Genomic DNA, 142,474 nt, shown 5'->3' with positions numbered 1-142,474 from the left:
AATGAATTAATTTATAATAAGAAATAGTACTCAGTGGAGCGGATGTTTGCCTTGGCAGAATGGAGTCTCTCCCAGTAGGCAAGCTACACGGGAAGTCAAATTATCATCAGAAATGCTGGGTTAGTAATTCGCCATGAGATACAGAACTTCTGCGGGGTCTGGGTACTTGCATACCCCCAGTCTGTCTTCTCCCCTTAAAAGCAGGTGAAAAGAGAAGGTCATCATCAGAAGACCCCTCGGTGAATCTGAATTAGAGAGGTGGGGCGGGGCGGGGGAGCTTGCACCTCCCCCACACGGGAATCTGATCTGTCAAGCCCCCTCTACCCCAGAGAGGGCAAACTATGGCCCGCGGGCCTAAAACCAGCCCCCTGAGGGGTTGGGTACAGCCTATGAGCTGAGAATGGTTTTTACATTTCTAAAAGATTGAGACAGAAACAAAAGAAGAATATTTTGTGACATGTGAAAATGACATGAAATTCAAATTTCAGCACCCCGACTAAAGTTGTAATGGCACATAGCCCATCAGTCTCTTCCTGTTATCTGGGCCCCTGTCTGTGTCAGAAGCACAGAGCTGAGAGGTTACAACAGAGATGTTGCACCTGCAAGGCCTATCTCTGATCTGACCCCACACGCTGCTGTCCTCGGCCCATCCTCGCTCTCCTATGCCCTTTCTCTCTTTCCTTGCCCCCTCCAGCCCTATTGATGAAGATTTCAGAGATCATCTGGATCACGGAAGCTGCCCAAGGGGACCAGTGACAAACTTTCAGGCGATCTCTTGGTTCCTACACGCACCTTGGCACGCCATCACACCACGTGGGGACGTTCTCCGCCTGGCCCCCAGCCCTAGCTTTTTTCTTTCTCTTCGCCAACGGTTCACCCTTCCCCCTGCCTCCCCAGCCTGCCATCCATTGTCCCTTCCTTTGCACAAGCCAGCCTCCTTCGTCCACCCATGGTGGCACCCACCTTTTGATCTCGGGAACATCCAACCAGCCCTCCACTTGGTCTCTGGGCTAATCAGGCAGGGTGGGGCGTGCACGTGTGTGAGAGCTTGCACATGCATGTGCGTGTGTGTGTGTGTGTGTGTGTGTGTGTGTGTACTGAGTGACTTAACAACTCAAAACACTCCCAGCTATGTTTGAGACTTTTTTTTTTAAAGATTTTATTTATTTATTTGACAGAGAGAGATCACAGGTAGGCAGAGAGGCAGGCAGAGAGAGGGGGAAGCAGGCTCCCCCCCTAGCTGAGAGCAGAGAGCCCAATGTGGGGCTCGATCCCAGGACCCCGAGACCACGACCTAGGCCGAAGGCAGAGGCCCAATCCACTGAGCTACCCAGGCGCCCCTGTTTGAGACTTTAATCAGAGGTTAGAGGCCAGTGAGCAGGTCAAGGTCCCTGCAGATCTGGGCTCAGGTACCCTGAAAAGGGCTGATTGTCTCCAGTGAGGATTTTCTCTAACTGAGAACAAACGGCACCCTGTGACCATGGGGCCTTCCTCTGCTTCAAGGCTGTGAAGTCTCATCTGGAGTTCTTAGAGGCAGCTGTGTGGGAGAGAGAGGAAAGGAAAAGAGAAGGTGAGTTGGGAGGGCGGAGGAGAGGGAGGGCAGGGGAGCAGAGAGATTTGCACCCTGTGGGAAGCATTCACAATGGGGTCCATTGATTTCCTTCTCCTAGGGCCCCAGGGGGCATGTCTGGCAGCGCCCAGGGGCGATGTGGGCACAGCTGGGTGTTCCAGCAGCCAGTGCCCTGGGCACTACCTCCCACAGTCCTGCTGACCAGCCGGGAACTTGGGATTCTGGCTCTCCTGGAGGGGTTGGGGAAGATCTGTGCAGGATTCAGCCTGAGCTTTAGGGACCCTCAGAATGACAGGTTCCTCCGAGAGGGGAGAAGGGGGCCTCTCTGCAGTCCATGCCTCCTGGCCCATAGTCCTGGAGGCCAGCTCCGATCCAGCTCAGCTGGCTCCTGTTGGCCTCCGACACCAGACCAGGGGCTGAGAGTGCAGACCACACAGGACTGCCTGAGCAGAGTGGCAACTGAACCCCAGGGTCTGAGACCCCAGCTTCGGGCACTGTCTCCTCTCCAGACTGCCAGGAGAAAACGTGCCTGCCTTGCTTCGCCAGGCTTCCAGAGGCCATGGGCAGAAGGCCATAATTAAACCAACAAAGCAGAGAGAATAATCTTGAAAACAAGATGTCGACTCAAAGGCACATTTATTGCCTTTCCTGCTACTGTCATTGACCTTTAAAGCTAGAAGCACCTGCCTTTGCATTTTATGGATGGAGAAGCTGAGACCTCAAAGAGCTAGGTGACACAGCCAGCAGGGACCTCAAGCCCCGGGAACCTGAGCTTCTGCCTCTGTGGGAGGCGGCATAACATTGCAGTGAAGACCTTGGGCTCTGATGTCAGAAAGACATGCTTCGATGCCTGCCACCTTTCCTGGACAGGATGAGTTTCAAATGCCTTTATAAAAGGAGGATGCTAAATGGGGAACCGATCTCCTAGGTCATTTGCAGAATAAGAAGACACTTCTTATAAGGTGCCTGGCACATAGTAGGTGGCCAATATGCATTAACTTTTTTTAAAAAGTCGCTCCTGTGCCTTAGACCTTGGGTTTAGAGAACGAACAAAACCCTTGTTGCAAAGAGACCCCAGGTTGGTGAGGGAGAGGTACAGACGCACATTTCAGAGGAATCAGGACAACTCAGCGCAAGACGTGGGTGTGGGGGCAAGACAAGGGGCTTCAGTGGGCTTCTGGCAACTGCACTAACCCCTGAAGGCAGAACAGCTGGGCATCAGGTGCATGGAGTGAAGGAAGAACTCTCCAGGCTCAGGCCGAGGCAGAGAGAGCTGTGAGACCCTTCTGGACGTGAGGCTGCTCACTGGGCAGCCACCAGAGGGTTCTCCCGGCCAATTAAGGGTCCCCACTCGGCTTCCCACGGCCCCGGGCTCCTCACCGCCCTCCTGCCAGTGTGAGCTCTGGGAAAGCAAACTGCTTAATGTTTGCTGAAGCCAAACACCATTTTGCTTCAGCAAATTTTCTGATGGAAAAAAATAATTCCATAATGAGGCCCCAAGTTAAATAGACTGGGTGTTTGAAATTCTCTGGTCCCACTCTTTGCCAGGAATGATAGGAGGATGAAGGGGATTAGCCCAGGTAAGCGTACGGGGAGTCTTCTTCTCAGTGTCTGCCTCCAGGAAGCCCCCCCAGCTTTCATCCTCCTCAGCACACACATAGACACCCTCCCACCATGTACTATCACTGGTGATTCTACGTTTGCCTCTGAGCACCCCTCTGGGCTCAATCACACACATACCTCTGAGCAAAGGTAGGTTCCCAAACCGTGGTCACGTGCACAGCTTTGGCGTACACACGCACATGTGGGCCCGCTCGGGGTATTCCTCCAGGCCGCTGCTGCCTCTGCTAAACTCCTAGATGCTGGGGGATGGGAAGCCGGGGGGGACCGCAGGCTGCTGGTCATCACTCTGTATCACCCCACGGCGGGAAGGGCACGCGGAAGCCCCCAAGCATCCTGGGCAATTCTCTGAGCCCAGAGGGACTGGCGGACACCACCGTGATCCTGGGATCACTCAGAGAGCTGGGTGGGACAACCACATACCTTCTGTGACCAGAGCCCTGGGGACATCCAATGGTACACAGTGGAGTCTACTGTGTCTGGTCTGAAGAGGCCCAGAGACTTGAACAATGTTGCTGCCAGGCCCTGTGGAGAGGTAATCGGGTCTGACAGTCCTTGACTAATGTAGGTTTATCTTCCTTAAACCGCCGTCACACCACCCCCAGCCCTGGGCACCCCCTCAGCCCAGAAAGACTCAGGAAAAGAAGGAATGAAGGCAGGAGCAGGGGTGGAGACCCAATGCCAGAGCCAGAGCAAGACGCCACATTGGACCCACGGACCCTGAAAGGCTCTAGTTTCCAGAATTAAATCTGGAAAATCTGGACTCTGCCTATGGCTATCTCCCTGTCTTTCCTAGTCTCAGACATCTCTGCGAGCGGGTGTGCCTCTCCCCTGCTCCCAGGTCAAAGAGGAGGGGCGTCACCCTTCCAGCAGTTGCGACTTGCACGCATCATCTGTCACAAAGCAGGCCGCTCCCAGCTGCTAAGATGTGCCGGTTATTTTTGTGGGTGAGGGTGTGATGTCACAGGTACGGGGCCTTCCTGGCTCCTGGCGGGGTGGCAGCTGGCAGAAGGGGCCATGTGTACGTTGTTCTAATGGCTTCATCAGTGCTGGGCTCTGGGGTGACTCTTAGCACCTCTTTCCAGTGCCCACCAGTCCTATGAGGGCTGTGGGATATGCTTACGCAGTTCCTGACACCCCTGTGTGCCTAGACCTGCCACGGTGCCCCAGGGACAGAAGACACCAAAAGAAGGGAGCCTGGACCAGTCCAGAAGATGAGTCATTCCCAAAGGTGCCCAACCCTGAATGCCACACCGATTCCGAAATGAGGCTTGTCTGTGGCGGCACAATGGTCAGAGGACCTTTAAGATGACAAGGATTTGGGGCATCCGTGGTGGGGGTCGGTGTAAACCAAGCCTTAGAAACCAGGATAAGAGCTAGCATCTTCCTGAGGGCATTGTTCGAGGTGATTTTGCATGGCTTAACTTATTTCAGCCTTATAATAACTGAGCCACAGAGAAGTCAAGTAACTTGCCCAAGGTCACAGCTAGTATGTAGCAAGGCTGGGATTTGAACTCAGACAGTCCAGCTCCAGAGACCATACCTGTAGCCACTTTGCTTGTCTTTGCATGAGGGCAGAAGGAGGGTTTGGGGCCGGAGGAACTGGAGTGGTAAGGATGTGGGGGAAGAGCTGTAAAAGGACTTAAATGTCAAAGAGAGGCCCTGACAGCCGATCTGTGGCAGGGCAGCAGGAAGAGGGACAGCCCCTGTATGTTGCTACACCCCTCCCCCACCCTCTGCTCCTGCCTGCTCAGAGGAGGAGGGAATGCTCTCATTGACCTAAGATCCCCATCCCTTTGCTGCCCAACCCTCTCCCTGCTCCCCCGGGGACCTGCCAATTGCAGAAGGCCTTTACCCTGTCTTTCTAGTCCCTACCCACAACGACAGATCCATGACTCAAGCCTGGCCAACCAGCATCTTTCCCTGGGATTTGAACACTTAGAACCCCAGAAAGAGGGCCCTTTCTTCCCTGCAGAGAGCTCTTGGCAGAGGGAATGCTGGAGCCCACGTGCAAGGTTCCAGTCTATCAAGAAGGCGGGCGTGAAAATAGGAGGTTGACAGCGTTGGCCAGCAGGAGGAGAGACTGTGAGGGAGGCCTTGTGGCATAGGGGGTCTCACATCTAGTCTTCCTGAGGCTTGCTGCTCCACTGGCCTTCCCCAATGTTTGATTTCGCGATTCGGTAATACCCCTTTATGCCTAATTGGCTCAAATTGGGTTTCCATCATTTGTCACCAAGAAGGTCTCAAAGGGTAGTACTTCCCAGACTGTGGAGGGGAAGGGACCTTTGGGAGTTTCTAGTGAAGTCTCCATGTAGAACTCGGGGACCCCTGATGGGCATCCCCTTACTTCTCCCAAGATGGGGGCTCACTGGTATGCTCTGTGTCCAGGTCTGGCCTGGGCAATGTAGGGGTCAGAGTCAACACAGCAGAATAGAGACTGGACTGTGTGGAGGTGTCACCCCCCAAAACAGGAGCCAGAGCCAAGCCCTACGCTCTGACCCCAAGCTGTCTCTATACACACTTTAAAGGAGGAGAGAAAGACTAGTCCCAGAGGCCCAGCATCCCCCTGGCCTGGCTGGCTTTCACCAAGTCTGTACCTGGGAGAGAGCCTGGTCTGTCTCTGAGTGGATGTGCTAACAGACACTGCTTCCCCATCTTCCCCTGGGCACCAGCCCACCAGCAGGGCCTGCCTCCAGACTACTTAGGTTCTTGGGAGGTAGCAACAGCACAACAAATCCTCAACACAAAATCATTGTAACCATCACTCCTTTCCCTGGAGCTAGTCCTTCCTCCCAGGGTTCTAGAAGTTTCCTGGGGTTCCTTATGTGTCTGACAAGCTGCCCTCCAGTCCCCGTATCCCAGATGGCTAGGTTGCCTTGTTAACCAGTTGTCTGGGTATGTCCTCCCCTTCTGCTGTGTACCGTTCTGGACCAGGTTGTCCGGCTGGTGTCCCTGGGTATACACCTCTTGCTCCCTGGACAGTGGTCTTTCTGAGACAGAGACTGAGGCAACATGACAGGAGGCCCAGCCTGAGCAGCTCCGTTTCCCAGGTCCGATGCTACCCCAGGCCCTCTCTCATCCCTCTACACTCAAAATTTCTCCCTCCCCTTAAAAATAGTCAGAAAAATAATCGTTTCCTAAATCCTGGAGCAATTGAGCCTTGGTGGGGATTTGGGCCTGTTGTGTTCAGTCTGGGGTTCAAGCGGAGTGACATAAGGCAGGGGAGAGGGGGTCAGGCCCCGGGAGCGGGGATGTCATCGGTAGGCTCAGCAGCAGACAGAGGAAGCTGTGCGATTCCGCCACACTGCATCTCATGCTGGGGATTGAGGCTCGTTCAAGAGCGGTTATGCCAGCAGAACAAATCGTGGCAACACGCTCCATTTGGCTTTTGGACTTAAAGTATAACCCAAAGGGCGACTGACGAATTATGAAGATCTCTCCCTGGCTGCCCAGGCTTGGCTTCAGCCCTTGCTCGCGTGCACGTGTGTGTGCATGTGTGCATGCGCATGTGTTATGTGTGTGCCTGCCTGAGTCCCGCGTGTACTTCTGAGCACATGTGTGCACATAGCGTGGTTACATGATAAGTTTTGGTTATATTTGCCCACATCTGCTCATGGCAAGGGCTGGTCTTCAGCATGGCTGAGAAGAGGGAGGATTCTGGGGCTGGCCCCCCAACTCGTTTCGCTGGGCCCACCCCACTGCCTTTCCCTTATGCACTATTTCTCCACCAGACACCTCTCTTGACTGACCGGTACCAAACTGTGATTTCCATCACAGGTTATAAAGAATACTATGTACAAGTGCAGCCTTGTCCTTAAGGCCTTATAAACCAGACTTGATGCCTCTCACTGTCTCTGGAAGATACTCTTTAGTAAGAAAAATATTAGAACAGCTGCACCTTACCTCTTGGACAAGCTTCTAACACTGGGGTGTGCTGTTCGAGGCTTTTCTCAGCCTGGCCCCAATCTCACTTTCCTGACTCACCAGACCTTTCTAGACCCGTCTCCCTCCAGATCGAGGAATAAAGGATAGAAGACAGCAGCCTGGGGCCCCAGGAGGACTGAGAGTTGAGTTTCTTCAGCTCTGGTCCTGTCTCTGCCACTAAGTACTTTCATGACATTGAGTCAGCCCTTGCCCTTCTCTGGCCCTCAGTTTTCTTCTCTGTGAATTGGGTGCATTAGATAATATCAAACTCTCAGCCTGAGGGACCATCAAAACCTCAAAGGATGGCTCAGGAAGTTTACAAACAGTTTGTCTAGTTCACTGTGGCTTTCACTTGTTTGAAATCATCATATGAGTTACTTGCCATAACGAGTTCGCATGAACTGGGTGGCTTAAAACCAAAGACGTTTTTTTCTGTCAGAGTTCTGAAAGCCAGGCATCAGGAATAAGAAATACAGGGCTGAAATCAAGGATTTTGGCAGAGCCGCACTCCCTCCAGAGGCTCTAGGAGAGAATCCACTCGTTGCCTCTGCCAAATTCTAGTGGCGGCCATGTTCCGTGGCTTGTGGCCATGTCACCCCCATCTCTTCCTCTATGGTCACACCACCCTCCCACCGGGTGTGTCACATCTCCCTCTTCTAAGGATACATGGGATGGCATTTCGCGTCCACCCAGACAATCCAGGTTATCTCCCTGCTAACTTAACTTAGTCATATCTACAGAGACCCTTTTCCCAAATAAAATAACACTGGCTGGTGTTCTGAGGGGGCTCCTGCTCGGCCTTCCCCAACCACGGCATGGACTCCACTTAGAAACGTCACTATCACGGAAGGTCCTCATGTTTATCAAAGGGAGGCAGGAGTTTAAAAGGGTTGAGAAATAGTGAGCAAAATGACCTTGCAGGGGTTCCTCCCCTGCCCAGGCCAATCCCCGCAATTCTAACTCCTATGTGCTGCAGGAAACATGGGTAATTTCATTTCAACCTGAGCCAAGCACAAGCAAGGAGTGCGATGCATTTCCACTAGCCAAAGCTGATCTTAGGCACGGAGCCCTGAGGAGCCCCTACGGACAGAGTACGGCCTAGATCTGTGAGGGTCTTTGACTTAGCTGAGGAACCCCACTGCAGACCCCACAGGCCACCGGCTCCTTGGAGCCTACAGCTTGGGCTAGGCAGGTGAAGTGACCAGAGAGGTCAGGGTCTCAGGTCCTCTGACCCCCCGGGGCTCTATACCCCAACCTCGATGCTCCCAGGCAGCCCAGGAACGGGGCAGCCCAGCCCTCTGGGTCCTGCCCAGTTCATGCCCACTGCCCCCTGTCCCCATGGGAAGATGACCACCTCCCAAGCATTCCAGATGAGCCTAGAGAACCCCAGGGCCTGTCGGTGCCAGTGAGGAACCTAGCGCATGGATCACATGGATCCCCACCTTGCCCTCACCCCCTGCCTGTGGACTCATAACCTCTAGGAGCAACCAGCAAGGGAAGGAGGGGGAGTTTGAGGTCAGACACATTTGGGCTCACATCCTGGCTCTGTCGTTGGCCGGCTGAGTTTGCTCTGACAAGCAAGCTCACCTCTCTGACCTAGGCCAGGATAATACCCTAAGGGTCGTTGTGAAAAACAGTGAGACTGTGCCCAGTAAAGAGGGGTCCCTGGTGGGATAACATGGTGCCCTCTGCTCAGGGGCTATGGCAGGGGAGTCTTCCTCAGAAGGAGTTGAGAGCAGGCAGGCACTGTGAAGTGGGTCCAGATGTGCACAGAGCAGACAAGGAGAGAAAACCGGGGCCAGTGACTGACCCGAGGCCCCTGGCAACCAGTATGTTCCCATACCCCCTCTGCCAGGAAGGCAGCCTGAGCTCAGGAGGGGAGTGGTTTGCCGACAGCCTCTCCGCAGACTGTGGTTGGGTCGGTCTCCCCACCTCAGCAGACGGTTCCTCCCTGGGCCCTGGGTAACGAGAATAGGAGTCAAAATGGGGAGCCCGGGGCTGTAGGCCTAAGAGGTCAGGGAAGGGAACGCTGGGCCTAGGGCTCTTGGCAGGTCTCCCCGGGGCCAGCTCACACCCCAGCTCAAGACCCAGGGAGGCTCCTCCTTGCTGAGCCAGCCCTCCAGGAACAGCTCTCAGGAGGCCCTGTGAGCCCACCCAGACTCCTTACATTGAAGCATGGCCATCCTTTCTAGCTGAGGACATCTTAAACACTCCCTTCCCACTCTCTTCCTTTTTGTTTTGTTTTGCTTCTCTGTGAAATGGAAAGGAAACATGTCTTTCTTTCTTTCTTTCTTTCTTTCTTTCTTTCTTTCTTTCTTTCTTTCTTTCTTTCTAAAGTAAGCTCTATACCCAACGTGGGCTCAAACTCAGCCCCCAGATCAAGAGTCGCATGCTTTCCACTGACTGAGCCAGCCAGGTGCCCCAAAAAGGAAACATCTTTGACCTGGACCTATTTCTGAGTCACTGCGGGTCCTAGAGGAGGAAGCCAAGTTGTTGATGGAAGCAGGGGTATCTAGAAGAGGAAAGAGGCATGAGGGCTGCCCTGAGAACCGAGGGTCACCTTATCCCCACCTGGGGAAGCTGATGGTGTCATTTGAGGTGTCCCTCTAGGCTACGAGCCTTTCACAGAGCCCCTCACACCTCCCCTGGGGGCTGACCTACTTCACCACGCAAGCCCCTCAGAGGGGTCCCACACTCAGTTCTTCTGTCCTCATGGCCAGAAGAAGGTGTGGCTCTCACGGCAGAAGTGGGGGCTCCACGGGGAAGCAGGGGGCTGTGGGAGGCGGAACCTTCACTGTCTGAGGAGGGGAGAGGTGTGCGACAGGGGCTGGGAGCCAAGGGGTCCGTGGCCAGCTCATTCCTGCGCTCATCCTAGAGGCTATAGGATGTCTCCTTCTGTATCTTGGGTCTGATAATGGGTTGGGGTATGTGTCATTGGCCAGACTGGGCAATTTTAATATGTGTTATGTTTTCCGGCCATTTGGACTGTCCATTCTTGCTCCTGACTGCTAGAGGTCAGGCAGGGATTTCTTCCACTAGCCACGCCTCCTCCCCGCTCCACTGCCGTGAAGGCCTTCCACCGCTCACCCCACTGCTGGGGCAAAGGTCTGGAGTGGGGCACTGAGCTGGCCCCGGTTGTGCCCTTCTTAGTAGAGGGGTAGATACGAAGCAGGTAAACAGAGGCAGGGATGGGCAGGACTTGCTAGCACCCCTGAAATAGGGCAGTGGTGGGCTGGAGCTGGGATGTGGTCCCCCGCTACCCCAACCCACATTCTTTCTTGGGCGTGGGGACACGTGGGGGCCACTGTTAGCTGTGGAAACCTCCCAAGGCCAGCACAGGAGCTGCTCAGGAACAGATGCTCCAAAGGGACCTGAGTCTCAGCAAAGTCGCTGAGAGGCCACAGTACCAGCTCCTCCCCCAGCGCCCCCTCCTAGCAGCAGCAGGGCGCTCTCCAAACCTCAGCCAGTGCCCCCAGGTCCAGGCCTGCTTCTGTAGGCTCCGCCATCAGCCACGGAGGCAGTGATCCAAGCTGTAGAGCACCCAGGGCTGTCCCCACACATTGGGGACAATGTGGGAAGTCCCGCTCTCAACTGCGTGCCAAACAACCCAAAGCTGTCCCATCCCAGCACCATTGCTAGTGGATGGGCGAGGAGGTGGGACTCCCAGGTGTGTGTGGAGGCCTTTATTCTAGGGGAGGAAGCAGAAAGAATCCCCCAGCCCAGGGTAGCAGAAAGGGAGAGGCAGCCTGTCTGTGCAGGAGGGCCCTGAGAGATAGGCTAAGAACAAATGCTTTATCTTCAGGAAAGGAAAGGGATCACCCTGGGGCCTGCTGTAGCTGGTGTTCCCTGCACGCCGGCTCCCCTCTTCTCTCTCCTAGGCTGCCTGCCTGGCTCCCTTCCTGGGCCTGCGGTCTCTCCTCCCTCCAGTGAGGACTGCACTGCCGGGCTCAGGCTCCAGTGCCTTTGGATGGGGTCGGTGAACCCAAGCAAGAGCTTCCCAGAAAGGGGGCTCAGAGGCAGGCTGCACAGGGCAGGGGTGGAGAGACAGGTTCCAGGGCTGGGGGCTGGCCCCAGTCAACCCCTACATTTGCCACGTTGTCCCTGAGTAAACTGGGCCCCCTCCAATGCCTCAGGCCTCTCCCCTCACGCCCAGCAGCATGCACACTCCTCCTGGGGCTCTGGCATCGAGGGATGGGTGCGTACAGCTGGTCTACAGCCGGCGCCGTCCTGGGGCAGGGCCTTGTGGTCGCCATCTTGACTTCTCGGCAATTCTCTGCCGCCGCGTCTCCCTCCATTTTCCTCTACCTCTCTTGATATCTGCTTGCTTCTTTTTTCTCTCCTTCTTGGACCTGTGAAATCCCTGTTAACCTGCTGTCAATCTCACCTTCTTTTTTTCCCCGTCATTCTTTTTTCTCAGGCTCTCCCTCAGCTCCAGCTGTCTGTACCCAGTTAGCTCCATGTGTGCTTTGCTCAGAAACAGCTCTTAGCCATCCCCTTGGGTCCAAACTCAAGGCTGCCACCCAAGTTGATAGGCCCCTGACCTGAGTTAAACTACTAGAGAAATCCCCAAATGATTCTTCTTCTTTCATTGCCAAAATCTCCAACTCCATGCTGTCCTCCTCCCCAGCTGTAGAGGGGGAGGCTTTGCCTAGTCTGTTGGCGGAGGCATTGCTGTGACCAGAGACAGAATGGTAGCTGGAAAGAGCCAGGAAATAACCCAGAGGATGTGCTAAGGCAACACGGCAAGTGGGGGTGGGTGCAAGGACACAACAGGAGAATCAGGCCGAACCAAATAATTTCTGCATCAAAACCTGTTTTTTGGGGGATCAGTAACCAAAACTGGGAAGCCCTCCTGTCCTCCAGGCATTTTGCTGGGTTTGTCTGTGTAGGCGTGGGAGTCGGAGTCCAGAGGACTGCAGAGGGAATTGGAGTAGGGGTAGTTTGATCCTGAGAAGGGAGCCACTGAGGCTAGGGCTGAATGGGGAGGTCCCAAGAGAGGACTCCCCAGATGGGGGCAGCCCAGCAAGAGTGCTACAGACAAATCCGAAGGGTGTTTCTAGGGTTTGCAATGTAGACTTTCCCTTACCTGTCTTTAGCAAACTATACCTTTCTCACTTTTGCCCAGGTGTGAGTACATACTTTTGGGAGCCTAGTGGGATTGGGGTTCTCACCTGGGCCATCCTGATGTGCTCAGAGAAAGGCACTGAGGGTGCAAAGCTAGGAGGAGGAAATCCCAGGAACCTTCCACATTGGTCTCCTTTTGTGACTGGGGGACATGGGTACAAAGCAATGTACGGTCTGCTAGTCTTGGGTAGAAATGGATGGACGTGGCCCTAAAGGAGGGTGCAGGGATGCATAGATGTGTGCAGGGGGGAGTGTGCACGTGAGCTGAGAAAACAGCACTGGGAACTCAGGCCAAGAGAGATGTGACACGACCATACGTCCGCTTATGCTCCTCACCCCCACATACCTGGAGAAAATGCTGCTGGACCGTCAAAGCCAGCACAGCGCTGGCCACTGACAGGGACTCTGCCTGCCCGCAAGGACACTGATGTCTGCCCTGCAAGGACACTGATGTCCAGCTGCAGCTCAGGGTGTAAACCCCGCGGGCCCTCTGCTTTCCTCTCCTTGAAGCAATGGCACCAGGATTGACCCATATATTGTCTGCATATGCACCCCTGGTGTTCCTGGTTTTATTGTCGGCAGGAGGCCCTGGGAAGGGAGAAAAGACAGAGTAGAAAGAGCGTATCACTTAATTTCATTAGTAAAAGGATACAATCTCATTTTGCACCCCTTCCTGGTGAAGAGGACACATAAAGTGTTGGTGAGTTAATGCAAACCTCACTCAAGGATATGCTTCTAGCCTGGGAGCCTCTACATCCCCGATCCAAGATCCCATGTGGCCCTGGGACAGCACAACGTGGTGTGTTCATGAGATGCATCAGAGGATTGAGGCTGATCTTTCTGGTGCTTTCTATAGGTTTCCAGAACTTTAATGGGTCTGTGCAATGTGAGATTTTCATAGTCCATAAAGCCTGGCCTGGCTTTGCACATGTGAACCAGGCATGCTGAGCCCTGTGCCCAAAAAACACTAGAATGTTCACATTAGACAATTATCATCTGTGACCATGGTGATGTCACCAACGCAGGCTTGGGAGGATGACCTCCCCAGCTTTAGGACATGCTCTAGGCCTGCTTGGAATGCAGCTCAGGCTGGGGACAGCTCTAGAGCTCTGTGCTCCCAAGGATATGAGCCTTAACTCTCAGCTGTTCCCAAGCCCATACTCCAGGAGCCACAAAATTCCTTCTCTCATTCTTGGTTAAAAGAGAGTAAACGTTCCCCCCTCAAAATGTTCTATCCTTGAACACTAAGTTCAAGAGGCATGTGAGTGGCAGAGAGCTTCTTTAGGTGTGAGGGCAAGGGAGACGGGGCCCTATTCTCACAGCCAGGACCCCCGCTGCAGCACTTCATCCCCAAGGATTAACGAAAGACAAGTGCAGGCCTGGGGAGCATATGACCTGTCAGGTTTGTCTTCAGGGGAAGCCCTGAGACGAAGGTGAGGGGGAGGTCTGTGTAGAGGAGCAGTGGCTGCCTACACTGCACGCCAGTGCCTGGTCAGCTCCTCATGAACAGTGATCACCTGTGAGGATGCTTTTAGCTCTAAGTAAGAGAAAGTTCTGGCCCAACTAGCTCAATCCACAAGTAACCCTGGTGTCTTGCAAAACAGGAAGCCCAAAGTTGGGGTGGGCTCTAGGGTCTCCAGGAGCAGCTCTGGCTCTGCTTTTCCCCTATGGGCTTCGAGCCTCTATTCAGCTATTCTGAGAGAGATCAGTTTTTCCTGTGTGCTCTTTTAAAAGTTTTAAAATCAATGTGAGCACACGATCCATACCTCTCAGCCATCTTTCTCTCACATCTCACTGACCAGATATCCATTCCTGAAACAACTGGCAAAGGAAGTGGGACCACTAAGACTGACTTCATGAAACCCACACGTCCCAGAGCAGGTCAACCCTGAACACAGCCTAGGTGCTATTAGGGGAGAAATGGCTGGTGGTGAGATGGATATTGGGTACATGACCAACAATGCCTGCTCCAGGAAGTCAGGCAGAAACTAGTTTTGACATGTTCCCTGCATCACTTGGAAAGAAAAGGCTTTCTTTATCTTTTTTTCTTTTTTTAACACTAAAAAAAGAAAAGGATGCGAGAGAGTCATGGCAGGTCAGAGGCTGAACTGGACTGTTGGACAGAGTTCCTCCCATCCATACTTTCTGCTGCTCATAGCACTTTCCTATCCACTGTCTCATTCGATAACCATAATGACACTGTGAGCAAGGCAGGGATATGATTTTTATCTCCCTTTGACAGGTGAGGAAGAAGAGACACCAAGACCTAAAGTGACATCCCAGGATCTCTTTGAGGCACTGCTTTCATTCATGCCACCTAGATATACTTACATGAAATTGTGGCTTATTTTTAGATCTTTTAGGAAAAAGATTCATCCTCACTGGTTACGTGATCCCAGAGGTCAGCCTCTGCAGGCAAGCATCTAGGTTCTCAGGACACTTCTCAGGATATCCAGGGCTTTTTTTTTTTCTCCCTCTTCCACCTCATAAAGACGCAAAGATGTCCTTCCCGGTCCTGTTCACAAGCCTTTTCTATTAATATAGAAACAGGATGCTTCCCAAACTATCCTTGCCCTCCAAGGAATGGCACTGTCCTTGGAACTGTCCTCTGCTTCCCAGCACTTGCTGCCCTTGAAGCCTCTTTTCAGCTTCAAAGGCTGGATTCTTTTTTTTTTTTTAAGGGGGGAAGGGAGAGAGAGAATGCCAAGCAAGCTCCACGCCCAGCGTGAAGCCTGACACGGGGCCCAATCTCACAACCCTGAGATCATGACCTGAGCCTAAATTAAGAGTCAGATGCTTAACCGATGGAGCCAACCAGGCACCCCTTCAAGGCTGGATTCTTAAACCAAGATCTAGAGGGATTATGGGATTATTTCGGAGGGGGTTGGTTATTTCAGTCCACCTGAGCAACCCTTGTTACCCCATCAACAAATTCCTCTATGGCAGGCAAATTAGGTATTAACTGAAGAATGATTTGCAAGTTCCAGACACATGCTCCCATGTGATTCTATCTGTAGCAATAAACACCCTACACTCTAGTTCAAGGGTCAGCAAACTTCAACTCACAGCCAAATCTGGCCTGCCACCTGTTTTAATAGTTTTTTTTTTAAGATTTTATTTACCTATTTGACAGACAGAGATCACAAGTAGGCAGAGAGGCAGGCAGAGAGAGAGAGAGGTGGAGGCAGGCTCCCTGCGGAGCAAAGAGCCCAATGCGGGGCTCGATCCCAGGACCCTGGGATCATGACCTGAGCTGAAGGCAGAGGCCTAACCCACTGAGCCACCCAGGCACCCCTGTTTTAATAGAGTTTTATAGGAATATTACTGTATTACTTATTATCTATGACTGCTTTTACTCTACAACAACAGAGTTAAGTAACTGAGGCAGAGACTGTCTGACCTGCAAAGCTTCAATAATTACTAACTGGCCCTCTCTAGTTTGCTTCCTTTGGGGCACAAGACTTTTGTTTTGAGTACAATCTCTTTGAGTACTTTTTAAGTTTTATTTTATTTAAATTCAATAAATCAACATACAGTATAGTATTAGTTTCTGAGGTAGAGTTCAGTGTCTCATCAGTTGCATATAACATCCAGTACTCATTACATCAAGTGTCCTCCTTAATACCCATTACCCAATTATCCCTTCCCCCCACCCACCTCGCCTCCAGCAACCCTCAGTTTGTTTCCTATGATTAAGAGTCACAGTTCTGTATTATTGATAATCTGCTTTATCCCTACCTTTTTGCTGTAACTCAGGATGGGGCCTTCCCTAGTTTCCTCTGCTTCTGGATAAACAGAGTTCCCTACCTGTGTGTGTCCCAGGTCCATCTCCTCTCTTCAAATTCAAACCACGCTCCTCAAATACTAACTCAGTGGTGTTCTCTCACCCCTTCTTTTTTTTTTTTTTTAAAGATTTATTTATTTATTTATTTGACAGACAGAGATCACAAGTAGGCAGAGAGGCAGGCAGAGAGAGAGAGGAAGGGAAGCAGGCTCCCTGCTGAGCACAGAGCCCGATGCGGGGCTCGATCCCAGGACCCTGGGATCATGACCTGAGCCGAAGGCAGCGGCTTTAACCCACTGAGCCACCCAGGCGCCCCTCTCTCACCCCTTCTTGAAGAAGTGTCCCAAACTCATCCATTTCAGGCACATAGCCTTCTGCTCATCCTCCTTGAGTCAAGCCTCTTGTCTAGACCAGGCCAGCAACTAACTGATTAATCAACCACTAGGAGTCTCAAACTTCTTTATTACCTTTATAGTGTGTTAGGACATTTCAGTTGCAAATAACAGAAATCTGATCCAAATTAGCTTAAAGAAAGATTCTGCTAGAAAACCCAGAAGCTGATCTTACTCCTCCCAACACTCAGGTGACGCCATCAAAACTCAGCAGCATGGCACCTCTTGGCTCTGTGTCCTCCAGACCCGCTTCATTCAGGCAGGTCTCTACCACACGGTGGGCAAAGGGTTGCAAACAGATCCAGGTCTCAAAGCTTCTCAACAGGCCCAGCAGAAGAGACATTGCCTTCCTTCTAACAAAAGAGCCCAGGACCGAGTCTCAGTGGCTTGGTGGGATCACGTGATCACCGCTGAGCCAATCACTGGCCGGGGGAGGGGAATGCTGGGATTGGCCAGGCCTGGGCTAGGCGGTGAGGTGGTGGAAATGGTGGGTGTGCAGGTAACCTTCTAGATAGGCAGGTTCCGAGTGAAAGGGGGCCAGAGGAAAATGCTCCTGCCTGATGGAGGAAGAGATGCTGGCCAAAGCAAGGACTGTGGATAAACCTCTCACCCCACCTGCAGGTTTGTGTTACTGCTCCCACAGGGAGTTTCATTTTCTCCTTCTCGACTGTCTTCTCGATGTAACAGTGCTCGAGTCTCTCCGCTTACATGACTAAGCCTGTGCTTCTCAGGCTTATAATACACCCTCCCTCTTGCCTGCCCCTCCAGCCTTGCCTCCGACCCTCTCCTTTATCTCTTAAACTCTGCCGTGTCAGGCTTCCACCAACAATTTCCCAAATGTCTCAAGTCTTCTCTGAAATCTCTGCACATTCCACTCCCTCTGCCTTTCTCATTTCGTCTGCATGGCACGCTTCTGATTCACTGCCCAGATCAAGAATCCCCTCTTCTGAGAAGCACCCCCAAGTTCCAGGATGTAAAAAAGCATCCCCTCAACTGTGTGCACCATCACTGCCCCACACCCATGTCCTGCTGACCTTCCAGGTGGCACTTACCCACCAGATTTGTCTCTCTCTGTTTATCTTTGTCTACTCTTTTAGACTGTAGGCTCCCTGAGGTCAGGGACATTTTCAGGAAATGTTTGTTTCATGAAAGCATCTTTTCAGTGAGCTGGCCTTTGGGTAGTCTCTCCAACACCAGCCTTGCGGCAATGCCAGTCCCTGTAAAATCCCATAGGATTAATGAGGGACCACAGTCTTAAAGGGGGATGAAGCCAATTAGACACATTACTAATGAATGCAGTCTACACTTAGCGGACACTTTATGTGTCAAGCCCTATGCATTGGAACCATCAAAGTGGTTCAGGCATGTTCTCAACCTCAGGAAAATCACTGTGTATCGTCAGAAATGAAGACATAGAAGCTGCTTGTCTTTTCATTGCTCTCCTTCCAATACCTAGCCTTGTGCCTCACACATAATCAATGTTTAATAACAGTTCCTGAACAAAGCAATGAATAAATGAGTAAGAGAAGGAATAAATGCAATGGAAGGTGGAGGAAAGGCTCTGCCTGGCTCTGGGGTCAAAAAAGAGAGCCAGGGGGGCATCATGTCATCAACTCTAGTTTACTGAGGGTGCCAGGCACTGTGCCAATTGCTGGGGCTTCAGGGAGAAGGGACATTTTTACCCTGTGCTTAGTGATCCCACAGCCCAGGGGCTGAGGCCATATGGGAAAATCAATGCTTACAAGACAGGGTGTGAATTACAGAGCAGAGGCACACTGAGAGCTGTGATAAGACAATGTGGTGGAGGAGCACAAGGGGGGGAAAGCCACTGAATTAATTGATTGAGCAATCAGTGTCTTTCATCATGAGATCTCTGTGTTCTCAGCTCTTTCCTGGGTTTTCTGTGGGAGCTCCAAAAAAATCCTAATCCATTTGCTCAAGGATATTATAATCGATGATAAGGAGAGGGGGGAAAAAAACACTCATAGGTCACTAAATAAAGAATCAAAACATTGGCTCATGCCTGGGTATGTGCTAAATTCACAGACACAGAACACACAGAATAGAGAACTCAGGTTCACAGTGAGCTCAGGTGGTTGGGAAGGGCTTTATGGAGGAGAAAAATTCTAGAAGGGAAGCTCTGGGGACTAGAGATCTCTGAGGGTCTCCAATGCTAGGCTAGGACCTTATAGACTTTTATAGTTTATTTTGTAGGCAGCACAGAATATGGAGCTGGGGAAGGGTATGATTAGATATGAATTTTAGAAAAATTACCAGGGATATAATATAGACAATGGGGGGAGGAGATGGAGATACAAGAAGGAATAAGGAGGAGGGGGGAACCTGTGAAGAGCCCTTGCTGTAGCACCAATGAAAGGTCGTGATGGCTTCAACCATGTCCTTCTGTTGAGATAACGTGGCTCCCAGCAGTTGACTGGCCCTTACCCTCCGCACATGGGCAAGGGAAGGGTTCTTGGGGGGTCTAATTCACTTATTCACTCAACAAATATATATTGTTCTAAACACAGATCTAGGCACAGAGTATAGAACTGTGATCAAAACAAGAGCCCCTGCCTTTCTGGAGCTTGCACCCTGCTAGTTAGTCAACTATTGTGGTAGATTGCTCCCAGGGAGAGAAGAAAGCTGGTCCCAAGTTGCCTTTCAGGACAGTACATCTGGGAGGTTCTCTTGGCAAGCAGTCAGCTTCCCCCTACCACACACACCTCTCTCCCAGAGCCCCCTTGGCTAATAAGCCATGTGCTTCTTCCATTTTATCCCATTTAATCCTGATCCCCAGCAGAGCCTAATGAGGTGGATGGTGGTGCCCATTATGCAATGAGAATGTGTGGGCAAGGACTCCCTGGGACGCCGCAGGCAATGGCTTCCCTTACAGGGCACTGAGGCAGGGGGCGTCTGTGGGAGGATGCTGCTGTACCTCAGGCAGGGAGTTTGTGGGGAGGCCCTATGTCAGGAAAAGAAGGCCTCCTCGATGCCTGAGTTGGTCCATGGATACCTGGGGTGGGCCGCATATCTCACGACAAAAAACTCTGGTAGCCACAAAATTCTAATCAGACTCAGACATCAGGATCTAAGATGATAACTGTGATGCAGAAAACACGCAAAAATAACCAGGCAGCCTTTGTAATTAACTTCCGCTCCCTTCCAGCACTCATTTGGAGTTAATGGTTTCTTAATTCAGTGCTCATTTGGTGACTTCAATTTCCAATTAATTTTGCCGATTTTCCTTCGAGATGTTCATGGTGTGATAGAAATTCCTGCATGGTTAAGTCCCTACCACAGGGACCTGGGGATGAGGTCAAGCTGTCACCAGAAGGGCTGGACCCTGCCTGAATGCCAGGAGTGGGACCCTTCTGAGTTGAGGGGTCCTTAGGAGATCCTTCTGCTAGGAGGGGCCGGTGACAACTGATAATGTGGTGCAGGGGTTGGGGATGTCCTTGACTTTCTCTAGCTCTTGATAAGAGTTTTGATTTATTGCAGGGAATAGGTTAAGAGAGAAAACCCAGCCCTGCTGGAAGTAGAAGGGAAGAGTCATGATCAAGAACAATACTCTCCCTTCTGTCAAGCAAAGGAGGATTTGAGAAGTCTTAGTGCTCTGTGCTGGTACCACTGGTGCCCAACCCAGATCTCCTTTGCTGTGTAACTGTAACTGTGTAACTGATCCCCATTTTGTAACTGTAGCAGGTATCAACTGTAATAGCCCACAGCCCCTGTCTTCACTAGAATTGCCCTTGGCAAATGGAATTCACCTCTTCTGGGATGGTCCACTCTTCTGCTGCTCAAGGCGTCCTGTAGACAAGGACTGAGTGGTACGGGTGAAAGGCTAACTCCTGCCTCTCACCTCAGGATGAGACTGCCTCTGTGGCGCAGTTGGTGTTCCCAAGCAGGACAGCCAGACCCCAGGTGAGACCACAGCCTTAGTTAAGTTGTTCTCATGTTCTCCCTTCCTTCCCTTTCTCTCTTCCTTTCTCTTTTAAGGATCTTTCAATAAATCCCATGCATCTGAATCACTGGTTTGGGCTTGGTTTCTAGGGAACCCAGACTGCAACAGTGCTTTTTATCTTAAACTTTTGTCTAGCTCTTACAGTGTGTCAGACATTGCTCTAAGTCCTTTACAAAAGAAGTTCATTTCATCCTCATAGGAACCTATGAGGTAGGTATTGGTGCCGTCCTTATACTGAGAGAAGAAAACTGAGACAGAGAGGTTGAGAGACTTGCCCACGACCACTATAGGTAGTAAGTGCAGAACAGGAACTTGAACTCAGTCAGTCTGGTTTCAGACTCTGTGACCTTAGCTATTATGCTGCCCAAGATGTAACCATTAACCCCAGTAATTGCTCTGAAGTCGTGGGTAATATAATTCAAGAGCATGACCATTCAGAGGGATGAGGGGTAGATGGCTTTTCCTGAAGTCCTTTGTCAGGGGGTTAAGGAACAGAGAGATCTGAAACCCTGGAGCTTTGACCCCATGATGTCAGGACACTCTTAGGGAAACTCTCTTCCTGCCCCCCCCAGGGATGGTACTGAAGAATGATAGTATGACTCAGTGAAGGAAGTGCTAGTGTGAAATCAGGCAACCCAGATTCTAGTGCTGACTGTGTCCCTGACTCCTTTCATAACTTGTGATGAGTAATTTCTCATCAGTGGGTCCATTTCTCCATCTCTACTATGTGGGTGAGAGTTAGTTAAAAGTCTTGATGAGCCACAGCTCTAACATTTAGACTTTAGGAAATAGAAACATGGCACTCCCTTGGGAATCGTCCATTAGAGGGTGAAACCAGATGTCTATGGAAAGCAAAGGAGATACATTCCATGATCTGCAAATGTTAATGGTTCTGCCCCCAGGGGATTATGGGGAGAGGTCCACAAGGCCACAAAAGGACCTGAGTCACAGTGACCGCTCAATGCCCATTTATGAAACCACTTGCCGATAAGCATTTATTGAGTGCTTCCATTATGCCAGGGACTATGTACATGTAATTCATGTCTGCCCTACATAGGAGCACAACGGAGGTACCTTCCCAGAAATTGCTGTCAATCATTGACCCTTGCTCAACTTACCATCAAAGGACCAGTATTACGTAAAGAACCCTCCCCCTAACACACACGCAGTCATATTTGAAATCTCCGTGGGGGGTCTCCATTGTATTTGGAGGTAAGTATTTTCTCCTATAAAGAGGAACCATGATCTTGCTCTCCTGCCAGAGACCCTCTCAGCAATTCCTACTGCCTATGGAGCCACAGAAGGGGACCCCACTACTGCCTCCATGGCCAATGCCTTTTATGAGAAAGCCACATCCACTATACTCCCAAAGCTGCCAATCCAAAGGGGGACATGGAGCATGATGTTCTTTTCAATGTTCCTCAAAAGAAGAGGAGCGATTCCCTTGGTCACCTGAGGCAGGACTGGAACAAGGTGAGGGTGGTGAGGGAGGGTGAACAGGAGTGGTATAAATATTTATTCTTTCCTTCTCCCCTACCCCCACAAAACCCACCCTCACCCCAGACTCCTTCTCCAGACCTTAGCAAGACTATATCCTAGGGCAGCCTCCTCCCCACAGACCCGGGAGGCAAGGAAGGGGCAGAGCAAGATCCCATCTAACATCATGCCCCCTGTGATTCCCAGTCTCTATACCCCCCAAAAGCTGACCCCCCCAAAATATCCATGGTAATAGCTGCTGCCAGATCAAAGCCGGTGCTGGGACACTCAGACCCAAAGCCTGTTGGAGAGTGCTGGAGCTGTCATAGCTAATGCTGTCACAGATCCCAAAATCCCCAGCTGGCGAGAGCTGCAAAGTCTAACCAGCCAGGGCTGTTTTCTCACTTTTCTAATGCTGTGGGTAAAAAAAGACACCTTTGTGGAGGACACCAACTCTACTCTTGGAGCCAGGGCCCCAAGGTAGCATGCTGCGCAACCTGGAGATTATGCCTATCCTTGTGGCTGTTAACATCAGCCCTGATGGACGCTTTGTTCTGTGCTCCCAATCTCTTTTCTCCCCATCTCCATCCTACAGAAGAACAGCTCTGACCACATGCCTCTCCTGCCAAAAACCTTCAAAGCCCTTCAAAAAACAAATGGATAAGATCTGAATGAGTCCTGTGGCATCCAAGGGCAGCTGTTCTCTGGCTGTAAACCATCTTAACTGATACCACAGATTCCGGTCAAATCTGGAAACCCATTCTCTCAAACTTCCTGCCAAGCCTCAGGGACTTTGCATGTGACATTTCCTCTGCTTTGAGCGCTCTACCCTCCCGCATCCCACCTGTGGGAAGGCTATGAGTACAGGGAGGACCCTGGCCATGGGCACCAGATAGCAAGTCAGCCAATATTATCACCTCCTTTGGTGCCCATGCTCTCTTCCTCACTCCCCTAGCCCCTGTCTTCCTAGATCCTGGTGAATGCAGTAGAATTATAATATGGGGATTAGAATTATAGGACATGGATTAGAATTATGGTAAAATTGTAGTATGATGATTTGAATTATAGTAGAATTATAGTATAGGGATTGGAATTATAGTAGAATTATACTCTATGGAAATTAGAATTATTGTAGAATTACAATATGAGGATTAGAATTATGGTAGAATTATAGTAGAGGCATTAGAATTATTGTAGAATTATAATAATTAGAATTATACTATGGGATTGGAATTATGGTAGAATTACAGTATAGGAATTAGAAATATGATAGAATTACAGTACTAGGATTAGAATTATGATAGAATTATAGTGTAGGGATGCAAAATATGGTAGAACTATAACCAACACCACACAAATACAAAGGAGTATAAGAGAATATTATGAAAAATTACAGGCTAACAAATTGGACAGCCTAGAAGAAATGGATAAATCCCTAGAAACATAAAACCTCCCAAAACTGAATTAGGAAGAAATAGACAATTTGAACAGACTAGTATCTGCAATGAAATGGAATCAGTAATAATAATAATAATAATAAAAAGCTCCCAACAAACAAAAGTCCAGGACCACATAGCTTCACAAGTGAATTCTCTCAAGTGCGTAAAGAAGAGTTAATAGCTATTCTCCTTAAACTATCCAAAATATAGAAGAGGAAGGAAATCTTCCAAACTCATTCTATGAAGTCAGCATTACCCTGATACCAAAACCAGATAAAGACACCACAAAAAAGGGAACTATAGGCCAATAATTCTGATGAACATAGATGCAAAAATCTGCAACAAAGGATCAGCAAACTGGGGCACCTGGATGGCTCAGTGGGTTAAGCCTCTGCCTTCAGCTCAGGTCATGATCTCAGGGTCCTGGGATCAAGCCCCACATTGGGCTTGCTGCTCAGCAGGGACCCTGCTTCCCCCTCTCTCTCTGTCTGCCTCTCTGCCTACTTGTGATCTCTGTCTGTCAAATAAATAAATCTTTTTTTTTTAAAATCAGCAAACTGAATCCAACAATACATTAAAAAAATCATTTGCCACAATCAAGTGGGATTTACTCCTGGGATGCAAGAATGGTTCAACATTCTTAAATTGGCCAACATGATACATCACATCAGTGAGAGGAATGATAAAAATCATATGATCATTTTGATAGATGCAGAAAAAGAATTAGACAAAGTACAACATCCATTCATGATAAAAACCCTCAACAAAGTAGGATTAGAAGGAACATAACTCAACATAATAAAGTCCAGCTATGAAAATCCCATAGCTGACATCATACTGGATGATGAAAAACTAAGAGATTTCACTTAGGATCAAGAACAAGAGGAGAGAGTCCACTCTTACCACTTTTATTTAATATGGTACTGTAAGTCCTAGCCACAGCAATCAGACAAGAAAAAGAAATAAAACACAACCATATCGGTAAGGAAGAAGTAAACTTTCACTATGTGCAGAGGACATGATACTCTACATAGAAAACCTTAAGGACCCCACCAAAAACTACTAGAACTGATAAATGAACTCAATAAGGTTGCGGAACACAATCTGTTGCATTTCTACACACTAATAATTAAGTATTAAGTATAATTAAGTTGCATTTCTACACTAACAAATCTGTTGCATTTCTACACACTAATAATTAAGTAGCAGAAAGAGAAATTAAGAAAGCAATCCTATTTATGATTACACCAAAAATAATAAAATACCTAGGGATAAACTTAACCAAGGAAGTGAAAGAACTATACTTTGACAACTCTAAAACCCTGATGAAAGAAACTAAATATGACACAAACAAATGGAAAGATATTCCATGTTTATGGATTGGAAGAACAAATATTGTTTAAATGTTGATGTTATCCAATGCAAGCTACAGATTAAATGTGATCCCTATCAAAATACCAACAGCATTCTTACAGAACTAGAACAAATATTCCTCATTTGACTAGAACCACACAAGACCCCAATTGGCCAAAACAATCTTGAAAAAGAAGAATAAACCTGGAGGTACCATAATCCCAGATATCAAGGTATACTACAAAGCAGTAATAATCAAAACAGTATGATACCTGGACAAAAATAAACATAGATTAATAGAACAGGATAGAGAGCCAAGAAATAAACCTGCAATTATATGGTCAATTAATCTTCAACTAAGGAGACAAGAATATGCAATGGGAAAAAGACAATTTCTTCAATAAATGGTGCTGGGAAAACTGGACAGCAACATGCAGAAGAATGAGACTGGACCCACTTTCTCACATCATATGCAAAAATGAACTCAAATTGGGTTAAAGACCTAAATGTGAGACATGAAACCATGAAAATCCTAAAGGAGAACACGGGCAATAAAGTCTCTGACATCAGCCATAGTGACATTTTTAAGATATGTCTCCTGCGGCAAGGGAAACAAAAGCAAAAATAAACTTCTGGGACTACATCAAAGTAAAAATCTCCTGCACAGCAAAGGAAACAATCAACAAAAGTAAAAGGCAACCTACTGAATGGGAGAAGATATTTGCAAATGACATATCCCATAAAGAATTAGTATCCAAAATATAAATAACCTACACAACTCAACACCAAATACACAAATAATCTAATTCAAAAATGGGAAGAAGATATGAACAGACATTTCTCCAAAGAAGACATCCAAATGGCCAACAGACACATGAGAAGATACTTCACATCATTCATCATCAGGGAACTGCAAATCAAATCCACAATGAGAGACCACCTCATACCTGTCAGAATGACTAAAATAAAAAAACACGAGAAACAACAAGTGATGACAAGAATGTGGAGAAAATGCAAGCCTCATGAGCTGTTGGTGGGAAGGCAAGCTGGTGCAGCCATTACGGAAAACAGGATGGAACTACTCTTCCATTCAAAAATTAAAAATAGAATTACTGTTTGATCTAGTAATCACATGACTGGGTATTTTACCCAAAGAATATGAAAACACTAATTTGAAAAGATACATGCCCCCTGTGTTTGTGGTAGCATTATTTACAATAGGCGAATTAGGGAAGCACCTCAAGTGTCCACTGATAGATGAACAGATAGAGAAGATGTAGCATGTATATGATGGAATGTTACTCAGCCACGAAAAGGATGAAATCTTGCCATTTGCAACAACACAGTTGGATCTAGAGAGTATCAAGCTAAGTGAAATAAATCATCCAGAGAAAGACAAATACCATATGATTTCACTCGTATGTGGAATTTAAGAAACAAAATAAACAAAGAAAAAAGAGACAAAGCCAAAAACAGACTCTGCACTACAAAGAACAAACAGGATGGCTACCAGCGGCATGAAATAGGTGAGGGGGAGTGAGAGTACATCACAATGAGCACTGAGTAATGTAAAGAGTTGTTGAATCACTATATTGTACACCTGCAACTAATATAACACTGTATGTTAATTATGCTGGAATTAAAATAAATATGACATACAAAATTAAATACCCTGGTGCAGGAAGGAAATTGGAGAAAGAGAGAAGAGAGAGGCCAGGGTATATCCCCCCAGGGAGAAAAAAAAAAAAGAATTATGGTAGAATTGTAGTATGGGAATTAGAATTATGGTACAGTTTCAGTATAAGGATTAAAATTATGGTGGCATTATAGCAGAGATTAGAATCATGGTAACATTACAGTACAGAGATTAGAACGATGATACAATTATAGTATGGGGATTAGAATTATGGTGGAATTATAGTGTGGGGATTAGAATTAGGGTAGAATTATAGTACAGGGATGGAAGGTCCTGAGAGTTCTGAGTCCTCTCACATCCACCTAGATCCATGATTCTCATATTTAGGGTGCATTTAATTGCCCATAAGATCTGGGCCCCAAGTTCAAACTTTCTGATTCAGGAGGGTGGAGTGGGGCTCGAGAATGTGCGTTTCCAGCAATCTACCAGATGATGACAATGCTTCCGCTCCAAGGCTCACACTCTCTGAACCACTGACCTCGATTTTGACTCAGAAGGTAACCTTCTATTTGTTTTCCCCAAAAGGATTCGATGCCAGAGCACTCACTTTGGTATCCATTGATGGCGTGGTTACTGAGGGAGAGGCAGGGATTTCAGGCACCTGCCATTCAGAGCCTTGGGGAAGGTTTTGGGTATCAGTATTTATAATGAAGTCACTGAAAAGAACATGAAATTCTCCACAGGAAAAATAATCATAGTGATCCATAAAGTAGCATTCTATAACAATATCAATAGTGACAATAATAATAGTAATAACATGATTATAATATAATGTCGTTTGCCCTAATGTGTTACATCCAGATTGATCTGAGCAATAGAAAAGAATTACTGACATACACAAATGCTCGCGAAGTCTAGCTTCCACATATTTGGGGCCATTTGGATGACGGCAATGGCAATGAAGACGATAATATCAAAACACATTTGGACACAGCTTTCTCATTTCTAAAGCACTTTTACTGGTTTTATTTTAGCAGCAACACTGAAAAGTGAGTAGGCAAGCTTCTCCAGTTTATGGACGAGGCTCACATTCTCTTGTCCTTTAAGCCTTCACTCGGCAAACATGGATTTGAGTATCGTGGGCGGGTCAGGGGGTGAGAGGGGCGAGGATAGGGTTGCAGATAAAATGCAGGACCCTCGACTGAGTTTGAATTTCAGATAAGCAAAGAATCACTCTGTGTGTAACTGTGGCCCCAATATTGCATGGGACATCCTTGTCCTAAAACAATTATTCATCGTTCATCTGAAATTCAAATTTAACTGGGTGCCCTGTATTTTTACTTGCCAGGTCTCACAACCCCAGTGGAGAAGGAAGAGGCAGAGCCATAGAGAGACCGGCACAACCCAGTGTGGCCAGTAGCGAGTTAGAGGTAAGCGCTGGAATGGTGGGAGCCCAGGGAAGGCGTAGGGCTTGTTAAATGAATGAAATCATTAGTGCAGGGCAGAAAGGCAGGCCCAGCAGGAGACCCAGCTGACACAGTAACCCAGAGCCGTGATCCCAGGCCTTGGTTCATTCACTGCATCTCCACACTTTGGTCCAAACATCAGGGGCAGAGAAACTGATTCTATCAATAAACTGGGGTTGGGTAGGGCTCTGAAGTCTGTAGCAGCTCTATGTGGGTTTGGGATGCTTTTATTTTTTTTTTTAAGATTTTACTTATTTGACAGACAGAGATCACAAATAGGTAGAGAGGCAGGCAGAGAGAGAGAGGAGGAAGCAGGCTCCCTGCCAAGCAGAGAGCCCGATGTGGGACTCGATCCCAGGACCCTGAGATCATGACCTGAGCCGAAGGCAGAGGCTTAACCCACTGAACCACCCAGGTGCTCAAGGTTTGGGATGCTTTAAAGTTAATAGCACGGGGGTAGCAGAACTTATGAGGCCTGTTCCGGCTTCTTTGGGCTTATCGTAGCAGCAAGTCAGAGTGCTAACCTGACTTCCTGTCTGATCTCTCCCTCTTCCTTTGGTAATAGGTCATTATAGCTGGGGACATGGCCTCTTAGGACAAAACCAACACTTCCCAGTTTCCCTGGATGTGGCCTGGCCAGTAGGGTATGGTGGACACCATCTGAAACTCTGTCGGGGCGCAGTATAGGAAACAGAAACTCCCCCAGAGTTCCAAGCCAAATGGGACTTCATAAAGGACAAGGGGCTTCCAAAGTCATCAGGTCCGAGCAACGCAGTGCCAAGGCTTCCAGGCTCTGTGAGAGCACAGCAGGGCTGGGGAAGGCACGCTGAACGTCACCTCACCCTTACTGCCAGTGAGGAGAAGGGTGTCTCGGTGCAGGTGACTTCCCAGCACCACAGATAATCTGCCTCCCACCACCCCAGAGGCCTCACAAAGGCTGTAAGAGATGGGACCTGGGCTTGGGCCAGAAAGAAACTCCTCTTTCAGTCACTGTGCCAGTGGCAGAGTCCATGTCCTGAACCAGCCCCATCAAGGGTCAAATGTGGCCTTACTGGTATCACTCCCAGAATGGGTAGTGTTCATATTCCTGGGGTGTCGAGTCAGCCTGGCTGTCAGGAGTGTGCGGAGACCTACTCCATCCACACGCAAAGCGGAACTTGGGGCTGTGGCCGCTGGTGCCCAATGCAGGCCACTGAGTCTAGGGGAAGCTGGAGAGAGGGAGGAGGTGTTGGGGAAGACTTCTTGGAGGAGGCAGAGCTGGAGATGGAGAGGAAGAGAAGGTCTTTCCAGGGGAAGCCAATTTTCTCTCCCTTCCCCACGGCTGCACCAACCTGGAGACACCCTCCAAGCTCAAGGGCAAGAGGAGAGAAGCGGGATGCCACCCCTGCCAGGAGACCTTTCACCCTGGGAAAGGGTGAACATCAGGAACAAGGTCACAGGCAGGGTGAAGGGAAAGGGGAGAGACCTTCTTCCAAAGGGAGGGACCTGTGTCTCTAAGACTGTGAAGACAAGGACGGGGATGGACACACTCAAGACACAACCTCAAGGTCACAAAGTGGCATCTGGTTCTGGCCTGCCCTGTGCCACTGCAGCTTCTCCCCCAGAAAGCCTGCTGCCTGGGGCACAAAGACAGTTACATGAACATGAACTCGGGCACTGAGCACCGGGGTTGGGCCAAGTGGCCATTCTCTCCTTCCCTTCCTGGGGTGTGGGCACAGGCTGCATTGGCCAGGGTCAAGGCCTATTTAGGGACCAGACCAGGACAATTCAAGGTGAAGGATGGACTGGGATGAGAAATTAGACTGGGACAGGGGCCACCCTGTGACCAGGGTTGGGCTCAGCCTGGGGCCAGGGTCACAAATTAGTCTACGACAAAGACCACACAGCCTTAGACCAGTGGTAGGGCTCAGTCTGGGACTGGAGTCTGGACTCGGTTTCTGATGGGGAAAAGAAAGAGTGCTGAGCTAACTACACCCCTGTGTGTGAGCTCGATTTCATTGGTTCCCTAGATACTAAACCATAATGAAAGGTCATTAAAATATGTGTCATTTCCTCATTATATCATACTTAGCCTTCAAAACCATTTTACTTCTGGGCCCTCTATTTACCCTTCCTCCAAACTTGTGGCATAGACTGTATCCCCTCCAGGGAACGAGGGTGTACGGGCACGGGAGTCAAATGAGCTGCCTTGATTCTCACAGCAAGTTCAGAAAGAGATGGAGGCAGGCAAGAGGCCAGCTGAGCAGGTGCCCAGCCTCGGGCAGCCGGGGGGACTCTGAGTTTCCTGCAGTGTTTTGGAGACAAGCCCCAGGTCACCCTGAAATCCACGGGCAGGCGGCAGGCGGGCGGGCAGGCAGCTGGCTGGAGGAGTTGGCAGCGGGGACGTCCTGGATCAGAGCCTTGGGCCACAGCCAAGGCTGTTTAGTTGGGGTGGAGGGTGAGAGCGGCGATTTTATTCTGCCTGCTCTGCAGCGAGCCCCGGGGCAGGTGCCAGCAATTTGCCAGTCCTGACGGAACCGGGAAACGCTGAGCGACTGGGAAGGCAGGGTCCTCCCCCTAGCCCCCACCCCCCGCTCCCCGCCACCCAGGTCCTTGTGGGCACGCTCAGCCACGGAAGGAAATACGAAGTGACGGTAAGTGACAAAATCGAAAATGTAATTAAGACAGATGGAACCACCGGCGGGGATGATAAAAGCCGTTCCCCAGGCTCTGAGATTTCAAGCGAGGTCACGGGATGATCCCATCCTGGCTGCACACAGCCGGCAAAGAGGAAGTGAGGGAATGAGCTCGAGGAGAGAAGCCAAGCTCTATGGAGGACAGTGAGCGAACTGGGCTTCGGCTGCACTGAATGAGATTTGGGTCAGGTACAAGGATGAACTTCCTGGAGATGAGGGTGCTTAAAGATTGGCCTATGTGTGACATCATCTCCTTGGCCCAAGGACATATGTATGCCTCCTGGAAGTCCTTGGACACACCGACCTCTCCAAGATCTATAGGAAGAAGAATGGCTCCATTATCACATGAGAAGCCTATGCAGGGGAAGGTGGATGGCATTTGGGAAGAGGACAAAGGTTAGGGGGCTCAGGGTTTCCTGCAGGCCAGAGCTGGGAGAGCAGGAGCCAGCTAGCCTCCATGGAGGTTCATGTCACAATGCTTGAACCTGACATGGTCAAACAAGGAGCAGAGTGGGCATGGTGGCCACTCCTTGAGCCTACAGAGGAAGCAGCAGGCCACCTGGTCCTCAGCTCTCTAGATGCCTTGATTGGGAGAAGTCCGGGGACCCTATGGGGAAAGCCTGTCTTGAGCTTTTGTGGAAGGTGGGATCCCTGGGATCTGTGGGGGAGATTCACGCAAGAATGAGGGGCTCAGTGCCAGCATCTGGGGCAGGCTTGCTCTGTTAACCGCTGCTGGTAGAGCCCACCTTCCCCTGGAGGGGCTGAACTGGCCAACATTATTGGTCTCCATTCTCTCTACGTCCTGTGCTGGTACTCTGTGCCGGGCAACGGGGCAGGCAGAGAAGGTGACTTTATGCCTGATGAGCTTCTAGATTGGTGGGAGAGAAGAGACTCATATACTCCAATTCAAGATCGTCATTGAGTTCCCATTTATTGCGCATTTATTCTGTGCTAGGCATGGATGGGTCAAAGACCCACTGCGAAATTAAGAAAGTGTATGATTTTACTGGGACTTGAAACATAGGAAGCAATCAGATATAAGTGAAATATTCAGGCATTAACTCAAGGTGATAGGTGGTTCACATCCAAGTGTACAGGATGTTAGGGGAAGGAAGAATTTGTTACAGGCCAGAGTAATCCGTGCAGGCTTCTTAGATGAGGCAGACCCTGAACCTGACCTTTATAGGCCGAGAAGGAATGGCTTGGAAGATAAGAAGAAGGGGTGCCTCCCGGGTGCGCTCAGTGGGGTGGGAGAGGAGGCCTGCACCCTGACCTCTCTCTGTCCACCGGGAGCCTGGCTCCAAGGCGAACCTTCTGTTGTCAGAGAAGATGTAATGGAGACAGGTTGATCCTGCCATCCCTGGACCATCTTTCATTCCAGGACACATCCTTGTTATTGATACTGAGCATGAAACAGGGCCGGCATCACGGAAGAGATTGGAGAGACACGGGAGCGCTCCATCATTCCAAGCACACCATCTATCCCTCCGTCACAGGCCTGGCATTTACACCGGCAGCGAGAACGCTGACATATCAGGTCAGGATTTACCGGGGTCTTAAGTCATCATTTATGCTATTCTTCTTCCCTTTTAGGGACAGTCTTCCTGAAACATCTCTATCTCCCTGACTTCCCATCCTAATGGCCCCAGACAAGTGTGTCTGTCCACCTGCAGTCTTTTCTGAGACTGTTTTCCCCTTTATCTCCCCTATCCCATGGGTCAGCCTCTCACTCTGGGGCAGCCGCTGCCTACGACCTGGGAATAAAGACAACCCCCGCCCCCAGAGTATAAACTGCTTTGATGAGGAAGAGAAAGGCCCCTTTCCTGAGTTGCTGGCTGGATCCCTTGGGGATGTGAACTTTCTGGGGGAGCCCCAGTCCCTCATCCCTGATGGTAATTTTAGGTCCCAGGTGTGTAGCCTCGAACAAGTCACTTTCCATGCTGGGGACTTTGACCTTCTCTGTAAAAGGAAGGGGCCAGACTGGATGAGCTCTATGCTTCTCCCAACTCCAAAACAAGGTGAGCACAGTCCCAGAGGCCTCAGCTTATTTAAGGCAGAGCCTGGCAAAGGGTGGGCATTCCAGTGTCCCAGAGAGAATTTGGAGCCAAGGACCAAGCCTTGGGACATGAAGAAAATTCTCAGCAATCCTTCACACGGGGGATCCCAAAGGGACCTTTCTTTCGGGGACACGGTGCTGAGGACTCACTGCCAGTCTCCGCCCATCTTGTCCTCTGCTCATTCATTCTCCCTCTCTCTCCTCTTCCCTTCTCATCTGATTTATGTGTGTCTTGAACTTTGCCATCCTACTTCCTACAACCTACTTCTTCCAACCCACATTTTGCCAGATCAGTGAGAGTCCGAAGTGTTGATCCACACCCAAGGCAAGGCTGGAATTCAAAGCCTCAATGTCTGAACTCTGATTGGTCTTATGACACTTAATGGTATCAGAGCCTGTCTCAGTAGGAGATGCCCTTGACAGCCAACCATGATGGCAGAACGTTCCAGAACCTGGGCACTGACCATCAGATGTTCTTAGATATGGAGAAGCATTTTCACTCTCCTCCCCTCAGCCCACTCTTCTAAGGCTGTAGTCAGTCCAAAGCCATGAGCTGCAGCAGCCCTTTCAGGAGAGACTGACCTGGGATGGGGTTGTATGAGGAAAGCATTTGGGCTCCAAATGCCTGTCTTCATGAAACAGGCAGTGACAGGGCAGTGCCTTTCAAGCAGACATACACATATTTTTAATTATTTTGAATCTAAGTATCTTCACATGGTTCAAAAACGAAAAAAATGTTGGAGCTATATAGTGAGAGTTTTCTATATGTGAAAGGTTTCCTTTCATTCCCATCTAAGATCCCAGTTGCCACCACCTGCTCCCTGCGACTGTTACTAATTTCTTACAAAGCCTTCCAGAGCCCCTTACGTCTATATAAGCAACACCAAATATGCATTCACATTTCTTCCTATTGTTCACAAAAGTTAGTACTCTATTCTGTTCCTTTCCTTCTTCACCTGATGAAATAGCTTTTCCTCCTGAGGAAGTTTCCTCATTCATTTCACAGCTGCAGAGGACTCCTCTGCAAACTTTATTAGTCAAAATCCCCCTATATCCAAGCCCATTTTTGAGGTGGTTTCTGAGACAGCATATCTTCAGTAAAGGGTGTTTGAGGTAAAGATCACTAGGATCCAGGGGCATCTGCCTTCAGCTCAGGTCACGATCGCAAGGTCCTGGGATCAGGCCTCGCATTGGGCTCCCTGCTCAGCAAGGAGTCTGCTTCTCCTTCTCCCTCTACCCCTCCCCTGAGCCTGGCAAAGGGTGGGCATTCTACCCTTGCTCATATACTCTCTCTCTCAAATAAATAAATAAAATCTTTTAAAATATATCGGATTCATAGCAGTGGGTCTCCATCTTCAGTTCCTCTAAGAACTGACTTGGGCTGCAGGAGACCTCCCTCCCAGCCCCCACCGCACCTGCCAGGACTCCGGTCCCGTGGGGCTGATATTGGACTGCAAGCCAGCTGATGCTGTAGGCAGCGCAGAGTAGTACAGAAGTCTCTCTGAGAAACTCCAGTGAACACGTAAGGAAGCAAGAACTATGTCTTACACCGAAAATATTGAGATGTTGCAATTAATCATTAAATTTAGCTCTGAGGTTCCTGGCAGCTCAGACCAAAGTGGAACCAAAAGGATATAGTGTTCTCCCTGCCAGAATAAAAGGCCAGTTTTTCAGGAGACATAAACATGTTTCTGGCATTAAATTCTAAGCGGAATTTATCACGGGAGCCATTACTTAAGGTACATTGAGCTGCACACAGGCAGCATCTTCCCCAACAGCCACAGAAAATGCAGAAGGCATGTTCTTCACCATTCCTCTGCCGAAGTCGAGGCCCGGCGCCAAGCCCTGCCCAGGACAGCGTTTCTGCAGGAAGCTCAGCCAACTCAGGCCGTCTGAATCCGAATGGAGGGGCTCAATGTGACTAAGGAGAGAGAATAAAAACACACACCCACTTGGCGTCTGGACCCCAGGGGACGCTATGCCCCGGATGAAGGAGGAGACCTCTCCCCTAACCCTAAGAAGCTCCTAGAACAATATGCAGGGAGGGGGTGGAGAATGGACAGCTGTTTCCCCATTTTTCTCACCTAAAGCTCTGAGTATTTCCTGAATCCAGCAGTTGGTGTCATTAAGCATACAACTCAGGGAGTGGAGTTGTGAATGGTGAATCAGCTAATATTCAACTAATATCACTGATGATATAGCTGGAGGGGGAGGGGCAGCAACAAGTGTGCTCCCCAGCCTGCTGTCCCTAGGATACCTTGAAAACCGCCAGCGATTTATGGGGCAGATCAAAGTGACTATGTCTGATATCCTAAACATAGTCTCTCCACCCCAATCTTTACCTACTCAGACTTAGGTAAGCCACGACTTTTTAAAGCCATTCTCTACGCTCTCCCCTTGGCTCATTCTCATTCCAAATTGGAGAGTGACTTTGGTATTATGGTCGCCATCAGGATGCCCAGGAAACTGTGGTCATTAAGGCGAGAGTTGGGTTGACCTAGATGAGGACACCACTCTGGGGTGCATTCAACTTATCAGATGAGACTTGTGATTCAGGACAGAGGCAAGAAATTATCATTCCTATGAAATAGAAGACAGTTAAACAATTATAATGGGATTCCTAGTTATATATCAATATTCACCCTCTTCCTCTTCCAAAGAGCTAGAATTATAGTTAGTCACATGGTTATTCAGCTAGGGCGACCTTTCCCACCCCCTCCCTTGCAATGAAGTGTGGTCACGGGACCAAATTCTCACCAATAGTGGATGTGGTATGTGTTTCTTTAAGCCCAGCCCACAGAACCATAGGGGATGCTCCCCCATGCTCCCTTCCCATGAGCTCAAACTCAGACATGCCTGGGACCCAGCTGCACCCAAGCAGATGAGTACAATGCCCTGGAACAGTGGTTCTTAATCTTCAGTGTGCATCAGAATCACCTACGGGTGTCATTAGAACATGGATTGCTGCCCAACACCCACCACCCACCAGCAGGAGTTTCTGATTCCCTAACTCTGGGGATGGGAACCAAGAGTTTGCATCTTTTAATCAAATGTTTATTTATTTACTAAGAGAGAGGGCACATGTGTGCAAGCAGTGGGAGAGAAGCAAAGAAAGAATCCTAAGCAGGCTCCACCCTCAGCATGGAGCCGGATGTGGGACTCAATCTCCCTACCCTGAGACCGTGACCTGAGCCAAAATCAAGAGTCGGACACTTAACTGACTAAGCCACCCAGGCGTCCAAGAGTTGGCATATTTGAAGAGCTCCAAAGTGATGCTGATGCCTGTTAGTTTGAGAAACACACTTTGAAGAGCAAAGCACCAAGGCAGGACAGGAAAAGAATCTCAATCCCTAAATGACCACATGGAGCAGAGCCTCCATACACCTGAGATGCACATCTTGGATTGCTTTACCTGCTTTCTTTCTTAGAGCCACTAAAGTATTGGCAGGTGTCTATGTTTCAGAGCCCAGCTTTACAGAATTAGTACAGCCATCATCTAGCTCATCCTCCTTGAATATAGAAGGGGATGCTGAGGCCCAAGAGGGAAAGAACCCACCCAAGGCCACACACGAGTAGGTGGGCAAGCAGAATGAGAACCCAGGTCTCCAGCTCCCACCAGGAGATGCTCTCTTTAAATTGGTGTGTCGGGGCAGAATAAACCCATCAGATATCCCCCCGCCCCCTGCCACCTCCCCAAGATGTCCATGTCTTAACCACTGGAACATGGGAATATATTATGTTAATATTGCAAAGGGGAATTAAATTTGCAGATGGAATTAAGGTTGCTAATCAGCTGATCTTAAAATAGAGAGATTATCCTGTATATCCAGGCTGTCACAATGTAATCACAATGGTCCTTAAAAGTGGAGTGGGAGTCAGCTGAGTCAATATCAGACTAATATATGAGGAACACATGACCAGCATTACTAGCTTTGGAAATGGAAGAGGGGCCATAAGCCAAAGAATGCAGGCCACCCCTAGAAGCTGGAGAAGGCAAGGAAACAGATTCTCCCCTAAAGCCTCCAGAAGGGAATACAGCCCTGCCAACACTTTCATTTTAGCCATATGAGACTTCTGACCTCCAAAGGTATAAGAAAATAAATAAATATGTGTTGTTTTAAGCCACCGAATTTGTGGTAATTTGTTACAGCACCCATAAGAAATGAATGTGCTTGGGAAGTGTTCCCTGTGAGAGGTTGATCTTGTACTCTGAGCCTGGAGCCCCTTAAAGGTGGATCTTTGTCTCCTCTACCCTCCACTGTCTCTGGCTGGGGACTAGGTCCCAAGGGAGAAAGAGAAGTACTCACTGTAAAGTTAAGTGGATAGGTCCATATGTCCTTCCCTGCTTTCCCAAACCAAAGAGACCAGGCTTCTGTCACTGTTTGGGACACCTTCTGACCCCTAACTCCTGTCACTAAGCCCTGATTCTGTCCAGAGATTGGACTTCATTTTAGGACCAGCCTGAGCCTTCATCCCATAAATATTTTAGAAAAAATGTTGACCCTAGGAGGAAGCTTAGAGTGTGGCAGACACAAACTAGCCCCGTTCCTGTAGTCTAGCTTGTCATGTCTTATCAAGGCCCATGGGGACTCTGGGAGTTCTTGGAAGGCTGCTGCTGTAAGAATGTGCTCCAGTGCTCAGGCAGGGTCTGGGCTGTGGTGCTGGGGAGGAGGGCAGAAGTGAGGATGGGATCCAGGCTCTCTCTGGAGACCTGTCTTTAGACATGGATGTGGGGGCAGCTGGTGGACCTGGGGAGAGCATTTGGCCTCTGGTGATAGAAGCACCGAGCTTGACTAGAGGCACTGGGTGTCTGGAGGACTCTGCTGAGTGGGGGGTTGTACAATGGAAAGAGCAAGATGTCTGCCAGAGGGGCAGACTGACATGGAACTTTCACTGGCTCTCACAGGCCCCATCTGCAAGGAGCCAATCAGCTCACTGCTGTGCCGATCCCACAGTGGGCTGCCTGCCTTGCCAAGGGCTCCCTCTGCTCTCCCTCGTCTCCATGCTCCCAGCTCCTCAGCCCTGCCTGAGGTCTTTCCTTGCTTCCTGCATCACACTCATGTCTGCCCACCCTAACCTGAGCTTCCTGAGGACAAAGTTTCTTCCTGAAAACAGACACCCGTGTCCAAGCTGGGAGAACTGGAGGCAGTAGAGAGAACTGAGGAAACCCCTGCAGCTGGTGTTTGCTAGCAGACTGCGGAGGGTAGGCAGGGGCAGGAACAGAAATTAGGAGCCCTGGGAGTTACACTCAGTCCTGCCAACTGTCTCCCTGTGTGAACTTTGACAAGTCCCTTTACCATCACCTGCAGAGGCTTCATTTCCTTATCTTTAAAATGAGACTATTAATTCATACATGTTAAACCACAGAGGAGGACTTATGGGAAGGGCCTTAGAAGTGTCAGGCATTCTTTTCAGCCCCCAAATTAGGCATAAGCAAAGGGGGTGGAGCCTGCATAACTGGTCAAGTTTCCCATCCCTGCTAGGCCAGAATGAGGGGGTAATTTGTCAAACCAGGGAGAGATAGATTAAACCCAAAAGCCTATCCTAAAGTAGATTTCTGAGGCCAGAAATGGGGTGGGAGGTTGGAGCCTAGGGGACAGAGAGCCTTAGGGCTGTACTGCCTATCCACCTGATCAAACAGCTCTGGAGGCAAGAACCACATGGAATGACCTCTCAGAGGTCCGTATTTGGAACCAGCAGACCAGGCATTGTTCAGACAGGGAGGAACTTAGCTTGTCAATCATTTACACCATAGTATGAATTCTGCGGTTGATTTACCCCTCCCCAAGGGTTTTACCTATCAGCCCGAACTCTCCAAAATGTAAGGTTCTATCCCAGACATCACAGTGAAAACAACTGGCCATGAAACCTTCAGTTATGAAGTTACCACCCCTTACTCTTTCAACTTCACTCAGAAACGCAGAAATGGCCTGAACAGCTTGCCCTTCCCACCAGGGCAAGTAGTGAATAATCATGCCAGGGAAGTAGTAAGTCTCCTGTACCCGGGGTCGGGTGGGGGGGATTCAAGACTTGGACCAGTCCCCTTATCTAGAGAGGAATCAGCCTTCTGAAGCTGCATTAATGGCAGTCAGGGTTCTTCATATCCCTGACAAGCTTGGATTCCAGGATTCTGCATTCAGTACGGGCATACAGGGGCTGTAAAGCCCTATGCCTTTTCTCCCAAGGTGGGTGTCCCACAGCCCTCCCTGGATCTCCTGACACCTTCGTTCAAGGTTACTCTGCAGGAGAACACTGGGGCTGTGGGCCCAGCCCTTAGACTCCACTTTCTAGACACCCTGGAAAAGAGTCCCTGAGTGGCCCCCACCCAGGCTGCTGGTTTGCACCAGTCTTTGTCTGGCCTTGCCTGGCCATAGGCCTGAGAATGAATTCAGGGACAGAAGGATTCCCACGCCTCCTTCCATGCCCAAACTCCTCAAATTGCAAGGGGTGCATATCCTTTCTTTGGAACCAGAAGGGACTGGCAGCTTCTCCACTGTCCTGGCATTGTTTGGATGGCAATTCATGCCAGGAAAGCCTGGGTTGGAATGAAGAGGAAAGCAGAGAGGAACTAACATTTATAGAGTTCCACCCTGTGCTTAGAACTGAGAGGGCACTTTGCGAGCATTTGTTTATTCTTTCGATCATCAATTCATTCATCAATTACTTCAACAAACAGCCATTCCTGGCCCTGCCTTTGAGGAAGCCACAGAATAGCAAATGCCATAAGTTATTTCATTACCTCTCACAAAATTCCTGTGAATAAGGTATTATTCTTCCCATTTTATAGATAAGGAAATTGAAGGTCAAAGTGGTGAAGCAACTGGCCCAAGTTTACCTGATTTATATGTGGCAAAGCTGGAAAACAGAACTAGGTTTGCAATTCTGTTACTTACCCCTTAATACTGTGGGTCTGTTCTCATGCACAAAATGGGGTGCAGCTCCCTCTTTGCAGGGTGGTTGTAAAGATTAGATATAAGACATGTTAAGTTCTGTGATGATGTGGATATTCTATATTTGGTTCATGGTGAAGTGGCTCTCATGTTCCAAGTCCAATGTTCTCCCACTTCCTCACATGGCTGTAGAGACAGGCCGCAACAGAGCTGGACCTCATGGGCACTCAGGAAGGTAGGAGCCAATTCAAGGCTTGAAAAAACCTGGGTCCTGAGGGAACCAAATATTTATCAGTCTGGCATCAAGCAATAGTTGAGCACTGGTTGTTTATGCTTAAGATCCGAGAAAGAGACAGAAGAACCAGAAGATACAATCCCCACTGTCAGAGAACTCTCAGTATCATTGGGGAAGCAAAAATGATATACAAAACCACATAGGACAGAGGCCTGGCTATGTGTCCACAATGTAAATGAGGCCCTTAAGCAGGATCTGCCACTAGATAGAATGGTTTTTTTTTAAGTTTAAAATTTTGAAATAACTATGGATTCCAAGAAGTTGAAAAAATAATACAAAAAGGTCCCAAGTACTCATCACCCAGCTTCCCCCAGTGGTATGAGGGAATGTGGGGATAACCATAGCAATTTTTTTAAATTTTTTAAGATTTTATTTATTTATTTGACAGAGAGAGATCACAAGTAGACGGAGAGGCAGGCAGAGAGAGAGAGAGAAGCAGGCTCCCTGCTGAGCAGAGAGCCCGATGTGGGACTCGATCCCAGGACCCTGAGATCATGACCTGAGCCGAAGGCAGCGGCTTAACCCACTGAGCCACCCAGGTGCCCTAACCATAGTAATTTTGAAACCAGAACCCTGGGGTGCCTGGGTGGTTCAGTCATTAAGCATCTGCCTTCAGCTTGGGTCATGATCTCAGAATCCTGGGATTGAGACCTGCATTGACTTCCTGCTCAGTGGGAAGCCTGCTTCTCCCTCTCCCACTCCCCCTGCTTGTGTTCCCTCTCTCCCTGTGTCTCTCTCTGTCAAATAAATAAATAAAATCTTTTAAAAAAAACCCTAGGACCTTAATATCAGCACAGTACAATTAACTGGACTACAGAGCTTCCTCAACTTTTCCCAGTTTTGCATGCACTCACTTTTGTATGTGTATATGTATGGTTCTGTAAGTTTATCACATGTATAATCTGTATTATCACCACTCTGATCAAGACACAGAATGGTCCCATCACCAAAAATGAGCTCCCTTGAGGGCACACCTTTAAGCTGCCCACCTTATGCTCTGCTCGTAAACACTAAGCACGTGGCAGCCCCGGTGCACTGTTCACAATCAGAAAATTTGCTGGGGTGGGGCGCGGAATCTGCTTATCCCGTCCTGCCCTACTCAGTGAAAGTAAGTTGGGGCCTATGTGTTGAGGGACAGACCTCCTGGCAGCCCCCGTACACAAACCCTACATAAAGAGGCTCATCTTGCCACTTTCTTGCAGGAGAAACATTCTGCAGACTTGGTCCTCCCAAGGTGAGGCTTGGACAAGTGCTCTGAAATTCAGAACCATGGACAGATCCAGGGCGCATGAAGTGACAGGGTTTATAAAGGCAAGAGTAAAGACTGGGTGCTACTCTGGGTCACCTCTTAATCTGGAGATAAACTAATCTTGGATGAGTAATGACTCCCTTCCCCCACGGTCGCAGAGCAGGGAAACGAGAGGACATTTCAGGAGTGCAGATCCCTGTTTGACTCCTCTCCATTATTCAAGGCTCATCCTAAGTCTCTTCTGTTCTGAGGATCTCTCTTTGACTTTCCCACCTTGCTGGCTTTCTTCTCTGAATTAATTTACCCTAAGAGCTGGCAGAACCATCCAAGACAGCCTGGGAGCACACCGTGTGCTACTCTCTGCCTGCTCCCACATATGAAGCTGTACCCCCAGCCAGAATGTGTATGCCTTGGGAAAGGACCAACTTGTCCTTTACTTGTCCTTCCGTTCTTTTTTTTCCCTCCCACGCACTGTAGCTCCACACAGGATTAGGTACTCAGGGTCTTTCTGGAGGACATGTTAGCCAGGGAGTGACTCTGTCCTCAACTTTGATTTCCTGGGTACATTTTCTTTCTGTCGTTGTTGGTGCAGGAGACAGAGGCAAACTATAGGTTGTTTTCCAGAATTCCTCAGTGTAGCTTCATTCCCTTTCTCTCATATTCTGTAGGGCCCTGGCCCCTAGGTAATCCTCATCCCTGGTCTATATTATGTCTGATGTTTCTGTCTATCTGATGTTTCTGTCTATCTAAGTTGGCCTTCCCCAGCCACCTCTCTTACTGTTATCACTGGGAAACCCTGTCAGGGAGGCTGTGCTGTACCACCCAAATGGCCCATGGAGCTTATTCGACCAGCTGCTAGGAGGTGGTTGTTTGATAGCTCTCATCTGTCCGCTGTCTTCGGGAATTGCCTCTACTGAAGAAAGTGTCCTTGTCCAAGGTCACGCCCACTCCCCAGGGTGGTGACCACACGGTGACTGGTCAATGACAGAGAGTAATGGTCCAGCTTCCTCACCCCAACTCAAGAAAGCTCTGAAGGATCATCCCAGCTTCCCAGGTCCTGTGGAATCAGCGGAAGTCTTCACTGAGGCTGTCCTGCAGCCCACGTTCTCCCACTACTCTCCCAACAAGCATCGGTCCTGAGACCACTCCCTAAATAAGTTTCCTGTATACTAATCATGTCACAGTCTGCTTCTAGGTGAACCCAACCTACAATAGCACTAAACCTTGGCACATTGGGATTAGGCTTCCTGCTGACATTTCTCCCCACCATCTGACTCCATGGAGGAGGGCCAGTCAAGAATAGAGCTACCCTCATATCAATTTCCCCCAAGTCTCCTAGAATAGTACTCAGTCCACTCTCTATGGCAATTCTCAGCCTTGCTTCTAGAAACAGGCCTTCCTTGATCTCCTTGGCTCACCTGGCATAATAAAATGGGCTTTGAAGGCAAATAGATCAGGGTCGGGGCCCCAGCTCTTCCACTAACCAGATAAGTAACTTGGGCCAATTATCTGATTTCCTCCAGATACTGTTTCCATATCTAGAAGCAGAAATGATAATAAAAACACCACAGGCCTGTTATGAGGATTAAGTGACATGACATAAGGGAAACTGTTCAGCACAATGCTTGGCATGTAAATATTAATCCCATCTTCTTTTGGGCCTGGGGGCCCTTTCCAACTAATTGTCAATTCCTGTTTTTAAATTAACCCAGTATCGAGCATCACAAGCACAGATGTGATAGGTATTAGTCTGTAGAAAAAGTTTTGAATCTCCCATGAGATGAAGCAGGGAGGTAGGGTCCTGAGCTCTCCCTGTATGCTAGTCTTGGTTCTCATGCTATTGGAAAATTCTTGACATCTAACAAAAATTCCTCATGGCATGACGAATAGCAGGTGTTTTTATTTTATCCTAAGGGGAACTGGAGCCCAACCAGACCTCCTTTGATAATGGGCTGGAGCAGAGGCTGTGTTCCCCTAAAGACACAGCCCTCCTTCCAAAAAATAGGGGAATGGATTGAAGAGGAAGTGGTACCTTAAATTATGGCTCCTTGGGCCACACAACTGGGTGCTGGCATCTGGAAGAGAGGACGTGGGCAGACAAATCAGCCCATTAACTGTAACTCGGCCCTAAAATAACACCACTAAATACCCAACTGTCCAAACACGCTCTCTTCCTCAGATGCAATGATCATCCGCTCCCCTCCACTGTCTCCCCACTCCCTGAGCCCCTTTCCCCTCCCCACTCCCCAGGGGAGCAGGAGAGGCCCTGACCTCCCCTGGAGCTGCTGGCTCCCCTCCAAGCAGCATCCATGGGCTGGGCGGGGGATGCAGCGTGGGAGATGGAGGGGGGTATGGGGAGCCCAGGGCAGGAAGCCACACACTCGGCACACATTCCAGCTCCAGCTGGGTCTTTTCTGACAACCTTGGCCCAGCACACACCGTCCTGTGACACCCGCGCTGGGCTCAGAGAATGCTGAATTCAGCCCCAATTAAGGGGCCATCTCAGGGCAGGCTGCCGGCACCAGCAGCTGCTATTTTGGGATTTGGTGAAGACACTATCTTCTCTCTCCCCTTCTCTGTCTCTGCTCTGTTTTATTTTTCTCCCCTCTCTCCCTTCTCTCTGTCCATTATCTCTAGGGTTTTCTCCCTGAGTATGCATGTCCTTTCATCTCTTGGCTTCTCTGTTTCTCTATCACCCTGTCTCTGTGACTGTATCTCATTCTAGATCTCTCCTATCAACCAATGTGACCAACATTCATTGCCACTGGGAAGGAAGTGCTCTGTGCTCTGGGAAGGAGGTGATGTGCAGGGCCCTGCCCCCAGGAGCCCGGGGTCTGGTATGCTTTTCAGTGGTTCTCCCCACACCTCCCTGCATCTTGACCAGCGCTGCTCCCCCTCCCCAGCAACTCCAGGGGTGGCTTCTGCAGCCGAAGGAGAGAATTCACACACTCCTGCCCTCCCCACCCCGGGGTCCATATGCATTTTCTATGTCCTCAGTTTCCCCTCAGGTTTCTACATTCTCAGCCTGCCATTAGAGATTAGGGAATTTTCCCCTCTTCCCCCAGGCTCCCAATTCCAGCAGTAAAAGGACTGGAATTTCCTGCATGGGTCTGTGGCAGCAAGGGCTCCAAGATGCCCAAGGGGCCCAAGAGACCCCTGGCTATGCTGTTCCTCCATCCTGGGCCCAGGGAGATCTGGGCCAGGTCCTGCAGTGTAGGACTGTTTGGTCTATCAAGAGATTCAGTACTCATAGACCAAAGCCTCTTCTACCAGAGAAAGGCTTCCCTGGAGGGCGCACGGCCAGCATCCTGCTGGGGCTATGGTGATGCCTACCCAACCAGCCTCTCAGCCTTCCAAACCTTACACCTACTGGGCCCTGATCACTTTCCTCCTTCCTAATCACCTGCTCACATCACCATCTCCTGCTCCAGCTCCTGCAGCCCTGGCCACCTGTCCTGTGTCCTTGGCACTGAGCCTTCCCACCCTGGCACCTGCTGGTCAAATTTAACTTGGCCTGTGTTCTTTGGTACAGGGTATGGAAGAGCGATATTTAATAGAACCCACGTGTGAACTCTCTGAGGCCCTTCCCCCTGAGCATCTTCCCTTCTGAGGTTTCCCTGTGTACTAGGAATAGGGGTAATGGTAACTTCTTATGTACATTATTCCACTTTTAAATTAAAAATTTTTTTAATTGGCACCTAGTATTGTGCTAGGTACTATTAAACATTTTCAGATGCATTATCTTATTCAATTCATAGACTAGCCTTTTGAGGCTTTGGACCCCATTCTAGAGTTGAAGTTCAACAAGGTTTCCCAATGCCAAGTTATAGGAATCCAAGTTTCCTGATTATATAGCCAGGGCTTGTTCTGAAACCCAGCTCCTGCCTGTAAATCAAAGATGGAAAGAAAAGACCTACAGAGCTTGGTTCTTCTCCCAGGGAATGCTTAAGTCCAGATCCAGGGGCCTCCCTGACTTTAGCAGCTGCATGAGAGGCAGACACAACTCTTCAGGAAAGGGAGTCTTGGCCACTGGCCCACTGAACAGGACTCAAACTTGACAAGGACACGCACCCTTGGCAGAGCAGAGAAGCCCTTGCTCTGGCCCAGGGTGGGCACAGCTGGTAACAAGTTCTGAAAGAGAGCCCAGGGTCAAGAGAAGGTCTAGACACCTTTTGGGGGGAATAAGGGATGTCAGCCAGAGGCTCAGGGGAGAGGGCAGCAAAGGTTCCCAGGTGATAGGTGGGACAGAGACCTCCATCTTGGAAGCTCCCCGGGGTGGGGGTGGGGGACAGGCAACGTGGGGCCTCCCTGATGATCACTCAGTCCCCCAAACCTATGACGTGAGGTGGGAGGTGTCTGAAGCAGCCTTTGGAGCTGGGGAGAGAGCTCAGTTCTAGGAGAGTACTTTGATGCCTCCTTTCCTCGGTGGCTCGTTCAGATCCCTCTGTTCTCTGCAACCAGTCCTGTCATTGTCAGGATGTGCCAGATGACCAGTCCTGTCATTGTCAGGATGTGCCAGATGAAGAAGGAAGCAGGGGTGCACAGGCTGGGCCAGGCTGCCTGCAAGGGAAGAGCTGTGCTGCCCTGGCATGGGGATGGCAGGGGTAGCCTCAGGCAGATGCTGTGCAGAGTCAGGGCCCCAAAGCCTATCCCCAGCCCAAGCCCAGCCCAGGAGTCCAGAACATGGACCTCTGGCGCCCTGAGCTCCCAAGCTGGCCTAACCCCTGTCTTACTGGCTTCGAACCACAAGACAGTCTCCCAGGGCCAGACCTCTCACCCCCTTAGACTTCAGGGGATCCCCATGCCTTCAGCTCTAGCAGCCCCTGAACCCTGGGTCTAGAACATCTTCGCCCTGTGGGCCACATTTCACAGGTCATTAAGTCCTATAGATTCGAAATCCCTTCTCCTAGTTCCACCCCCTCTGCCTGATCCAGGCCTTCCTCATCTCCTCCCTGCACCGTCACACACCATCTTCCAGCTTCTGGTCTGCCCTAGCCACTCCAGATCCTCCTCTCCTACTCGGCTTCCCTGTATCCCTCATCCCCAGCCGTAGGGACACACCCCTGCCCGCCTCTCCAGGCTTCTCCCCACTCTCCCCAACAAGCCCCCGGGACCCAAGCACACATAGCCACCGCCATCCCTCAAACACGTCCCCCTGTTCTCACCACTAGGCCTGGGCCACCCTAGTGACTCTGCAGGGGACAGCCTCCCGTCCCTCCCTAAGTACCCTGCTCTGTTCCCATGCCTCTGCTCAGCTTCTAGATACCACTCAAGCTTCACCTCCTTCAGAAAGCCTTTCCTGGCTGGCAGGCCCAGGTGCTGCCCTGGGCTCTCTTTACGTGCCCTGGGCTCTTGTGTCCTGGTCTTTGCCACACTGGCTTGTCACGCTGGGAAGAGCATCTTCCGCAGAAAACCACGTCTCCTGGAAGCACAGGGACCTGTCTGATTCCCCTCCCTCGCTCCCCAGCCCAGCGCAACGGGGACAAGTGAAAAAGAGGCAGCCCCTCACCACCTCCCACCATCTGGCTGTGGCAGCAACACACACACACACACACACACCCACACATGCGTGCACACATTCAGTTATACGCACCATGCAGGCACACCAACGCGCAGTCCCATATACACACACAGATGTACGCGAACAGATGCTTACGCCATACACCCCGTTCTGCACACATGCACACAGCGACAAACACACACGTAGTCACCTGAGCCCCCATGGTTGAGCTAGTCTGGGGGCCAAGCCAACCAGGAGGGCTCCTCTGAGGAGGCGGGATCTGGACCAGGTCCTGGAGGTTCGTGTGCCTGGTCTCTCCAGGGTGGTGGGTGGGGGTGCTCCGGCCAAGCCCAGGCGAAATGACTGCAGAGGGTCCCATCCATGGGTCTTCGCCCTTTACGGTTGGTATTGCCCTTTCCCACCTGGCGGGTCCCACCTCGCTGGACCCAGTCACATGACATGACTTGGCCAATGGGATGCTAGCAGACAGGTTCCAAGCAGAGGGCTTAAAATGGACTGTCCCAGGCACCTAGTTGGCTCCGTTAGTGGAGTGTTGGACTCTTGATCTGGGGGTTGTAAGTTCCAGCCTGCGCTGGGCGTCGAGGTTACTTAAAAATAAAATCTTTAAAAAAAAATAAAATGGGGTTTCACACTGGAGCCTGCCTTCTTGTGCTCCACCATCCCTGTGAGAACAGGCCCCAGCTGGACTGCAGGAGAATAAAAGACTTTTGGAGCAAAGTCAGTCACCTTAGTGCGCCCAGCCCAGGCCAACCTAGGTCAGTGCATAGCCAGTCCACCTCCAGGGCTGTGAGCAAGCCTCATTGAGATCTGAAGAACCTCCCAGCAGAGCTCAAATTGGTGACCCATAGAATGGTAACTCAATGCTTAATTCAATGCTTAATTATTTCAAGTCACCAAGTTCTGAGAAGCTGGTTCACAGCATCATTGTGACAACACAGTGACTAGGGCCAAAGAGATCAGCCTCTGGAGGGGTAGGCTTATCCACAACGGTGCCCTCGGTGGGCTGGCAAATAAGGAGTCTTAACAGAGTCCACCTTCCCTCTGCGGTCACCCACTGCCCCTCCATTCCAGCCCCCTGGGGCTTTGCCAGGCTTCACACCTGTCCCGGATCTGTGCAAAACCTGCCCCCTCCTTCTGGAATGCTGGTCCCCACCTTGCCCTCTTTGGATCCTGTTCACCCTTCAAAGTCAGGTCCATACCCTGGAAACCACTGGGGGCTCACAGACACATAGCCCCCATAAACCTCTGGGAATGAGGTGAGGTAAAAGTAAGGAAAATCCTCCATTTGTCTGTCCCTCCCTCCCTGTATCCCACAGTGTTCTGCCTGTGGCTTTACTGAGATATCTTCTGAACAGTAAGTAGGCCCTGCCTGGCCACTGAGGGAGCAGAGCCATGCAATCCTAGATCTCTCAGAGCCTCAGAGCATGGCCCACTCCCCCAGAAACATCTGGGGAGTGGGCAAGGCATAGAGATGAATACATTTTCTAGCTATTGATTTTGGAACAACATGACCAGATACTTTGTGTTTAAAAAAACAACAACAACAACCAAAAACCTAAATTGAAATCCAAACACCTATTTTCAGTCCCCTGTCTTGCTTTGCAACATTTGGCAGGACCCTCTCCCTCTCTGAGCCTCAGTTTCCCCATCTGCATAATAAGGGATTGTGCTGACTCAGCACCCTGCTTGCTGCCAATGCTGCGTCCCAGTGATATTTACCTCTGTGTCCAGGCCTCTGGCCACCTGCTCTGGCCTGGTTCCTCCCACTCCTCGCTGGCCTTGAGCTTCCTGCCTGCTGACAACTCTGGTCGAGCCTCTGGATGGTCATGGCTAATGAGCTGGCCTGGCTTCCTTTGACTGAGGCTTCCTCCACTTTCTGAACCTGCCAGTGGAACTGATGAGGCCTTGATGTTGGGAGTCCTGTCTCCTAAAAGATCTGCTGGGCAAGGCTGGTCCCTGCCTGCCTGATGGTGAGGCCTGTCTATAGGAAATTCTCTCTCTTTCAACTCTTCTCCCTCTCTCTGTCTCTCTCTCTCTGCCAAACACACACACACACACACACACACACACACACACACACATCTCATCCAGGCTCCTCTCCCAGAGGTTTCTTCTGGGCCAGTAGGAAGGAATGCTGATTGCCTGTATTTCCCCAGCTAGAGTCAGGTGAGAAGAGACAGGAGGAAAATGGTCCAGTGCAAAATTATCCAGAGAGGGGAAGACCTTTACACTCCAGCTTACCAAAAACAAGGATGACAGGTTTCAGAAGTCAGAGAGCCAGCCCAATCCATGCCTAGAGAGCAAAGCTTTCTGGGATCCAGTGTAGGAAGGGAGGCAGGAGTCTGGGAGCTAGATCGTAGGCTCAGCCAATGTCACTCTTTGCTCCAACCTTACTTCTAGGCTCTTTCTTGGAGCTGGGGAAGCTCCCGAGATGCTCAGATCATGGTCTCCCTGGGACACCAGGAAAGAACATGAGATCGAAATTCACAGAGAGTCTGTGGCTGGGGTTGGGCCTGCGCCTGCAGGGTAGAAAGTCTGCACTCACATCCGCCCAGCCCCCCAGGGTTTCCAGGGACCATCCAGCCCAGGAGATGACAGGCCAACCCGATGGAGTCTCCGGCTTTGCTTGTCTGCTCTGCCTCCTTTCTCGTCTGTCACTCTCTCCCGCAGAGAAGGCTTGAAGTAAGCACGGAGAGGCTGTGGGTGGGCTTCACTCACTGCTCTATTCCTGCACCATCTCACTCCCCACCTTCATGAAAGAGACAGAGATTAAGAAGCTGGAAGCTGAAACTAGAGCTTCGAGTTGGGGTGTTTGTCCTCAGTACCTCCGTGTCTTTGGGAATTCCACCTCCTCTTTCGGAACCTCTGAATGCCTGGATGTCTCTTCTGCAGGCAAGAAGTAATCAAGCCCATTCTGCCCAGTGGCTGCAGGGATGGGAGAACCCTTCTGAATCCAGGAGGTCCTCTACACACATTAGATATTGGCTTCACTGGGACCAAAGACTAGTCCCCACGTGCCTTGGGCCTCATTGTGGGGCATGCCTCTCCCTTGCAGCCTCTCTGCCACCTGTGTTCTGAGGAGCACAGCCAGGACCTGGTCTCTGCCCCTGCCCCTCTGCCCCCTGTCATGTGTCCCCATGCAGCCAGCAGTCTCAGAGGTCCTCCGGGCCAGCCCAGGACAGGGCTGTCAGCAAGCTAGGGAAGGAGGTGTTCTGGGCCTTTCCTTCAGAAGCTCTCCACCTGGGATATTACTAAGTGACAGGGCCACTCAAAGAACAGCAAGAGTCCAGGGCAGGACAGAGTATGAGCAGGAGCTGGCTTAGACCCTCTGGGAAGGAAGAGGATTTGGGAGGGTTTCCTGAAGGAAGGGGAGAGCTTCATGGGAACTTAAAAGATCCAGATGCTGCTGCAAGGAACACTGGCCTGGCCAACTCAGGTCACAATGCCCAGAGACAGGAGAACCAAACTTCAGGGGAGGTTCTCACTGCCCACTCCAGATTTAAGGAGCAGAGACCCCATGCATAGAAATGCAGCAGCAAGGAGGTCAGTGGTGGCTGCGGGGAGTCTGAGCAGAGCCACAGTGGCACTGATACCCCCCAGGAATTCCCCTTCTCATCTGGCCACAGCAACTTCTGCTCCAAAGGAAGGGGCCCAGGGCTCAAGCTTGCAAATGGCTGCCTCCTTCCACCCTCCAGCTTGCCTGGAATGAAGGCCACTTATCAGCCCTTAGAGCACAAGGCATCCAACTTCCAGTCAGGCTAAGAGGAAGTCAAGAATCCTGTTCTGCCCATAGATGATCTGAGTCTGTCAGGACAAATTACCCCTCAGAACTAAGCCCTCTACACCCACAGGCCATCTGAGATGTATAGACCCAGTGGGGGCAGAATGGAGACTGTCATAACCAATCTAGAGATGAGAAAACTGAGTCCGAGGGAGGAGAAGGGTTTGACCTAAGTGTCAAGGCCCAGGACTAGAAGATGGACCTCCTGTTCCTCAGTGGAGTCAATGTAGACAAGTTAACCAGATACCCTGGGACAGTGTAGACAACTGGATTGCCTGCAGCGAAAGAATTCACTTTGGAGTAAAACGTGCACAGTGGAGATATGAGCTAACCCCGGCCACATGCGAGGTGTCATGCTGGACACTGAACAGAAACCCATTTAAGACCTAAATCCACCCTATGAGTTAGTGATCCTCAGCTCCATGACATGGAGGGGTGAAGGAACAGAGGGTTGGGGAGTCTGCATAGCTTTTTCAAACCACCCAGAAGGAAAGGCAGTGTTGGGGTCTGAACACAGGCTTTTCTGAGGCCAAAGCTCTGCACCTTTCAGCGACCCCCCGGCACCACCAGACAACTGTCTGCATCATCAGAAATGGTTGGGCCAGGGAAGGAGCAGCCATGCACGGGGGACAGGGGTGACGGTCCTACACCCAGTCCCCCACTTCAGTTTGGCTTTCTCATGGCCTCCCATTGTGCCAGGCCTGGCACCCCTGGGAAATGGTTTTGAGAATAACACCACCAACAGCAGCAGCATTTGTTACTATTACTGCTACTGCTTCTACTATGATTTCTGGAACTTTCTATGGGAAGTACTTCACACACAGAAGCAGGTACACCTGCACTTTACCTTCATCATCTTGTTTTATCTCCAAAACAAACCCTTGAGGTAGGTCATTTTTTCATTCTCATTTTGCGATAAGGAAACTGAGTCTCAGAGAAATAAAAGTAACTCACCAGTCTGTCTTCAACAGTTTGTATTGTCTCCACTACCCAGGGATTTCAGGTAGAAAGACAGACATCTTTCCAACAGTGGGAATTGCCTGGGATTGACACAGCTGTCTCTGGAGCAGGGGAGCCCCTGTCAATAAAGCGTTTTGGGTGTGCATGTGGGGGGATGGGGAGCACACAAAAACACCATTTTAGTTACTTTTTGAAAATTAATATTCAATTTATTAAAGATACACCTTTAAAAATAGAGCTTTCTTTTAAGGGTTAAGTTCCACTTAACAATCTTATTGTTCTATTTATAAATGTAATAAAATAAGAACAAGGCCTTCATTTTTCTTCAAAGTTTGATTAACTGAAGTTGAAACATTAAACTCCCTTAAACAGCCAATGCCATTTACAATTTAATTAAGTTTGTTTAAACAATTTCAACTACATTTGAACATTTCATATATTTAATTTTCTTAAGTAACTTAAATGTCTAATTGAACAAGCCTAACCTTTGCATCACATCCTTGAAAAACTGTTGTAAATTTAACAAATTAAATTTATAAATATACTGACTTCAAAATTATTTTAAATATTGGGATACTGCTAACAAAATTAGTCAAATTATCCCTTAAAGTTACTTGTCTACAGGCCTCTGGTTACTGCTAAGATGGACTAACCATACTTTACCCTCTCCCTCCCACTGACTGAAAGCAAGAACCCTGGAAAATAAATAAAAGCAGGTGGATTGGAGAAAGCAATAAACAGTAACGATCAACCAATATGGCTATGTGATTCCTGGGTTTCTTCCTTCCCATACCTCCCAGCTTGGACTCTAGAAAGCCTGACAGAAAAAACTTGAAGAGAACCCTTCTCTTTCTGGCCAGAAGACTGGGGACAGGGACCTGCAAGATAGAGAGTGAGGCAGAGAAATAATCTCAATCATTTCTCTTTTCCTTTCTAGGGTGCACCACGAGGAAACCCCAATCATGAAGCCATATTCTTGCACTGTTGGTGGTGCAGGACCTAAAATTCTGAGTGCAAATCATTCTCTCTAGCTGGAGAAACTGAGAAAAGGGGCCCCTATGGAAAATGTGGGGGAGTTCTGTTGATTTTTTTTCCTCTTTTTTATCCCACTGTGGCCAAAGGAAATGTGTGACAATATGGAAAGGCTAAAACCCCAGGTTCTAGCCCACAGACCCGGAGATGGGAGCCAAGAGTGTGAGACAGTCATGGAGAGCTGGAGAACAGATTCCTTTAAATCTGTGTATGAAGTCACCCACCCTTGAGCTGTGAATGTGTAGAACTGACTCAATGCAAAAGGCAGGGAAAGACTTGTGGTCTGAAACAAACAAGGTTGATTACAAAATGCCCCAAATTACAAATGAAAAAACAGTAAAATTTCAACTACTCTCAAAGGAAAACATAGATACTGGCCTCCAGATGACCAGATATTGACACTGTCATGCATAGACTTTAAAACAGCTATTATAACTATAGTCCATGAGGTAAGGAGGGATGGTTGTGAAATGAATACAAAGATTGAAACTGTCAGGAACAAAATGAAAACTATCAAAAAGAACCGAAGGGAAATCTTACAACTTACTTTACATAATTAAATTTTATAATATAAAAATTCAACAACTGAAATTTAAAAAACTCACTTTGTGGACTCAATAGCAAAATGAAGATGACAGAAGAAAGAGTCAGTGAACTTGAAAACAGAGTCATAGAAATTATCTAATCTAAACAGCAGAGGTTAAAAAAGGATTGGAAAAATAATGAATAGAATTTGAGGGATTTGTGGGACATTATTAAAAAGTCTAACATTCGTGTCATTGGGGTCCCAGGCAGAGAGGAGAAAAAGTTTGATGCAGGAAAGAAGAAGGAGGAGGAGGAGGAGGAGGAGGAGGAGGAGGAGGAGGAGGAGGAGGAGGAGGAGGAGAAGAAGAAGAAGAAGAAGAAGAAGAAGAAGAAGAAGAAGAAGAAGAAGAAGAAGAAGAAGAAGGAGAAGAAGAAGAAGAGGAAGAAGAAGAAGGAGGAGGAGGAGAAGAAGAAGAAGAAATCATGCCTGAAAACCTTCCAAATTTGGTGAAAAGACATGAATTTATAGATTCAAGATGCTTAGTAAGCCCCCCCAAAAGGATAAATTCAAAGAAAACCTGACCCAAACATATCTTAATCAAACCAATGAAAGTCAAGGATAAAGAAAAAAATTTTTTATAAAAGCCAGAGGAAAGTAATACATTACCTAGAGGAACAACAATTAAGATGACTACAGATTTCTCAACAGAAACCATGGAGACCAGAAGACAGTGGAACAATATCTCTAAAGTACTGAAAAGCAAGAACTGTCAACCCAGAATTCTATACCCAGTGAAAATACCATTTCTAAGCACCCCTCCCCAACTGCCCCACCAAAAAAGATATTTCCAGAGAAAGGAAAACTAAGGGAATTCATTGATAGCATGCTTGCTCTAAAAGAACATTGGAAGGAATTCTTTAAGAAAAAGGGAAGTGATACCAGAAAAAAAGTTGGGATTTTAGGGATAGAGAAGAGAAATAAAACTGAGAATAGTTGGGTAAATATGATAGACTGTTCCCCCTCTTAAGGACTTTAAAATGGGTATGACTGGGCACCTGGGTGGCTCAGTTGTTAAGCATCTGCCTTCAGCTTGGATGGTGATCCCAGGGTCCTGGGATTGAGTCCCACACCGGGCTCCCTGCTCAGCAGGAACCCTGCTTCTCCCTCTGCCTGGTGTTCTCCCTGCTTGTGTTCCCTCTCTCACTCCCTCTCTTTGTCATAAATAAATAAAATCTTTTAAAAAATAAAAATAAATAAATAAATAAAATGGGTATGACTACTGAAAGCAAATACAGTGACATTGTCTGGTGGAGTTTTCAGTGTATACGGACATCCTGTGTACAGCAGCTGCAATGTATGGGGAGGAGGGCAGCCTGCATGGCTAGAAGGGTCATATACTTCACTCGAAGTGGTAAGATATTAACTCTAAGTAGGTCATGATGACGAATTAGGTATGTGTACCACAATCCCTAAGACCACCACTTAAAAAAAATACACAAAAAGATAATCAAGGAGCCAACGGAAAAATAAAAATGGAACACTAAAACAATATTCAAATAATTCAAAAGGCAGAAAAGGGGGAACCAATGAATGAAAAACAGAGGGGATAAGCCAAAAACCAAGCAATAAAACAGTACATCTAAATCCAACCTTCTCCACAAACATATCACATTAAATTGTTTGAACATACCAATTAAAAGACAGAGATCATCATATTAGATTTATAAAAAGCAAGACCTAACTCTATGCTGTCTATAAGAAACTTACTTTAAGTAAAATGACATAGATAGGCTAAAAGTAAAAGGATGAAAGATATATATCATGGAACATTATTTTTTTTAAAAAAAGCTTGAAATGGGGCACCTGGGTGGCTCAGTGGGTTAAGCCTCTGCCTTTGGCTCAGGTCATGATCTCAGGGTCCTGGGATCCAGCCCCACTTCGGGCTCTCTGCTCAGCAGAGAGAGTCTGCTTCCCCCTCTCTCTCTGCCTGCCTCTCTGTCTACTTGTGATTTCTCTCTTTGTCAAATAAATAAATAAATAAATTTTTAAAAGCTGAAATGGCTATCTTATAATCAGGCAAAGCAAAATCTTGAAGAAGAAAACTTAGGGATAAAGAGGAATACTCCAGAATGATAAAAAGATAAATTTATTTGGAAGATGTAGCTATCCAAAATGTGTATGCATCAAATAGCAGACCTTCAAAATACACAAGGCAAAAAACCACAATAGAACTAAAAGGAGATATAGACAAATCTAATCATACTTTTTTTTTTTTTGGAGACTTTAAGACTCATTGCTCAGTAACTGATAGAAAATAGAAAGAAAATCAGCAAGATTTTGGAAGATGTGAGCAACACTACCAGCCAACTTGAACTCATTGACATTTAAAGAACACTCCGCCAATAATAGCAGAAAGTACCTCCTTTTCACGTTGCTCGTGGATCATCCCCTATAGATCATATCCTGGGTCATACAACAAACCTCAGTAAGTCATTAGAAATTGAAGACATACAAAATGTGCTCTCTGACTATAATGGAATTAAACTAGAAATGAATAGCAGAAAGATATCTGGAAAACTCTCTAATTACTGGAAATTAAGCAACACACTTCTAAACAATCCATGGGCCAAAATCTAGGAGGTGGAAGAGTTGGGGTGCTAGCTTGGGAAGTCTGGTCCAGGAGCCCACACTCTTAACCGCTAGTGCATGTGGCCCCTCAAAGTTTCTTAGAGCCTTGAATGCCACGTTAAGGAATTTAGAATTTGTGCTGTATTTAATAAATCAACATTTAAGGAGTTTCATACATAAGGAAGAACACCTTCGTTACAAATAAATGGAGTTGGGTAGTGTGGTGGGGGGGGCGGGGGGGCAGGAAAAATCTGCATTCTGTCCCACCAAAGAGGCAAAATGAAATGAAAGAATTTGGATTTTTTCCAGATGTCTGAAATGAGACATTTTAGAAGCAAGGCCCAGCCTCCCTATCTCACAGAGAATATTTTCAGTCTTTCTGGGATCTACACGTGCTGGGTGAACGGGCAGTTCCAGAGGGAGAAACCTACTTTATTTAGCCATCAGACGGGGAATTTTCTGAGGACATAATGCCATAAGAATGGGGGTTTCCCAAGACACTGGCTCGTGGCTGTGGACAAGTTACTTAACCTCTCGGTGCCTCGATTTCTCATCTGTGCAATGAGGAGAGTATCAGTTCCCACAGACCTGGCTTTGGGCTGAGCTGCCTGGAGAAAAGGCTGGCCGGGAGTTTGAACATCGGCTCCTGGGAGTTGCTGTGGGACCCTAGCTGGGAGGAAAGGGGGGTCTCTCTGGTTTGCAGCGACGACGCTTTGGAGGAAGGTTTCAGCATGATGCAGAGTGGGATTCCTGCCTCCCTGGCCCAGAGTGGGGGCAGGGCGGGGCACATAAAACATTCTCTGCAGAGCCTTTGATCAACGGCCATGACAGGGAGGGTTGAATTCTCTTTGAAGCAACAGAAAGATCAATCCCCCTTCTTATCTCAGCCTCTCTGCGCAGGGACATCACGTGCTCCTGCCGCTGCTGCTACAGCTGCTGCTGCTACTCCACAAGACCCGAACAGAGGGAGCTGCCCAACCCAGACCTGCGCCCCCACCCTGGACGCCCTGTCCACGGGGGTGTGGGGTGAGGGTGAGGAGCAGAACCCACCCCTTGCACGCCTTCCCCTGGCCCGACCACAGAGGGAGGAGAGGGCAAAAGACGCCCAGAAAGTAAGAGCATCAGCGATTTTTTCATTAAACTTTCGCTAGGGTCCCCTTCACCTGGGCATTTCCCCTCTTTTCTTCAAAGCCTGGCTTTAAAACATCACCTTTTACTGAGATCTAAGGACACTAGGCCAGGAGGCAGGAGAATGGATTCTAACTGTAGGTCCGTCTTTGATTTGCTGTGTGACCTTGAGCAAGTCACTACCCCTCACTGGAGCTTAATTGCTCTGTGAAATGGAATTGCTGTAAATGTTTTTTAGGGTTCGATTTAAAATTCTGGGATCAGTTTATGGCCAGGGTCAGTGTCAAGGTGGGTTCAGGTTATAGAACGGTCTTCCTCAGATCCTGTCTCAGAAAATCGCCCCCCTAATACTGACTGGCTCCATGTTCTTGGCCCAGTGTTTTTCTGCGCAATCCCGTTAGTGGAAAGAAATGCTTTGCCAGCAGAGAAGCATCCTGAGTCTGTGGGAAGGGAATGACTGTGAACCCCGCCAATACTGATGTGGCCCCACAGTGCTGTCCCTGGCACCCTGCTCAGCGTTGCCCCCCCGTGGGCGAGCGTGTGTTTGTGTCCATACACTTGAGATCGCGTAGAAGCCAGGTCCTCCGGATGGGCTTAGGGTTGTGTGTTGGGAAGCATAGAAGTGTGAGTGTGCAATGTTGTATGATTCATGTGTGTTCGTATGTGCATTTTGCAGGGCTGCTTGTGTTTCCATGAATCTGAATCTGTTGAAGAGTGGATTTGGAAGCATGAGGTCTTGCATTTCAGGGGGGCTGGTGTATTCCTGAATTTGAGGGGTGTAGTGTGTAGTTCTGGAGTTTCCTGGATGGGTGCTGAGCACTTTATAGACATTATTTAAACTTCACAATAATAGATAGTGTTACCCCATTTTAAAGGTAAGGAGACTGAGTCTGCAAAATTAAATCACTTGCCCTGGGTCATACCACAAGTACGTTGCAAGACTAGGATCTGAACCCAGATCTGTTGAACTCTGAAACTCATGCTTCTCTCCCCCATTTTCCTTGATAGATATCCCTGGGAGGGGAGAGTGGGCTCATTTCCTGCAAAACACACACTTACCAAACAGATGTGTTTGGAATGTTCGAGACAAGCATTTCATTCCACATAAGGAGCTTTACACCTCTGGATTTAAGATCCATGACTTGCTGGTGGGAAGAGAGGGAGAAGGCAGAGGAATACCACCCCCCACACACCAGGGAAGGCCTCCTGGGGAGCTGCTGGAGAAAAATCCAGAGCTTTGAGCCGGTGAGGATGTTAGCTACAGGTCTTCATCCGCACTGGGGTTCCTGGTTCCCAGGGTACAGGAGGGGCCCCCAGCTGGTTCTGCAGCTTTGGCGGGAGGCTGCTTCATAGGCATCCCAGGGACGAGGATGCTGGAAGAGACCAGTGAAGTGGTGAGAGGCGCTGGCGCGCACAGCTGCTGTGGCCTGTCCTGGGAGGCTCTGCTCGGTCCCTTCCCTCCCTGATGCAAGCAGCAGAGAGAATGCATTATTTTTTCATTAAAAATTCATTTTGGAACAGATAGCCTTCAGAGATGTAATTAGCCACATTATTTCTCTCCATTAGCAGTCCCTGGAGTTTGCTGGAATTACTTGTCCTTTTTCCTCCCCATTTCACTCTTTCCATTGGCCTTTAAAAGCTACATGGTAGCACTTCTGCCTCCTTCCCCCAATCCTCAGCACCCGCTCTGGATCTGGACAGAATACCGGAATGCCAAGTTCAGAATCTGAAGAAGGAGTGATGGCAGACTCCCTCCTCCCCAGTGGGCTGGGGGATCACAGTCCCCTGAGCCAGCAAGGGGTTCACTCCTGCAAGATGCCCCCTCCTGCCAGTGTGACAGAGTTCGGCTGGTAGCAAAGCTGGGTGGGGGTAGGAGATTCCTGACTCCCCACTTACTCTCTGGGTGGTCCCAGGCAAGTAACTTAACCTCTCTGGGCTTCTGCCGTCCTCACAGGTTGGTCCAGAAGAGCACTGATGGTTGTTAAGCACTTCCCCTGAGGTAGATAGCAAAGGCCCTGTGGTCTGGATGTCTGAGGACAACAGGGGACTTCTGGGGGCCAAATGATCAGCAGACATGACAGCCATCGCCGGAGATAGAGCTAAGGGCTAGAAGTCAGGGGTCAGGGAGATCCATGATGAGGACCCCCTATAGGACAAGGCCCCTTCAGAGCAGCAGGGAGTTCACGGGGACTCGGGCCCAGCTGTCCAGGGCAGAGTGGCTCTCTTTTGCTGATTCTGGAGGATTCTCAGCCCCGAGTTGCTCCTGTGGGTTATTTCTGGTGCATATGACAGCTGAATGGGAGGTCATCATCTTCAACTGACTGGAGCGAAGTGGGGTCTCCCCAAGACCTTAATAATGACCCAATATGCAGCGAATGACCCCTTAGCACTCTGACTGGCTCAGCGGACTTCAGCATGGCTGGCTACTTCTCTGGGGGATTCTGGCTACCACGGTGCTCGGAGGACAGCCACCTGCAGCCCAGCTCCCGGCTCCCTGCTTCCCTCACATTAGTGACAGATGACGTGCAGCTGTCTTCAGCTTAGTCAGAAATACTGCACTCCCTGGGGGCGAGGGCAGGAAACCTGCTGTGGGGAAGCTAAACTTATCCCAGTTCCTCACAATGAGGGGCAAAGAGAAAAATGCAGCCTGAGCATAAAAGATCATTGGCACTTTGCGATGAGATAAAATGCGTGTGATTTACACCAAGAACTAGCATGGCCGGGACGTGGATGGTCATGGGGAGATGTCCTTTGAAGGGGCTGGCAGATCGCTGTTACGGGGACACAGTCCCATCACATGGCACAGAGGGGTGGTATGTCGCATTGACATAAGGAGCTCAAGGGAACTTAATTTCTAATAATTGCCGCAGTCTGCTGGGATAGTAATCCTGGTCCTTAGGTTCCTGGAGAAAAGCAGAGCAGCAGAAACTGACCAGCTCACAGGATCTTTGAACTTTCACACAGATGTTTTGAGAAGCCTCACGGAAGCAGGCAGCCCCTTGACTTGAGTCTAGTTCATAGTGACTTTAATGGACACATCGGGGCATCCCTAACAAAAATGGAGATGCTGAGGTTAGTAATAAACAGCATGGACTGCATGGCCCCGTGTGGGCCCCGGCCAGCCTCTTTACACACACAGCTTCACTTACCCTTCAGTTCCGTGAGGTAGTATCACATGTCTCCCTTCCCATGACCCCCCTCAATAAGGGTAAGAGCAAAACCACGTTTAGGGAGGAGGTCCCCTGCATGGAGGAGAGCGAGTTGCGCAGCAATGCCCGCCACCAGGAACAAGCATCGCGAGATGCCAACCCACTCCGTGGCTTGCAGGTGTTGGCACCCCCAGCAAAGACACTACTCACACAGGCCTTGGAGGAAACAAGGAGATGCTCATGCCAAGAGACAGATTGGGATCACTTCAGCAGTGGGCATTAGTTCCTTGTGGCCAGTGGGTCTGGTCCTCCAGCCAACACAGGGCTATGATATGCACGCACGCCTCTCCTGCTGCAGACAAAGGACCTCTCTCCCTCCCCACTGGGAAGAGATTGACCAGGCGCCACTTAACCCACATACTTAAGCAGAACAAAGGAGCGCACATTGAATCTGGAAGAGAGACAGACATTCCCGCAGGAGGTGATCAATCCAGCCCAGGCTGTGAGGACTCCCCGCCTCTTGGTAAGGAAGTGTCCCAGACCCAGTGCCCACTCCGGAGTGGCCAAGCAGAGTGGAAAGCCAAGGTCGGGACCAAGGTCACGTGTTGGTCAGGCGGCATGATCAGGATTTGAACCTGGGTTTTTCTGGTGCCAAAGCCCATGGGCTTCTCACTGCGTGGGCCCTGCACTTCTGAGGAGACAGTCTTCTCCAAACACCTTCCACACCTTCCTGCCACCTTCCGGCCTTACCACCCACCCCCTTCAGCCAAAGGACAACCCAGATTCTCCCAAGATGGGGCTGGGAGCCTTGTTCCCTCCCAGGACTTAATGGCCAATTCTAGATCTCTCCAAGCTTTGCCCATACTCCTCTACCAAGAATAATACTCGATAAGCTGGGAATCTTGCCCCCTGAAGAGCCCCCAGGCACAGAAATTTACAGCAATAAAACTGAGCTGCTGTCAAAGAGGGGGAAATGCATAAAAGAAAAGCGATGAGGGGGTATGTAAAGAATTTGGGGAATTACGTAAATAAATGGATGTGGTAAGGACCATTCAGCCCTGAAGACACGAGATTGACACATGTAAATCCCTTGTAAATTTCAGCAGAAGGAGTTAAGGGGATCAACAAGGATTCTTGCTTCAGTGTCCTGCAATTCCATTTGAATATTAAGCCTCCATGTGCTCTGACGCTTTTGTAACATGACCAAACTATACCGCTAATTTGGGCCCCGGTTATTACCTACAATTTACAGACAAGGAGCCAGAGGTGAAAGGAAGTTCAGTAGACGATCTATAGCTATCGTGTTCATTTTAGAAGCCACGTCAGATTTAGCACACAGTTTTTCCAACTCCCTGCCTGATCCCCGAGCTTCTTAGGGAAAAATTGCAGTTAATTCTCAGTTGTCGACATCTTTAATGTGGAGGAACAGAGGCATAGATAATCCCAAATGGTGAGTAATGCCCCATGCCATGCCTCCTGCTCTGGACATTTGCTCTGGAAGCTTCTCAAAGCTTCTCGTAGACCTCAGAATGGAGGCACCCTGCTGTGGGAGGCTGCCCCATCCTCATTTCACCCCTTCCTGCTCAAAGCCACCCACCTCCCGCTCCAAGAAGACCTAGGGGCGGCAGATTAAGGGGACGATGCTAGAATGCTTTCCTAGGCTGGCAAGGAGTCGGGGAGGGAGGAAGAGGATAAGGTGTTTTGATTTAAAAGGACCCCCACAGTGCCGCAAGCTAGCAGAACAGTAACAGTAAATGAGACAATGAATTGTGTCCACTAAAGAGTTCTGTGTGGATGCTGATTCATTATGTTAATAAGGATGTGAGAGCTGGAGGTGGACTGTATTCTGCTTTCATGGCTGGGGGACCCAAGGCTCCGAAGCAGGGAACATCCAAATTTAAGGTCAGAGTCCAAATTCCACCTCCAAGCTCCTGATTCCTAATTGGTTGATCTAATTACTAGCATCTCTTAATGACTATGGATGCTTTCAAGCCAGATGGCTTTCATGGCCGGGACCTGGGTAGAGACGCAAGCAATGCTTAAGGTAGAGAACCAGTGAGGCCAGAGCCAAGAGTAGCCAACATCTCAGATTCATTCAGCAAATACTGAGAACCTGCCAAGTGCCAGGCTGCAGGGATTGGTACTGGAAGGGAAGCACAAAGGAATCAGGCATTGACCATGGCCTGAGGAACCCAGGGTAGGAAGGGAGACAAGGCCCATATAGAAATCTCTGTAATATCTTCAGAGAGGACAGTGAGATGAGATTTACAAGAATTTCGCTTATTCTTCCATTCAATTAAGTCATTTATTCAGTCATGCGGGCACTGTCTTACGTGCTCTGGATATAAGGAAAAATAAGACGGGTATCTAACCCCAGAAGCTAGCAATCAGATACACATACTGACACTGAATCACCTGGGAAGTTTTTCAAAATACAGGCCCCCCCAGGCCCCCAACCCAGACAACTGATTCTGAATCCCGGGAATCGATACCCGAGAAACCTGAAGCTCAGATTCTAGGTGTTATCTGGGTTTGGGCAGTGATCTGTGGGATAACAAGGGGAGCGAGCCAGAGGAGGGATACCCAGAGACAGGGAGGAAGACTTCCTGGCCCATCTTTCCTAGGAAACCTGCCCCGACCTGCCCAGCACCCTGATCTGCATGTTCTTATCTCCAACCTCCACTGACATCCTGTGTCCTGTGTACAGGACATGTACATAGGATGTCCTGTGATTTTTCTGCTGACCAGTAGATTTAGTTGGTTCCTGCATGTGTGTTACCTCTGAGGCTGAGCACTCCCATGTTCCAAGGTCATTATGATGAGGGTTCCAGGGGCCTTGTGACACACACCGCCTGGCTCTGTTCAGCTATAGGAGGTCAGGGAGAGGCTAAGTTCCTCCTGGGAATGAAATTCATTCCCTAAAAGGAAGATCACTTTCCCCTGCTAATGAAGCATCATTTAGGGCTCTAAGTGAGCTTTGGTCAGAAGCTGCTTTGAAGACGTCCAGCAGGGCCCATGACCACCCTTTCTCCTGAAAACAGTCTCTCTGCAAGGTGGTCGGCCTCCTTCATCCTGGTATGTGTTCAGTCCATCCTTCCCCAACTTCTGGTTTGCATGTGGCTTTCCTCAGTGGGATGGGAAGAGCTAGAACCCTGATCTGGCCTACAAGATTGAGCAGGGTAAATTATACATTGATCTTACATCAGGACTGAAAAACGCAGGTCCCCTTCCTCCCTTTCATCCTTCTTTCTTTTTTTTTTTTTTTTAAGATTTTATTTATTTATTTGACAGAGATCACAAGTCGGCAGAGAGGCAGGCAGAGAGAGAGAGGAGGAAGCAGGCTTCCTGCTGAGCAGAGAGCCCGATGTGGGGCTCGATCCCAGGACCCTGGGATCATGACCAGAGCCGAAGGCAGAGGCTTTAACCCACTGAGCCACCCAGGCACCCCTCACCCTTCTTTCTAAGCCAGTTACCTCTCCCCACACATCACGGTCTAACTTTAATGAATTCTAGATTTGCAAGTTCAATCACGGAGATGTTGATAAATTTTCCTTGGTATTTTTGCCAACAATTTTGGTATGCTGCCACCAGGTGGCAGTAACGCCTTTGTTAGCACGTGGTTTCAAGCCCATTTAACAAGATACATCTTTTCATTAAAAGTCAGCCTTAGTCATAAAAGTTCTCCACACGGTGTATTTTTCAAAATCATAAAAACTAATTATAATGACCACAACAAATCTCAAGTTTCGTTAATCCTAATGATTAATACACAAGAAAGCCGAGAGGCAAAATGGGTACCTCTCTCCCTGAGTTTTAAATGTTATGGCTTTATTGCAAATTGGTCACCAGGTCTTGATTTGGATTTTCTTTATATCTTTACTCATTTCTCTGAACTTACAGAGTGATAATAATAAAATAACGAACAGTCACATAGCCTTTAGTATGTACCACAACTGTTCTAGAGGCTTTATCTATAGTCATTTATTCTCACCGTAACCTAGATGAAGTAGATGATTCTATTATCTTCGTTTATGAGAAAGTTGGGGCACAGAGACAAAACAACTTGTCTAAGGTCACGCAGCTGGTAAGTGGCAGAACTGGTATTTAGACCCAGACTGTGGAGTCCATCTTCCAAATCAGTGACTCTCAAAATGTGGTGCCCCAAACTGCCCCATTAACATCAACGGGAAACTTGTAATGCAGGCTCTTGATCCCCAGGTGTCTCGAACCAGAAATTCCCAGGGTGAGGTCCAGTGATCTGTGTTTTAACAAGGGCTCCAAGTGAGTCTGATGTACAACTAACCTTGAGAACCATTGTCTTAAACCATTCATTTAATCACTATGCTATACTGATGACACACCCCCATACCTGGGCTGGTAATAATCACCCTGGTAAATTTCAAGTGGCACTAATGCCTCCTCCACCCCAATTTTAATACTCCTTCCCTGCTTGGTCACCCTGCCCTCCCCTGGGTGAAATCACTGACATGATGAGCCACTCTTACAGTTGGGGGTGTATCTTGTCCCTCAAGGGAACCAGAGTAGAAGAGGTTGAGAACCATAAGCAGCCTGTGACCCTTCCTACGCTTACTAGGGACTCTGTTGCTATGAGTTTTCAGAGCAACATGGCATCAGAAGCCCTCCTGGAAAGCTTGCCTTATCCTCCAGTCGCTTTCCTATTTTACTAAAAATATTAGAGGGGGCACCTGAGTTGCTCAGTCAGTTAACCATCTGCCTTTGGCTCAGGTCATGATCCTGGGGTCCTGCGATTGAGCCCAGAGTCAGGCTCCCTGCTCAGCGGGAAGCAAGCTTCTCCCTTTCCCTCTGTGTGCTCTCTCTCTCTCTCTCAAATAAATAAATAAATCCGGGTGCCTGGGTGGCTCAGTGGGTTAAAGCTTCTGCCTTCAGCTCAGGTCATGATCTCAGGTCCAGGGATCAAACCCCGCATTGGGGTCTCTGCTCCGCGGGGAGACTGCTTCCCCCACCCACCCACCCACCTGCCTCTCTGCCTACTTGTGATCTCTGTCTGTCAAATAAATAAATAAAATCTTTAAAAATAAATAAATAAATAAATAAATCTTTAAAAATTCTAAAAATTAAAATATTAGAGAAAATCCTTAACACAATGATTCAGAATAGAAGAAGGTAGGGTGATATATGCTTGCAGCCAAGCCTTCCCATAGCAGGAAGATGCTAGAGAAACTGAACCCTTAGGACTCCTACTTCTGGCCCAGACTATTCTGGAGGAAACATGGCCATGGTGTCCGCTTTGCTGGTGGGGAGCTTTAAACCTTTTGAAGCACACCGTAAAGGTGGGAGACTTTCACAATTGGTCTACCTATCAGTAACTAGAAGAAAAGCTACTGCAGAGCTGAAGAAGAGTATCCAGCACCTCGGGGACTACATATCCCCCAGGCTAAACACCCTGATTCTGGTGCCAAAGATCTCTGTATTCAAGATCTCAGCCCTGATATTCACTGTATGACCTCTGATATACTAAATACCCCCTCTCCCGCCTCAGTTCCTGATCAGTAAAATAGTGTGATAACCACACCTACTGGGGCACCTGCATGGCTCAGGTCGGTGCGGCATCTGCTTTCTGCTCAGGTCACAATCTCAGGGCCCTGGGATTGAGCCCCACATCAGGATCCCTGCTTGGTGGGGAGTCCGCTTCTCTCCCTCTCCTGCTCCCCCTGCTTGTGTTCCCTGTCTCTCAAATAAATAAATAAAATCTTAAAAAAAATAAATAACCACACCTACCTCGTAGGTGGCTGCAAAGATTAAATGATAAGTACAAAGTGCCTAGGACAGTGCCTGGTACTCATCAATGCTTTGTAAATCAGAGAATATAATACATTTATTTTCATAATTGATTCATTTGGGTTTCTATCATTTTTATGCTTTATGCTTTTGTGAATTCCTTGTTGCTTCCTGTATTACCTGCTTTTATTTTTAAAAGTGAATTAGAAGGAAAATGCCCTGCTCCTTTAAATCTCTAATTTTTTAAGTAAAAAAAAATTTTTTTTTCTTCTGACTCCATCCCTCAATCTATTAAAAAAAAAATGTTTGTAGTTAAAAATCTTCTCACAAAAAACACTCTAGGCCTCGGAGTCTTCACTGGTGAGCTATATTAAATATTGAAGAAAGAAATGCTACCTATTCAATACAAACTATGCTTGAAAATTTTAAAGTGGGAATCCATCCCTGCTCCTCCTATGAAGCCAGTATGACCTTGGTACCAAATCAAAGACATTACAAGAAGAGAAAATTGTAGACCAATATCTCACGTGAACACTGATGCAAAGACCCGAAATAAAATTAAGCATATAGTCTCCGATAATGTATAAAAAGGATAACATATCACCAGTGGGGTTGTCCAAGCAATGCAAGGCTGATTTAACATTCAGAAGCATGCGACATAATTTACCGTATTAACAAACTAAGAAACAAAAACTGTACGATCATTTCAACAGATGCAGAGTATTGTTTGAAAAAACCCAATAGCCATTCCTGATTAAAAACTCCCAGCAAACCAGCAGGGGAACAGAACTTCCTCAACCTGATAGCGGGCAGCTACAAAAAGCCTGCTGTGAATATTATGCTGAGTCTTGAAAGTCTGAATGCTTTCCTCTAAGACTGGGAACAGAGCAAGATACCTGCTCTCACCATGTTTATTTACCTCTGCAATGGAAGGTCTAGCCAGTTCATAAATAAATAAATAAATACATAACTACATACATAAATTTTTACAATAACATCCCCCTAACCGAAAATATTTAGGGATAAATCTGACAAAATATATGAACAGCCTACATACCTACAAAATAATGCTGAGATAAATTTAAAAAGACCTAAATAGAGAAATACAGAATATGTTAGTCTTTTTGTGCCATATGTCTCTGTTGCAACCACTTAACTCTGCTATTTAAAGATTTTTATTTATTTATTTATTTGAGAGAGAGAGAGAGAGAGAGAGAAAGCACAGCAGAGGGAGGGGCAGAGGAAGGGGAGATGCAGGCTCCTTCCCTGAGCAGGGAGCCCAATGTGGGGCTTGATCCCGGGACTCTGGGCTTATGACTTGACCTGAGGCAGGTGCGCAACAGACTGAGCCACCCAGGGGCCTCTTCACTCTGCTATTTTAGCGTGAAAGCAGCCATAGACGATACATGAATGAATGGGCACAGCTGTATGCCAATAAAACTTTATTTAAAAAAAAAAAAGGTTGCAAGCCAGATTTGGCCCATGGGTTGCCGTTTGCTCATTGTTGGCTTCTATATAAATCCCCATGGAAACCACAAAAGCTACTAAGACTAATAAGTGAGGTTAACAACGTGGCAGGATACGAGATCAATATATAAAAACCCATTGTAAATGAAACAGGATGGGATCGGAGGGAGAACAACCATAAGAGACTCTTAATCTCACAAAACAAACTGAGGGTTGCTGGGGGGAGGGGGGTTAGGGAGAGGGGTGGTGGGTTATGGACATTGGGGAGCGTAATGTGCTATGGTGAGTGCTGTGAAGTGTAAAACTGGTGATTCACAGACCTGTACCCCTAGGTCTAATAATACATTATTGTTAATAAAAAAATTAAAAATTTTAAAAAATGTATTTCTATATACTAGCAACGAACAATTGGAAGTTGAAAGTTTAAAAATAACACCTTTTACAATAACATCCCCCCAACCCAAAATATTTAGCGATAAATCTGAAAAAATACATGAAAAATCTACATACTACAAAACAATGCTGAGAAATTAAAGAATACCTAAACAGATGGAGAAATACACCATGTTCATGAGTCAGAAAGCTCAGTACTATGGTCAATTCTCCCCAAACTGACCTATAAATTCAGCACAGTCCCCATCAAAATCACAGCTGCCTTTACTGTAGAAATTGATAAGTTGACTAAGAATTCTATGGAAATGCACCGCCAAAGTTCCCTTTCATGATTAAGGACCCCAGGACGCAGCCCAGCATTGCCTACTCTCCTCTTGCTTCCTGCCACGGTTCATGCTGAGTGTCGCAGTCTGAATATAGGTTGGGAGAACACGATGGCAGGCTGAGGGTCGGAAGCCGGGCTCTGCTCAGACAACAGTGTCTATGCGACTGGGGCATGACATCAGGACAGAGCCTGCTTCCCAAGGTTAGGCCAACAATGAGGGTGGAATTGGGGGGGTTTCTTTTGTTTGTTTTGTTTTTGTTTTGTTTTTTCGTATCTTCTTGGGCCCCTGTGTCCTATTTTGGTTCAGAAGATAGATCCTGGAGGCATTACTAAGGGGCTCAATCCATGCCTATCAAATGTGGCATTAGTGGAAATGATTGCTAATCTTGGCCCGTGGGTTCTGATTATTTTTTTAATTTCCAGTGCTAAAGCGACTTCTAACAGCTTCCTCTCGCGCGCGGTCCTCGGACCAGTAGCAGCAGCAGCAATCTCCTGGGAGCTTGTTAGAAACCCATCATCCTGAGCCCCACCCCAGACCCTCAGAGTCAAAATCTGCTTTTTAGGAAGATTCTCAGGGGACTCCTATGCAAATTCAATTGAGTCACACATGGGCACGTTCGGGTGTATATCCCTGTATATATCCCTGGGGAGTTGGGAGTGTGCCTATCACACAGAGCGAGTCACCTGCCAAGCTCTGTCCATCAACCCGTCCTCATGCCTGCAATAATGGCATTTCAAGATACGCTTCTCTCCAATAAAGGCTTCCTCCAGGAAGCTTCCCCCATTCTGGCAGGCGCTCTTACCTCCTGGTTACTGTCTTATGAGCACTTTTAATTACTTCCCAAGCAGTGTCCTCACCTCCCCCCATCTCTCTATCTCTCTCTCTCTCTCTCTCTCTCTCACACACACACACACACACACACACCCCTCTCTTATGTAAACCAGAAACCATTTCTCATGATGAACTCTTTGACTCTTCCAGGGAAGGCAAAAGTTAGCTCATGGGAGTGTTTAGTGCTTATTTTATATCTTTCCACTATCAAAGTCGGAAAAATTATTACGGAAAAGTTGAAAACACAGGAAAAAAGAAAAGATGATACAGGACCCTATTTCTCCAAGATAATCACTCTAGCTTTGGGTTGGTTGTTGGTTTTGTTTTTGTTGTTTTTTTTTTTCAATTTTTTCCATAACAGAATTGCCCTAGTGATTAATGCACTATACATTAGATTATATAAGGCATAGTTTTCATAATATGTAACAGGTCTACGGGGAGTATAGCACGTAGAGAGGATAGAGGCTAGATACTGAATGTATAATTTTGTATTCTGCTTTTTTGGTTAATATTTTAATGTTTCCAGGTTTTCATTCCCTGTAAGCCCCATTTTTAAGTGCCTCACAATATTCCATTGAGCATATAAATTATATTTATTTAACTATTTTCCTTATTGCATTGTAGAGCAAGTGCGGTTTTTTCCTTTTGGTAAGTGATGCACCATGAAAATTATGGTGTATTCAGCATTTTTCTATAACTTGCAGTAATTTCTTAGGATAGATTTCCAGAAGTAAGTCAGAGGCAGGGAACTTGATCCATATAGCAAACTCCAGATGACAGGATGGGGAAAAAAAAAAATAAAACTTAAAAAAGAAAAGCCACAGGTTCCTAACAGAGGGCTGAAGTGATTGTCCTTGCCAGGCGAAGAGAAAACCACCCATTGACAAGACAGAATGGGATGGCTTCTTCGATGAGAACGGTCTATTGGCCAAGTCACGAGACCTCATTTGTGTGAAACATCCTGGAGCGGGTACGGTCCCCAAGGCCTTGCCCTGGCACTGGAGGCACAGTTGGGCAAGGGGCAGGCGTGGCATTTGGAGACACCCTCTTGGCAGGCATCTGGAGGTCTCCTAACCTCTCACCCACACCCCAGGGTCTGCATCCCTTCGTGAGGACAGAAGCCTGGAAGTTCCTCACGGGCTACTACTCATGGCAGAGCTCCCAGGATGAGCGGCTCACCGTGGACAGTACAAGGAGGTAGAACATTCCAGACCCTGTCAGGGGAGGATAGGTGACAGTGCCCATTCCAGCCTGACAATTGCAGTCTTCTTCCCCCCAATGGATTTTTCATTCTAAGAGACAAAACCGCCCCTGTGCTCCTGACCCAGGGCGTGAACACGGGAGGGGCCAGCACCTTCCCGCTCAGCTCCAATCAGCCATGCACAGATGGCCCGGAAGGGGCTTAATCCCAACAGCTCCTTGTCCCCGCCACCACCCAGTCCCTTCCTCCCCTAGGCCTAAGCAGTCTAGTTGAGCTGAAGATTCATGCACAAAGGGCCAGTGGAGAACCATTCAGGGCAGTAGGGGAACTGAGGGCTGGACTGGAAAGCTCGAGAGCCATGACAAGAGCCCATGTTAGCTCTCCAAGGCTGCTGTCACAGGCACCACAAATAGGGTTTGCAACAGTGGGAATCTATTCCCTCACTTCTGGAGTCCAGAAGCCCAAAAGCAAGGTGCCAGCAGCGCCCCACTCCCTGAAGGCTCTAGGGGAGAGTCCTCCCCTGCCTCTGAGGTTTTTGGTGGCTTTGGGGACTCCTCCCATCTCTGCCTCCGTGGTCACACGGACTTCTCCTCTCCCCTCTGTCTGTCTCTGTGTCTCTGCGTGTCCTTAGAAGGACACTTGTCACTGGATTTAGGGTCCACTGAGATAATCTAGATTGATCTCATCTCAAGATCCTTAACTACATCTGCAAAGGCCCTTTTTTGAGTAAGTTCACATTCACAGGATTTAGTAGTTAAGGTATAGACATGGCTTTGAAGGGTCACCAGCATCCTACAGCACCTAAGCACGTCCTAATGATGGACACTAAACACTGCCTCATGCCCTTCTGACTCCAAGGTGCCAGGATGACCCCCATTCTACAGAAGAGGAAACTGAGTCTTAGAGAGGGATCATGATGTCCCCAAGGCCTTACTCTCATTGCAAACTCTCAGTTATTAATTGTGGAGCCAGAAATCAGGAACAGCTGTGAGACCCCCAGGGCCACAAGGCTGAACCTGCTTCCATGCTGCCTTCCGGGGGCACATGAGCACAGAACAGCACAGTTAGGGCTGGCGCAGACCAAGATGAGGGAAGCCTCACAGGTAGGGGGAGAGCCTAGTGGAGGAGTGCTGCTCAGACTGCCCTTGACTGGCGAGGAGAAGGCTGTCTCCTCAGCCTCAGTTCTGTCTGCCCAGGAAGAACTATGAGGCCTTATGCGAGATGTATAAAAAGATCAGCCCCTTCTGGAAAACCTGCACCGGGACTTTATGGAGACTCGGAATTCCATCGGTGAGCAGAGTCGGGTGGGCAGGGCTGGGTCGGGCGGGGGAGCCTGAGGCCATGCCTACCTGCTCCTCAGTCATATGCAGGGGCGGATGGTTTCCTGGTTCCTGGGAGAGGCCTTGAATTCTGGAATTCTGCTGGCTAAACCCTGGTTAGTCCACCCATCATGTCTCCTAGGGGCTCCTACATGCCTAGCGTCGTATTCCCTTGAGTGCATGCTGTTCCTGCTGCTTTGTCTTCATCTCTCCCTTTGGCCTTGAATAAGACTGGATTTCAATGGACGGGGCCCATGGAGTGGGGATGGGGGGGTGCGCATTCCTAGGCAGAGGGTATGGCCTAGTCAAAGATTCGGAGGTGGGGACAATGTCAGGCAGCTCAGGGCGTGGTGCTGGGCAGACCCTTGTGGGCAGATGTCATTTTCACAATCCCCTCCCCAGGGTGCTCTGGGTCCTGCCCTTTGGGAGAATAAACTCATTCATGGCCCCTCTGCTGAGGCCATCTGGTGCCACTGACCTGTCTCTTGTCCCCAACCTAGCGTATGACATTCAGAACTCTACGACAAAGACCACCTAGGCAACGTCATTATCGACAAGAAGAGACTGGAGAAATCTTGCTCCTGAGTTATGTCTGCAATAACCCAGGCAGGTGGGCTGAGGGGCTGGGCCGCCCCTGAGCCCCCTTCTCAGTTCCTTCCTGGAACCCCTTCCCTGCCCAAGCCCAGGGCTCACCCGTCCTCACTGTCTCCCCTCCCCCACCCAGAGTACCAGCAGGGGCTTCCATGAGATGGTGATGCTTTTTCCAGCTGATGGCAGAACACGACCATGAGACCTTCTGGCTTTTCCAGTTCTTCCTGCAGAAAATGGTGAGGCTGGGTCTGAGCTCAGGGCCCACCTCCTGCCACTCCCCAGATACCCCCCGGAGGTCAGGCAGGCAAGGGGAGCCCTGGCTCTTTCCTCCAGCCACAAAACAGCCCTCTGGTCCCAGAGGAGCCTGGGGAGGCAACACTCACCCCAGTGAGTTTATTGGGGGGTGGCTGTGTGTGTTGCAGGCATTGGAGTTGAGGAGGGGGCTGGAAGGGTGCTCTGGGTCCAGTTCTCACCAAACCTTGAAAGAGTGTAACTGGCCAGTCCCAGGGATGGCTGCCTCTTCCTGGCATTCCACCCCCCCCCCCCCCACCAAACAGGGCTCTGCTCCCACAGAACTTCCATGGCTCCCCGTCGCCTCTAGAATAAGATCTGGTAACCTTGGCCAGGCATTCAAGGACTATCTGTGGCCTTCTCTCTCACTGCTCCTTTCACATGACCCACAGTTCAGATCCACCAGGGGACTGGCTACTCCCCAGATGCACCCCACAGTGATCAGGTTGAGGGCTTTTGAAGTGGCTTTCTCCAGAACACCCTCCTTTGGAAAGCCTTTCCTCATGGTCTGGGAGCGGCTGTCCAGAATCAACCCTCATCCCTTTCTCCCTCCCTGGAACAATGGACTTGATGCTCTTCCCCTGTCCCACTTAGTTCTGTCCGCATAGCCGGCTGGCTGCATGGAGAGCCACACCTGAGACATCCCGGGATCCCCACCCCCGACACACACGTAGGTGCATACACATATATAAAAGAGCACACCTACACACCCAGATCAAGGAGGGACAGACATGACGTGAGTGTGTGCGTGCGCACACACAGCCAGGCTCATACTGACACGAATCCAGCCCGGACGGAGCCTGCCATGCACAGGGCCTCCAGCACTGAGTCGCTGGTGACCCTGGCCGGCCCTCAAGCCAAGAAAGATTCGGTTGCCCTTGCTCCCGCCCATCTTTCTCAGGAGCACAGCTGTGTTATCAAGATCGGAGTTGGCAAGAACCTGGATATGCTCAATACTCTGATCAACTTCTTGGACCCCGTGTTTGCGGAGCACCTAAGTGAGTAGACCACCCCCAGCCTTCTGCAAACGGACAGCTCTGCCCACAGGGTGGGCCTGAGAAGGGCCCCGCCCCCAGTCCTGTTCCGCCGGTGGGAGCCTTTGGTCCTCTCTCCCAGTCCCTGGAGGAAGGTTCATCTAGACATGGGGTGGGAACGCGGGCAGTTGAAAATTCACCCCAAACATTCTCTGAAGACAGCTGGCAAACGTGAGAGCCAGGCATTTTGGATTTCCCCGGGGTGTTCTCGAGCCCTGCTGTTCGGCCTATCAGTGTGCCACCCCTGGTTTCCCCGACTGGGTCCTCCGGGCTGACACCCCACTTCTCTCTCCACAGGAGGGAAAGGGCGGGGGCCGTGCAGTCCCTCTTCCCTGGTCTGCCTCTGCTTCCAGCGGGCCTTCAAGTCCTTCGACGATGTCTGGAGGCTCTGGAGGTGAGTCCTCCTTGGACAGAGGGGCTAGACCCCCATCCCTTTAACAAACGGGGGAAGCCCGTTTCCTTGCCTCCCCTTATTACTGTTTGGGATGGAGTTGAGCAGGTTGGGGTTTATGGGGCCTTGTTGGAGGAGGCGAAACATCAGCCTGTCCATCTGTCCATCCTGTCCCACCAGGACCTTCTTCAGGCAGCGGGGCAGAAGGAGGGGCTCTCAGCCTGTGCGGTGGAAGCCTGGCTGGCTTTCCTGCCACTCTAACCCCCGCAGGCCTCCCTCTGTTCCACGTCCCCAGCTGCCCCTTCCTCTGCCTTCCCCTTCGTTTGAGTGCTGGCTCCCTGTGAGCTCTCACTCCTGGAGAAGGAGGGGCCCTCCGAGCACAGGTCAAAGGTGTAATTCTTTGATCCCAGGCCTTCGGGCCATAATGCCCATGAACCTCCTTGGGAACAGACCCACTGCCCACTTCTGCTCTGCCCAGCCCAAACACTCCGCCTGGCATTCAGCATCCCACAAGTCAACTCCCACCTGCCTTACCCCTCCCTCCTGCCTGCTGGTTTCCATGCCCAAGTCCAAGGCCACCCCGGACCCCTGGGGACACCTCTGGAATTGTTGACTGATCAACCTTTGCTTTGCAAAGCTCCACTCCTTCTCCTCCTCTCTCCCCTTCCTCCTTCCCCCTCCCTTTCTCTTCCCTCCTTCCCTCTCGCATCCTCTCCTCCTCTAGCTAATGAATTCCCTGAAGCTTTTTCTCTGAGTCCCCCTAGTAGCCAGCACATGCCTGGGATCCCCCGAGGTAGTACCTGCCTGAGTGAGCGAGAGAGTCAGCAGTGAGGCCCAGGGATGGCCAACCCCGGGTAGGTCTGTGGTCAGTGGGCACCTCACCACCCAAAGGGCCAGGAAGCCTGGCTGAGACTCGTGGGCCCTCTGCAGGTTCTGCTGACAGGGAAACCCTGCAGAAAACTTCCAGGTGCTGGTGGCCTACAGCATGCTGCAGATGGTGCGCGAGCAGGTGTTGCAGGAGAGCCTGACCAGTGACGGCATTCTCCTGGTGAGAGGACCCTGGGGCAGGGCCAGCCCCTCCCCCAACCCCACACCTCCCATGCCTCCCATGCCATCCCAGCCCTCCGGCTATGGCAGGAACTGGGTTGCCCTGAGCACCGTGCTGGTCTCATGACAAGCCGGATGCAGCGGGACGGTAACTATCACAGCAGCGCCCTAATTTAACATAGGAGGACACTGAAGCCTTGAAAGCTTTCAGCCTCTAGGTTTACTGCCTCCCAGTTAACCCCCGGGGCCGTAGGGTCCTCCTTGTGGCAAAAGACGGAGAGTTTTCTGACATTGCTAAAAAGGAGTCTAGGTTAAAAAAAAAAATCTAGGGGAGATAGCCCAATTATAAAACAAGTTCTCCTAGAAGCTCCTGAGACCCTCAGGGGAAACCCGGTGCCCCTCAGAGCCCCGTATGAAAACGACACTTACCATCTCCCCACAATACCACATTCCTGAGGTGAAAATTCCGGCATTGTGCCAGGCTGGTTGGGGAGAGATCAGGTGGCCCCAGCTACTGCCGGGAGCAGTGATCTTGTCGCCCTGGAAGTGGGAGGCAGCCGCCTGTAACCCAGGGAGCACCTGCTTCCTCCTGGCTTCCTCTCCTGGCACAGGCCTGCAACAGCCTCATTGACCTTGACGCTGACGTGCTCATCTCTGCTGCCTGCTTGGTGTATGCTGAGCTCATCCAGAAAGATGTAAGTGGCCCTTACACTCCAGAAAGATATTTGCTTCCTCCTCTTCCTCCTCCAAGAAGCTTCTCTGATTTTCCCTTCCGAGCCCAGCCCTGGCATATGGCAGGATAGTCGGCTGCAGAGACCCAATTTGTGTCTGCCTTGTTCTCTGCCACCAGCCCATGGGTGCAGCTTGGCGTGGTCTCCTTGCTGTTTGCATGTGCAACTCCCACCTCCCCAGGGATGGCTGCGCACCCGACCACGCCGCCCTCCTCCCTCATGCCCTGCGTCCATCCCAGCAGGTCAGGCACAGGGCTGGGCCCCCGGGTTCAGTAGGATGTCACTGGCTGGACAGACTGAGGAATGAGAGCAACAGACCAACGTCTGTCTGCCCTCAACCTGCTGGCAACCCTCCTCTTTCCCAGGTTCCTCAGTCACTGAAGGACTTCTTTCTCTGAGGACTCTCGCCATGGACAGATGCCCTCGACAGACAGGATGGAGGTGGTGCTTCAGCCGTGAGATCTGACGGGCGTTAGGGTGAGGAGTAGCTAATACAGCTACACAGGAAACAGCCTCTGGAGTCAGAGTTTGTGGTGCACGCTGTATCTCCCGCGGACACGCAGGGGTGGAGAGGAATGTCCAACAGTGAGAGAGGCCCAGTGGATGAGCAGGGAGATAGCGAGGCCAGTGAGGGGCAGGCACACCAGGGACACTGCACCCATTGGAAACTCTTCCACGAATGAAGGGTTCTACTGTGGTTCCACACTTGGAGGCACATGGGTCAGGATGGAAACAGCTTCGAGAGCCTCCTAGCTTCCTGCGCGAGACAACACTGAACGTGTCTCATCCCTGGGACCAGGTCTTGAGAAGAGGCCCTGACCACAGGGCTTTGCACACACACCGCCATTTTCCCCCTTACGCCCAACACCATGATCCTGAATTCAGTGGTTCATCCACGGATTCCCCTGCGGTCTGTGGAAGGACACAGCCCAGGTCTCTGGCTTGCAGGCCATTCCCCTCCTGGTTTCAAAGCCTCATAAGCACACTTTCATATCTCAGCCTAGAAAGCATCCTCAGACTAAACTCTTTTCTTTGGCCTTCGTCAGTCTCTCCAGAGAACGCCCCCTGTTCCCCAGCCCAGCAGCCTAGTCGCTCCCTGGGGCAGAAGCTTGTGCCGCCCACACTTCCCAGACAGTGCTCCAGCCCGGAACCCCCTGCCCAGCCTGCTCATGCTCTGAGGGTGCCTCAGGGCAGACAAAGGATTGGCCAGAAGGAGCTGAACCCACAGAGAGGCCGGGGTTGACCAGGTGCCCCATATCGCTCTGCGAGTGTGCACATCTGTGTGCATGTGTATGTGCAAACACACACACACACACACTTGCTCAGTGGCTACATCTTTTAAGAGGGACTGAAGGATCCACTGATTTTGCTGTGACCTTGGCCCCTAGGAGGAGGCATAACCATCCTTCCCACTCTTCCCAGCTGCCCCCTTCTGCTCCCATCCTGTCACTCTCAGTGACTGTCACTCAAAAGGTACCACAACCCCAATTAGTATCTGGTCTCCTTCCCCTCAAGTGACAGTCCCCAGCCACGGCTAGGAGTCCCTCGGCCGCTGTATGCGTGCTGGAGGCGTGTGTTGCTGAGGAGTGGGGCCCCGGTCTCTCCGCCAGAGTCTTCCTGCGTGGCTGAAGAGCCAGCGTTTCCCGCAGGAAGTTCACGTACTGTGCTGCTTGGGTTTATGTTCCCAAGACAGCTGATTTCAATAAGGGTTCCTGTGTGGGATACGGCTCTCGAAGAACAAAACTCTGTTTTCATTTTACCAAAAACCAGAGTAAAAGACAACTTGGGGGCACCTGGGTGACTCAGTAGGTTAAGCCTCTGCCTTTGGCTCAGGTCCATGATCTCAGGGTCCTGGGATCGAGTCCCCAAATCGGGCTCTCTGATCAGCGGGGAGCCTGCTTCCCTTCTCCTCTCTCTGCCTGTCTCTCTGCCTACTTGTGATCTGTCTGTCAAATAAATAATTAAATAAATAAATCTTTTAAAAAAAAGAAGAAGAAGAAGAAGAGCATGCAGGGGACCTATCCCACCTCCCTAATCCTGCCCCAGAAGCTTGGAGAAGGCTAAATCAGAGCCATACTTGTGACCACGTCTGGTTTTGGAAACCAAGTCCAGGCTGCTCTGGCCACTCCTTCTGCGGGACAGGGGCTGAGCTGGGGCTCTGGAGGTACAAGGACGTGGGGTGCAGGGGTGAGCATAAGACCAAAGAGGGGGCGTTGTGCCTCTCCACCAGGCACAGAATGGCAGCAGTAAAGCCTGGGTGGCTAGAATGAGGCCGCCCTGTGAGTGTGGAAGAGGAGGGGTGGGGGTGAGTCGTACAGGAGTGGCCTCCTCCACACCCCAGCCCCTGCAGGCCCCTCTCAGGACCAGTCCCTGGCAGGGAGGTGGGGGAAGACGGAGGTGGAGAGCCGATAAGTTCCATGCCAAGGTCTAACCTGCCACATGCAGGCTATTGGCCGCACCCCTGGGAGTGAACAGAAGCACTAAGAGCCACACTGTCTCAAGAGAACCTGGGCCTAGTGAGCCTATAGCGGGGGGGGGGGGGGGGGGGGGGGGGGGGGGGATTAGCAACTGGAAATGAGGGAGTTGGGTCGCAGGAGGCTGGGGGCAGGGTAGAAAGGTAGAGTCACGACTGAGCAGTAGCTTTGAATGTTGGCTGCACATGGGAATCACCAGGGAGCTTTTTTAAAAATAACCCATGCCCAAAGCCCGCTGATGAAATCTGACTCTCTGGGGGGCGGGGGCCAAGGCTGTGGGTATTTTTTTAGAAGCTCCCCAGGAGATTCCAATGTGCAGTGAGGACCTGAGAATCCTGGTGCTCAGAGCAGGTGCCGGCTGGAGGGGCACTGGAGGTTTAATGCCCTCTTTCCGCTCAGGATGGGAAGGGACTTGCCCAAGGTCACACAGCAACTGGATTATGGCCTGGAGAGGCCAGGAGTGGCTGTGCAGGGCACTATCCTGCACGGATACCGTGGCCAAAGTCTGCAGGGTCTCTGCAGCCAAACCCCCCACCCCCCAGCCTCCCCCGAACCTCCAGCTGCCCCCGCCCTGCCTCCCTACCAGAGAGCCCTGCAGCTGGATGGCTCTAGAATTAGGCATTCCAACTTCTTTTCTGCACCAGCTCATAAAAGAATCTCTTTAGGGAATTAATAAGTGCCCAAGTCTCAGAAGGCCTGAACCCTCACCTGCAGGGTTATGTAAATGGCACCTGAACACCCACAGTGCCCCACTCAGAAGCTGGAGCAAATGACATGCAAATATATGCAATCATTATGCAAACAAGGGCAGCCCCGGATTAATGGCCTCGATCCTTCAACCCAACAGCAGCTGTCTCTTTAGGTACAGGCATGGCTGACAGGGAGGACTGAGTCATCTCCTGTCAGAAGCATCCTGAGGAAGGGTCAAGAGGAGCGATTGTTCTGACACCTGGTGTGCTGATGGTCTTCGCTGAGAAATCCAGAGCGGGGGCGGGGCAAGGCTGGGGAGGAATGGGGGGAGGGGTCTGTCAAGCAGTGGGGTGTTCTTCCCAGACCAGCTTCTTGCCCAGGTCCCAGGTCCCAGGTTCAAGGTCAGCCATGAGCTCTGAAGGAGAGGTGGTGACAAGCACGGCAGAGGTGAACAATGCAGTGGGAGAGGTGACGGTGGGAGGGGTGGGATGCAAAGAGTAAATAGCTGAGGAGATGGCAGAGGAGGAGGTGAGGGTGGTGAAGGTTCTGGTAATGGTGGTGATGACAGGGCTGAAAACGGGGTGGGAGAGGACGGTAGTGGCAGTGGTGGGGACAGTCATGGCGTTGGCCATATCGTGTGCAACACGGGTAAAGTGATGACAGAGGTAATGTTAACAGTGGTCAAGAGGGGGAGCATGGCGGTGAGGAGGGGAGGGTGGTGGAAGCCCTGAAGAGGAGGGGCCCTGTGATGCAGCAAATTCAGGGGGAGAGAGAACGGCAGTGGCCCATGATGACGGCCATGGTGCAAGTAACAGGGGCAGGGGTGGCATGGGGGGAGCGGCACCGGTCATGGCAGTGGCCAATATGAGATGAGCACTGAAGTGACAAGGAAGGTGACTATGGGGAAGGGGAGCTGGCGAAGGCGGGCTCTCAGAACCTTTAACCTCAGGAGGGGAGGGTGTGGAAGAACCTGCCGGGCAAAGGCAGGGGGGGCAGAGAAAGGAAGATATGGGGTCTGCTGTGCGGGGGAGACTGGACTCCTGACTGCTCTCTCCTTGACGAAGACTCAGCTACACATCCCCTGCCACTCAGGCAGGGTGACAGGCCTGAGGGCTGAGCCGTGGTTGGGGCAATCACAGCCCCCCTGGGCTTCAGTTTTCTCTTCTATGAAATGGGAGGAAGGGAGACAGACAACCAAGTGATGGGTGAGTATGTTCTCTCATCTTTTAGGGCAGTAGGGACCCTGTTTTCAGAGGCCCCTGTGGCTGATGGCAGGGTGACATGCAGGAATGAGTGGGGAAGGAGGGATGTCGGGGCAGGAGGGGCAGGAGGGGTGAGTGTGGGGGAAGAGAGCACATGCTAACTGGGGCTCTAGAGACACTGACAAATGTCTCCTCAGGAGACCACGGAAATGCCTGGTGTCACTCCTACCTCACAGCCCCAATCTCCGCATTCCTCTGTCACTCTCACCTCAGCTCGGTCTCTTCAGTGAAGGTTTCCAGAACTCTCCATCTGACAGCAACCTCACAGCTCTAGTTCCCTCCTAAAAGGCCACACCTTACACAGGCACAGAAGGAACTGCCTTAGTCCCTGGGCTCTAGAATCAGATTCCAGGCAGTCGTCGGGTGAGCCTGGACAATAAGCCTCTCTGAGCTTCTATTTCCTCACTTACAAATTAGGAATAAAGATACTACCTTACGGATTACAGTACGGATGTCTGTAAGTGTCTTTGGTCCAGCAGATATCAACTCAGAGAACCCACAGCTGTTGGAAAGACACCCCAGGAGTAACGTGCATCTTTAACCCAAAAAGCAGTAGCCACAGGAGAGAGGGGACCTCCAGGATCTGTGACTTCCCATAGCTCTTAGGTAGAGCCTCAGCAATAAGCCACGTCCTCCTCCTTCCCGTGGGACCTGCACTTGCACATTAGTCCTGCAGAGGGCGCGCCGCCTTCACGAACCAGGACCCTTCCCTGACTGGCAAGCTGCTCCACGAAGGGGGCAGCCCACCCAGCGTCCCTCTGCAATCTGAGTGCTCTCTGGCTAAGTGGAAGGGTTGCAGGGGACGAAGCTTGGTCCTCGGGGCCAGAGGCGCTCTGGGGGACTGGAAGGGGAGTACAAGAAGGGATCTGTTGTTCTTGGCTCTCAGAGGTCCTGAAGCCTTCCACTCTGGCTGTGGATTTGCTGAGAACCAGCCATGAGCTTGGGACAGAGGAACCACTGGGATCCCCTTGGAAGTATCTCTTGACAGCTCCAGAGCCCTGGGAACAGGTGCAGTGAGCACCGTGCTCTCTCCTATACCCTCTTTCTTGACTGGGAATTCCCCCCCCCCCCCACCCAAAACACACACATGGTGGTCCAGCATGATTCACTGTGAGCGATGACAGTTATCCTGATGGCCTGGGTTTACGCAGGGTGGTGGGAAAGAGCGGAGTCATGTCGGAGTGGCAACGAGGGCCACCTGGAGAGGACCTTTCAGCTTCCTCCCTGGTCCCCAGGTCTTCACCCACACAGGTCACGCTCTGGTACACCTGGGATGCTGCAGTTCCCGCTAGCAAAGACTCTGACCTGGGGCAGTGCCCCAGCCCTGCCTTCCCACGGCAGGATCAGCACCCGGGGGCCAGGACTTGGCCCCAGCTACCATCAGGGCCCCATGTGGGGCTAGCCTGGGAGGCTGCCTCTGCTTCTCTACCCAGTTTCTAAACACCTACCTGTTTCACAGTGAGAACAATTATCCAAGGACCCCTCCTGTGTTTTTCTACCCCCAAGACCAGCAGTGTCCAGTAGAAACACAATGTGAGCCACAAATGCATCTCTTAATATTTTAATAGCCGCATTTTTTTAAAAGCCACATTTACTTAACCCAACATATCCATAATAGTGTTGTAATCAACACTATTACAACTGGTTGTAATTACAACTATGTAATCAATATAAAGATTATTAATGAGATTCTTACTTTCTTTTTCCTACTAAGTCTTCTTCAAGATCCAGTGTGTAGTTTACATTTTTGACAACCACGTCTTAATTGGGATGAACTGTATTTCAAGTGCCCAGTAGCCACTCAGGGCTAGTGGCTTCCATAGGGGACAGTGCATTCTAGTCCCTCAGCCTTGGTATCTTCCGGTCCCCAATCCCCAGTAATCTGTGTTGACCAGCTGACAGCAGTGGCTGAGGAACCTGATGAGCTTCAATTTCTCTACTTTTGGTTCTCACAGCTTGGGGGGGCCCCGGGAGCCTCCTGGAGGCCTGCTCACAGCTGGAGGGGGCTGTCTGACCCTGCCCGGGGAGTCCCCCCACCCCGCATCTGGTGCGGGTCCCGCATAGGGCACACCAGGAGCGCACTTCAAACCCAGTCCCCAAGGGCACTCGAGGCACCAAGCCGAATTCCCAGAGCCCATGATCCTGGCCCATCACCCAGAGGATGCCAGATGTCCCTCCGGTCTGCCTGAGAGGAGGGCTTTTGTGCAGCAGCACATATGGGAGGTTAATATATAGATGGTGGAAAGGAAAGCATAAGGAGAGAGTTTGGGGAAGGCCACAGTGTGTGCAAAGGTCTGGAAGTGGGTTTCTGGGGCACAGGAGGACACAGGGAGCCAAGGGGAAATGAGGGGAGAGAAGGGAGCAGCTGTTGGCTTGGTATATGGGGTGTGTGAGTGTGTGTGTATGTGTGTGTGTTGGGCACTAATCGCCAGTCTAGATGAGGTGCAACCAAGGAAGTTTCTGAAGTCCGCTTTGAGGCACAGCAATCTGAAGCGGTCGGAGCCTCTCTCATACAGACAGGACCCTGAAGGGAGAACTCAGGAGGGAATTTACCGCCCGGGACTGGTGCCCTTTGGTGCATGGCTCCTAGGGCCCCACCTGGGTGGGGCCTCCTGAGCAGAGGCATGCAGAGAGAGCAGGCAAAGGCCAGAGGTGGGCAACCCTGGAGCCCCAGTGCTCCCTCTGCTTATCTCTGGAGGGTCTGAGCGGCACCCACAGAGGGACGGCGGTGGCTTCCAGTTCTGCCACAGTGAGTTGGGTGGGGCTTTGCTTCTTCCTTCCCTTCTCTACTCTGGATTCCTGAGTAGATCCAGAGCTGCAACACTGGCCCCCTGCAAAGCCAACCCATCCCCGCCCACTGCAAACCAACGCTGGGCTTTTGTGACAACTTGAAAAGGCTGTCCCCTCCAGGCAGATGCAGCCTCTTGGCAGATGGCACCTTTGTGCCAAGCAAAAGGTGCCCATCGCGGCTGGATTTCAACCCGCACCTCCCCCTCTGTGAGGCCCAGCACACAAACCACGTGAGCCTGAACAGCTGTCCTGCGTAACTTCCAGCATTAGGGGAAACTGAACAAAGGTGACAAGCTGAACTTGAAAATCACATGCAGCGAGAGGTGAGACCTTTCCCCTCTGCTTCCTTTTCCTTCCTGGATCAGGGCCCAGAGCTATCGGGAATGGATGAGGGAGAGGCCCCGGGAGGGAGGGCCCAGGGACTCAGAGCAGCAGAGTCCTACAAAGCCTGTTACATCTTGTCTCCTTGGAGCTGAGTGAAAGCTGCCCTAGGAGGGAGGCAGGACAGCGTTTTTAAAAAAAAAAAAAAAAAAAAACTGAGGCCAAAAGAGTTTGAAGGGACTGCTCACGATGGCACTACTGGTTAGAAAATGCTGAGTGATGGAGGCAAGGCCACAGAGCAGCGAAGAGGTACCAGGCAGACCTCAGGGGCATCTTGGCCCTGAACTTGGACATTCATTTCGCCCTCCTGAGTATCCATTTGCTCATTTGTAAAATGGGAATGATAGCGAGTGCTCTTCCCAGGATTAAAGACAAAAGTGCCTGGAAGGTTCTCAGTGGTAGCTGTAGAAACTGGGAGTAAAACCCCAGTTCCTGGCTCCGGAGAGATGCGGACGTTCTGTGGAGCCCTCGGTAGTGAAGAAGTTGAGGGCAGTAGAAAGGGGTCAACTACCAGGTCTGCAGACCAGAGGAAGAAGGCTCAGAGGAAGAACCTTCCACAGCTGTGGGGTTACCGAGCAGAGCCCCCAGACCTCCTTCAGGACCCCGTGAGTGTGGCCTGTGGAGGGCTCTCTGTCCCCCCGCCCTGAGGCCATATCCCCTGCCTCCAGCAGCCCCATTCAGTAAGTGTGGGTCACATGCCAACGGCTCATGCTTCCATCTGAGGCAGCGGCGCGTGGAGTTGTCTATGACTCCCCAGCAGCTGAGCGGCTCCCTCTGCCCCCCTTTGCTCGCTTCACCATCCCACCCCCGAAAACACACCCCAAGAGCATGCACATCTAATGGCTAAGTCTGCTTCCTCTGGTGCTAGAACGAATCACCGTAAACTTCTGTGGCTTAAACCCACACACACAAACACACGTTTATTCTCTTACAGTCCTGTAGACCAGAAGCCCAAAATCAGTCTCAACCAGGCTCAAGTCAAGGTGTCAGCAGGGCAGGTTCCCTGTGGAGCTCTAAGGGAAATTCCTTGCCTTTTCTAGCTTCTGGAGGCCGCCAGCATCCTGGGCCCCCTGCTCTTCCAGGGTCATGTCTCCTATGTCCTCCTCGGACCTCCTTGCCTCCCTCTTCCAGAGACCCTCGAGACTATACTGGGACTCACCTAACTAGTCCAGGAGACTCTCCCGATCTCAGGATTCCTAACTTAATCACATCTGCACAGTTTTGCCATATAAGGTAATACTCACAGGTTCTGGGGATTAGGATCTGGATATCTCTTGGGAGGGCTGCTCAGCCTTCGACACCAAAGAACGGAACTTAGGCGAGCAGCCTTCTCCCCTTAAGCTGGAGGCGCAGGGTGACAATGCTCACCTCCTTCCAACCATCCTCTGTTTGGCCTCTCCCATCTCCCCAACGAGGGTAGTCTGACTCCATTGGAGGACGGTGGGAAGGGTCTGGCTATGGAAGAACTCCCATTGGCTCTCAGGGTCGAGGGTGTGTGATAACCAGCCACCAGAAGGCTTAAGCAGGCAGGGAAGGCTTTGGAATCCAGGAGTGCCTGCTGCCTCTTTCCTCTTCCTCTGCACGTCCGTCAGCTTTCAAGGCTCGGCTGCCCCAGCCTCGGCAAATCGGCTGCCCACTCTGGGGCCTCTCCCGTGCTTGCTGGTGTGTCCGCTGATGCATGCCCCCTGCCTGCTGTGTTCATCGGTCATGGCCATCTGCAACTTCCTAGACTATGAAGATAGGTCTTCCTCATTTCCTCACCACCCCCTTTGATGCCTGACATGGGATCTGCTTCCCTGGAGAGCATAGTCCTTGTCTGCTTCCATTCAATCAAAGAAATGCTTGCAGAACTGGGTCACGCCGAGCCAATCCACGGCTCCCAAGGAGAAAAATGGAAGTACAAGGTGTCAGCTCCGTGCCCTGGCTGTTCCCTGGGAGTCCGCACAGGCTTCGGCTCCCTAGGGAGCACCCGCCTACACTTACATCAGCTGGGGCTGTGTGGTGCCCTCTACTGGTCCTGTCTGTTCACCCGCTTGCTCTCCCTCACTCACCCCAAGCAACTGCCAGCCTGCTCACCCTCTCCCCAGCCCCCGCACCTTCCAGCAGAGCTCCCATTGTCCATATTTTTCGGATTGTCTATCTTCTCCTCATTGTCCTCCATCTCTCCAGGAGTCAGTCCTCTCTGGCTTCTGCCCCTTTATGGCACTGAGATTGCCCTCCCAGAGTCACCAGCAGTCTCTGTGCCACCTAACCCCAAGGCGTCTGTCAGAAGGCACTGACCTGCTGCTTCCCACACTGGGGACATGCCCTAAGCTCCTTGGTCTCTCTTCATAAGGGCATTCTCTGGCCCTGGACTGAACTTGGGTTCAACCTACATGGGTCCAATGGGAATGCCGGGCACTAACACCCCAGGAGTAACCCTCGACCAACAAGGGATGAGAACTGGTGGCTCCTTCCCCCTTGACTGGACAGTTCTAAGGCATGCTCCGGAAGTCAGAGAGTCCCCACCGCGACGGGGGACCCCCCTCACCCTCCACAGCAGAAGCAGTAACACGCCCTTCACAGATTTTCCTCTCCACCTGATCTCGCTGCCCCACTCCCTCACCTGCTTCCTGGGATCATCTCCCAAAGGACTTCACCCAAATCCTTACCCACAAACCTGTTTCCTGGGAAGCTGAACTGAGGCACCAGATAGTGTCCCCTCTCCTCCTTGGCCACCAGAAAAAACCAGGCTCCTCCATTCTGTCTTCAAGATCCTCAGTGACCCTGGCCCGTGTCTGCCCCTTCTGCAACCCCTCTCACTTTCCCCATACTCCGGTGGCACTGACCTGCTCACTGTCACCTGCGCCCCCCACCACAGCGCCGTTCCCCTCCACTCTGGCTCCTGCCATCCACCTGGGACGCCCCCGCCCCCTCTAGCCCTTCTGCTTTACACCCTGTTAGAGGACTCCCAGCTCCTGCAGGCAGGAAGGAAACCCCTTCCCCTTGCCAGGCGGTGTTCTGAAGTCAGCTGGGATGGGCTCGGAAGCACCAAAGTACATATCTTCCTAATTCTGCATTCCATGACACTGTGTCCATAGCCTGCAATCAGCCACGGGGAGAGTATTTGCAAAGCCTGCAAATCAAGGATTTCGTTTTCTTTGGAGAGCCAGCATTGCCTGTGCCCCTTCCTGCTCCCCACAGCCTGTAGCTCCCAGGTGTGATGAAAGCCTGTGTTTGTGTGTGGGCTCCCAGCACAGGCCCCTGCTCTGGGCTTCCCTGCAGGGGCAGGGCCAGATTAGCAGGAGGGGGAGTCAGTTCAGCTGCACGGTACCTGGATGGATGCGGACCGGAGCCGGGGACTGGGGAGCAGCCGGGTGAGGTGGGCAGCAAAGCAGGAAGGAACTGGAAGACAAGGGCCAGGGGTGTGTGTATCTGTGCGTGTCTCTGTGTGTCGGCAGGGGGAGGGGGTCTACATGTGTCTGTGTGTGTGTCTGTGGGAGGTCTGTGTTCCTATACATGTGTCTGCATGCGTGTCTGTGTGTGTCCCTGTGTATCTGTGTATGTCTACATGTGTGTCTGTGTCTACATGTGTGAATCTGTATCTGCCTGTTTGCAGGTGTGTCTGTGTCTGTGTGTCTGCGTGTGTCTGCGTAGAAAAGAGAGACTCCAAGAAAAACAGAGACATAAGAGAAACAGGGACGGCAAGCAAGTGCCCAGGAGAGAAGAGAAAGACGTGGAGAGAGAAAGCAAACGGACAAAGCAAACACAATACACGGAGGCAGACAGAAGAGAGTGAGACGAGGCAAAAAGAGACAGAGGCAGGAATAGAGAGATAGGAGGACAGCTTGATGGAGGGAGAGGACAGAACCGGGAAAGCAGCTGAGGGCAGCAAGAGAAGAATCCAGTGACAGCAAGGGGAGCTCAGGAGGGAGCGGGAGTGGCGCAAAGCCACAGAGGAGGCCACGGCCACAGCATGGACCACTCCTCGGGTGTCCATCAATGACTTGATTCAAAGACACAAATGTTCGATTGCCTCTTCCCTTTAGGCTCTGCATTCCTCCGTAATTCAATAATGCATTGCCCAATTACTCACATGACGAGCGATTTGAAATTAGGTAAAAAAAAAAATATTAGGCAATTAAACTGTGAAGTGATCTAATTGTTTTTGAAAGAAATTCCTTCACCATGCTCCCTTGGGTTTTGATTCCCCCTTCCTAAATCAGCCAGTGGAGGGATGCGTAGAGCTACAGATCTGCTTGCGGGTTCCCCCAATGGAATTGGGCACACCCTTGAGGGCAGGGTCCCCAGATCCACCCCCTGCCCCTTAGCCAGCGCTGTGCCCAAGTCAGCTTGTGCTGGCTCAGGGACAATCATTCACACACGGTCTCCCAGTTCTGCATGCAGGGACAGTGCATTGGTAGCCTGAGATTTGTCATAGGGGGAGTATTTACACCAGGAAAATTGGCATCGTCTACAAACTGGTCCTTTTTTTTTTTTTCCTTCAGGTGCCTTCCCTCACGCACCTCCCCCACCCCCACCAATCTCTGGCTCCCAGATGTGCTGAAGCCACAGCTGGGACTCACAACCCCAGCTGTGAGCCGCCCTCAAGGGGCAGAGAGCAGAAAGCCTTTGGCGGGAACCACATGTGGCAGCACAGGGAGTAGGTGGGCGCGCTGGATCCTCATGCCTCCGCTTGAGGCAGGGTGGTTTGGAGGGAAGAACGCTGGCCTGAATGACAGGCAGCCTGTCAGGGTTACCCAGGCCGGGCAAGGGAAGTGGCCAGCTCTAGGTCAGCAGGGACATGGATGGGATGGGCCAGGCTGATGGTCTCCTGGGCTCCAGCCTAGGGGCCTCTCTGCGAGTCTGAGAGAGTCCCGGAAAGTATATATAGGGCAGTTTTGTTGTTATTCATAGCTCCGCTGGCTTCTAGAGAAGCTGAGTCCTGTGGACTGGCAGCCTTGAGCTCCCACCTTGAGGATTAGGGGCTAGTCCGGGAAGTGGGAGAACTTCGTGGGGAGAAGAGTGGAGATGGGGGCCAGGGAGAAATACCCAAAAAGCATGCCAAGTGTTGCTTGAGGGGCAGGCGGGGGCAGAACCACGGACCTCTGTGTGAGAAGAAGGCCAGAGGTCCTCTCTGTTCTCCAGAAGCAGACTGCTTTGGAGAGCCAAGTCCAAGCAGGGCTGGAGTGAGATCCAGCATTTCCTCTTATGAGGAAGAAGAGAGATGCCCCGGGGCGCAGGAAGGGGCAACCGAGGTCGGGTAAGTGAAAGGGACACATCTAACCCCTGAAAGCTTCCAGAACACATCTGCAGTGCTGAGACACTCTTCTTGGGATCTGAGCTGTGCCCCGTGCTGGTCTCCAGAGCTGGGATGGCTCATACACCAATGTCATGTACGTGCAGAAGACAGTCTTGGGCCTAGAAGATTCTCTTGGACAAGCCCTGTTCTCTGTCCCATGAGCCTGGTGATAGTGTCAGGCCTTCCTGTCATAAAGAGACCTCAGCCAGCCAACACACCTCCCTGGAAATCTAGAAACAGAGACCCATCTTGAAGGTGAAAAGTTGGCCAGGCAGCTGGCTGCCTTGCATTCATTCTCCCTCTTTCTCTTTCTCTCTCTCTCTGTCTCTTTCTATGTCTCTGTCTCTCTCACTCTCTCTTTCCTTCTGTCTCTCTCATTTCTGTCTCGCTGTCTCTGCCTCTCCCTCCTCCTTCCCCACCTGGGCCCTCTCTCAGCTGACTAGTCCACAGCAAACAGCTAAATATAGTTCTCTATTCCTTGACTCCTAAAAACGGGCCGCAAACTGTCCATCAGCTTTCATTCCTCAGCTCAGTCATTCCAGCCATGAGCCAGCTACAGCTCCTGAAACTTGAATGGGCTGCCTTCAAGCCCATTTTTTGTAAGGTCTGCATGTGGAGAAAACATGAGTTTGAGAAAGCCAGTTTCAAAGATGTGAAACCAGCACATATTTTGGAATCAGAGTGGCTAGGGTTTGAATCTTAGCTTTACCACTTCCAGCTGCATGACCTCAGACAACTTACTTAACCTCTCTGAGCTTTCATCATCCTCAGCTGTACAGTGAGGCTAATATTGCTCTGGCTCACGGGACCATTGGGATGGTCAGCCAGGATGACAGGTGTGAGCTGATAGCCAAGACCTACCTGGCCGAGACCTGGAGGGGTGGTAACCTCCCTTCATGCAAAGTCATTCTTTGCCTGCCCCACAGTAGGACAGAAACTGGAACTAAAATGCCTGCCCAGAAAATGGGGATTTCCTGGGATCTGTACAATCAGTGGCTAAAATCAGTATCTGTCCCTATGCCCTGACTCTGACCTTCTTTGACACAGCAGGGGCTGCCACATGTGGTTCCTGGAAGAATCCACCCCCCACCCTCACTTAATCCCCACCCCCCACCCCCCCGCCAGCACGCACAAACACACACACGGACTCATGCGCACATCTGTCTGTCAGCTAGGGGCGCAAGTGCACGGACCGCAGACCCGCTGAGACCCGAAGAATGGGCACGGAGCATGCGGCCCCATCCTGTTTACCCGCCTCTCCGCTCTTCCGTCTCTCGACCCTCGGTGTGTGAAGAGGCTCTGGCGCCCTCTTCCGGGAACCGCTCTACCTGCAGTCCACACGGAACCCAGTTAGAGCCTGAGTAGCAAAGCACAGGGAGGGGAGCGGGTTTAGAGACAAGAACTCCCCTCCATCTAGCATAGGAGGAGGGAAAACCAGAAGCCGGGGACCCTTCTGCCCTGAAAGCTGGCAGGACGGAGGATGGGCTACGCAGCCACTCCCCCCGACCACAGCAGGAGCTTATGGTAGAATCATCTCAGATGTGCAAAACGACCCTCTGAGAGCTCACCATGACACAGCCGGGCTCCAGGGAGTGTCCCAGGTTGCAAGTCCACAAGACAGAACTACAGCCCGGACCAGAAAGACTCTTCTTCCTTCTCTGCCAGTGCCAGGGTCCAGGTGCTCAATCTTGGAGGCAAGAGAGCTTGACGGTGCAGAAGCTGAGCTTGGCAGCCAGATAGATACAGACCAGGTGCCAGGACAGCCCCTCGCTGCCCCTGTGACCTTGGCCCCTACCCTCTCCAAGCTGCTGCATCTTCATCCCTGAAATGGGTGGAGATAATACAGTTTCTGTGAGGATGAAGTGAAATTTCACACGGAGCGCAGCCCAGGGCCTGGCACATAGTAGGCCCACAATAAATGTGAGCTATTGTCACTGTGGCCATTTCCCTTGCCCTGGGTCCTGAGGGCTGAGGGCACAGGGTCATCAGAACCTCCACCATGGAGCTTTGTCTTTGCAGGAGGCCACGTCAGACTGTCAGATTCCCTCCAGAAACACCAGTAGCTACCACATGATGGATACCAACCCTCTTTCCCTCAGGATGGTCCTTTACTGCTTGTCTGCAGAGTGGCCCTTGCTGGGCCAGGTTGATGGTCCAGACCTCCTCTGGGCCCACTGAGAGGCAGTCCTGTCTTGCGGCAAATCCTTGGAAGCTGTCAGTGGTCGCATTTTCTGCCCTGTGGGAAGACGAGTCTGCATGAGGGGACAATATGGCGAGTAAAACAGGAGGGTGTGCAAAGGCCCTGGGGCTCACAGACCCCCAGTTCTTGATGTCGTTCATGCCCACCAACAGCCCAGCCCCTCCTCCTGCTCAACTCTTGGACTCTTACTTACATTCTGTGAGATGCTCTGGGAACCTTCCATTAAATTCCACTTTCTGCAGAAACTGCTTCTGTCACTTGCAAGGAAAAGGGCAAGGGGCAAGGACATGCTCCTCCAGCCCCTCAGTCCCCTGCTCATGGCTCCCATCCCATGGTTCTGTACCTCTCCTACCGTAAAACTTTCCCAAGCTGGGCTGTTCCCCTTTTGCTTTTAAAGATGGATTTTGTTCAAGTGTAGCACATTTCTTTGAGTCTCCATGTGCTGAGGTATAGAATCACCTTTTTCTAAAATGATTTTTTATTTATTCATTTGACAGACAGAGATCACAAGTAGGCAGAGAGGCAGGCAGAGAGAGAGGAAGGGAAGCAGTCTCCCTGCTGAGCAGAGAGCCCGACACCGAGCTTGATCCCAGGACCCTGAGATCATGACCTGAGCCGAAGGCAGAGGCTTTAACCCACTAAGCCACCCAGGAGCCCATAGAATTGCTTTCTAACCGCCACCCTCCTCACTACCTTTGGCCGCCGCTGAAATCCCCTCGACTGCTGGGTAGGAGGACTCTTGGTGATGGCTGCAGGGTGCAACTCCCCACCCTCTGCATCTCCGGGAACACTCCAGCTTCCAAAACCAGAACCGAGACCGGCTCCTGCTCACCGCCTTCAGACATCCCCACCTCTGCTCAGACAGAGCGCCGAGCCCCAGTGGCATAGCCCGAGCAAGGGGAATCCGGCTACACCCATCCTCCTGCTCTCTCTTCTGGGGACCCCTAGGACTGGGGGTCCAGGAGAGGGATGTGGACGCAAATCTCCCAAGACTGTCCTCTCCTGGGTGGACCATTAGATCTTCCATCGTTCCTCCAACTCACTCTCTGTCCAAAAGCCGGCTGCCTCTGGAGGACCCGTGAAGGCATCCTCTGAAGCCCTGCCCGAAGTCCTCCTGGGCTGGGCAGCAGCGTGTGTGCACACACGGGCGTGAGCTCAGCCAGCACACACGGCTCTCTCTACCTGCCATCTGTCTCCTGTTGCCCTTTCCCTGCTCAGACAGTTCAGAGGGGGCTCCCAGAGTCCGCAGTCACCCACATGGGCTATGACCGTGCTGGTCTGCCTTACTCAAAATTCCCTGTGACTTCAGGGAGAAGCAGCAGCCCACCCCCAAAGAAGGGAGAGAGTAGCCTGTCATAAACCCCGCTCTCCCCTCATGGCAGATGGCTCCCCCTAACCCCTGCCCCTCGTGCTCCCCTTGGGAGGCAGTGGTGGTTGATGAGAGAGGGGCCAGTGCAGCCCCTCTGAGAGCCCTGCCAGAGGGAGAGGATACAGTTCCGCTATTCACAGGCAACTCTGAGTGTAGGGACAGAGGGTCCCTCGTGTTGTTTGTACTCAGGCTTGGGTCTCTGCTGCATTCTAGAACAGAAGGAAGAGTCCCACGCAACCTCCTGTTATGCTGCTGCAGGGCTCCCCTCCTGCCCGGATCCCAGCGGAACTGATCAGACAAATATGAAGAAGGGAAAGCCTGTGTTGGCCTGGAAGCCAGGGGAGGCGTATCCCTGGGCCAGGAATGCTGTCGATCTATGGGAAATGGGCAAGATCCAGACTGGAGGGAGGCACCCCCCCCCCCAGGAGCTGGATCACAATTCTACTTTCTGCAAAAGCAAAAACGTCCCTCGTGAGAAGCAAGTAGATGAGATCCTAACAGCACTTGCTGACCACCTCTGAATTTGGAGGGCCAGTGGGAAGCATGGGGCTTGCGGACAGTGTGTCATTTAGAAGATGTGTCAGTGCTGGGGATCAACAGCACTTGGGAGGAGCTCACTGCGAGGTCTTGGGGTGCCCATAGTTGCTAGGCCAAGTAGGTAACTGGGGGAAGCTCCTCCCTGACCAGTGTCTCCCAGATGGCACCTCTCTCCTGTCCCGACAGGATGGGCATAAGTCTTGGTGTGACTTTGTCAGTTACCTAGAGGTGGGGCATGACCTACAGCTTGCCCTGATGCACAGAGTTCCCCACTCGTTCTGCCCTCTGCCAGTGCCCTCCCCTGTCCCTCAACTAGATCCCTGAGCTTGTAAATGGCCCTTGGAAGACATTGAACGGAAAACAGTGGATATATGCACACAACACACACACGTACAGATACCCCAGAGCCAGTGAGACCCACCGTCAACTCCGGCAATGAGGTGGGGGGCCATATGTCACAGACAGTCTGTGTTCATAGCCACCCAGTGACACACGTTTGCGTTAACCAGTCCTTCAGCCTAAAATGTGATCGGACAATTGAAAAACACCCAGGTGGATGGTGAGCTAAAGAGAATCTCCTTCTTTCCCTCCTGTTTTGGGGAAAAAAATAAGATTTCACAAAATACTCATTTTTTTTTAAGGAGGAGTAAAAGCAAACAACACCCACATGCAAACACGGGCTTGCAAACCCAGTCTTCAGAAAGATTCTGTGTCATGAAGGGAAAATATCATGCTTCTCGAAAGGCAGAGAAAAAGAATTCTGTTAACAAAGGTTTATCACAGAAACGTAATTGACTATCAGGCCACGTTCATTTTGTACTGGAGTCATTTAGTTAAAATGTGATCTCTCAGAAAGGAGAGTTGGAAACAAAATGGAAAGAATGAAATGAGAAACTTGCTGGTTGAGAAGCGGGTGGGAATCAAGAGCAAACCATACAAAAAAAAAAAAAAAGTCTATAAAGAAACCAAAAGCAGGGGCACCTGAGTGGCTCAGAGGGTTAAGCCTCTGCCTTCAGCTCAGGTCATGGTCTCAGGCTCATGGGATAGAGCCCCACATCGGGCTCTCGGTCCGGCAGGGAGCCTGCTTCCTCCTCTCTCTCTGCCTGCCTCTCTGCCTACTTGTGATCTCTCTCTGTGTGTGTCAAATAGATAAATAAAATCTAAAAAAAAAAGGTTCCTCCTTATCTAAGTCAAATTAGTAAAAACAAAGGCATCTTTGGAAATACCACCCAGGATTTTGTTCATTTTAAGGGTAAAGAAATAATCCTATAAGCGCCCATGGAGAAGGAGAGATGCAGGGAGTATCTACAATATTTCTGAAAATGTATAATTGGAAGAGAGATTCCATGGAATGTTGAGAAATGCTTCTGTTGGAGAAAAGAGCTTCTGCCATAAAACAAACTTAAGAAATGCTTAATGAAGCAAAAAAAAAAAAAAAAAAAGACAAATCCCAGACTGATGAGGCTTTCTCAGGGCTTTTAAAGTGTTAGTGCATCTTATTAACTTAGCAAGATTAGCGAGCACAGTGTTCCAAATTTATTTGACAATGAAATCCTTGAAACCCACGAACTCAATGAAACCCCATGAGCCCCATTAAACCTATGCAGTCAGATGGTGCTCAATGGAATACACTTGGGAACCACTCTTCTACAGCATTTTGAGAGGTCACGGTTGTGACCTAAAATTGCAACCATCTTCCAGGTGTGTTCTTGCATGAAGACAAGAGAGAAAGACTTTCCTACACTCCAGAACTTAGGACACATCACACACAGCTCTTCTTTCCATGGTGAGGGATACTCAGCCATGCACTCCTAGCAAGCAGGAGAGAAGCAAAATAAGCAAAATCATAGGAATCAAAAAAAAAAAATCTATATGAGGAAGTTGTATAAAAGACCTGGAAGTGAATATTTAAAAGCAGTTAGAAACATGGCTCTGGACAGATCCATCAGGGTCCCATCATGAGATGGAAACCACACCCTTCCCTGCCTCGTTCCAGGCCCCAGACAGCTGACCCCCAGAAATTGCATTCATCCCAGAGACTGCCTAGTCCGCCAGCTTCTGGCTGGCTTCTGACCACAGGAGGCATGGGCAGGAGACTGGAGGGTTGGGGGGTGGGGTGGGAATTGTTTGGGATATCCTTTCCTGCTCCCTTCCTACTTTAGTGCCCTCTCTCTAGGCACTAATGTTCCCAGCTTCGGTTCCAGCTCTCTCTGTGCTTTAGACACATGGGTTCCTCCCCTGTCCCTGTGGTCCTGGGGATGGTAATGGCTCCTGTTCACCGCTAGTCTCCAGGTGTCTTGCCATCCCTTGTCTGTTCCCTTCCCCTTATTCACACATCTGTATGTCGTCCCTTCATTCAGGTGTCTCTATCTAAGCCATTTTGGGAGAATGTTTCATGCCAGGACCTTGACTCACACACACACTTCTCACTTCTCTTTGTAGAACCAGAACAACCCTGGTATTAAAATACAGCTGGCACCAAAGAAAGATGGGATACATGAATGAGTCATACACTAGTCTCATTTATATAGATGTAAAGTCCTAATAAAAGTTTAATCAGATGAAGTCAAAAGTAAGTCCAGCAATATATTAAAATCATACACCATGAGCAAACCTTCCTGGAATGCATGGCTGATGTTCTATCCCAAACACAGTGAGCTGATTAACTGCAGCAACAGGTTGGAGAAGAAAAAGGTCATTTCACATGCCGAATAGATGTTCGGTAAATGTCAACATCCATTTCCTGACCTTCTTTTAAAAAGTTCTAGTGAACTGGAAATTGAAGTATACTTATCTCACATGATTAAAAAAATACTAAACTTTCAAACCCACAGGCAACACCAGAAGAGCGGAAGTCAAGAAACATTCTCATTAAATACGGAGACAAGGAAGATTTCTACTGTTTTGTTATTCAACTTCGTTCTAAAGATCTTAGATAATGCAGTTAGACTACCCCCCCTCAAAAAAAAAGAGAGAACAAATTATAATATATTTGTAAATACAACAGTCTTCTTTGAAAAACTTGGAAAATACAAAATTATCAGAATAGAAGATTTTAGTGAAGCAGCCATTTACAGAACTATGGAAAAATTAATGTCCTTTCTACTGGCTACTAACCTGTTAGAAAACACAATACACACAACACCACCAAATAAAAGATGCTAAATTAGTTATCCATCACTGTGTGACAGATTACCCCAAAGCTTAGCAGTTTAAAACATTATCATCTCAGTTTCTGTGGGTCAGGAGTCTGGGTGTGGCTCAGCTGAGTTCTCTGACTCAGGGTCTCCCATGAGGCTACAGTCAAGTTCTTAGCCAAGGCTGTGGTCTCATCTGAAGGTTTACTCGGGGAAGCTCACCCACATGGTTGCTGGTAGGATTCTGTTCCTCATGGGCTGTGGGGCCGAGGGCCTCAGTTCCTTGCTACTATTTGGCCAGAAGTCACCCTCAGTTCCTTGCCACGTGGGCTTCCCATAAGGTGGCTCACAAACATGGCAGCTGGTGTTATCAGAGCAGACAAGTGAGAGGGCTGGAGAGAGTTCTAGCAAGACAAAAGTCACAGTTTCTTATAATCACAGAAGTAACATCCCATCACTTTTTGCCATTTCTACTCTTTAGAACCGGGTCACTAGGGTCAGCCCACAGACGAGGGGAGGGGATCATACAAGTGAGAATTTCCAGGGATCACTGTGAGCCATTTCAGAAGCCGCCCACCATGGACACAATTTCTGCATTTCATGAAAAGAAGCATGAAACAGACTCATCTATAAAACAAAACTTCACTGAAGAATAACAAGAATAGAGACCTTCATAGTAGAAAGATACACTATGTTTCTGGATGGAAACACTCAATGGTGTAAAGTTGTTTGTCACTAAATTAATCTAAAAGTTTAATCATATTTCAGTTCCCAGAAGTATTGTTTTGATTTTGTTTACTTTGGCAAAAACAAGTAAATCTAGAGTTCATATAAATAACTACAGCAAAACACAATTTAAAGATGATAAAGGGAACTGTCACGATTATTAAAATGGGCAGTATCAGTGTAAGAATGATCTGACAGGCCAATGGAATGGAAAGCCCAAACACATCAAATATATTCAGTATATGATTAATGGCCTTTCAGATGACTAGAAAGTGAGTGATTCACTTATGATCCATATTGGGATAGTTGCTTAATTTGTTTTAAAGTTATGTTCTTACTTCTTACCACACATGAAGATAAAGAGGTTAAGGAATTAAAACATGAAATCATGGGGGCACCTGGCATGGGGGTGGGGCACAGTCAGTCTTGATTTTCGGCTCAGGTCGTGATCTCAGGGCTGAGATTGAGCCCCAGCGAGAATGAGAATGACGTTCAGCGGGGAGCCTAACAACATTCTCTGGCTCCTTCTGCCCCTCCCCACGATGCGTACACACTGTCTCTAAAATAAATAATCTTTTTTTTTTTTTTTTTTTTTTTTTAAAGAGTTTACTTATTTATTTGACAGACAGAGATCACAAGTAGGCAGAGAGGCAGGCAGAGAAAGAGGAGGAAGCAGGCTCCCCGCTGAGCAGAGAGTCTGATGTGGGGCTCGATCCCAGGACCCTGGGATCATGACCCGAGCCAAAGGCAGAGGCTTAACCCACTAAGCCACCCAGGCACCCAATAATCTTTTTTTTAAAAAGTGAAATCATAAAACCATGAAAGAAACTTTAATTGAAAATATATATATGCTTGGTGAAGGCAAAAGTCACACGACAAAGTCTGAGATCATAAGGGGAAACAAATAATTTGACAGCAGAAAAAACAAAGCCCCTTGGCACATCAGTATAAGAAATAGTAATATGAACAACAAACTTCAAAAATTCATTGTGCAAGATGTGACAGAGTTCTGTATGGAAAAGTGCTAAATATATCACATCTTATAAGTCCAGACTACACAGATGAATGTGACGATAGAAAATAGTTGATGAATGGGGTGCCTGTGTGGCTCAGTGGGTTAAGCCTCTGCCTTTGGCTCGGGTCATGATCTCAGGGTTCTGGGTTCGAGCCCCGCATTGGGCTCTCTACTTGGTGGGGAGCCTGCTTCCTCCTCTCTCTCTGCCTGCCTCTCTGCCTACTTGTGATCTCTCTCTCTCTGTCAAATAAATAAATAAAATAAAATAAAATAAAATAAAATAACCAATAGTTGAAGACTATGACCAGGAAATTCACCGTTTATTCATTTAGTCAATAAATATTTTGCCGAGTGCCTCCTACCTGCCAGACACAGTTCTAAGTACTCGAGACACTGCAGTGACCAAGACAAAAGTGCCTAGCCTTATAGAGCTTACATTCTAGGGGGAGACAGGCAGCAAACAAAGGAGTAAATTGTGCAGTATTTTAGAAGTACTATGGGTAAAAGAAAAAGAAGAATAAGTAAGGAGATCAGGAGTGAGGGACTGGGGCCTCATTGAGCAAAGCCTTGAACAAGTTCAGAGCGCTGTGGGGGGTGGGGCGGGGTGGGGTGCTGGAGGGACAGAGGGGGGCAGGTGTGGTGGAGCAGGGAGAGTGAGGGTCCAAACAGTGAGGACCCCGGAGGCCACAAAGAGGACTTTGGCTTTTATTCCCGGTGAAATGGGGAACCACTGCTGGGTTTTAAGCAGAAGAGAGAAATTTTGACTCATGTCTTCAAAGGACCATTCGGCTACTGTCCTAGAACAGACTTGTGTACAAACATAGAAGCATAAGGAAGGTCAACAAACACAAGAGAAAAGGCTCACTCACCCAGGTAATCAAAGAAAGACAACTGAAAAAAAAAATACACTGTGTTTGTAACCCTACCCAATGTTGAATGCTCTTTTAAGGAGACAGTACACGGTAGTGATAAGAGCCAGGGTATTCTGGGCAGGTAAATGGAGACCACATTTCTGGGAGCAGCTGAGTAACTTGTGTCAAAATCTTAGAAATAAGGATGCCTGGGTGGCTCAGTCAGTTAAGCGTTCAGCTCAGGTCATGATCCTGGGATACTGGGATCGAGTCCCACATCTGGCTCCTTGCTCAGCAGAGAGCCTGCTTCTCCTTCTGCTTGCCACTCCCCCTGCTCTCTCGCTCTCTCTCTGACAAAATAAAATAACCTTAGAAATATTCAAACCCTTTCTCCAGAAATCCAACTTCTAATTTACCTAAGACACTAATAACGCCTGCTGTTTTCTAAGTGTTTGTACGCATGAGACCATGTACTAAACACATCTCATATGTCACCTCATTTAAATCCTTATCGTTCTTCCCATTTTACAGAAAGAAAAAAGGCAGAGTGAGTCCTACAGTGCACAAAGGAGGGCTGGCACCATACCGGGGCGCTCTGAGGCCGGTACACGGCAGGGCAGACACAAAGGTTCCTGTGCGAGCGTGCTGATTACACCATCATTGGGAAGAGCTAAGAAAGTGAAATGAAACCAACCAAGGGAGGTTATTATGATTTATCCACATAATTCAGTCATTAAAAATCTGTTGAAGAAAAATTGTTTTAGATGCGGCCGAGTGCTGACACAGGCAGAACTTCCAGGAGCTTCCTGCTTCCTGCTAGCGGTGGCCAGCTGCTGGGATGTTCCATTTCTCGGTCTAGGTGGTAATTCCATGGGTGTATACGTCGCATACTTTTCTATGTATATATGATAGTAAAAAATGTTACAGCTGTTTTTGAAAGTTTAAGTTGCCAGACGCTTCTCTTTCTGGGAAACACAAAAATGTCTGTGGAGCAGGTCTTCTACGGTCCCCGCAGTCCCTCCTGGTTATGTAGGCTTAAGGCTGGTAACTACCACCTGCTCCATGAGGAACAAAGAAAGGAGGTGGCCTGCCTCCTGGGCAGATAGAAATTAAGGCAACCCCTACCATTCCACCTGCCATCTTCACCAGTGGGTCAGGATGTTCCCCAGTTAGAGCTGAGTTCATCCTGCCTGAGTGAAATGGAAGGTCTGACAATAATGGCCTCAGGGTCCAGGCTCAGCCCTGAAGGGGGTGAGGGCTTAACAGGGGAGGTGTGGGACCTGGAGCTAGCCCCCCTCCCCCAGGGTCCTACCCAGAGGGAATGAAAGCTTGACTACCTCTTCTTCTAGGCACACAGGAGCTCCAGTGAGCAATGAGAATACTTGAAAAGGGAAGCAGGTTTTCACTGTTACTCTGCCATGGGAAAATGGTCACCAAATATTACATAAACAAAGCAGGTTATAAGACAACGTAGGCAGTACGATCTCGATTTTTTAAAGAGACAGAGAAGGGGGAAGCCTAAGAGAGTAGTTTTCTCTGCGTTACAGAGTAAGTCAATTTTTTATTAGTCTACATTTTAAATTTCCTGTACTTGATGTGTTTCCTTTGTAATCTGCAATTAAAAAGCTATAGGAGACGTAAGGGAGAGATTGCTGGTATCTTGTCTCCACTCCATTTTCATACCCTGTGCCCCCCACTTCCAGGACCCAGGTGGGTAAAACTGAATTCCTGGAGGACTCCTGGAGTCGGGGGTCAGGGGTCACATACACTCAACTACAGAGAGTACTATCAGTGAAGAACCTTAATTCTGTCCAGTCCTGTGACATACAGTAGCTTAATCCATCCCAAGACCAGCATTTCCTATTAGCCAGAACCACCCGCAAAACACCCTCTTATTAGAAGCCCAAGTGTGAGACTCAAGCTCTTGGGGGACCAGCCAGGTGCACCTTCTGTCATCCGCCCTGCCGGCCCAGGGGCTGGCATTCAGCTGGCGTGCAGGGGGCCTGCTGACGGAATGCGCAGACAAATGGACTAGTTGGGAGAAACACTGGCAGCGGAGAGGGCGTGAGTGGGTAAGCCACGTGAAAGCACAAACAGATGGAAGAGACTTCGAGCTGCAGAGATGGAGGGACGTGGGGATGAATGAGTGAATGGTGGGGGGGGGGCTGTTGAAAAAAAGAAACAAAAGCTAGAGAAACCCAGTGAGACCCAAATGAGAGTTAAAGATAAAGAAGCAGGAAAAGAAGAGAGAGTTCACAGGCTTCCCTTAGCCTTGCCAGGGCATTATTAGTCAGCATCATTGGGTTCCTTCCTCAGTTTCTCTCCTCCAGGTTTACAGGGCTGTAGCTCAAGGGACTGGCGCCCCTCTGGGTCTTGCCAGCTTTCTCCTTTGAACAGGGGGCTCTGCTCCCTCCTTCTTCCCACTGCACGCTGGCTGAGGTCCACCTGCCCCCCAACCTGGACAGAAGGGGCTCTCCACCCAGCAGGCCCCAGCCAACCCCTCCACTGAGGAAGGCCTTGGGAGGAGATCCCCTCTCTTCCTTCTGGTACTGAGGATCAGCTTGGCCTCTACCAGTTCTGGGCCCTGGGTTGGAGGGGTTGGGGGTGGGAACAGGGAAGGTTTCCATTCAGCAGGCCCAGCCACGCCTGCCTCTTGAGTGGGGGAGAAAGTCAGGAAAGGGGGAAACTGGCCAGGCTGGTGGCTGAGGGGGACCGAGGGGGCTTCCTGCTTCCGTGGAGTCATGGAAACTTGCCTCAGTGCCCAGACTGTTATTTCAGCTCTGGTATTTCCAATTCCCCAGGGAACCCGGAGCGGGTTGTGCAGAAAGCTGGGAGGAAAAGCAGAGTGGGAGGCAGCCAGAGCCACCGAATCCCTCTGGGTCCTAGAGAAGGGTGGGTTCCTTCCCTCCCCTCCCCCCACCCCCATCTGTCCCTTGAAAAGGTCCTGACCTCACCTCCCCCACTTCCGGACTTCTCCAGAGTTCCAGCCCTAGAGAGAGCTGCTCCAAATCAAAGGGCTGCAGTCCCCTCCATGGGCCCCTCCCTTGGCTTTCTTGGCTCTGGGGACCAAAGCCCCCCTGCTTTCCCAACCATTGCTCCAGATGTTGCTGCCTGGGAGGGGACAGCACAGGCCTCAGCTGGCAGTGGTCACTCGGTGGTCCTCTCCCTGCAGAGTCCACAAATTCTGTGCCAGGTCACCAGCCCTCCTCATTCCTCACTCCCCTCAGCCCCGGAAACAGTGTCGGGGTAGTACGTAGTTCAAGGCTGGTTGGGCTGCAGCTTCCATTCCCAATTCAACACAGATCCTGTCAATGCCCTTTCTTGAGCTGTCCACCCAGGTGCCAGGGCCCCGGGCTCAGCAGCCAGTGATCACGGGGAGGAGGGGGAGACCCAGGACAGGAGCTCTCAGAGCCTGCCTCATCCCTACCACCCCACCCCACCCCCCATCAAAGAAACATTCAGACCCCCCCAGTGGGCCTCCTGGTCCTTCCCTCTGCAAAGCAGTGAGGAGTCCCACATTTAGTTCCTCCTCTGCTCCCCAGACCCTCTGCTGGTCAGGCCTGATGCTTCCTCACTCCTGCATGGATTTTCCAGAACCTGGATTTCCATCCCAGGGTCACAGGACACTAATTGCTCTATGAGAGAGCCAGCAACAAAGCCCAGATTCAAGCACACAGTAGGTCTTAATGAAGTCACGTGCCATCGGCAAACTTTCAGCCCTGGATCGCTGGCCCTCCCGAGGTCCCCTGAGCCTGGTTCCTAGTGCCAGAGCAACAAACCTCAACCACAGGGCTAGATCTTTAAAATGTGGCTGTGAATCCCAGCCTGTAAGGACAAGGCCTAGAGAGGAGCCCCCACGCCACCCCCTTACATCCAGACAACTCGGGCCCAGCCCCACCTGGTGACTCAAGGGCCTCACTTGAGCCAAGCTCGGCACCCTTTGCGGCCTGCCCAGGTCTCTGTGAGCCGCCACTCTGAAGGTTTCAGTTGGGAGGATGCCAGGACACCTCCAGCTACTGAGGCAAGGCCCGGCACGGTGTCTGGAGAGGGGGAGCTGGGCAGGCTCCCCTGGGCTCACAGAGCTGTAGGCAGGCAGGGAGAAGGAGCTTGAGGGAGGAAGTGAAGAGGTGGAAAGGGGTGGCACCAGGGCCCTCCTGCACAAAGCTTCCCCTGGACTAGGAAGGATGCTGGAGACAGATCCAAACAGGAAAGGGACAGAGAAAACAGAGGGGAAGGTGGGGAGAGGGGACACCCATGGGAGAGGAGCCCCCACCTCCTGCCACTGGTGCAAGAGAAGGAAAGATAGTGGCTGTGTGCCTGGCTCTGTGCCGGGCACTTTTCATAATCTTCCCACTTCATCCTCCCAAATTTACCGCAAGAAACGTATTATCACCCCCAAGACACAGATGAAGACCGAAGCCCTGAGAGCAGAGCGGACTTCCCCAGGGAATGGCCAAGGGCCAAGTCAGGTCCCTGGCCGGGTCATCCTGGGGACCCCAGCTCTCTGGTCTCAGCAGGGACGGCTGGCAGGGCCACGGCCCTGGCCCAGGGAACTGATGCAGAGGCCCAAGCTCTGTTCAGAGCAGAGTTTATTCAAACAGAGCCTAACAGGAAACTTGGCTCCTCTGACTCACTCTGATTCGACCTTATTAAGAAAAAAAGAAAGCTGAGCAGGAGCCAGCGCTGGCTAGGGTTTCACGCCAAGTGCTGGCTCTGAGGCAGGGTCTAGCTGAGAACGACAGCCTGTGCCCCGATCTCCCCACAGCCCCAAAGCCCTGAGGCAGCCCCTGCCCTGGGCCTGGCTCTCCAAGAGCGGTCCTTGCCTTCTCCAGTCTCAGCCCCTGGGACTCCCCTACCTCATGGCCATCCTCTGTCCTCTCCCCATCCATCCTCCTCCCTTTCCCTCCCTGACTTGGGGGTACCCTGAGGCCTGTTTCCACTTCATCTCCTCCTCTCCTGGCGCTGCTGCCCATCTGGCTGGCGGGAGGACCCTACAGGACCCCAGGGATTCCAAGCAGCTGGGGCCAGCACTGCAGGGGGCAGGCGGGAGGCAGGGAAGACTTAACTCTCCGGGTCCTGGCCCCCTCCATGAGCCCAGCTCTGCATCTAGCTTGGTGGGGGGGTATGGAAGGGCAGCAAACCCGTCACTCCTTGCAGGAGTCCTGCCTGGAGTCTGAAACCTAACCCCACATGGGGCAGCTGAGGGGCTCCTTTTGAATGGTTGCCGGCTGGTTCATGAGGGTAGACAATCACCTGAATCAAGCCTCATCCTGAGGCCCAGTGAAATGGGCAAACAAATGCTAGCTGACAAAGGTGAGGGCTGGGGCTCCAGGGTCTCCGAGGAATGTCCACTCTGGGGGCTTCTCCCAGGTGGGCTCCAGGAGTTTCCAAAGTAGAGGGGAATCTGCAGGGGCCAAGTTAAGGGCAAGTTCTTCCTACTTGGGGTATAAGCACAGGAGGGAAATTTCTGCCCTCCAGCTCAGGAGCAAGGTGGGACAAGGCGGCCCAGGGGAGTCATTCAGAGGGTGACTTCTTGGATACCAAGATGTCCAAACTTCTGGCATCCCTCCTATCTCTGCCATGGTCAGAGAGGACTGAGAAACTCCCAAAGCACTCTTGGGGACCATCTGGTCTAATCCTCCATTGATCAGAGTAAAGAAGGGGCTTCCCCAACATCACCCAGCGAATTAATCCCAGCATCAGGACTAGGCCTAGCTCTTCTGAGTCCCCCTTCCTGCTGTTCTATGCTGTGCCATATCAAAGACAGCCCCTGGGTCGCATTTTAACCATGGGCATACTCAGGACATTGATTCAAGAGACACAGAGCAGAAACCTCCCTGATGCGATGCATAAGAGGCTGACCTCTCCCATGATTTCACAAGTTCTAGTCAGCACAAGGGCATACGCCCATTCTACAGATTGAGAGAGTAAGCACAAGAGATGTGCCAAGATAGGAAAAAGCTGAAGCTCCAGCCCCTTTGTACTCAGGCCTAAGCAACTGAGCTGCCCCTGGGGTCCAATATTAGGTTCAGCATCTCCTCAGGGAGGCCCACCAACAAGGAGGGTGGCCCTTAGCACTGACTTTGGGGAGGGGGAGTTCAGGGGGTCCTGGGGAGAGGCTGGGGGTTCATTCATTCAAGCCCAGAGAAGCAGGTAAGGTGAGACCAGGGATGCTGGGTCCAAAGTGGAAAGGGCCCTAGGGATGCTGACACCCCAGCCACGTTCTGCCTGCACCCTCAGAGGCCCCCTTCTAGTCCCTGCTTCATTCCCTTCCTCAGAGGCAGGTCTGCAGCTTGGCTGGAAGCTCCAGAGACTGAGGGAGCACAGCAGCTGTGGGACAAGCAGCATAGCTAAAACCCGGCGGGCCGTAGGGCCCCGCGGAGGATGCCCCAGCAGGCGGACCAGGCTGCCCCGAAACCTCCCAACGCTCCCAGCCTGTTGCTTATTCATTCAGAGTGGGAAAGCGCCTGCCCAGCGGCCAGCCAGTACCGGGCTGGCCATGTAAGTCTCCCAGGCAGTCCTGCCTGTCCGGTGCCCTGCAGAGAGCCTCGTGCTGCCCTGGGCACCGCCCCTGCCCTGCCCTGACCCCTTGGCCTCGAAATGCTGTCATCGGAGGAGCCGTCCCGCTCGGGACAAGGCCAGGATGGACAAAGCTAGAGCCCAGACAGGCAAGGAGCCGTCCTGTCCTCGAGGCCGTGGGAAGAGAAGCACGCACAGGAGTACACTCCTGAGAGCCTCTCGGTCCACCAGGCCGCTGCAGAGGGGCCACGATGGCTCTAGCCCGAGCTGGCTGGCAGCTGGGGGCCCTGGTGTGGGGCGCCTGCCTCTGCGTGCTGGTGCACTGTCAGGAGGCGCGGCTGGGACAGGGCTCGGACGCGGGGCGCTGGCGGCAGCTGATTCAGTGGGAGAACAACGGGCAGGTGTACAGCCTGCTCAACTCTGGCTCAGAGTACGTGCCGGCCGGGCCACAGCGCACGGACAGTAGCTCCCGGGTGCTGCTGGCCGGCGCTCCCCAGGCCCCGCAGCGGCGCAGCCAAGGAGGCCTCCGGCGTCGGCAGGCCCCGTCGCTGCCCCTGCCCGGGCGCGTCGGCTCGGACACCGTGCGCGGCCAGGCGCGCCACCCGTTCGGCTTCGGCCAGGTGCCCGACAACTGGCGCGAGGTGGCCGTCGGGGACAGCACGGGCATGGCCCGGGTCCGCACCTCCGTCTCCCAGCAACGACACGGGGGCTCCGCCTCCTCGGTCTCGGCCTCGGCCTTCGCCACCACCTACCGCCAGCCGCCCTCCTTCCCGCAGCAGTTCCCCTACCCGCAGGCGCCCTTCGTCAGCCAGTACGAGACCTACGACCCCGCGTCGCGGACCTACGACCAGGGCTATGTGTACTACCGCGGCGTCGGCGGCGGCGGCGCCGGGGCGGCGGCCGTGGCCTCGGCCGGGGTCATCTACCCCTTCCAGCCGCGGGCGCGCTACGAGGAGTACGGCGGCGGCGAGGAGCAGCCTGAGTACCCGCCGCAGACCTTCTACCCCGCGCCGGAGAGGCCCTACGCTCCGCCGCAGCCGCCGCCGCAGCCCGCCGACGGCCTGGACCGCCGCTACTCGCACAGCCTCTACCACGAGGGCACCGCCGGCTTCGAGCAGGCCTACCCGGAGCCGGGCCCCGACGCGCCGCCGGCGACAGGCGGCGGAGGCGGTGGTGGTGCCTACGCCGGCGACCCCCGCCTCGGCTGGTACCCGCCCTACGCCAACGTGCCGCCCGAGGCCTACGTCCCGCCGCGGGCCGTGGAGCCGCAGCCCCCCTTCCGCGTGCTGGAGCCGCCCTACCTCCCAGTGCGCAGCTCGGACGCGCCCCCGCCAGGAGGGGAGCGCAGCGGCGCGCAGCAGGGCCGCCTCAGCGTGGGCAGCGTGTACCGGCCCAACCAGAATGGCCGCGGTGAGTACCGTCCCGTGCCCCCCCCCCCGGCCACCCTGCGGTCACGGCCACGGCCACAGCCACAGCCGCGCGGTCCGTGGGCCTCCCCTGAGCCCCCCCCCCCCCCACCTCGACAGTCACCATGAGTCCCACCTCCCGACCTCCCCAGGTCCACGCATCATTAGCTGCAGGATTTGGCCAGGCAAGCTTGGGCTCTGACCCTGGCTGGAGGGGTCGGGGGTGGAGGGACTGGCTGGGCTTGAGGTTGAGGTACCTTCCAGACCTGGTGTGGGTCCTCTGGGGACAAAGGGAAGGAGTGCTTCTCCCTGCCCCTCCATCTTTCAGTAGGGCCTGACTTCCAGCTCTGCAGATGCCCCTATGCCAGCCTCGCAGGGGGAAGCAGGGAGTATCAGCATCAGAAACCTGGGTCTTCAGGGTCAGAAAGGCCTTGGGGATGCCCCTGGAGGTGTGGCAAGGTCCCAGTCACTAGCATTTGTGAGCTTGGCCTGGATGAGCAGAAGGTTAGGGAGGCCGCTCTGGCTCCAGGCAGGAGTCCAGACAAGATGACAGGAGTTCCCGCAGGGGACACTGCCAGGGCCAGATGGGAGAGGTAGTGAGACACCCGCCAGGGGTGAAGGAAAAATAATATTTTAATGCCTTTTAGGTCAAAAACGAATGCAAACATCTAAAGAACCTGTGATGAGCAAAAGATCCAGCTTTTACGTAGAATTAGTAACGGTGCCATACAAAGCCATACTGGAGCCTGAGGCAAACTGATCCTGTCTTTATGTGAGATTCTGATATTTGGTTCATTGCAGATTTTTCTGGCACTGATCTTGATTTTTAAAAGTGTTGCTGTAAATACTACTTCTCGTGGTTACTGAGTTTTTTGTGCCCAGGCCAGTAGCTCCCTCATTTCACTCGCTGCAGTGCGGGTCCTGGAGGAGAGCCCCAGGAGGGAGCTGTAGACAAGCCTCCCTCTAGCATTTTCTGGGGGAAGAGAGGATGTGAAGATATGACCTGGTCTTGGGAAAGCCCAAACCATCTGTACATAAGAACACAGCGAAGGGAAACTCTCTGTCTTCAGACAGAGAACTCCACGCACGCTGGGGGGGGGGGGGGGGGGGGGGGGCGCTACCGTGGTAAGGGCCCACTAGGGGCCTGGCCAAGGCTAGATGGCTATTGGCCCATCCTCTGCTGTTCGAGAGTTCCCCTTTCTGCCTCTGTATCTGCAAGCCCAAAGTCAGCTTCAGCGAAGGTTTTCTGTTCAGTCCCTTCAGGCTGCAGTCAGTGCCCCAGTTCTCTGCCCGACTCCAAGGTTGCCGGGCCAGGCTCACCAGGTGAGGGCTGAACCCGGCAGGGCCCAGGGGCACAGCCCCAACCTTTGCTTCTCCACCTCGGTAAGCTCAGGGACTGCTGGCTTGTCTCCAGCCACACCGACCTAGGTGAGAGGCCGCTGTGCAGGGGCCGGAGGGGGAGAGGGGCAGCGTGGTTCTGTCTCCCTCAGGGCTGCTGGAGCCCAAGGCTAGGGGAGAGGAGTGTCCCCACTGGTAGCACCCACTGCCTCACATCCAGGGCATAGCACTCAAGTTGGGTGCCAAATCCCACTTGCAGAACCTGCAGAGGCCTCGGGGCAGGAGCCTGATGGGGGGGCCCTTGTGGGATGTGATGAAGGTTGTATCCTCCTGCCCCCCGTGGCCCCACCCGCATCTGGTCCTCACTGAGACTTTGTGCATCCTGGCAGCAGGGTGCTCTAAGTTGGGCATCTCTGCTCCTAGAGCTCCTTGGAGGAGAGGGCATCCCACCTTACAGGGTACTAAGCTTTTGCAGTGGCTTTCTTAGGCTCTGTGACCTCAGAATGGGGCTCGGCTGGAAGTGGCCCACTTCTGGGCATGGGAGAAATTGGAGGTTTCCACTGCTACAGCACCACCGACAGAGCTAAGCCTGGGCCTCAGCCTCTGTGTGCCAAACCAGTGGGGCTTTCTAGGGACCCTCTTTGGCCTGACAGTTCTTAAAGTTCGAAGGCGACTGGCCAGGGCTAAGGCCATGTCTGGAGTGAGGGCACTTGGTGCTTATCAGAGTCTCCAGTCTTGACCCTGAGCCCCATAGTTGGTTTGGGGTTAAAAGTGTGCTGGTAAGCATCACATTCTGCCCCTGCTGGTGTCAGGGGAGGCATAGCAAAGGGGACACATGAGTGCTGTGACTGGGCAGGCATTGGAGGCATGAGCTAGGGGAGCCCAGATGAAGGGCTTCCCTGGTCAGGGGCTGGGGGCTCATGGAGGACTTCCCGGAGAAGGAGGTACCTGTGCATTGCTGCAGGTGATGGTCATCGGCACCCTGCAGGTGCTCCTTCCCCTAGTCATGAGGGCGGGGTCGTGGTGTGTGGGGTGGGATGGAGTATGGGGGCACACAGGCTACTTTGGGGCTCACAGAGAGACCAAGGAAGGAGCAGTACCTTCTCTCTCATCATTGATTCCCCCTTCCCACCCTGCTAGGCCCAGACCATGGAAAATCCCAGTTAAGAGAAGGCCAAGCCTTGTGCTTGAGATCAGACCCCCAGGCCTGGTGTGGGAGTCCAGGGCAGATTCTCTGGGACTGACCTCATTCCTCCTGGCCACACACCCAGGGGTCTGAGGCTGGGTGCTGGCAGCCCGTGTGTGTGTGTGTGGGCGTGGATGTGTCCTCACAACACCAAACACATGTGCGCTCCGCCCACATCCCCCCTCGTCTGGGCGGTTTCCAAGCGTCTGTCCAGAGCCCGGGTTTATTCCTCTGGCGCCTGCACCCTCTTCCCTCCCACCCAGTGCTGGGGCTGCCCGGGCCTCCTGCAATCCCATTGTCTCCAACTCTGGAACTTGTAACTGGAGAGACCAGGAAACAGAGGCCCAGAGAGGGTCACATACTTTGCCTGGCTCTCAGCAAATCCATGCAGACGCCTGGAGGGTGGCCGGCGGCTTCCCAAACCTAGCTGTGTCCCCTGTACTGTGCCTCTCCTTCCACCATGGCCAGGCCCTCTCTTCCTGGCCTCCTGTCCCTGCCCCCCCCCCTCCCCACCCCATCCCCTCATGGCCTCAGCTTTTCTGAGCTGGTGGTCTTTGGACCAACTAAGGTGACTCCTGGTCCCTGAAGACCCCAGCTCTTTCCCCAGGCCTCCCCCTCCCACTCCTGGCCTGTTTCACAGGTCCTGGAAACCCCGTGAAAGCAATATGGAGCAGGCTCCCTGGCCATTCTCCTGGGCCTCGCGGATGGACGGCTGTGCCAGCCTTGCCTGGCATGGCCCTCCAGCCCTGTCCCCACATGACCAATCAAAGCCCAGGAGGAAGCCCTGGCTGCCTCCTCCCTGCTCCCCTGCTCCCAGCCTCTCCCTGGCCAGTCCCTCTACAGAGCTGACCACATTATTCTCCTGCTCAAGAAAGTTCTGGGGCTCCTGAAGGCCTTCAGGACAAAATAAATGCCTTAGCCTACTGCTCCAAAAGCAGAGGCACCTCCTTCACCGTCTCATACCCCCACAGCCTCATGGGAACCAGACTGCTCCCCGGCCTGGAGGTTGCACCTCCCCATACACCCAGAGGTGTTCCTTAGCGTCCTCCCCTCTCCATCTAGTCTCCTGCACTCAAGAAGCCAGAAAAGACCCCTTCATCCCCGACAGTAGCCCTGGCTCCCTGCCCCCCTCCCTACACCTGGGCCAGCTCCCGACCCCCGCCTCTCCTTCTCCAGGTCACCTCCCTACCTCCTCAGGCTTGGAGTAGATGCAGAGAAAGGTAGAAGCTGGCCTCTATCCCCGAAGCACCCAGAGTTCGAGCCCCAGGTCAGGGATGATAATATCAAGCAGACCTTCTTGGAGCACCCGCTGAGCCGGGTGGCTAAACTGTGCCGTGTCACTCACGGCCTCCTGGAGAGGGGGCACAGTGCTCTTCTGGCACCCAGGGCAGCCTCCCCGCCTGCATGGCTGAGCCAGAGCTCAGGCCCAGCCTATCATCTCTGCACCGCACCCAGATGACTCCAGGAGGACCCACATGCCACCTGCGAGCCAGGTGGGGCAGGCTGAGCCCCTCGGCCTCCTCCAGCGGCTCTCTGGGCCTCAGTTTTCCCAGCTGCAACCAGGGGAGGGAGACTGACACTGGCATTTGTGGGCACTTTGCACATCGCCACCCTTAGTTCCCACAGCTACCCCACGAGCCAGGTACCAGTCTTTGTCCCATCTCATAGATGAGGCGACAGGCTCATTCGCTGCTGTTCACCCAGCCTCTTAGTCGTGAAACCAGGTTGTGGGTCCCACATGAACCCCCATCCCGAGTTCCTAACCCCCAGGCCTAATTTTGTTTAATTTGATGTATTCTTGCTTCTGCTGCACACCTGGTTTATTCACTCCTAAGCTGTTTGACTGTCCAGTTTGTGCCGGGCCCTGGCTGGGACGGGCTGAGTTGGGCCAGCGGACCTGTGAGGCTTAGGAAGCAGAGTCCCTTCCCGGTGTGGTGTTTGCGAAGACTTGCTGTTCTCACTCTAGACTCCAAAACACGTTTGTCACAAGCGCTTGTATCGTGCTTTCTCGGTGTCTTCTACCCTTCCTGGATTTACGGTTCGAGTCCATTAATCCTCAAGGTAACCCTAGGTATTATTCACCAGCCACATTTTGCAGACGAGCAAACTGAGGTTCTCAGAGGTTAAGTGGCTTGTCCAGGGTCACGTCACTGGTGACGAGCAGAGCCAGGATCTCAGCTCAGCCTCCCTTCTTCCTTCCCTGAGGTCGTCCTGGGTGCTCCTTCAGAAAGAAATAGAGCCTTCAGGCCGAGGAAGCTGTTGAGATGGGTAGGACAGGCTGTGGACACGGAGGGACCTGAGTCCTCTTCCTGCTCCCCTGTTTGGCCAAAGTCATTAGTGTCAGAACAAACAAGTTGTGTCCCGAGCAGTCTCCTCTCGGGCAGACTTCCTGTCTCCTCTGTTATCATCGGGTTGCAAGGCCACATCCTCTCTCCCCAGGTCCCAAGCTGGACCATCCCCGCAAACAGAGAAGGCTCCTATTTTAAGTAACAATCACCAAAGCTGGTATTTCTTGAACACTGACTGTGCACCAGACACAATGCTAAGCATTGGATTTTCATTTTCTCATTTAGTGCTGCCAGCAGCCCAGGGTGGCAGGTAGATAGGTTATTGCTCGCCTCCCCCCGCCTGCCCCCCTCCCCCACCACGGACCAAGAGCCCAAGGCCACAGAAGTTCATAAGTCATCCAAGGTCTCCATGGATCAGAGCCAGACTCGGAGCCAGGCCATCTCTCTCTCCTGCTGGACGGCTGAAGCCTCTCTCTTCTTGACCCTCAGGGAAAGTCTGTCTCCTTGTTTGTCTCAGGTCTAAAACCCCAGAAAGCCAAAATTTGGACTTTTGCCTTAAGATCGCAGGCCCCACAGGCCTTTGGGGTGGTGCAGAGCAGGGTGGGAATCATTAGGGCCTTAGGGAGATCCTGCCTCCTCCCTCTTCTCCTAACCCCAGGGGTCCCCATCTCAGTGTCCTCTCAGCTCTGAAGGTGCACACACACCCACTCACACTCACACCACCAGTAGTCCCAGCCTCAGTCCACTCCACTCCTGTCCAAGCCAAGAACACATGGAAAACTCCCCAGGGCAGTACCAGAATGGCAGGAGAGGAAGGGTGGGGGGAGGAGGCAGGTGGTCCGCCCCGGCAGCCCACACCTGCTTCCAATTCCCATGCCGGGCATTCCTGCAGAGCAGCCATCGGCTCAGAAGTGGGAAGGAGATGCTGGGTCCGGTTCCCTCCCCGGCTCTGACCTACCAGCCTCCTCACCAGAGGCAGCTGGACCCAGAGGGCCTTTCTGTATGGATTCAGAATTACGGGGCCACCGTTGGGCCTGGGTCCCTCTCTCCCTTGCTGATGAGCACTCAGGAACTGGTTATTTGTTAGTTGAAAACTGTTATTGTCACCTGGAAATGGGCTGGTGTCCGAACGCCAGAGCAGGAAGGGTCTCAGGTGGTGAATGTAAGGTCCCAGAGGCCTTTGCCATCGAAGCCTCAGGAGACAACCCACCTCTCCTCCTGCTTGTAGACCAACAACAGCCATGGTTTTCCAATCCCAAAGTTAATCTTCTTTTTTTTTTTAAGATTTTTTAATTTATTTGATAGAGATCACAAGTAGGCAGAGAGGCAGGCAAAGAGGGTGGGGGAAGCAGATCCCCCGCTGAGCAGAGAGCCCATTTCGGGACTTGATCCCAGGACCCTGGGATCATGACCTGAGCCAAAGGCAGCGGCTTTAATCCACTGGGCCATCCAGGCGCCCCAATCCTCTTTCAAAAGAAAGAACTTTTGGAATCAGTGCCAACCTTTGCTTGGTAATGAAGCCTGCTCACGCAGACAGATGCCACAAGGCCCTGCAGGTGTTTGTGCCTGTGGTCGCCAGGGCCCACAGGGGCCAGCCCCAGGGTGTGCACAGAGAAGTCGGGGGTGTGCCAGAGCCAGGCCTGTCATTACGAAGGCCTCAGCACAGTGGCCAGAAACCAGGCCACAGGACATCCCCCACCCACCACACTCTCACGGATCTCTCCTGCTCCCACCTGCTATGTGCAGACACCTGAGCCCACAGCTGGGTAGCAGGCAAAGGGCAGTCCCTCCCCTGAATGGAGATTCATCCACTCAGGAACTATTACTGAGTGTCTTACTGTGTGCTGGGCGCAGGCCAGAGCTGAATCTTCCTTAACGAAAAGAAAGACACAAAACCCTTGCCTTTGCGGACATATTTTCCTTCATAAACATAATACATAAGGAAATAATAGAATGTGCTAAGGACTGTGGGAAAGTAGAGATAGCTAAGATCTGGCGTGGGGGTGGGGTGGGGAGCAGGTTGCAAAGATGGTTAAGGTACGCCTCCTGAAGGTGACATTTGAGCAGAGACGAAGGAGGTGAATGAGTGAGGCACGCAACGATCAGGAATAGCATTCCAGGAAGGGGAAACAGCCAGTGCAAAGGTCCAGAGGCAGGAATTCCCTGGGGGTTTCAAGTGTGTTCCCGTCTGTTTGGAGCAGAGCAGGACGGGAGTCAGGGGTGTGAAAAGAGGCAGACCAGAGAGGCCACGGGACCATGGAGGCCCCTGGGAGGACTTAGGGAGCCTCCTGGGAGGACTTTTATGCCCCCTGCACTAGGGAGCACTGCAGGCTTTGAGCTGGGCAGTGACATTTAAACAGGGCCCCTCACTGCTGGGCTGGGATGGGCAGTGGGGAGGCTGGTGGAGAGATGCTGGCAGGGGTGATGGCACCAGGCAGGCTAACGATTGAGGTTGTGGGAAGTCAGGTTCAGGATCTAGTCTGGAGATGGAGCTGTTGGGATTTCCCTATGGGCTGGACGTGGGGTGTAAGAGAAAGAGGTCAGGCATGAACACAAAGGTTTGTAGCCTGTGCAGCTGGAAGGATGAAGCTGCCATGAGCTGAGAGGAGAAGGCAATGGGTTGAGCAGGTTTTATAAGAAATATGGAAGTTCGAGTCAATGTGAAGGGCCTGAGGGGCAGGGAGAGACCCGGGGAACAGAAGCATCCACAAAGGCTCCTGGAGGTAGGGCTAGGGGGACCCCAGCAGACCTGCAGGGGAGCAGAAAGCAGCGGGGAGAGTGTGAGGGAGTGAGGTGTGCAAGGAGGCAGCTGACTGGCTTGGTCAGTGCGGAAGGCAGCTGACCTCCCCAGAGGTTAATGTCAGCCTGCTCCCAGCTCAGCCCCAGCCCACGTCCGGGGCGGTCGCTGAGATGAACAAACCCTCACAGATCCCCTTCTCAGAGTTGGGCCCTCAAAGGAGGGGTGAGGTGGTCACGGCCCCGGGACTGTCTCCACCCACTGAGGGAGACAGATGTGTGCTGGCGGAGGGGGTAGTCAGCACTGACAAGGTAGGGTCTGGGGCCTAAAGACTGTGAACCCTGGCAAGGTCATGTGTGTGTGTGTGTGCGTGTGTGTGCAGAATTCCAAAATATGGCATCAGGGGCTGGGGCAGGAGAGGTCTGGTGTGCGAGGGAGCTGCCTCCTGACCCTTCAGGCTATGAGATCTGGAAGACTCTGTTAGGGCCAGACCACGGAAGGCTTTAGCTCCCGCCGTGAGAAGTCAGAGCCCAATTCTGTAGGCGACGGGGAGCCCTTGAGGGTTCTGAGCCTGGCGTTAGGGCTGTCACAGCTTCACAGCTCCTTTGCCTGGGCTGGGACTGCCCCTTCTCGGCAGGATGCAGGGAATCCCGCAGCCACCTTACCCACCCCATCATCACACAGGTGCAGCCCCTCCGGGCCAGCCCAGACAGTCTCATGTCCGGATTACGAGATGACGAGTTCACAGGGCTCGGAGCTGCCAGCTCCCAGCCTGTAGGCCCTGTCGTCTCCTCTTTATGCAAGGCCGAGCTCTGTGAGCTTGCCCCCTTTCCCTACCTCAGGGCTCCTCCAGAGTCCGGCTGCTGAGCCAAAACATCCCGCCCCACACAGCTCTCACCGCCCGCCCGCTGGACCTTGTTTATCCTCCAGCCCCCAAGACTCAAGAGATTGGGGTCGTCTTGCATTCCTTGCTCCTTCCTCTGTGGCTTGGGAACAGGAGGCCTGGAGAGGAAAGCATTCAAAGGGGCCAAGGTTTATGGAACCCACAAAAAGGGGGAAGCCAAGAGGGAAACAGGTGAGGTGTGGGCAAGCGGCAGGAATGCAACCACAGGCCCTCCTCACTGGGCAGCCTCCAGGAGCTGCCGGGCGGGAGGGACCAGAGTTCTTCTGAAGCAGGAAGGATTTAGGTCAGACAGTGGGAGAATTTCCTGGTTGCTGAAGAATCGTCTGCAGAGGTTGTAAGAGGTCTGGGCTCCTGCCCGAGGCTGGGGAAGAGACTGAAGAGCTCCTGAAAAGTATTTTCATCTCCAGGTGTTTTGGGAGCCACCGAACTCCTCCTCACGGCTCCTTGGCAGGTTAGCGTCGTCTCTCTCCGTCGTCCAGATGGGGAAACCAGGCCTAAGGTTTATCCACCCAGGGACTGAATGAGAGGGCAAACTTGCCTTCTGGTGTCTTCCCCGGAGAAGGCCCCAGCCAGGTCCTGCCAGGGAAGAGGGAGATAGGCCTCAGGTTCCCGCAGGCTGACCCAGGGGCCAGCCTGGGGTGGGGAGCGTGACAGGCTGGTCCCGAGGGCCTAGTGAAGGGGCCTGCATCACCCTCAGAGGAAGCGCCAGGGTTGGAGCAGGAATGCCGAACGCAGAAGGTCCTTATCCTGGGCTCTGGGTCTTCCCTGCCCAGGAGGGTCTGATGGGGGCGAGGGTGCCTCCAGGGCTGCCTGCAGAATGGCCTTGGGACCCCGATTCACTTACACCCAGCCCTTTCCCCGCAGAGAAGCCTGGCTTCAGCCATCCCCAGGGCCTCTACTGCTCTCTGCCTCTGTGTTCGTCCAGCCCTGGTCTGGACTCTACAGCCCGAGTCCCTGTGTGTCCAACCCCCACGATCAACACTTTGCTTCTGGGGAACAGTGCCCACAGGGGCCTTGGCCAGAGCCCTTCCAGGCTTTGCGTGGGATAGAGGACAAGCAGAGCTGGATGAATGGAAGCAGTGGGGGCTGGAGAGGGGGCAGGCCGGCCCTGGGTCCCACAGAAATTCTGTGGCAGAGGAGGGTAAGCCACCAGGTTCCTGTCTCCCTCTTGGGAGGGGATGGCGGGATGCTGATGGTGACCAGGGACCCCTTGGGTAGCCTCAGCAAACCATACACCGAGACTGTCCATGGTTGGTCCCACCTTGGGACCCAACCCTGGAAGACTGGCCATAGTGGGCCACAGAGGGCACTCCCTAGGAGCCCTATTTAGCCATGACAAATCATGAGCTAGGTAGACCCTAGTTTATATGTTGATGGAAAAATCACAAAGTGGAATGAGATTCTTTTTTTTTTTTAAAGATTTTATTTATTTATTTGACAGACAGAGATCACAGGTAGGCAGAGGCAGGCAGAGAGAGAGAGAGGGGGAAGCAGGCTCCCCACTGAGCAGAGAGCCCGATGTGGGGCTTGATCCCAGGACCCTGGGATCATGACCTGAGCCGAAGGCAGAGGCTTTAACCCACTGAGCCACCCAGGCGCCCCAGTGGAATGAGATTCTAAGACAATCTCATTTATATGTTTCAAGAATGCTTGCCTGCCTCCAATACACTGCAGGTTGTATACAGAAACACAAATGTCCTAGGATATGTCAGAGGGGTCGGGTGACAATGAAAAGCAAAAAAAAAAAAAAAAAGTTATCCCAAGAGAGGGGCCTTGCCCAGACCAGTGATAATGGTTAGTTTGCTCTGACGTTAGAACTGTAATTAATTTAGTGTCTACATTTAGAGAAATGGGGGTCTCTGGGAGGTGTTCTCATTGGAACCCACTTTCTAGAGGCTCCAGTGCCAGGTCCCAGGGATGGGTGATTCCATATATTCTGGATAAAAGATCCCAACCCCTCCTCAAAATGACATCCCCATGACTGAGTGTTCTTCTTACCCTCTCCCGGGGATCTTCCGCACACCTCTTGGGATGGGGAATGGGCACATGGTTCCACTGTAGTGACACTTCAGGCAACATGGGCCATCATGCCCAGAAGGCCTGGTTGGACCTCCCAAACCAGAAACAGCAAGCCAGTCCCCTCTCCCTACATCCACAAGCCTCTGCTTACACCTTCCCTCCCCCGCTTCTAACAACACAGGGGGCCCCCTCAGTCCCCCCAGGGGCTGAGAGCCCAAGCCTGGGGGCCCACTGCTCCTATAAGCTGATACAGTGCCTCATAGGAGAGCAGGCGGAGGAGGAGGCATTGTTCCAGCTGAGGGAGGGGCCTGCGGTGCCCAGGGACCTCTGGGGGGGGGTCCCCTCCTCTGACAGGAGAGGCCGCCTGAACTCCCAAGGCTACTCTCTTTTCCAGCAGCTTCCCCTAGTGTGACCAGGGTGGTGCGTGGCCAGGGGGAGCCCGTTAGGGGAAACACGGGACCCCTGTGCTGGTCAGAGATACAGAACAAAGAACAAAGAAAAGAAAAGAATGGTAGGAGTGGTTCCACTTAAGGTCTAGAAAAGGCATAACTATCTACGGTGATTCAAAAAAGAGGAGTAGCGGTTACTTGGGGTGGTGGAGGAGGAAAGGGGGAAGGAACAGCAGGGAACTTTCGGGGATGACAGAAACAGTACCGAGCTTGATGGTGGGCATGGTCCCAAGTGGGCACCATTGGTCAAAACTTACCAAAACTGTATACCTTAAGTCTGCATTTCTGTGTCTAGATTACATTTCCAGAAAGTTCATTTTTATAAAAAGAATGATAGGTGGAGTGCTAGGAGTAGGTGGGGAGCTTCTCCTAGGGCTGCCCCCTACTCGCTGTGCAACCATGGGCAAATTCATTGCCTTCTCTGATCCTTGGTCCCTCCAGCACCTCTGTGTGCCCTGGTGCCTTGCAGGGGACAGGGTACAGAGCACACCCAGTCTTTGGAACAGTAAAGCCACTTAGGATGAAAGAAACTTGCCTGAGAGAGGCCAATATGATGGGCAGGCACTCAGCCCCAAAGCATGGTGCATTGCCTGCTAACAGTGTGAGTGGGACCTAGTCCCTGCCCTCAGAGAGTGCAGAGTCTGGAGGGAAGTAAACCCAGGTAAATACAATGAAATCCGACTATAGATCAAGACAGATCTAGTGGTGAGACAGACATTATGTGTGGTCTGGAATATCACAGCCAGTCAGGGAGGACTTCCTGGAGCAGGAGGCACCTGTGAATCTGAGATTCTTCAACAGTAAGAAGAAGATGGTATCTAGGGCCAGGGCCAGAGCTCAGGATGTGAGGACCAGCCCTGAGGTGTCTGTCCATGGTCTTCCTTCCAAATCCCCACACGCAGACAATACAGAGGCCCCTCCCCCATGGCTTTGGAGCTTACAAAACCAAACCAAACCCACTCAGTTACAGTAAAAACGATTCATGATGTCAAAGTAATTCCTTAAGAAGTGTTTCAAGTACAGAGTTTTTAATACATACTCTGGGGACAAACAATGAGTTCGAGGCTCAGAGTTGCTGATAGGATCCAACCGCGGTGTGTTCAGGCTCAGTATAGGACCAGGGTCGGGGCTCAGCCATAAGCCAGAAGGGGCACCAGCCCTTGCTGGGCCTCAGTACCTCTGGCCTCTTACTCAGCTGGCTCTTGGAACCTCGATGGACTGCCCAGCCAGCTCATGGAATGGCCTGGAGGGGAAGGGTCGGGCCAGAAAAGCTTTGAGGAGCCATCTGCACACTGTTTATTGAAACCGGGCCTGGGGTGGGGGAGGCAGGCCATCTGGTGCCAAATACTGGGTCTCATGAAGCTTCCGGCCCGGCTAACCCACCCCCACACATTGCTGCGGGAGAGGCACTTTGATGATGGGGAAGGGGACTGCTCCTGTCTTCCTCACCTCCCCGAACCAGAGGCTTCCGGGTACCAGAGGGTGAGAAGCGGCTTGGCAGTGAGGTGGGCCCTTGCTTTGAGGGCCCAAGGGTCCCCTGGGAAATGACTGCAGGCATTCCTGGAGCTTGAGTAATGGGACCTCGGCTGGCCGAGACGGCCCCCCTCAGCCAGGAGCCACCTCATCCCCACCCACCCTGTGCTCCAAGCTTCCTCTTCATTCCGAGTAGGTGAGATCACGCTGGCTGCGGGGCCGGCCTCCCGCATGGGGCCCAGGCCTGGGGTGAGTGGGCTGGGGGCTCAGAGCCCAGGGGATGGGTGTGGGGCGGGGGTCTGCCTCACTTTCGGGACCCGAAAGCCGAAGAGAAGGGTTTGGCAGCAAGAAGAGGGGCCGGAATGCTTTGACAGGACTCGAGTCCCCGCACCTTACTTGCCCCTCTGAGAGCAGAGGGCTTGAAAGAAACTGAAGAGCTACCTGTAGCCTCATGTCCTCCCTTAACTACCAGAATCCTGGGAACCTGAGGGCGAGGGGACGGAGAAGCCCCAGGCTCACTCACCCTGAAATCCACTGCCAAGCTGGGCGAGAACCAGGGGCTCGGGGTCCCCCTGTCCACCTTCCAGCCCACCTCGGGGCCCCACCAGCTCCTGCAGCCCCACCAGCAGACACATCAGATCGTTCCTTCTCTATTCCGATGCGGACCGGGTCTGGACACCTGAGTTTGGTTTGTACTAATTCCAAATAATCCGCCCGCTCCCTGGGATCACCTCAGGCACGGAGGTGGGGGAGGTGCGGAGGGACAGGCCCCTGGCTCTTGCCTGTCCCGGGGAGCAAGTGATCACAGGGGCTGAGCAGACTCCAGACTTCCCCTGGGCCCTGCAGAGGAGGCAGCCAGGCCCCTCGGGTTGCAGACAGAGGAGGGTGTGGTCAGGTCTGGGGGCCGATGGCAAGAAGAAAGGAATCCTGAGAAGGTCAGGCTAGGTGCCCAGGCCGAGAATCGTGCCCCGTCAGCAGCCTACTCTGGGGATGTGTTTTCTCACTCGCCCTTCCCTTCCTGCCCACCCCACTTGTGCCAACCACCATTCACCTGGCTCTGCCCGTGAGCTCTCTGGGAGCCACTTGGGGCCAGAGCCCAGGGCTCTCCTGGTGGTTCGGGAAGAATGCAGAAGGCATCTGGAGGCTGGTGTCCAGAGGCCTGGGGAACGAGGACATGGAGGGAGTGCCTCTGTCAGGAAATTGCTTTGTTCACTCAGTCCTGCCTCCAGGCCTCTGTTCATGTGGCTCTCCCGCCAAGTATACCCTTTCCTGTTCTCTGGCTCACCAGACTCCCGCCTAACTCCCAGGCTTCGCTCCTATCCCAGGTCTTCCAGGGATCTCAGAAGTTCCCACAGCACGGGGCTCCAGAAGTGAGCCCCAGTTCCTTGACCTTCCCGGCCCACACCTGAACCCAGGGGGAATTGTTCCAATCAATGCCCCTAGCTCCGGTTAGGTAGCTTCTTGGAGGAGGTGACAGCCTATACAGAGGAAGGAGCACGGCAAAGGGCAGTTGCGGCTGAAGGGGTCTCTGGGCCTTAGCTGCAGCCAGCCTGACACCCCTCGACGCCAACTCTTTCCCCCTCCTCCATCTCTCCCACTCCACCTCCAGGTCTCCCCGACTTGGTCCCGGACCCCAACTACGTACAAGCCTCCACTTATGTGCAGAGAGCCCATCTCTACTCCCTGCGCTGTGCTGCGGAGGAGAAGTGTCTGGCCAGGTAAGGGGCCGAGGCTGAAGTGTGGAACATGGGGACGGTCTCTGGGGAGTCACCCGAGCCCGTGCTCGTGCCAGTCAGGCTGCCCACAAGCTAAATGACCCTGGCCGAGCCCCTCAGCCTCTCGGGACCCTGACCTCTTCGTCTGGGAGTCTCACCTACCCCCAGGGAGCCAAGAGGGGAAGGGGACAAGCGAGCATTTCCATAGAGGTCATGAGACAGGGAACTTTACCATGGCCTTGAATATTCACACCAGCCCTGAAGGAATGTGTTTTTCCAGTCAGGCGGCCGAAGAGCAAAGAGAGGACTAGAACCTTCCCACTCCCCTATGAGAAGGTGGTCCCACAAGGATGCAGGGAAGCCCAGTGGGGGAAACGAGACTTCAGGATAGAGGGTGGGAGTGAGGAGGCATCCCCACAGAGGACAGGTGTGGCTCTCCAGCCCGGGCAGAGGGCACACGTGACAGAGGCCTCAGTGGGGAGAGAGGGCAAGGAGACCAGTTTGCAAGACTATGGAAGGGGAGTCCCCAGCTCTCCCTAATTCCTGGGTGACCCTATAGCCTGCCAAGCTTGCTTCCCAATGTATGAACCGCGAACATTCTGTTCAAATACCTGTGCTGCGGGGCCATCTCCCTGTGCTGAAAGAATTCGTTAAAGATGACGTCGTCCTGCCTCGTCTGTTGATGTCCCTCTATGCTGGAGAGTACCTATTTTTCTTTGTTACTTGCTGCCCTTTTTTTTTTGTTTTTGCATTTGAATGCTTTATTGACTTTTACTCTTCAGTGTGCGGGAAGGCTGTCAGATTCTCAGCATTTTCCTGCTTACAGAACTGCCGCCCCTCCTGGTAGCTCACCCACAAGGCGTCATCTGTCCGTCATGAGATAAGGTGCTTGAACCAGAATGTGACTTCACTCACTGCTTCCTTGGCCCAGAACATCTTGCCCTTGATCACGGGTAACCAAAACCAGGGAAAATGAGACCGCGGATAAGGGGGTCCACTATACCATTCTGTTGGCCTGCGCATTCAGGTCTGGTCTCGTCAGTTGTCCCCGGGAAGAGGGCATCGTGATCCCACTCCCGCTGCAATCCCTCTGGCAGGGAGCACCTCACAGCCTCCGTAGCAGCCCACGTGGCTGAGTTTTGAGGAGTTTTGAGTCAAAGACAAATTACCATTCCATGTTCACGGAGCATCCTGCGGGCCCAGGCCCGAGCTCCCAGACGGGCTAGGGAGCTGGGCGCGGGGCACAGACCTAGCGACCCAGCAGAACTGAGGCTGAGCTGGCAGGGCTCTCCGCGATCATCAACAGTACGGGCGGCAGAGCACAGCCAGCGCACAGGCTGCGGGAGAATGGAGACAAGGAAAGGGACTCACTCCAAGTCTCACCGCGAGTCTGTGGCCAAGCTGGGCCTCGAACCTAGGCCCTGATGGGTTCCCACGGTGTGCTGAGCTGAACAGAAGGGCAGGATTGAACTGAACAGAGGGAAGGAGGATGTTTTGTTCCAACCCAGACACAGACGGATTCCAAGCCTCCCCCAGACAAGGCCAAGGGCCTTATGTCCTGGCAGACGGGAGACGTCCTCTCGGAGAGCGAGCTAATCCCTGCAACTGGCTGCCTCCTGCCTCTGGCTTCAGGACCCAGACCTTCAGGAGTGCCAGGAAGTGCCCCTGAGGCCAGCCAGGACAGCTGTCAGTAGGCCTCCAGGGAGGGGAGGAGCCTTGGTCAGCCCCTGCACACATGTGTGTCTGTGTCTGTCTTGGGCTGTCTGTCTCACTCCCCTTGCTGCTGCCCCTCTTTCCTCTCTCTCTCCCTTCCTTTTCTTACAAAGCCCGTCTCAGTCCTGGCAGCTTCGCAGTCAGGGAAAGGTGGCCTAGTCACACTAACAGAGCCCAGGGGGCCTGTGGTATCAGGCTGGGCCACAGGAGGTGCTGCTGGAGCTCACAGGCAGTCAAGATGGCTGTGAGTGAGGCAATCAAGGCAGACTTCCTGAAGGAGGGAACCTGAGTTAGGCCTAGGAGGCTGGGTGAGTTCTGGGTCAAACACGGGCAACAGTATAGCTTAGCAGGAGAGAAGTCTGCTCGAGAAACAGTGTTTGGAGCTGGGACCCCAGGATGTGTGGGGGAGCAGCAGGGCAGACAGGATTGGGAAAGTGAAACGGCTTTGACACTGAAGAGCCCGCACCTGAGAGATGGCATACTTGGGTCAACAGTCAGGGCTCTGTCCCCTTATTGGAATCTCCTGGATAGGGCCACTTTCAAAAAGCCCTCCAAAGATTTCTATATGCCTCTCTCGCTGCCCCCACCCCACCCCCAGGCTGTCCCCAGCAGAGTGTCACCTGCAGGTGCGATTGTCCTGGTTAGGCCCATGCCACTTGAGAAAGACTTCCATGGTAGCTGCCGGCCACAGGCTGGAAGCCAGAAAGAAGTGTATAGCCTCTCCCCTGAGCTCAGGAGAGATGGGGAGAGGCCTGAGCCTCCGCCACAGGACAGGGAGTCCATGGAGAGGAACTTCAGGGATGGGTGGGCCCATTCTGGGCGTCGGTGTCCCCAGATCCAGCCCCACTCTGGTCTCCCCACCTGTCCCTGCAGCACAGCCTACACCCCGGAGGCCACCGACTATGATGTGCGGGTGCTGCTACGCTTCCCCCAGCGCGTGAAGAACCAAGGCACAGCGGACTTCCTCCCCAACCGGCCGAGGCACACGTGGGAATGGCACAGCTGCCATCAGTAAGTCGTCCCCTACTGTGGGGCGGGGCCTTGGTTCCAGAGCTCCTCCCCCCACTTCATGCTCTGGGCGGAGCCTATGCTGGTGCGAGGGCCTGCCATGGATCCACACCACCACCACTCCCCCACCAACACCACCCCCCCCCGCCCCCAGGCAAGAGTTCCTTAGCTAAAGCTCCCCAGAGGAGGATGGGTGTTAAGGGGGAATGTCTAGAATACAGGGAATGGTCCAAAGGAGGCTCGCCCAGGGGGGAGCCCAGCAAGGAAGTGAGGGCTCCAGAGGAGGTGCTCTCCCTGGGTGATCTGGCTGGGAGCAGCCCCAGAGACATTGCCCTGGGGGACACAGGGGACCAAGGAGCCCCAGGAGCCCAGATGGTCAGGAGTCTGGGTCACAGCAGGCTCTCCAGGCCCGTCTCAGAAAGCGCAGGGGTGACTAGGCCCCCTTGTCTCTCCTCCCGTGCTCTGTCCCCAGACACTACCACAGCATGGATGAGTTCAGCCACTATGACCTGCTAGATGCAGCCACAGGCAAGAAGGTGGCGGAGGGCCACAAGGCCAGCTTCTGCCTGGAGGACAGCACCTGTGACTTCGGCAACCTCAAGCGCTATGCATGCACGTCTCACACGCAGGTCCGGGCTGGGCGAGAGGTCCGGGGACAAAGGACTGGGACCCAGGGGTCCGGGGACAAAGCCCTCCCCAGGGGAGCAGGGGCGAGGGGGGTGGGGGAGCAGAGAGCAATGCCCAGCTGGGCCCGTGCCAAGGCTCCTGGCCACTCCACTCCATGGCAGCAAGGATCTTCTCACCCGTCATCGGGTCACCACAGGGTCCCTTCCTGCATCAGTCCCAGGCAAGTCCGCCTGTGGAAAGAAAGGAACATTCCAACGAAGTCTAGATGGCATGGTATTCCCATGCCTGTTTGTCCACCCAAATGCACCTTTCTGTCGGTCTGTCCAGGTATCCACAGAACATCTGTCTATCCTGCCCGTCTGTCTCTTCATCTGTCCCTCTGTCCAACTCCCCAGGCATCCCCCTCCTTCTGTCCCTCCCAGCTGGCTGTTATGCCTCCCTATCTTCTGTCTGGTCCATCCACCCGGTGGGCTCTAGAAGGGAGGAAGGAAACCCAGACTGCTGGAGTGGCTCTGAGCAGGGCCCAGCACCCCAGCCTTGACTCCTGTCCCTCTTCCCAGGGTCTGAGCCCCGGCTGCTATGACACCTACAATGCGGACATCGACTGCCAGTGGATTGACATAACGGATGTGCAGCCTGGGAACTACATCCTCAAGGTAGGCCTCCTGGTCCAGGGCGCTCCCTCCTGCCTGCCCCTCCTGCTCCATGTCCCTGCCCCGGGGATCTGCTCTGGCCTCTACGGCACTCCCTCCTCCCCAGCTGTGGAGCAGAGGCGGCAGCCTGGACATCACGTGGAGGTCTCCTCTTCCTGTTGGAGGATATTGGCCTCAAGCAGGCAAAGCCTCCCTTTCCATAAGAAAATGAACCTTCGGCCTAGGTGTGGCAATGCTAGAGGGGGTAGTGACACGTCTTCCCTAGGGGACAGAGGACTTGGAAAGCTACACGGTGCACCCCCGTCTGCAGACAGGGGAGGCTCTGTGCCATCTGTGAGAGGACATCGCCATGCTCGAAAGAGACCTCCTGCTCCCCACAGGGATAACTACAAAGCTAAAGGCTCCTGGGACCAAGAGTCCCTTCTGGCCTGAACCCCTTCTCCAATGTCTGCTTGCTCCAATGCCACTTCCCGTGGGGCAGGATGGGGACAAGGAGAAAAGCACGTCAAGGACACATAGCCTAGTGTGGTACGTCCATGCAGGCTGCTCCGGGACCAGGGCGTCATGGCCTCCTCCTTTGTGCAGGTGCGAAACAAGGGCGGGGAACCTTCCTGTGGGCCCCCAGACCTGCCGCTCCACACCCTAAAGCACTACACAGAGCAGTGAGCAGTGAAGACGGGCTTGGGAGGCACGCTGACCTGCGCGAACGCGGCCTGCTGGGAAAGCTACATTGGGAACACAGCAACCCGGAAGCCTCTGGTCATGCCCCAAACCCGGCAGCTCCCAGCAGGCTCAGCAGCCCCTCTGCTCAGCCTCAGACCAGGGCCAGGGTTGGCGGGGCTATTCTCCTTCCCGTGTTCAGCCACTCACCACATGTGTACACAGGCCCTCTGAGTTCCAGGCACTCAGGATTCAAACCACATCCGTAGCCCACACTTCCTGCCCTGGGGGTGAGGGGAGAGTAAAGGGTTTAAAAGTAACATGTTCTTAGATATTCTGCAACTCTAAGTCTGGGTGTAGCTGCCCCTGGTGCAGCGCCCACCCCCCCGCTGCCCCGTTAATCCAACATTCTGAAGGCTTCCTTGTGTCCCAACAGCTCTACTCCAGACAAAAAGCACAGGTTACACCTGGGCCATGAACCCTGTGTCAGACATCCGGGCTCCAGGCTGAGAAATGCCACCTGACAGGGGACAGCCTTTGCCTGTGTCATCTTGACGGACACGTGTGGTCAAAGGGTGTCGGACTCGGACTCGGGAGACCAGGCTCAGGATCCCTGCTCAGCCCCCCTCATTCACTGCTGTGTTCCCTGGGGCAGAGATTCAAACTCTCTGACCCTAAGTGCCCCACGCAGGGCCCACCCGGCCTGGGCTCTGGGTCTGGGGCAGCCTCCCATCTTCCAATAGGAGTGACCTGGTGCTGTTTTCTTCAACCATGCATTGACTCTTCTTTCCTCTCTCTGCATCTCTCCACGTCTCTGCACCAGCGGATCTCTGTCTCCATAGCACTCAGTCTCAAGTCGTCGTTCTTGGTCCTCCCATCTCCTTCCCTCTGGCCCCTCCACATCTGTCTGTCTGTCTGCATCTCTACCACCTTCCCTGGTGAACAGGTGAAGGGCGGCCCTCTAACCGGATCCCTTTTCCCTTGGTGTCCTTTCTTCCTCAGGTCCATGTGAACCCCAAGTACATTGTTCTGGAGTCGGACTTCACCAACAATGTGGTGAGATGCAACATTCACTACACAGGCCGCTATGTTTCTACAACAAACTGCAAAATCGTCCAGTAAGTGCTCACCCGTCATCCTCTCCACACGGTCCCTGTCCTCATGGGGGAACAGGTGGGGCCACTTGAACCACTCAGGGCGAAGAGCCTTGTCCGTGCCAACCACAGCCGAGTGCTCCTGGTGGGGCTCTGGGCCCAGATGGTGTGGCTCCCTAAGCTTTCTCAGGGGTGGGGAGGAGGACTGGGGGAAAGTCTGTAGTCCTGCTTCTGAGCTGTCTTCATTTTGTGATATCGGGCAGGTCGCCTCATCTCTCTGAACTCCTTTTCTCAACTACAAAAGAGACCCTTCCCATTCAGGCTTGGGAAATTAAAAGATAGAAAGGCCTGCTGTGTGGTGTTGGGGAACACTTCCGAGGGTGTCCAGAGAATGGCAGCTGTGTCTCTGTCAAGTGCATTCAATGAAACAGCCCCAGATTAGAACTGATTCTGGTTGGGAGGAGCTTTCCCCAGTGGCTGGGCCCGGGTGTACTGGAAACTACAGGACTCTGGCCCAGGCCTTGGGCATATGCCTCCGAGACAGGACCTTGGTTGCCACTGCTCCAGGCTGCGCATCTTTAGCCTCTTCTGATTCCCCAGATGAAGTACTTTGCAGAGGGACCTTCTGCTTACAGACTCACCAAGAAACCCCCCGCCCCACTCCATGAGAATTTAAAATGTTTGATCAGCTCAAATCAACACTTTGCCATTAAAACAAAACAGGCGTAGTTCTAGAACTTCAGTCCATCAGCTAGGGGAAAAATGGCAGAGATTTCAAGGCCCAGAGAGACAAAAGCATATGCTTATTAATGATTGACAGGTATGAAGTTTAGCCTGTGACCAGGCTCAGGGCTCAGTGTGTGTCCAGAGTCAGGGCTCAATGTGTGACCTGGGTCAGGGCTCAGTGTGTGTCCAGGATTAGGGCTCAGTGTGAGACCGGGATTAGGGTTCACTGTGTGACCAGGATTAAGTCTCACTTTGTGTATCAGAGTCAGGACCTGTTTAGAGACAGCCCTTTTGCCCTTTAGCTGCAACCACTAAGCTAACTGTTCACACACACACACACACACACACACACCACCACCACCACCACCACCACCCCATGTATATTAAAAATGACAATAGCAGCCTTTAGTTCAGTATAGAGATTGGATTCCTCATAAACTGAATTTGATCAGACTGTCCAGGTCACAGAGTATATTTAAAACAACTGATTCCTGCCCCATCCCCGGCATGGTGGCTCTTTTGTAGGCCTGGGTTTCTGACCCCCCTCCCTCCCCAGGGCCTGTCTCATTCAGCCGTTCCCAATTCAGGGGTCACCTAAACGGTAGAGGGTTTCTGGGAAGCAATTCTGTGGAAGGAGAAGGAGGAAGAAAGGAAGGGGCACACAAGAGGAAAAGAGGGCCAAGGGGTGTGCAGGGAGGCAGGGAGCCTACGTCCTTCTTGTCCTGCCCGCCGCCGGGAAGGGCAGAATAAAACAGCATCCCTATCCCCAGCCATGCCATGAGCTAGGCTCCTCAACAAGGCAGACAGAGAAGCAGCCCCGTGGCCCCTCTGGCTCCCCACCGGGGGCCTATGGGCCAGGGAAGGCGGAGGCCCTCCTTTCCAAGTCCTTTACATAAGTGCTTGGAAAGGCTCAAGTCTCATTAGAGCGTCTGTGGTACCCTGACCGCAGGCGGGCGGCTGGGCCAGGGCACAGGAAGCTGGACGCAGTGTTCCCAGAAAGGCCACGGGACTGACGCCTGTGGCTTGCGATCGTGTTTCTGAAGAGGAGGAAGGAGGCTTTTTTAAAAAAGTACTTTGTTAGAAAAAAAAACAAGAAACCGTTCCCAGACAGTAGCAGCTCTCCTAATGGCCTAGAGAACACTGTGGAACTCAGGGCACGGGGAGGGGGTGGTGACAAGATGGCCCCTGCATGGGTGGGGGAGGCCGGGACACCCCTCTTCTGGAGGTTGGGGCTGGCTGAGGGTTCCACCCGCACCGCCCTCCCTCCCACGTGGGATCCAGGCCGTAGAAGGGGCGCCATCCGCTGGGGACGCAGTGGCAGGCCTTGCCGACACTCAAGGGAGGAGGCCTGTCCCTTAGCCTACCACTGACTGCTCGCTTTCTTTCCTTAGATCCTGATCTCACAGAGGATGGACAGACGGTCAATCTCCCTACTCCCCAAAGCCGGCCAGGCTCCCCCAGGAAGCCTCCTGCCAGGACCGACCCGGCCCGAGGGGCCCAGCCCCCCCACCCCACCCCACAGGCAGGGGCAGCTGGAAGCCACAGGCATCCCTCCCTGCCGGCCTCAGGGAGCAAACGCAGACCGAAACCACAGGGATTCCGGATGCCAGGCCCAATTTTGTACTTAACTCTTCTCTACAATGGTATTTTGTCGGTTGTTGGTTTTATTTTTTATATTTTGGCCATATCACAGAGCAAGATTGCCCAGACCTGGGCTGAATAAAACAAGGATTTTCTACTCTGTGGTTCAGCACTGTGGCCTGCCAGTCTGGGCTGGCCAGAGCGAGGTTGGGCTCAGGGGACGTCCTCCGGCTTCCTCCTTCCCCTAGCAGAATGTGGGAAGGACAGCCACCACCTGTCACAGCTTGACCAGTGTGGAAACCCGGTGGGTTTATCCCAAGGCCAAGGCTGCTGTGTGGCCAGGGGCCCACAGCCCTGCGGGAAGGACCCTGGATGGGAGTGGTAGGTCTAGCCCACTCACCCCTACTCAGGGTCCCCCACCTCCCCCTCCCCTCCTCCTGCAGCTTCACACTCCCACCCCCTCCCTTTCTCACACTGTCCCTCACTCTACCAGCCACCGAAGGCCTTAGTCACATATTGAGTTCCTACTGAATGCCCGGCCTGTGCTGGGACTGCACCTTCGTCTTGCTGTGAGGGAGCTCCCAGGGACGGGAGGAATGTGTTCACCACGCCTAGCGAGACCATGGGAAATGGGAGAGACTTCTGAAGGCAGGTGGCATCTCCCAGGAAGGGAAGGGACTAGAATGTACTTGGCTGAACAGGGTGGAAGTGGGTGATAGAGGGAGGCCCCGTGGCTGGGCAGCCCTCCCTCTCCTGCCCTGGGCCGGATATCCCCAAGATCCTGGACAGCAGGTCGGTGCAGGAAGAAGCAGAAGGAGGGCACCTCTCACCCTCGCCTTGGGGTATCTCTGCACCCATCCGCCCCTGCCAGCCTCCTTCCTTCTTAGGGGACCAACACTAGTGAGAACAGGCAAGGTACTTGGCGAGAACCAGGGCCCTAGGGGCCAAGGCCAGTTCTCCTCATTCACTGGCTGTGTGACTTTGGGTCAGGCATGCTTTGGGTCTCGGTTTCCCGATCCATAAGATGGGAATGCCCTTGTGCCTGGCTCACATGCTGACAGAGAGAGCCGGTGAGCCACTGTGACAGGGACAGGCACAGGGGGAGCCACGTGGGGGTGGGCCCAGCCCTCCACCTCCCTTCGGCTCCCACATGCTTCATGCCTTGGGGCCCCCTGGCAGCAACGGGGTGGAAAGGCAGGGCTGTTTGGAGCTAAGCAGTTCTTCCAGAAGGGTCCTGGGGCTGCCCCCTAGCCCAAGCCACAGGCTGCAGTGAAGCCAGTCTGTAGTGAAGCCAGTCTGTAGCCTCGCACCTCCCTTCACTGAGTCACGCTGGGATTCTTTTCCTGGCAAGGGCAGGCACTGAGACACTGCCTCTCTCTGTAAGGTGCTGGAGAAGGACGGCCTAGAGGACTGAGGAGTGTGGGTGGGAACCTGTCATCCGGGTCCCCCCGTTGTGCTGTGGCCTTGCCCATATGCACCCCAGTCCTCTCCTTTCTGGGTGCCCCCAGAGTTAGCAAGGGAGGTCTCAGACAAGAAGGAACCTAGAAGGTCGAGTCAAAAGTCCCCAGTTCCCAGGTTGGACAACTGAAACCCAGAATGGGAGCCTGTCTGAGGCCCCAGGTGAGTTTCAATCAGACCCCATGCTGGAACCCATGCTCTCAGTCCCGGGCCTGGGCTGAATGCCAGGTGTGTGCTGGTGTGTTCAGGGGGGCGTATCCGTGCTCTCAGCTCTAGGAAGCTTCCTAGGAGGCACAGTGTTGGGGTGGGGGGGGTTGTCGAGAGAGCAACACCACAGCAGGGAGAATGGGGGAAGAGTGGGACCATCTTCTCTGCCTGAACCGAGAAAGGTGATTCGCTGGAATCCTTCCCATCCCAAGAAAACAGTATAGTGTTGGACTGGTCAGCGAGGTCCTTAGTGCCAAACAGAGAGTCCCTCTTGGTCCTGTGTGCCCCCCTGAGCTGAGCGCTCAGCCCCACACAGGACCTTCTGGGGGAAGAAGAGAGGCCTGGTGGGCAAGCCATCACTCAGCACCTCCCTCCAGGGCCCACAGACCCAGAGGGGTTCCACCAGCATGTCTGGGCACCCATGTGGCATCTAGGTCACAAAGGGCCTTCTGGACACCTGCCCAGTACCCCCCGCCACCCACCCCGAGCTTGCTCAGGCCCACGGCAGAGAAGCTCACCATCTCTTTCTCAGAACACACTGTGAGAAACATCTCAGGGCACAGCGGCCCTCCTGTCAGCCTCCTCACAGGTCTGGGCCACAGGATATGTGAAGTACTAACAGTTTGGGGAAGGCGTGGCTAGAAGCAGGAAGGACAGAGAGAGCAGACGCCCTGCAAGCAACAGGGGACCTGACTGTGGACCTAACGCTCCTGGCCACTGGGCCTCAGTCTCCCCACCTGTGCCCTAAGGAGCTGGGCACTTTGGGCTCCCATACTGCTCCTTGTCTTCCAGAGAATTGAGCAGAGGAGAGGAGAGGCGGTGACACGCCTGGGACAGGTCAGGGGACCACTGCTGGACTCCAAACAGGGCACCAGGGGCAAGACAGCCGCCTGAGGAGCGCCTGGGGCATCATGAGGCTTGTGGGAGGCCACAGACAGGCTTGAAGTGAGGGCATCAGATGCTAAACCAGGCTGCGGCTAGAACCTTCATAAAGGTTTCCAGGGGGCCTTGGACTGGGGGGCCAGGGGTGCAGGGGCCTCTGATGAAAGGACCGCTCAGACCCAGATCCCTCCGCTCTCCTGGCCACAGCCTCGGTCCTCTCCCCTCTCCGACACCTAGTTCCACGCCCACCCCCTCTCCAGAGCAGCAGCGCCTACTGGGTAGGGTCGGAGAGAAAACATTACCCCTCCTAGCTCCCCCCACTTGACAAAAACCCCACTTCTTTGGAGAAGCTACTTAGGTCTGGGTCATGGAAGCATCTGGTAACTATAGTGTGAGCAGGCCTAGCTGGCCCACATCCTTCCTGACTTTTAGGCAAGGAGCTTCGTAATCTGTAGGACTGACCCAAAGAGAGCACTCCCTGCTTGGCCAGGGTGGGGCAAGGGGCCTGTGAGATATTTACAGATTTCATGAAAACAAAGCCCTTGAAGTTTGACCCTAAAGAGATGGGGAACACGGGGCCTAGCCCCTATCCCTCTGCATCGGAGGTCCCGCCGCCTGATCCCGCAGCCCTCACCCCGACCCACAGGCCCACCTCACCCCTGATGATACCCCGAAGGCCAGCCTCCCGACGGAGGTTCCCATGGGCCCTGAGGATTTCAGACTGAGTGAGGTTGATGACACCTGCCCTCCAGCCTGGGGGTGGGAGGCAGGGGATCTGCTTCCCAACTCCTCCAGGCCTCTCTTTCCCCTCCCTGCTCAAGACCAGAGGCCAAAGCCCAAAGGGGCAGGGGGTGGGAGGTTGGGGGAACCAGGTGGTGGGTATTGGGGAGGGCACGGATTGCATGGAGCACTGGGTGTGATGCAAAAACAATGAATACTGTTATGCTGAAAAGAAATAAAAAATTAAGAAAAAAAAAAAAGAGGCCAAAGTCCCCCACAGGCTGTCCACCCACAGCCTCTGAGCCCTGTGGCCACTCACAGGGCTGGGTCCTCCCTATGTCTACATGCGGGTGCATCCTACAACCACAGCCCTTGCTGGAAAGGGCCACACGCCTGCCCACAAGCCCCCCAGCCGTCCCCCAGACTGAGTCATGAAGAGGGTGCCCAGGGACAGGGAGGGCAGCAGCCAGCCAGGGAGAATGAGTGACACCGCCCACACCCCAGGACTCTAACTGGAGCCTGTGGGGGACACACATCACCTTGGACATTGGAGCAGAACTTTCTGAGATTCAGAAGGTCCCGAGAAGCTTTCAGAAAGAAACTCAAAACACAGAAGGCGGGGGAGTAGGTATCTATTTGGGTTTCCACATTTCCTGACTATGTGAAATCACGTCTTCTTTTTTTTAATTCTTCAAAATCAAACTTAACCTGCTTTGCGCCGCTGGCTCCTACTTGGTTTACCCCGAACAACAGAGCAGGACCCTGTGTCTTCAGTCCACTCCAGGCACGCTGGCCCACTAGCTGAACTCTGTGGGGTGGCACAAGGACACCACACAGCAGTGTCCCTGGAGGTTCCCTACAGCCTCAGGGTGCTGCCCAGAGCCGGACACCGTCCGTGCTACGAACAGAGGCACAGTCCCGTCTCTCCAGTCAGGGGCAGTGCTCTCCCAGCCTCCTCCTTCTGCCTGCTTCCACCATGCCCTCCCCAATCCCTCCCTCCTTTCCTCTTCCTCTTTGGGGCAACCTTCCATCACCCCCACATTGTGCATTGTTTCACAAAGCCACTGCAGATCTGGCCCTTGGGGTGGGGAAGCACAAGTACCTTCTGGGGGGATGGGAGGGGAAGACCCTGCATGAGAACACACCAGGAATGATGCTAACAAAAGGTAACTTCTGGAACACAGTCATGTGCCAGGCTCCCCACTAAGTGCTATTCAAATATTCACCTTTGATCCTCACAATGACCCTCTAAAGGCAGCGCTATTATTATTCCCATTTTGCAGATGGGGAAGCTGAGGCAAAGAGAAGCCATGTGGCTTGCCCCGCTTCCCCCAGCTGGTAAGTAGGAGAGCCACATTTCTAGAGGTGGGCATCTGGAAAGAGACAGAATGCCATATGCCTGTGCTTTGAAGCACAGCCAGACCACTGTTCAAACCTTCATCTCCTTCCTCTGCGGCTCTCTGGAATCATGATTCCTGGAAACAGCAGTTCAAAAAGTGGTTGGGAGAGGAGAGGCAAAATTCCTCTTAGAAGCAGTATAATTCATACTTAAATTGTTCTTTCCGGGCAGGGGAAGGTAGGAACAAATTAAAACAGACAAGCCATCAATGAGTCTAGTGAAGAAAAACGACACAAAATATGAGATTAGAAAGGGAATAGTAACACATGGAGGTTATTTTGGAAATTTAAGAGAGTAGTATGTACAACTCTATGCTTATAAGTTAGAGTGTTTCAACATTCAATCAGAGCATTCTAGGAACACATTTGTAAATTGTCAAAATTGATTCAATGAGCAAAAGACCAATAACCACAAAATAAATTTTCAAAGTTATCATCTCTAGGGGCGACTGGGTGGTTCAATCGGTTAAGCGTCCGCTTTCGGCTCAGGTCATGATCCCAGGTCCTGGAATGGAGCCCCGCCTTGGGCTCCCTGCTCAGTGGGGAGACTGCTTCTCCCTCTCTCTCTGCCCTCTCCCTATTTGTGGTCTCTCTCTCTCTCTCTCAAATAAATAAATAAAATATTTTTTTTTTAAAAAGTTATCATCCCTTAAAAAGACACTACATGTAGAGAGTATTAGGATGAGTTATTTCAAACCCGGGGAGCAGGTCATATCTATGCTAATCTCTCCCAGAGCATATAGGAGAAATGTAGATTGAGGTTATGCTTCTGAATGGATTTTATGAAGCTAACAGAATCCTGACACCCAAATGTCAGGATTTGATAGAGAAAACCATATCACCCCACCTGTCCGCATGATGATAACCACAGACCAATTTTACTCTTGGCAGTGGATATAAAACCTGGATAAAAGACCAGCAAATGGAACCTTGTTTTATTGTGTTCTCTAATGCAGTCAGTGTTGCCCACAATTATCCAACACCCAGCATGCGTCATGCTTTCCCGTACCCCTGATCTGTGCTGGGGGGCTACACTGGACCCCTATCTCGATCCGAATGAGAGGAACGCGACACTCCCTTCCAGTCTTAAGCGCCCCACTCAGGATGCAGAGACGGCATGCAAAGCTTGCAAAGATGCAAAAAGGCTACAGCTGGAGTCACTACTACTGGCTGGAAACTTGCGGTCAGCCAGAATACCCCGCAAGGTTGACAATTTGTCATTTCTTTTTCTTTTTGAGAAGTTCTTAAGTCTTTGCTTGTTTGCTTTTAAATAGGTTACGTCCTCCGCCCTCTCCCTGCTGGGCTTGCAAACATCTGATTAAATAATCAAGTCCTGAAGGAATTCCCTCTTTGCGATACCAATATTTTGTACCCCCAAAAACTCGGGGGCGGTGCCTGCGATGACCTGGGCAACCAAATCCTGAGCCTGAGGGACTTGATCCAGCTGGAGGTGCACCCGGGCCAGACAAGATATGGGGGTCTGGGCCTCCATCTGGGGTCCCAGCTGGCTGGGAGCTTCTCAGCCAGAAAACAGACTTCACTGTCTCTGGACACCACCAGAGGGGGCACGGCTCTGTTTCCAGAATACTTGACATCAAGGGCCACCTCGCTTCTGATTCTCAACAACTGTCTCTTTCACTTTTAAACTAATTCAGATATATTAAAGAATAATTTGTATGCAGTGAAATTCACCCAGTTAGATAAGTTTTGACGAGTATGTGCACTTGTTAAAAAAAAAAAACAAACAAACAAACCTGCAAAATCAACATGTAAAATATTTCCTTAAAAGTTCTCTCATGGGCGCCTGGGTGGCTCAGTGTGTTAAGCCGCTGCCTTCGGCTCAGGTCATGATCCCAGGTCCTGGGTTCGAGCCCCACATCGGGCTTTCTGCTCAGCAGGGAGCCTCCTTCCTCCTCTCTCTCTGCCTGCCTCTCTGCCTACTTGTGATTTCTCTCTGTCAAATAAATAAATAAAATCTTAAAAAAAAAAAAAAGTTCTCTCATGCTTCTGTGTGGCCAATTTTCTACTCCCACCTCCAGCCCCTGGCCACCACAGATCTCCTTTCTGCCTCTACAGTTAGCCTTTTCTAGAACCTTATATAAATGGAATCATACTGTGCATGGCCTTTCGTGTCTGTCGTCTTTGACAATGGAATGCTTTTGAAATTAATCCCTTTCCTCGCATGCATCAATAGCTTGTCCCTTTCTCTTGTGGAGTAATATCCCATCCCAGGAACCATAGATTTTTTTTTTCCCCCTTACCAGAAGATGAATATTTGGGTCATTTCCAGTTTGGCAACATTATGAAGAAAACTGCTGTCATCATTCACAAACCGATCTTTGAGTGGACATATGTCTTCATTTTTCTTGGGTAAACATCGAGGAATGAGATTACTGGGTCATATGATAAGAGCATGCTTAACTGTACAAGAACCTGCCAAACTATTGTCCGAAGTGGATTGCTCCATAAAGTGTCTGTTGCCAGGACTTTTGACTGCCTTTTTTTTTTTTTTTTTAAGCCATTCTCATAGGTATGTAGTGGTATATCATTATGGGTTTTTTTTTTCATTTTTTTCATTATGTTTTTAATTTGTCATACCCTAATGACAAATAGTGGTAAGAATATGTTTATGTATGTATTTCCATCATATCTCATCTTTGATGAAGTCTCTCTTTAAATCTTTTGCCCATGTATAAATGGCCTGCCTGTCTTATTATTGAGTCAGAAGTCTTCATCTATTTTCAACATAGATTCTTTATAAGTTATGTGTTTCTGCATCCAAGTATTTTCTCCCAGTCTGGAGTTTGTGTTTTCATTCTCTTGCTAGTACCTTTGGAAAAGCAGAAGTTTTTAATTTTGGTGAAAGCCAATATACCCATGTTTTTCTTTTATGGACTGTACTGTTTGTTCCAGCAAAGATATCTCTACCTACACAAGGTCACCAAGATACTCTCCTTTATTCTCTAATATAAACGTGTAATGTTGTCATTTCCCTCTAAGCACTGCTTTAAATTTTATCCCACAAATTTTTCTAGGTTGTGTTGTTTTATTTAATGACAGTATTTTGAATTAGTCTCATGGTTTCTTCTTTGAATTATGAGTTACTTAAAAGCCTATTGTTTGATTTTCAAATATCCAGGAATTTTCCCAATATCTCTCAGTCATTGATTTATAGTTTAATTTTATTATGATGAGAGAACATCCTTGTGTGATTTTAATTATTTTTAAGTTGTTTGAGATTTGTTTTATGGCTCAGAATATGATCAATGTTGGGGCGGTTCCACATGCTTCGAGAAGAATGTGTATTCCACTGTTGTTGGGTGGAGTGTCCCATAAATGTCAGTCAGGTTTAGTCAGTTAACAGTGTTTTTTGAGTTATACATCCCGACTGAGATTGTCTACTCACTCGTTCTTTGAAGTACTGGGAGACAAGTGAATGCGTCTATGTCTCCTTTCAGTTCTATCAGTTGTACTTATCCCTGGGGGGGCCTGTTCTCCCCCCGGAGGTTGGTTTTCCTCTTGATGAACTTGACTCTGTCCCGAAGTCTCCTTCGTGTTGTGTTAGTCTAGGCACTTGATCTTTCTTTGGATTGGTGTTTGCGTGTCGTGTCTATTTTTCATTCTTTTAGTTTTAACCTACCGAGGTCTTTATATTTAAAGTGGGTTTCTTGTAGGCAGCCTGGGGTTCACGGCGGGGGTTGGGGATTGGGAAGGGGGTCCCGCTCTTGCTGTTCCAGCCTCAGCCTTCAGAGGTCCCTGACTGCCTGCGCGACCTAGTCGTCCCTCTGTGTGCTCTTGCTCTCCCCCTAGTGGTAGACTGCTGTTACTGTTTCTCCGTTCCCCTGGGCCCAGCCTCGCAGAACTTGTGCACCTGCGACTCAGAGGGTGGGCCCTGGCAGTGCTCCTGACCCTCGCCTTGTGTCTTTTAGTGGGTTTTTGACAAAACCCGACCTTGGTGGTAGATCTGCACCTCCCACAAGGGCAAGAGGCGGTGTCTGACGTTTATTCTTCCCCCAAAGCGGAGGATCTTAGTTTCTGCCCCTTCTCCAGCAGCCGCGCGACCAAAGTTGGCTGCGCCCCACCCTCCCCCGCCCCACCCAAGGGGGTTGAGAGAAGCTCCTTGAGAAACAGGTGAGGCCGCAGGGACTGCCCTCCAGCAGCAGCTAATGACCTCCTGCTCCTGTATGTGTGTGGGGGGAGGGGTCTCCCCTCTCCTGCTCCTCCCGTCTGCCTCCAGTCTTCCTCTTGGGAAAGGGGGACAACTCCCTCTGGCCCCCCTACATGAGCTCCCAAAGCAAACCGTCCTGTCTTTCCTAAGAGCCACTTGGCACTCTCGGGAATTCAGTTCTCTTGGATGCTCACAACAACCTCAGTCTGGTGAGTTTTAAAACTTGCAGTTTATAGATTATCTGGCTTTTTCTTTTTAGAATGGGAGTGACATTCTCTTGTGCCTTTCTGCATCATGAGAGAAAGCGGAATTCCCCTCTTTCACTTTTGATACAAGCAGATAATCAAAGGGCTTTCCACGTACCAGCTGCCCTCTGACGGACTCCCTGGTGCCCGACTCGTGCATTGTCTCACGAGTTTTCTCATTTCCGCAGATGTCGTGCTGTTGTTTGCTGTCAATTGCGTAGCTGCTCTCTAGCCAACATGAGCCAACACCATGTCCCAGCACTGCTCTAAGTGTATCCGTTCCTTCTAAACCTTCCCCAACTCCTGTCTTTTCTCTCACACCCACATCTAATCTGTTGGATTCCCCTATGGCTCTGTCTTCAAAATAAAACCACTTCCTTTCCAAATTAAAAATGAACTTACCAAGGGCCCAGCAACTGCATTTAACCCAGAGGAATAAAGACTTGTTTTCATGGAGGGACTTGTCTGCAAGGAACTTGTTCCTAAGTAGCTTTGTTTGTAAAACCCCAGCCTGGAACCCTCCCAGATGTCCCTCAAAAGGTGAGTGGCTCAACGTAGGACAGCACATCTGTACCATGGAGCGCAACTCAGCAACAAAGGGGAATGAGCCAGTGATGCAAGCGACGACTTGGATGAATCTTCAAGCAATGATGTGGCGTGGAAAAGCCAGTCAGAACCCATATGGCATGGTCCCATGTATGTAACCATTGTGGGGACCTTAATCACAGAGCTACAGATTGGTGGCTGCTGGAGGTTATTAACAGGAGGGGAGGGATGTGGCTAAAAAGGGGTAACACGAGAGGTCTCGTGGCCATGGTACACTCAAGCATCTTGATTGTTGTGATGGTGACTCCAGGCTCACATGTGACAAAAACTGAGTAGAGCTACACACATCCATATAACCAGTGACATCTGAGTAAACTAGAGGATGCCAACGCCAATTCCTTGATGTTGCTGCTGGGTTATGGTTTTGGGAGATGGGGAGGGGAGCTGGGGGAGAGATGCATGGGACTTCTTTGTGTGTTTCTTTGCACCATCTTGTGAATCTAGAACTATTTCAAAGTAAAAAAATTTTAAATGCATATACCCAGAATCCAATTCCCCCTTCCAGTCACCTGCCCTGTTACGAAGTAGGTCCAAACCGATGTAGGTCATCTCTTACATGGATTATCGCAACAGTCTCTTCTCAAAAAAAGAGCAGCTTCTAAAATGGAAGGAGAAATAACTGAAGACCAGCCAGGTGAGAAAAGCAAAAGTTATTTATCGAATGCTTATTTTGGAAGGGAGTCAGCCCCCATCACTTGTGTTTTGGAAGAGACTCAGAGGCAGGCAGAGGTGTCGGAAGGCTTTATGGCCCAAAATGGGGAGGCATCATGTGTGCCCCGAAGGGAAGCTGTTGGCACAGGGGTGCCACTAGAGGTGGGCTGACTAGAAGTGAGATATCCCATATGATAGGTTGGCTTTTTCCTGGTTGATTCTAAGTTGGGACGAGGGACCAAACGTGGGGAACCTGTCTGTTATTGACCCTTTGGGGGGCCAATTGTCACAGAGACTGTTGTTTGGCTTCCTGGATCGTCACTAGAGATAGGGGTGTGGCTTCCCACAAACCTGACGCACAGTGGGCTGGCTTCCTGCTCTGATGATTGTAGAAAAGGGGGTGGTTTCCTGTGCAGGTCGCTGCAGGTGCGTGTCAGAGTTCTATTTTTATATGTAGCCTGGCCATTGTTGTCTCATATATTCAGTCTCCCATATTCCTCTGCTAGAATTCTCCAGTGGGTCCCCATTGCACAGAGTACTCACAATGGTCTCTAAAGCCCTACTTGACCTGGCTGCATTTTCCCCTTCTAGCCTCCTTCTTTCCTGTATTCTCCACTCCAGCCCCACTGATCACCTCTCCCAAGGCACTTTTGGTCTTCTCCCATCTGTATGACATTCTTATGTTGTGCCAGGCCCTCTCCCAAGGCACTTTTGGTCTTCTCACATCTGTATGACATTCTTATTTTTCATGCTCGTTGTTTATATCCCAACTAGAGTGGAAATTTCACGAGGATGAAAGTTTGGGTTGGTATCTTGACTTCTATCCCAGCACCTAAAACATTGCCTTGCCCAGCCCAGAGCGAGTGCCTAGTATAATTAAAAACAAAAACAAAAACAAAAACGAGTGAACTCATACGTGAGTATGTGTGCAAATATATTTAATAATATCTACTACCTTTTACCAGGTGCTTGGAGTTTACTGAGCACTGTGCAAAGTGCATTAATATATTGTCCCACTTTTATTCTTTATAGCTTTCCTATGGAGGTGATGTCATCAGAGTCACTTCCTGTCCAAGTAAGGTAGTCCTGGGAAAGCAGTACTGAGTCCCCAAGCTCCTCAGAGACCTACATGAAAGTTAAAGCCCAAGAAGAGGTCTGGTTCCAAAATGCAAAAATTATACAATAACCCAAATTAATAAATTTTTAATGAAATGTCTACAAAATGTCATCAGTTGTTAATTTATGTCATTAATTCTGTGTCAACTTCTTTAATTATTAAATGTTGTGTTCATAAGAATTTCATTACATTTGGAAATAATTTGTGGATTAGATTTTTTAAAAGATTTTATTTATTTATATGACAGACAGACAGATTTTATTATTTATATGACAGAGATTACAACTAGGCAGAGAGTCAGGCAGAGAGAGAGAGGAGGAAGCAGGCTCCCTGCTGAGCAGAGAGCCCGATGCGGGGCTCCATCCCAGGACCTTGGGACCATGACCTGAGCTGAAGGCAGAGGCTTTAACCCACTGAGCCACCCAGGCGCCCCGTGGATTAGATTTTTTTAAAAACTCTGTGAGCACTTCAAGAATGCAAACGAATACCGGAGAGCACTGAGAACTCGCGGATAATTATACTGTGAACAAATTACTCTTAGCCAAATAATTTCCAAGGCAGACTTACAAAAATCACTTCATATTATTTTACAGTGATGTGTTATATTTAATGCAGCAACTCTGGGATTTTAATAATTGATTTGGGGAGGAACTTCCAAAAGTAACAGTACTTCATCCTAGGGACGTCTTAAAATGGCCTTTGATACAATTAGCCCCATTTTACGGATTTAACTCTGTGCTCTGCAGTTTCCTAGTCACGCTAGTCAACCTCCCCAGTTTCTCCTGGCCAAGTCCTCCTGCCTTCATATTTCCACCCCCCCTTTACCCGCTATCACCAACAAGCTCACCCTGGGCCTGAGCACACACAGGGTGGGTGGGTGGGTGTGGGTGTGTGTGTGCACGCGCGCGCGCGCAGTCAAGCAAGGTACACATTGCCCCGGCTCTTGTCCCCTCTTGGCTTGCTCACCACTCAGGTTGTTCCATTGTCTTCTAAGGATCCCTGGATGGCTTCTGGAATGGGGGAAGCAGCAATCCCCCACATCGCCACCAGGTGGTGCCACAAGCTCAAGCTTGAGGTTCTCTGGGCGGCCTTCAAGGAGCCAGAGCTAGGAGGCCCCCCGGGGCCATTCCCCAGGCTTCTTCTCCGGGGTGATTCTGGCCCCTTCGGGGTGAGCCACATGACCTGTTTTCACCACTGTGGTTTGACTCCTGCTCCCTCTCTGTCCCAGTCTCCCAGCTGTGTTTGTCTCTTGGGGTTCCTGTCTCCCTCTCTCTGCCCCTCCCCCACCTTGTGTTTTCTCTCTCTCTCTCTCTCTCTCTCCTTTTCTCAAATAAATAAAATTTAAAAAACAAAAGAAACAAACAAACAAAAAACCAGCTGCTGGTGACTATTACATGGCAGACACTTTGCCAGGCTCTAGGAGAATCAGTGAAAGGTCAGTGAAGGCAAGTCAGAGTCCCAGTGTAGGGGCAGAAGCTCCCAGCAGAGAAGGGCTGTGGTAGGTGAGCCCTTTTATCCACTGCCTCCTCCTCCTCTCCTCCCTCCCCCCCTTCCCTCCCTTCCCCTCTCTTGGTTCCAAAAGCCACTCACCAGGAAGAGCCAGAAGTGTTCTCCTCTCAGTTCCCATCCCTTCCATGCACAAATCTCCCAAAGGCCACCTCCTCATTATTCTCATTTCAAGGTTTTGGGGGCCCCCCCAGGGGCTAAGCCAGGGCCTTGAGTGAGTGACCCAATGACTGAGATCTTCCCACCAACCACTTGCTACCCATGTGTTGGGGCCCTGGGTGCGTTGGACTATAGTATGGTTTTTCACCTTCACCCAGATATTTACTCCATCCTTGTTTTCTCTATCTTTCTCTGGGGTAAGGGATCACTCCGTTTGTCCACAATTAAACCCTCCATCAGGCTCAGGTCCCATTACCTTCTCTCCACCCCCGCCCCCCACCCCTACCTCTTTCTCTCTTCCTACTGGATCTTAACTCTCATGTGCCTCAAGTGCCCACCTCCATGCCAGCCAAAGCAATTAGACAAGAGAAAGCATCTTAAAACCTTGATAGGAGGAGATGAAGTTTCACATTTGCAGACAACTGTGTACTGAAGGTGAAATTCTCTGAAGAGAAATACAGTAAGTTAGTGAAGGGCGAAATTCCCACAGAGCTATAAATTGCATCATCATCGATATTATAATGGAAGGAAAGACCTTATTTATAGTAGTGTCAGAAAAGATAAGGTACTTCGGAATAAATAAGAAATGTTCAAAACCAATATGAAAAACATTATAAATATAAAACTTTTTAAAAATATTTTATTTATTTGACAGAGATCACAAGTAGGCAGAGAGGCAGGAAGCAGGCTCCCTGCTGAGTAGAGAGCCCGATGTGGGGCTTGATCCCGGGTCCCTGGGATCATGACCCGAGTGAAGGCAGAGGCTTTTACCCACTGAGCCACCCAGGCGCCCCTATTATAAAACTTTTGAAGAACACAAAAGTCTTAAAAACAGGCCACGGTCATGGATCTGTAGACTGAATATCACGATTGTGATTTTTCGTGCATTTCTTCACACAATAATGGGATGCCAATAAAGATACTGACAAAAGACACATGCCCAGTCAGCATATAAAGAGGCTTGACACCATCAATCACACCCATTACAACGGCTGACATGAAAAAGACTGACTGGGTCTCAGTGGGTTAAGCCTCTGCCTTGGGCTTAGGTCATGATCTCAGGGTCCTGGGATCAAGCCTTGCATGGGGTTCTCTGCTCAAAGGGAGGCCTGCTTCTCCCTCTCCCACTCCCCCTGCTTGTGTTCTCTCTCTTGCTGTCTCTCTGTCAAATAAGTAAATAAAATCTTTAAAAAAAAATAATACTAATCCACAGCAATGGAAGAGCCGATCATTGGTGCCCTAGGGCTGGGGGAGGGGGCAGGGACTGGGGAAGGAACTGGAGTGAGTTGATAGAAATGTTCTGCATCTTGATTGTATTGGCTGATGGTTACATGGTGTTCACATTTGTCAAAACATATCAAGCACTACATTTAGAATGGGTGCATCTCATTGTAGCATACTTTATTTTTTTTATTTTTTTTTAAAGATTTTATTTATTTATTTGACAGAGAGAGATCACAAGCAGATGGAGAGGCAGGCAGAGAGAGAGAGAGGGAAGCAGGATCTCCGCTGAGCAGAGAACCCGATGTGG

At 51.5% G+C, this 142,474-nt stretch overlaps 2 protein-coding genes across 2 annotated transcripts; both read left to right on the top strand.

Annotated features, from left to right (window-relative positions):
- The first annotated feature begins 62,497 nt into the window (after positions 1-62,497).
- TBC1D21 (TBC1 domain family member 21) lies at positions 62,498-75,524 on the top strand. Its single transcript, XM_053447860.1, is given in 17 exon segments — positions 62,498-62,710; positions 69,274-69,366; positions 69,368-69,382; positions 69,506-69,609; positions 70,810-70,844; positions 70,847-70,903; positions 71,433-71,444; positions 71,447-71,503; positions 71,506-71,542; positions 71,659-71,692; positions 71,694-71,759; positions 72,716-72,812; positions 73,146-73,246; positions 74,170-74,196; positions 74,198-74,287; positions 74,898-74,981; positions 75,383-75,524. Coding segments are annotated over 17 exon segments (1,002 nt in total). The 5' UTR covers positions 62,498-62,650; the 3' UTR covers positions 75,416-75,524.
- Positions 75,525-104,165: 28,641 nt separating this feature from the next.
- LOXL1 (lysyl oxidase like 1) lies at positions 104,166-127,983 on the top strand. Its single transcript, XM_047738091.1, has 7 exons — positions 104,166-105,659; positions 119,659-119,767; positions 122,351-122,488; positions 122,958-123,114; positions 123,673-123,768; positions 125,428-125,543; positions 127,637-127,983. The coding sequence occupies exons 1-7, from the start codon at positions 104,501-104,503 to the stop codon at positions 127,641-127,643; spliced, it is 1,782 nt and encodes a 593-aa protein (XP_047594047.1). The 5' UTR covers positions 104,166-104,500; the 3' UTR covers positions 127,644-127,983.
- Positions 127,984-142,474: the final 14,491 nt, after the last annotated feature.

Source organism: Lutra lutra, chromosome 7 (genome assembly GCF_902655055.1).
Source record: "Lutra lutra chromosome 7, mLutLut1.2, whole genome shotgun sequence".
NCBI classification, from domain to species: domain Eukaryota; kingdom Metazoa; phylum Chordata; class Mammalia; order Carnivora; family Mustelidae; genus Lutra; species Lutra lutra.
This window is presented reverse-complemented; position numbering and strand designations above follow the sequence as displayed.

Coding starts and splice junctions, on each gene's coding strand:
- LOXL1 (XM_047738091.1), top strand. CDS start 104,501: ATGGCTCTAGCCCGAGCTGGCTGGCAGCTGGGGGCCCTGGTGTGGGGC. Junction 119,768..122,350: donor GAGGAGAAGTGTCTGGCCAG/GTAAGGGGCCGA, acceptor CTGTCCCTGCAG/CACAGCCTACACCCCGGAGG. Junction 122,489..122,957: donor GAATGGCACAGCTGCCATCA/GTAAGTCGTCCC, acceptor CTCTGTCCCCAG/ACACTACCACAGCATGGATG.